The sequence below is a fragment of the Panthera uncia genome, chromosome D1, assembly GCF_023721935.1.
Source record: "Panthera uncia isolate 11264 chromosome D1, Puncia_PCG_1.0, whole genome shotgun sequence".
NCBI classification, from domain to species: Eukaryota; Metazoa; Chordata; class Mammalia; order Carnivora; family Felidae; genus Panthera; species Panthera uncia.
In genome coordinates this window covers 101937192-102049405 of record NC_064808.1, presented here as the reverse complement: position 1 = coordinate 102049405, position 112214 = coordinate 101937192, and the positions used below count along the sequence as shown (strand labels likewise).

The 112214-nt window shown below is 47.8% G+C and overlaps 2 protein-coding genes and 1 long non-coding RNA gene across 3 annotated transcripts; 2 read left to right on the top strand and 1 right to left on the bottom strand.

The window, feature by feature from the left end:
• The first annotated feature begins 5661 nt into the window (after positions 1 to 5661).
• POU2AF3 (POU class 2 homeobox associating factor 3) lies at positions 5662 to 11913 on the top strand. Its single transcript, XM_049613714.1, has 4 exons — positions 5662 to 7357; positions 8299 to 8353; positions 9635 to 9864; positions 11249 to 11913. The coding sequence occupies exons 1-4, from the start codon at positions 7352 to 7354 to the stop codon at positions 11618 to 11620; spliced, it is 663 nt and encodes a 220-aa protein (XP_049469671.1). The 5' UTR covers positions 5662 to 7351; the 3' UTR covers positions 11621 to 11913.
• Positions 11914 to 18541: 6628 nt separating this feature from the next.
• Positions 18542 to 46478, top strand: LOC125910055 (uncharacterized). The gene is made up of 7 exons (XR_007453835.1): positions 18542 to 18728; positions 20974 to 21033; positions 37605 to 37709; positions 38199 to 38333; positions 40011 to 40198; positions 45529 to 45588; positions 46400 to 46478. It is a non-coding gene; the product is annotated as an uncharacterized LOC125910055 (long non-coding RNA).
• Positions 46479 to 46821: 343 nt separating this feature from the next.
• On the bottom strand, positions 46822 to 70156 carry POU2AF1 (POU class 2 homeobox associating factor 1). The gene is made up of 5 exons (XM_049613700.1): positions 69285 to 70156; positions 50895 to 51025; positions 50330 to 50372; positions 49980 to 50245; positions 46822 to 47747 (listed from the first exon to the last, which is right to left on the bottom strand). The coding sequence occupies exons 1-5, from the start codon at positions 69298 to 69300 to the stop codon at positions 47433 to 47435; spliced, it is 771 nt and encodes a 256-aa protein (XP_049469657.1). The 5' UTR covers positions 69301 to 70156; the 3' UTR covers positions 46822 to 47432.
• Between the last annotated feature and the right edge of the window lie 42058 nt (positions 70157 to 112214).

Sequence of the window (112214 nt, the reverse complement as noted above, 5' to 3'; positions counted from 1 at the left end):
CATGGTTCAGGCAGAGACTTCTCAAGGAAGGGACTGAGCTCCTCGCTGTCCCAAAGACCCTGTGACTTCCAAGGACCTCATCTCTCGCTGTCCCTGACCCCTCCACCTGCCCTCTGCAAACATCACGTACCAATCATCAGCATCAGCTTCAGTGATGTTGCCAAGGGAACTCAGTGACGTCCGACAACCTCTGTCCATCTCCACGCAAAAGGAGAGGTCAACAAGGAGAGTAAGCCTGAAAAAAACGAGAAAGCACCCCAGAACAGAGGGAAACTGACACACTCAAGGGCCCAGGGAGAAAAACAGCAATGCAGTCAAGAAATAGAGGAAAGCAGTGACAGGAAGCGAGACAAAGAAAAAGACACTTGGGGAAAAAAGTAAATAGTCCAAAAGACAGAGAGGAAGATTTTAAAAAGCAAACAAAACACTAAGTGGAAAACAAGAAAAGGAGGAAGACACAAGAGAAAAGAAGTAACGGACGAAACTCTGAGGGCAAGAGACCACCGTCCCTAAGTCCACAGTTCTGTTCTCAATTCCGTTAGAAGGAGCGGTGCCCAGACCAGGCAGGGCTGGGGGAGAGCAAATGGGCTCTCTGAACTGCCAGTGTCCTTCCCCTCCTCACCAGTCTCGTCCTCCAGCTTGACGCCCATCAGGGAAACTCAGGACACAGACTCAGAGGCCTCTGTCGAAAGAGGCTCCAGAAGCTGAGAGATTCCAGCTGGGCTGTGAACGGACACACCCCATGCTGCCTTCCACCACCAGCTAACATCTCAGGTGTTCCCAGCCCCGATCCTCTGCCAAGCAACTCCTACCCATCACAGACTCCAGCGTCTTGTCGCCCCAAGGGGCCTCCATTCTCCCATCGGCATGTACGTTCTACCCTGCACTGGACACATTCAAGGGAACTCGGATTATTTTTCTGGTGGCCTATGGGGCTTTTGCATTTCACAGAACTCAGGGAACAGAGGCCCGTCACCATCGCCTGGCCCGGCCTCATGGGAATGTCTTGGCTCATTTGCAAAAGGAACCCCATCCTGCTTCTCTGTCATTTGGTGCTGCCCCCTCCCCTCAGGAGCTGGAAGAGGGTCTGGCCTGGCCCTCACTCCCTCTCTGGACCACTCCCGTCTTCTCAAGTTTCCATATCACATGCAAGAGTCACAGCAAGCGCTCGGAGAACACAACTCAGCACAGTTCCGTCATTTTTGAGGGGCCTAGGCCTGGACCTAGGGGCCCCGCATCCTGAGCGCAAGCCTCTCCCGCCTCTCACCCAAAGTGTGAATGCCTGAACACAAATCCACCTCCTCTCAGCTCAAATGAGCGGGACCCAAGCTCGTCCACATCGTCTCTCAATACAAACTCCTGCAGCAAACAGGGCAGGGGTGGCTCAAGACAGAGAAAGACGAGAGAAGAGGGAACTTCATCAGGAAGAAACGCCAGCCTCAGAAAAAAACTCAGAGTGAGGCCACACAGGCATCCCCAGCTCCTTGTGGAGAAGCAAATGGGTTGGCATTCTGCCTTGAAACCCCAGGGTCTGGGGCGCACACAGAGAGCAGGACCCAAGGCAGGGCCGGCAGCAAGTGGCCAGGAGGAGATGCGGCGCAGACAGCTGAGCGTTCTGCCAGGCCTCCGGCCTGCAACCTGGGGCCTGCAAGACTCCTTCCCAAGCTGAACCTACTGCCTGCCGTGTTCGCTCCCCAAAACCTGAGATTTTCCCTTAAAATGGAGACTAGGGACGTGGGAATCGGTCTGGCCAGCCGGCCTGGCTCAGGTGGTCATGAAGGTCAGCCTGAGTCACTCAGGGCTCCTGGAGCTGCCTTTGAGGCAGAAATACAGAGCATCTTTGAGGACTCCTGCTCTGTCTGTGGAAAGGTGGGCAAAATGCTTAAAATACAATAAAAGCAAGGCCCAGGACCCACAGGGGTCTCACTCCCTGTTTCTCTGGACTGTCTGTGGGGTGCCTGTGTGCAGGATTTCTGCAGAAGATAGTCCATTTTGTTAAGCCTTTGAATATTCAAATTGAAAGTATCGCGCAATCATTGATTGTCAAATCATGGGTTTCTAGAGGTTTTAAATACTTGGCATGAGGGGGAAAAAACTCAAACCTATACCCGAAGGTATAAAACATTAATTCTGTTTGTCTCCTGCTCCAGGAACCTGGGTGCAGCTGGATGCTTTGTGAAACTTTAAAAATGTGGCATCTCTGCTTCTCTCCTTGCACAGGAGCCCTCCTAGGCACCGAGTTCCTGCAGCTGCAGCACCCAGGCACCGACCCAGCTTCTGCTGACCACGATGTCGGGTAACTGGGCTGCTTCTCCCGGGGTAGGGTCACGCGAGCCAGGGGCGTTTCGATCCGGGTGTATTTCCACAGCTTCTCCTGCACAGAACAGAGAGGCACAAAGTCAGGGCGTGCAAGTATGAGCCCGGGACCCCGAGAGGGCACGGGCCACGCTGTGGCTGCTCCCACTCGGCGCCTGCTCCCGAGGGCTGAGGCCCAGAGGCCCGGCCGGCCTCTGTGGACGTCCGCGTACCCCCGACCCCCGACCCGCCCTTCCACTTTGGCACGGCTGTGACCCTGGGACTTCGCGGCGCGGACTCTGCGTGCCCAGAAGCGGCGGCGGGGGGAGCTAGAGGCTCGCGGTGAGCCCGGGACGCGAGCAAGGGCGCGCCGGCCGGCCGCACGGCGCGGGGCGGAGGCGGCCCCCGAGCTGCACCCGCTGCCCACCGGGCTGCGAGCCGCGCGGGGACGGCGGGTGCGGGAGACCGGGCCGCGCAGAGGGCGCGGCGCCCGGGCCTCGCGGGCCAGGCGCGGGATGCCCTGGGTCTGCGCGGCGAGCGGCGCAGCCCGCTTTTCCGGGGAGACCCCCGGCTCCCGGGACGTGGCGCGGGGGCTCCCGGCTGTCCGGCTGCGGTCTCCGCAGTGACCAGGCGCGGCGCTGGCGGCACTGTCGCCAGGCGCCCGGGCAGCTCGAGCGGCCGCCGCGAGTCCGGGGGCCCGGCCCCTCCCCCGCGCGACTGCCCCCGCGCTCCCTCCCGGGTCCGGGTCAGGGCCGGAGGCGCGGGCGCTCCCGCGGCCACCCCCGACCGCCAAAGCCCGCCGGCTCGGCCCGGCCCCGCGCGGTCCCACCTACTCACTGCGGCTCCGCGGGGTCGGCCTGCGGCGCCCGGGCTCCCTCCCCGCCGGCGCTCCGCCGCCGCGCGGCCTTCCCGCCGGCCGCGCAGTCCGGCCGGGCCCCGCCGGCCCCGAGCGCGACCCCTTCCGCGGGGCTGACTCCCGGCGGGCCGCGCCACCCCCGGGAGCCTCGCTCGGCGAGGCCGGAGGCCCCGTGCGCCGCCGGGAAACGCCTGCACTCGAAAGGGAGGGGGTGGGGAGCGACGGGAGGAAGGGAGAGCCGGAGCCGGGGCCGAAGGAGGGAGGGGGAGAGGATGGCGAGCGGGAAAGGCGGAGAAAGGGGGCGAGGGAGACCAGGCCGGAGAAAAAGACGGGAGGGGGTTAGTGCTCCGGGCCTGGGCCCTTTACTGAGGTCGGTGGAGCAGGTCCCTCAGCAGCCCGAGGACAGCTCTCTCCACCACCCCAGCCCCCCGCCCCCTGCCCGCTGCTCGTCCCGGGGCTGGCTTCCAGACCAACGGCACGAGGGGTCGGGGCCTCCCCAGAAGCCGCGTTTGGCCTGATGGAGAAGATAGGGACTCAGAGCTTCCGCACAGCATCACAGGGGAGTGGGCTGGGTCCCCGGCTCCAGATCAGAGCAGCCGTCCCTGCTCTGGCCATCGGGCCCCTCCCAGGCCCGCAATACCCTCTCCCCGGCGGCAGGCTGGGCCCAGAGCCCGAGGTCCCCCTATTTTAGCCAAGGTGGTGAGCTTCCCTAGACTGCTGTCCGCATTCCTGAGCAGAAACGCCTGTGTGCTACTGGCCTAGAGATAGGGCCCAGCCTGGCGTGGGTGGCCCCACAGATTCCCATAGATTCTGTTTCCACTGGGGACCCCGAAACCTGCCCAGCTCCTCCTCATCCTCTCAGGTCGGAGACTTTTGGGGTCCCTTCCCACCTGTCTTGTAGCATTCTCTTTGCATTCTTGGAACCTAGAAACCTGGCCTCCGGTGTCATAGTCTATAAGAGGACCCCCTGCCCCCGACCCCTGTCTACACCCAAACCTCACATTTGACCGCTGACTCAGTCGCCTTTCCCCAGAAAAACCGAAGGTGTATCAAGGTGTCCGGGTGAAGATAACGGTGAAGGAGTTGCTGCAGCAGAGAAGGGCGCACCAGGCAGCCTCCGGGGGAACCGTAAGCATCACCCCTCACCTACTCCCCACCTAGTGCTCGGCCTCACTTAACCCTGTGTCTGGAAAGATGTGGGAGGCCACCCTAAGCTCGGCCACCAACCCCAGACCTGGCCTTCCAAAGCTGCCTTTATAACTTCTGTGCCCAGCTTCTTCCCAGCTCAGCACAGGAAGCCACAACACACAGCTGGGGCATGTCGTGGGGCTCAGGATTCAGGGGAGCCCATCCCTCACTGGCCACAGTTGAATACAAAGGGCTTGTTGACCTGGTGCAGGGACAGTAGCAGCCAGCAGGTAAGTCGGTGGTTATTCGGGTAGGAAGACAGTTGTATGTGCCCTCACACATGGATAGAAAATCTCTCCCAGAAACTCGTTTCCTTTAGGGAGCCCTTCAAGGAGAGAATCTCTGTGGACATGCCCCCTGCTTCTCATTCTTACGAAACCCAGCTTCTAAGGTCATTTATCTGTAAATCACCAGGCACAGAAAGTTCCCAGCACAAACGGGCCATGTATCTGCAGAAGAGACAGATACATGGGGTAGAGAACCTCCTCCTTAATATGTAGTAAAGCCTTAAGCAGTTCTAGGTTATCATGAGGTGATATGAGGCAGGCGTAAGGGTACCCAGCCACTTTATATACTTTCCAAAGCAGATAGTATTGCTAGGAGTGCTCAGGGCAGCAGCAGAACCCAATAAATTAGGTGGGGTTATCCTCCACCGTAGCGCCATTCATTGCTGAAAGCCCTTGGTCATACAGTCGCTTGTGGGTTGCTTTGGGTGTGCATGTGGGATATGACAGATGGGCCCACATTGTCAGCGTTAGGGTTGGTCCCGTCCCCAGCTTTTTGGCATCCTCCCCACGATGCTTTTTGAGCCTGGTGCTCTTTGTGTGCAACGCACGACTTCCTGAAATGGCCCTTTGTGGGAAGAGGCAAGCGATATGGAAGTGGTGAGCATGGGAACCTCCGTGGTGCAAGCGTATCCTTGAGCAGATCTTTAAGCCGGAGATAATAGAATTTAATGAGGGCTGAATGAGTTATAAAGCATATAATAAAGCGCTTTATTTGAAATGAAAGAGTATGTTCATTTAGCAAGTGCTCGATAAATGTTAGCTGTCGTTATTATTATTTGCAAAAAGCAACTAAAATAAAATTATAGCCAAGAATTGAAAGCCGGCCATCCAGTAATGTCCATTCACTCCCTTTGCTCAGAGTTTAGAGTTCAGGTGTGGGCCTGCCGTCATACAACCTGCACAGCAAAATTTACATTTACTGGAGAGGTTAGTACCCCACGTACAGGATTTTAGCTAACACAATGAAGCTTCCTTCCATTTGCGGCGGGGCGCGGGGGGGGGGGGGGGGGTTACAGTGGTTAAAAAGAAAGCACTTTTGTGCACTCATTATTTCATTTAGTTCTTGTAACAACCTGGTGGGGTAAATAAATCAGGATCTCCATGCCTCTGTTACAGCTAATGTTCAGAGTCTTACAGTTACTACAGGCAGAGCTAAAAAACAGGACCCATGTCTTCTTACTCTCCATATAAAAAACAAAAAACCTTCCCACCTATTGGCTCCCTAAATTCACCCTTCCACATGTCCAGCTGCGCTGAGCAGGAATCTGGTAGCCTCAGCTCTCGATTCCTTCAGTTCAGAGATGGTTATAAAATTAACAAAAACAGGAACACGGGAACTGGGAAATGCTTCTGGTTGCGAAAGGAAAAGAAACTCATCAGGATGTTCACAACAAAATATAATCTTTCATTAAGGAGTTTGGGGGGCATGGTAGAATTCTGCTTCGATGCACCCAGAGAAACCCCCTTTCGGCACGGTGATTTTATTGTAAGGCTGGCCTCCTACAGGCAGGTTTGGCTTCTGTGCCCGTTAGCTGGTTGCGGGAATGAAAGCAAGGGTAGAACATTTCGCTTGTGTATCTGACCAGTATCTGTTTCCTGGAGCTGTTTGATTTGTCTAAGTTTTTCTGAATCACCGCCACCACCCCTGAGAAATAATAAAGCCGTACTTCTGAACCACTGCCTTGCAGGAACATGCACAGCGAAGCCTGCTCTCCTTCACTTCCTGGAAGAGTATATCGACCCATGCCCTCACGGGCACGGAGAAGTAGCACACAGATGATTTCATTATGAGAGCCAGATGTAAAAGCCCTCACTGGGAGCCAGCAGGAGGATCTGGGATTCTAGGAAAGCTGTGAGGGTGTACTCAAGGGACAGTGTATGCCTGCTTCCCGGTGTAGACTCTTTAGTTTAGCAGAGATGATCTCCAGTGAAAGGACGCCTCTGGGAAGCTTCGAGCCAAGAACAGAGTTAATTTTATCAAATATACAAAGCAGGAAGAAATTTATCGTAATTTGTTATAAAGTCAGAATAGTAGCCACAGTTTGACATTTTAAGAAAGCAATCGTGAATGGAAGTTATAGATTGAGGCAGATGTCAGGTCACAAACAGGGTGCCAGGAGAAGTGTGTTTATGCCAGATTTCTGAACTGGATTAAAAAAAAAACAAACTTATTTCGGCCAGGTCAGTTTACAAACAACCCTACACACACACACCTTTTACCTTTAGGAGAAAGGGAAACTTGTGTTAGTATTTATCAAAAGAGATATTTTACCCTTTTCAACCATTAACTTTTTTTTTAAACAGCCTCGATGTGTTTTCATAAATTGTAGATTGTGGCTTTTTGTGCTGTTTGAAATTGAAGAGAACGGTGTCTGTCTTTGTATTCCTAGAGCAGAGTAGAAAGGGAACCCATGACCAGAAAGATAACATCGAGTAGGAGATTGTAAACATACCTGAGGGAGATAATGTGGGCAGGCGGACAAACAGACCGTTCCCATTCCCGGGGAGGAAAGGGGTTAAGGAGAGCTCCACAATGAAGCAGATTTTTTAAAACCCACTCCTTCCAAGTGCTTCAGCTCAAGCTGCAGTCAAATATTTGCATAAAGAGCTAGTGAAGGAGTCCAGCTTCCTGGTTCATGACATTACAGCATGGATCATTTTCAAAATTAACACCACCTCCTGTTTCAGCGGTGGCTGAGTGTGCAGTCTCTGGGTGACATGGTGCATGGGAGTAAGTATACCCTGTAATCCGAGAGAGAGGTGTGGTGAGTGAGGCTTCCCAGTGCAGAATCACAGAGCAATGCTGGTCCCTTTAAACTTTAAAGCCACCATCTGAAACCTTAAAAAAAAAAATCAAAAAAAGAAACAAGGAAAGAAAGAAAGAAAGAGAAGGAAAAAGAAAAAGAAAAAGAAAAAAAAGAAAGGAAAAGAAAATCCTACATTGCTCAATACAATGATCCGTTCAAAAGGAATAATCTCATAAACTTCAAGCATTTAGATATAGTCGTGAAAAAAGCAATTCTTATAGAAAGGAGTACAGAACATACAAAGAGTTTAAATACTTACTGACCGTGACCTAGAGGGCAGATAGGCTTCAGCTCACTGACTACAGATTTAAGAAAATATTTTCTATTTTACTATTTCATAGCTAGTAAGCACATGGGAATATTTTCAGCTAACCCAGGATGAGCAAAGTTAGGAATTGCGTGCTTTTGAGGGGGAAAAAAACACAAAACTCCTAAGGCTAAGCAGCCAGAGAGTATATGAAAATTTTGAAGAAGATGATGGATGAAGTCATAGATAGTTGGGGCTAAATAAGGTTAGGTCTTATTCATTTTAAATTAAATAGTTTAATAGAAAAGCTCTTTGCCGAGCAGTCTCAAACTGTTCCATTTCTCTGTAATATGAAAATCATTTACATTCACTTTTACTGAAATTAACCTTTAAAATTTAAGTGGGAGAATCTGATATTAAAAAAAAAAAGCAAACAAAAACTGAGTCTAAACAAAATGTAACATTGGTCATATGTAACGACAGCCACTGTCTTCTAGAAGAAAGAATCCGGCTTACCTTAGAGGAGAAGGCAACAAAGTTCATGTGACAATGTCTTAGCTCTCCCCTCATAGCACTTTGATTTCACTCTGCTCTGTGGTCACGTTCTTGCTTTGGCAGCCGTCCGGAGGCAACAGCGTCCGTCTTTCAGACCAAGTCCTACCATCTTCTACAGGTCAGTACAGCCAGCATTGTGGTTCCCTCAAAACCTCTCCCAAAAGTCCCTCTCGAAAGCCTTTCAGGTGCTTGATTCAGGGGTTAAGAGAGGCACCACCATTTAATTGGAATCCGACCAATCGCATCGTGCCTCCAGATGCAAGCCCAGCAAGGGAACAAGGGCACGCTTTCGTCCTCATTTCTGAGACGTCTATTCTCTGCTTCCTGCTCTGTCCCAAGAGTCTATCTCCACCTTTATTCCACCTCCTTCAATCTCCAAGGAACTAAACTCAGATCAGCATTGTTTTCAGGAACCTGTTATCCTTTTCAGTGTACTTACTGCTGAATGCAGGACCCCCTCAGGTTCCAGAATATGCTTTCTCAGCCCAATACGAACAACTGCACTACCTATGCCATCCAACAGCTAGCACCCTACTGAAGGGGCCACTGTAGCTTAGCCTGAAGGAACCGTGAGACTTCCAAAAATCCAGGGTTCTGTTGTCCTCTGGTGAACACAGTCTAAACCTATCTTCCTTGAGCATTGAAAGATTGCAATCAGAAATCGAGCCTATTAATAAAAAACACGGAAGAGGAGCCCTGTTCTCAGAATTATTCTTGTTTGGTAGCTGACAACTTATTTTAATTCTGTTATCGCGTTAACATGGCTACTAAGAAAACATTTTTGCTTTTTGTAACTTGTAACAAATACCACTAATTCACTTTACGTTCTTGGTATCTATTTGTATTATTTGCGTGGCTATTTGTATCACTCCTCAAAATTTAAGTTACTGAGTAAGTGTGAAAGTTTAGAAAGGCAGCAACACAAAATCAAGAGAATTGTTTCCCATGGCATCAGAAGTTTTCTTAAAGCCTCATGCAATTCTGTATGTTACTTCTGAGAGGTGAAGTTGAACTGCAAATGGGATGTTGATGCCTTATAGTCCAAGAAAGCAGAGCCTTGAGCCATTATTTGACTATGACAGTTGGACTCAGGTTGGATTGTCATTGTTTTATTTTGTGCCCTGACCACATTTACAGCCTCTTTCCACATAATTAACCAGATTTATTCCATTGAGATTTGAATTCACTAAGGCAACTAAAAAAAAAAATCCAAATTGCCTGCCTATTTACTTTTCTAGAACTTCTTAAGCCCCCCTGCCCCTCCCCCCACACATGATAAATATTCAGAATATAGGAGAGAATTCTATTCAAAGTTGTAAGGGCAATTTTTAAACAACAACAACAGCAACAGCAACAACAACAACAACAACAACAAAAAGCTTATTCCTTTCTCTTCTAGGGCTGTGTTTTGAGCCTGAACCGGTTTCTTCCACACCCAGTTATTTTCAACCCCGAGAATTTTCCAGTTGTGTTTCTTGTGAGGAAAACACAAGCTGCCTCAACCAGATCTTTGATTCCTACCTTCAGACAGAGACACACCTGGACCCTTCGCTCACTTCCGCGCAAAGTGCTCCACACTATTTCCCTGACAGCTTCCAAGCCGCCCCTTTCTGCATTAGCCAGAGCCTGGTAATTTATCTCGGTTCTTTACAAAACCTGACTGTTGCTTACTCTGGGGTGGTAATGCTTTGTAAGAGAGTTTGCATCATCTCGTGAGAAATCACACTATCAACAAGGAAATCATCCAGGAAACAAGCAGAGAACCAGTTAAAATTCAGTGGGGGTCAAAATAACCACACATCACAGGGGGCAAAGCTTTGGATACACGCGGAATCGTGATTTCCCAAGTTGGCCATGCCCAAGTAAGTGGTGGGTGGCAGTAAAAAGAGGTTTCCTGACAGTGTTCATTTAATGTTTAAAAACTGTAGTTAAGACATCTATTAACTGGAAATCATTGATTTAAACAGCAGTCCTTGGATTTTTGATTTTGAGTTCTTGAAAATGGAATTAAGGCTGCATCTACACAGTATGAAACTGGCATTCATTCCAGTAACGGGTTTTTGTTTCATTTTTGACGCTGAATTGGCTCTCCTAAGTGCCTGTTTTGGTCTGGTGTAGGCACAAGAACTCATTTAGGTCTGAGATGGCTAGTGAAAAAGAAGCCTTAATCCTTCTAAGAATTTGGACAGTCTATTCTTCATGAACCTCAAATGTTGGAAAATATGGTACCATTTACAATGGAGTAAGGTTGCCATTAATAGATACCAATTGTTTGAGATGTCTTTTAGATACTCATACAGTTTTTTAAAACCATAAAAAGTAAGGTTTTTTTTTTTAATGCAAATACTTTTTTTCTTTTGGTTTGTCAAAATGTAGCAGACTAAATTTTCAGGGTCTAGGAAATTAACTCCACGGAATATGCATACAGGGCCCCAGTCATCCAGTTCACTTCTGGCTTCCAAAGAAGGCTTTCTCGGTAATAACCGTAGCCCTGCTTATGAGAAAGCAGAAGGTATCTTTCTCCTCTGGGGACAAGACTGTAGTGACTGTGAGTCACGTCTTGGAGTCTCCCAGACACTGGCTTGTTGAAGATCTCACTTCTGCCTGTGCACGCTCACTTGTCTGTCCACAGTCAAGGGTGTGGAGGAACATCCCAGGTGCCACCTGCGGCTTATATCGGGGCACACGGCAAGATTTGACGTGCAGGTGACTTGACGCACAATGGGATTTTGTGGTTTAAGAACAAAGCATCCTCTAAAGTATGGTTCACAACAAAGGAGGCCAGTGAAGCAAGGCAATTTATTGTTGGGGAAGAAATAGGCAAATACAGAATAGGGTGTCGTGAACTCATGCAGTCTGCAAATTAAATTACTCCTGCACACTTGGGTTAGGTTGGGTGTTGTGTTGTATTTCTTTCCCCCAGTGTTCTTACTCTGAGTTACTAAATCCACTCCATGCAGCTCTTTTAATCCCGTCTAAAGTATCAAGCTCTTTGTTCCTTGGTTTTCTCTAGACCCCGGGATCGCCTTCTGATTCCTCCACTCTCTCCGGTTCCTTAGACTACAGTTACTCGCCGGCTCAGCTACCGTCATATGCCCCAGAGAATTACAATTCGCCCCCTTCTCTGGACACCAGGAACTGTGGCTTCCCCTCCGAAGACTACTCCTATGCCCACCTGCCCCCGGACGCCCAGTACGACTGCTTCTCCTCGGCCGGCACCTCCGTCTGCTACTGTGCGTCGTGTGAGGCAGAACACTTGGACACCATCAGGGCATCAGAGTACTTGTCCTACCCCAGCTCAGACTACGTGAACTTTGCCCCCTCTGCAGCGGCCACCAGTGATTTCTATAAGAGGGGGACAGACTGTGACATCTGCTATAGTTAATGGCAGTTACGGTAATTCGGAACACGGTACACATATCTGTTTTTCGGCCGCCCCAAATGACAACTCGAAATATCCAACCCATTGACAAAACGTCACAAGCCCAGTTTGCACGTCACCATTTTCGATTTTCCGAGGCTCACGAGGCATTAATAGGAAGTCCTCAGACCTGATCACTGTGTCACTCCTATTCTATGTGCTTACGGTTAACATTTTTGTAGGGAATGTTCAGCTGTGTTACTTTTCTATGTAATGAACAAATTCTAATTTTTTTTTACTAATAAATTTTGTATTATTAAAAATTGGCTCACATATTTTTAATTCTCCAGTAGCAGTTTCCAGTTGGTTTGAATAATAACAATTAATTATGGTAAATCACCAATTAGTCTTCAATAGTTTGAGCTCGCTTATTCATGAATTTAAAATTATTTTATTTTATTTTATTTTGAGAGAGTCAAAGTGCCAGCAGAGGAGAGGCAGAGAGAGAGGAAGACAGAGAATCCCAAGCAGGCTCCTTGGTGCCAGCACAGAGCCCCTCGCGGGGCTCAAACTTACGAAACCACAAGATCATGACCTGAGCCAAAACCAAGAGTTGGACGCCTAACCAACTGAGCCACCCAGGTGCCCCTAAAATTATTTTAATGTGGCCAGATGCCTTGGCTCCCATGGGGGTGGAGGGTAGACACAGCTGTGGTGGTTGAAAAGGAGGGGCAGCCTCACCTCCAAATGAGGGTGTACGTCTTAAGGCAACATCAGAGAAAGACATTTATGAATCATTAGCTTCTCCTATCCAACATTCGTCAATGAAATGTTAATATGCCCAAAAGGCACATCTTAACTACAGCAATATTAACCTGTAGATAATTCTTCATTCCCAAAATGTTGTTTTGTAAACTTTAAGGGCAAATACTTGATTTTTTTTCTCCCGAGAGCCGCCATGCTGTTGATGTACCACAAAGCTTGGAAGTGGTCGTTATCTTGTATTTCCAAGTGTCTTCATTAAGTCCTTAAATACGCATTGTGCCATTTGTTTCTACACATTGGTTGATAGGATTGACCGTGTTGTTTACAACTGAATTTCAGAGTCGACTTCCTCTGATTAATCTACTTGAACAAGCCCAACCATCCTTCAAGGTGAAGGGCAGTTACTTAAGCTACCTACGCTACACTCTACTGTTCAATCCTGTTCACTGAGGGCATTAAATCACAGGACTTAATCCCTGCAATGAAGCCTGGAGGGGCGTTTTCCACGTCCCAAGTTTCTGCACAATGGCACCGACATTCATACCATTGGCAGTGGCCACGGCTACCATTTTGCAAACCCTTCCTGTGTGCCAGAATTGCCTGAGGGTTTCCTCACACATCCTCTCACTTAATCTTCACAGCAATACTGATAGCAGAATGAACAGTCTGAGAGTCAGAGAAGTCACGTCACCTACCCAATGTCACCCAGCCAGTGAGCACCCAGGCTTGGGTCTGAAGAACACCAAAGCTGTGCTTTTTACGCACTCTCTGGTGGTGAAGAGTTTGAGCTGTCGTTTGTGAAAGGCTGCTCGGGAACCTGTGAAATCGTCCCCCGTTGACCTCGACTTCCTCATACAAGCACAGGTGTGCCTCCACACAGCTAGTCAGAGCTCTCCAGAAGGGCTGACTGTCCACAGACATAAAGATGCCAAGCCCAAGAGCTGCCGGAGGCCCCTCCTCTGGGGACTGAGGAGAAGAAGCTGACAAACCCCCACCTCAGGGGGCCTTTTTCTATCGGGAGGCAGATAGGCTTTCAAGATGACGTGCCTAGTTGTCGCCTCCCTGGGCACTCCGCTGAGGCTTGGGCAAACACGGCAAGTTGCAACCTGCCTCGTGGGAGCGTTGTGCCAGGGAAATAGAACAATTGCTGCCTTTCTGAGATGCCAATAAAACTAAATTTTTAATAGTTTCACACTGAACTGACACTGGCCTGTTGTTAACAAACATCTGCTCTGACGCTGTAAAGCCCCTGCCTACGATCCACCCCACTTCACCCCTGCCGTCCCCAAGGGACAAAGAGCAGAGAACCCGAAGATGGCCAGTGGCTGGCACCAAAATATCCTCTTCCTGATGTCATTCTCTTCTTTTTTTTCATTCTCTGCTTCTAGCCTGTGCCTTCTGTGTCTGTTGCTTTGCTAACAACATTCGCCTCCCCTCTTCTTATTCTTTCTTCATATGTCCCTTCATGTTTGCCTACATCTAGTCTAGAAAGAGATTAAAAATGAAGAATGTGAAACATGGGCTAACAGAGCTGCTATGCATCACAATGAATGACCCCACCTTAAACTGGCCTTTAAGATCTTTCCAGAAATTTGGGCTAACAGGTCACCTGGCACACGAAGAAGCGGATGAACACTGCCCACCTGGTCTCTTAAGCAGGACAGCTCACACAGAACATCTCAGGAGCCCTAGAGTGGCAGGTAAAACATCTGCCCGCAGCACGGGGACAAGCTGGAGCGCCTCTCCTCTGCATATGCCTGGGAAGCCGCATAAAATCCAGAAGCCTGTGTCTCAGCGTGAGAAAGCACGATTCAGTACGTCTGTGGTAGGACCCAGGGATCTTCATTTTTTAAGTGGACCCAAGTGGAATCTGATATAGACGGTCCTCTGTCTACACTTGAAAACATTCACATATTCAATGGCCAAATTGTTCCCCTCTGGGACCTAGCAGCACAATGATAGTTTATATGTATTAAGCCCTTCCTATGATCCAGTGCTGTGGGCATTCATCTCATGTAATCTTCAAACAACAACACAAGACAGATCCTATCACTGTCCTTGTTTTTATCAGCAATGGAAGTGCAGCTTGGAGAGGTGAGTTAGCCTGTCCAAGGTCACACAACCCGTCATCAGGAGGAGTTCTCCAACCCAGGAGGTCTGAACGTCCAATGCCCTTTGCATACTTTCCATGCATTATACCTGGAGGAATCATCTGTTTGGAACGGGATCTCTTGTATGTACATCTGTACCCCTCTTCTCACACCACAGAGGCATTTAATAAGATTATAAATGGGAGAGTCACTGAGTGAATAATTTTGTTATTCGGAACCATTCAATTAATCCAACAAAATATTAATTAAGCACTTACTGTGTGCATGGTTGACTATGTGCCCTCAAAATGTGGTCGACAGGTAAGAGGATATGTGACTTCAAAAACATAAAACGGGGAGAAGTTCAGGGAGAGTAGGCATAGACTAATTTTCAAATTCTTGGGAAACTTAAATTTGGGGTCAACCCTTGGAGCCTGAGACAAAGTTGAAGGTAGTGACCATTTGGTAATTATTGCCTCAAGCGATGGCCCAGCGTGGTGACATCCTGGCCGCTGGCCTGAGCTACAAGTGGGTGTCGGGGAGCAACATATAGAGAAGAGGGGATGGTGAGGAGGGGGTGAAGGGGGTGCTACCTTTTGTTAGGAAATGGTTTTATTTTTTTAAAAAAATGTTTTAACGTTTATTTGTTTTTGAGACAGAGCATGAACGGGGGGGAGGCGGTGGTCAGAGAGAGGGAAACACAGAAACACAGAATCTGAAGCAGGCTCCAGGCTCTGAGCTGTCAGCACAGAGCCCGACGCGGGGCTCGAACTCACGGACCGCGAGATCATGACCTGAGCCGAAGTCGGCCGCTTAACCGACGGAGCCACCCAGGCGCCCCGGAAATGGTTTTAAAAATCATATATTCAGTCCGGAATCAAAGCCAGTCAAAGTTGTGAACAATATGGATTAAAATAAATATGGACTCACCACCATTTCCAAATCCTCAAACCCTAAATAACCCCAGCACAACGTCCGGAAGGGCTTCTCAAAAAAGTAATTGACTCTTGTCCTGCCTCCCCTGCCCTTACAGATGAAGGTACAGAGATGCCCTGCCTGAAGGAGATTTGGTCTTTGGGGTACCTCAAGGTCTGGGAGCTGGGATTTTAGCTCTGGTCTTCAGAGCCACATGGATTTGTGCCTTAAAAGGTAGCATAAGTGGCCCCATGTCTTAGGTTCCAATAGGCCTCTGGGCATGACTTTGGAGTTGGAAGGATGAAAAAATCTGAGAGGACACAGTTCTGCGTTATAATTAAGCATCAAATGCATTGAGGGCAGGAATCAGCATCCACTTAGAAAATAGTTTTTCTTGCTTAAATTAAATGGATAGAGAACATGCTGCTGGTCCTTGGCAAATGTAGAAGAGTGTGTGTGTGTGTGTGTGTGTGAGAGAGAGAGAGAGAGAGAGAGAGAGCACCATTCGTTGCCATCTGGATAATCAGGAGGAAAGAGGAGACATCTACCCTTAGCCTGTCAAGAATGGATCTGGAGCACCCAGTTCCCTCCCAGCTTCGAGGCCACCACGTCCCTCCCCTCCTGTGCAATTCTTGGTTGGATCACCCAGATTTCAAGAGGAGCCCTGCTACGGTTACTCAAGTCCTAGGATTGTCCCGATGAGGGGAAGTGGTGAATCCTAGGGAGAGACCAATTTGTGGCTAGGTGACAGTCACCCTAAAGGGGAGCTAAGGTAAGAATTCCATTGTGGTTGTGCAAAGAAGGAGGCATTTTCTGAGAGGAGGACCCATCAGAGGACAGAGGATCCAGATTAAGAATTGGGGAGCATCTGGGGCAGCTGGGTGGCTCAGTCAGTTAAGCGTCTGACTTTGGCTCAGGTCATGATCTCACAGTTCGTGAGTTCAAGACTCTGTGCTGACAGCTGGGAGCCTGACCCTGCTTCGGATCCTGTGTGTGTGTGTCTCTCTCTCTGTCTCTCCCTGCTCACACTCTGTCTCTCTCTCTCTCTTAAAATTTTTTTAAAGAATTGGGGAGCATCCTCAAGTGGGCTTCCTGTGAGAGGTCCAATTTGGGGGACCTTTCCTTTCAGACTGTGGGAGCACAGTCCCATTCAGCATTGCTTGAATATGCACCCCGCCACATTACAATTCCTATAGGAACCCCAGCTGTTCGGGACATCTGGTTCCCCGTAGAGCTTTGAGTAGAAGTACAGAGGATAAAGTGAAGGCACTTTAAAGGGAAGCATTCGCGCTCTCTGACAAGACCTGAGCAGTGCTGGTGGCACCAGCTGCAGGAACTTGTGGTCCAGGGCAAACTGGAAGCTGTCGCAGCCCGTGCGGTGGCCCCACCGGCGGCGGGAATCCCGGGAAGGGATCAGTTGAGAAGCGGCCGCTCCAAGATATGGCCAGAGGATAACAATGCCTGCAAGTGAAGCAGGCAAGAGCTTGGGTCCATCAAATAAGGGGTAACTTTAGGACAAATTAAAAAAAAAGTTTTCACATAGCAGGTAATGCATTTAAAAAAAATTACCCCTACAAGTTGAACATTTAAATAGTTTCAAGAGGGGTCGAGATTAATTTGGCTGATAATATTTTAGGGCTGGAAAGGGACACGGAGATCACCTAGTTCAGTAGTTCTCAACCCTTGGCTGCACGTTACCATCACCTGACGAGGTTGTAAAAAACGCTGACGTCCAAACCCCACACCAATGAATCACAATCCCTTTGGGCATTAGGATTTTTTTAACTCCTTATTTTGAAATTATAGTTACAAAACAATGCACACCCTCTATCCGGAGCTAACTAGACCATGGATCTTGCTCAATCTTCACTATTTTCTACAGGCATGTATTCATGTATCGAGGGTATATGGAGGTTTCTAATGAATAAGCCTTAGTATTTTTTTAAACTCCCTCAGAAGATCCTAATACACAGCCAGGGTTGAACAGTGGTTTTGTCCGATCAACCCTCTTTCCACAGGTGAGGAAACTGAGTCCAGAGTAGCAAAGTACCCTGCCCAAGGACACTGCCATCTTTCAGTAGGGAAGGCAGTAGACTTTCTTAGTCCAACAATCTTTATTGCACATAAGTTTGTTAAGAGTCAACAATGTGCTACTGAAAAAGAGCTGGTTGAGGGTCAGAGCAGGAGGTAAAAGGGTGTGCCTAATTTTTGAGGACTCTTTACGGGACAAACACAAAACCCCACTCTTGGTAGCTCTTCCAACCTCATGAGGTTGTTGAATGACATTGTTTTAAAATTCGTTAAAAACATAGGTCTCGGCCAATAGTGAACATCCTCCCCCCACCTCCCGTGTTCATCATTATTATCAGCGAATTCTGACCTGGAGAGATCACAGGTCTGGCATCACATGGAAATTCTCATGTTCTATGACGTTTTCTGTGTGTGGCTCCTTCTGTTTTCTTCTTGCTGCAAAGGGACTGGTCAATGGTTGGGAACACAGTGTCAGGCTTAAAAAAAGCTCCTGCCATGCTCTCCCTGGGGGACATTCTTCTTACATCCACTTGAGGCATTGAGCCAGGCGGGTGGGAGAGCTCACTTTCTGGTGTCTTCATTTTACGCGCTCTTTGGCCTTGACGAAAGCCACAGAAATGCTTCTCCCTTCTCCAGCAGCCTGCTCCTACACGGTGAGCCTCAAACTGCTCTGGTGACAGGCAAGCACATGCAATGGGGGGCATAGAAGACAGCCCCATATGGGGGACATGGCTCCAGCCGAAGCCCTTCTCAGCCTGAGCACCTCCCTGGTCTCAGCAAATCTTTCTGCACACCGCCCTTTACTTGAAACAGACAAACACAGCCAGGACTCCAGCTACACTTTCACTGGAGTCTGGGCCCAGGACAGCCGAGGCGGGGAACTGAGGGTCTCCGGAGATGAGTGTGGCAGAATTGACCCCTGGAGCTCCTGAGCCAGATCTCCTTCTCTGAGCGCCCCGGTCCCAGCAGCAGCCCCTTTGAGTTGGGTTTGAGGAGCCGGACCATCCACAAGTACCCGGGCTACTGCTCCGTGAGCAGAGGTACACCTGCACCGCAAGTACCCGCTGCAGCCTCTTTCAGGCTCCCTTCCCAGGGTTCTATGCGCTGCCCGGCAATCAGGCTTTGTGAATTAGGAGATGAAAAGGCCAAGCGTTCCTCTCTGCACCCAGCACTCTGCGGGGACGAGAGAAAGGAGCAGAGCTACGATGGGCTTGGCTGCCCTTTTCCAAGGCTAGTTTTCTCTCCTGCGGAGGACATGAGGGCGCCTTCCAACCTGGTCAGCCATGCGGAGCCTGGGCCTCGGTGTTCCCTCCACCCAACCGCAGGGACAGGTGCGTGCATTTCTGTAGGTCCCCTTCCGGCCGCCCGGGGGCGGGGAGTAGGAGTCCAGCTTCCCAGACACTGACCTCATGGTCTCCTCAGAGAGCAGGACAGCCCAGACTTTAGAGCCCTCGGGGCAGACGGACCTGGGTTTGATTCCTGGATCCCCCACTTACTCATTTGCTCTGTAACGTTGGACAAGGACTCTAACGTCTCCGGGTACCATGTAGTGCCCAAAGCACACCAATCATTGGGGTAAAACCCACTCATTCAGAAAACCTCTTCAACATTGGTTTTCGTCCTGGGGATGACTTGTGGGATGCTATTTTTCTGGATGAGGAGGAGGTCATCCCAGGAAGTCAGGTCCCATGGTATGCCCAGAACCTCCAAGACCTTTCCAAATGTTCTGAGACACTGAGACAAGGGCCATCCTGCCTTGGAGGGAATGGGGATTCTGAGAGCATCATCAAGGGCACAGATGTCATCCTTCAAGCCTTCGGGAAAGACTCCTGTGCCTATCTGGGTTTTATGTGTTCTCTGCACTTCAGGAGAAAATCGTGTTTCTGCTGACATCAGCTAGATGGGGCTTCCCAGTTGCTTTGTGTCAGCAAGACCACCTACCCACTGTCTCATCTGGCCCCCATAACCAACCAGTGGGCTACGTGTTGTTATCCCGTTTTATAGATGAGACCACTGAAATCCGGAGTTTGAGCCAAAGGCCCACACCAATTAGTTAGAAGACCACAATTCAAACATAATCTGTCTAATCCTAAAGCCTTTCTAAACATCGACACTGTGGTTTTCCTTTCCGAGGTAGTATAATAGAGGGGCTACAACCAGGGTCATCTCTGACTTGAATCCCGAGGCGTGGAAGCCTTCACTAAATGACTTAGTCTTTCCTAAGCCTCAGTGTTCTCCTTTGTAAAATGGGCATGTAAATAACACTTGCTTGCCTCCCACAGTTGTTGGGGGACTCCATGAGAATGTCCGTGAAACAGCTAGCTTGGTGCCTGCCTCATAGCAAGGGCACCACTGCCATTAGCTGCTTAACCTTAAGGCTTCTTGAGCCCCCACCCCCACGCATCTCTGCATCATGGGCACAGTCCTCGCGAAACGCCAAGATTTCGCCCTTCAAGTGTGGATAATGATACATGTTTGTGTGGATAATATCCTGTGGATAGAGCTCAGCAAATTCATTTTTTACTTTGTGTTATTTTTTCAGACAGTCTGAGTCAGAAACTTAAGGCTTAGACTTTTTTAGTTTTTCATTGGCCACTAAGAATTGCTTCCATCAGGGGAATAAAGAAACACAGAAAAGGGGAGCTCTAACCTTGCTTGTTCGGTTCCAGAAAAGGGACTTTGCAGTAGAAACAAGGGTCTGTGGATGGAACATTGGGCTGTAGAAGACAGGACAAGCCACCCAGGGCAGAGACAGGCTATCATCACCTACTGAAGCTGCCCGAGAGGCAGAGCCACAGCCAAAGAAGGAGCCCCAGGAAGGCTTGGAGGGGAGAGCAGTGCCTCTGTTGTGGTCTCTGCAGCACAGGCACTGGCCAGGAAGGACACAGCCTCACTGAGAACCAGGCTGACAAATACTTCTAGAAAGTCTCTGCATCTGCCAGGTGGGGTGCAAGTTCAGGACGTGGTCTCCAGCTTTGGGAGCCCACAGTTCTGTTAAGGAGGTGAGACTGTCAGGAGGAGGGACGAAAATCAATGTCTAGGAAGAAAGGAAGGGGGAAAGTTGGGGACCGGAAGATAGAAAAAAGGAGGACCAAGGAGGCAGAGGAAGTTGAAAGAAGGAGGAGAGAGAAAGGGAAAAAGGGTGAGGGAAAGGAGGGAAAGAAGAAAAGTAAGGAGTCTATTCCAAGAATGTGTCACAGATGCTGATCAAACAGAAGGAACAAGTGCGAGTCTGCTGAAGCACCCCCTGTGGGATGCACCCAGACTCCTCCAGGAACCACAGCAGCCCCCCTCCTCCGCAGGGACCCCTGAACCTGCGGGTGGGGGAGGGGAACTGCTCACACTCAAAGAATTTGATGGATTTTGGCAGCTTGTGCTGCAAAGGGCTTATTGGGTTACCTTTACGTTTTTCTTTTCTGTCCCCCCTTTTTTCTTAAAGTTTAATGAGCATATGAATCACCTGAGGGGAAATCTTGTTAAAATGATTCAATAGGTTTAGGGTGAGGACTGAGCCTCTGATTTATTTTGTTTGTTTGTTTGAGGTATAGCTGACGTATAACATTATATTGGTTGCAGGTATACAACGCAGTGATTGGGGATTCGATATTTGTACACATTCCAAAACGATCACGGCAGGTAAGTCTAGTTAACATCCACAGCGCGCGTAGTTACCAAAAAAAAGTTTTTTTCTGGCTCATGAGAACTTTTGAGGACTTTTAAGGACTGCTCTCTTAGCAACGTTCAAATCTGCAATGCAGTATCCTTAGCGCTGTAGACCGTGTCCCCAGGACTTCATTATTTTATAACTCGAAGTTTGTACATTTTGACGGGCTACCTTTTCTTCAAGGAGGATTGTGAGAAATTCTTTGTTCACTATTCCTTCTACTTCAGCACGGGAAGCTCGGGAGGGATGGCATTCCCCTTGGGGGTGAAGGAATGGAACGAAGAGTCAGCCAGCTCCCCAGCCCCAGTCACATGTCTTCAGAACTGGCCACTGTGTCTCCAGCTCTAGGCCCGACTCCTCTACCCATGCCCTTCCCCTCTTGCCACGACGTCCTCTCACCGAGTGGGGTGGGGATTATACATGACTCTGCAAGCTGGCCGTTGGGCAAGGTAAGATTAAGCTGAGGTCTTGGACCTCCGTGAGGCCCGATTTGCAGAAATCTGCTCCTCCTGGCCCCGTGCAGAGGGCCAAGAAGGGCCGACTTCTTGTTCCCTGGCCTCTCACAGCGATAAGCTTCCATGCCCTTCTGCTAACAAGTGTAAGGCCAAGGGGAGAAAACCTTGCTAAGGTTGCATCTATGGAAGCCACAGCCTCTCCTCCAACCACGCTGACTCGTTCCTACAATTGCTGGAGAAAAAAATAAAATTCTTGTTTGATCCACTGGACCGCCATGTTTAAGGGGACAGCCCAATTTCTGCAACTCAGGGGAGAACCCCAGTTGAACTGGAACTACCCTCCACTCTCTGGCCCAACCCTGTGTTGCCTTCACTTGACTGGGGCTTTGAAGCTACAGGCTGGTCAGCCAAGTACTTGAGAATAAAGTTGATTTAAGACTGAACTGATCAAAGTCAAAACCCCAGACCAATGAAGACTATTCTTTAGAGACGCTCCCTAAAGCCAGACCCACCCTCCCAAAAAATGTCTCCATAAAAACACTGTGCAGTCCACTGAGAGCTTTTTTGGCAATAACTGTCCAGGGAATTTTTACAACCCTCTGAAATAGTCACTCTACCCTAACTGTTCCGTGGCAGCAGACCAATGGTGCCTCATATAATTAGCCAACCTCTCGTAAAATGTCAGAGTTTTGGCCTGAGATTGTTCTCAGAGATATAGTATGCAAATATCCAGCTGGTATCACCAGAGAACAGGAATTTAGTTTGGAAAAACGCAGTGATCACGATGCCAAAGGACAGGCTCAGGGTCTCCACTGGCCCAGAACTTCTTCGAGAGGGTCCCAGGGGTCCTGGCTGAGAGGTTTTCTTTTTTTAAAAAAAATTTTTAAAATTTTAAAATTCTGTCTCTGAGACAGGCAGAGAGAGAGAGAGAGGGGGGGGGAGTATGAGCAGGGGAGGGGCAGAGAGAGAGAGAGAGACACAGAATCCGAAGCAGGCTCTGGGCTCCGAGCTGGTAGCACAGAGCCCAACGCAGGGCTCGAACCACGAAGCCCGAGATCATGACCTGAGCAGAAGTCGGACGCTTAATCGACTGAGCCACCCAGGCACCCCTTGGCTGAGAGGTTTTCAACACAGGAGGCTCAATCCCAGCGTGACACCTCGTTCTCACTCTGGCTTTCTTAGAAGTGACCTTGGGCGAGTCCCTTAAGCGGTCTGCACTTGTTTGCTCATCATCATAATAATTGTAATAATGCCAACCTGACAGGGCTCTTGTAAATGCCAAGGGGACTGGAGGGGTGAAGGGACACAGGCTCCAGGCGTGAGAAAGGGTCAGAGAGGGCGGAAGGAACTTGTCACACGGTGGCAAGTGGCAGTTAAATCCAGGGTGTTTGACACGCACTGTGTTCTCTCCACCGAGCCCTGCATCTGACGGGCAAGGAGCACACGCCTGTGTCTGCACGTTGTGGTTGCTACAGTTGCCGACTGGACGATCCCGTGTGAACTACACCCTCCTCAAGCCCTGTTTGAGCACAGCTGTGACCTTTTAGGGGCAACGCTGTGTCACAATCACGCGGCCTTTTTGAACAATCTGTGAAACACGGGTTTTCCACCTGTTCACGTGGAGCACCATTTCCCCCTGGCAGCTTAGGGTTTGAAGCGGGGGTTCTTCCGAGTGTTAGCACCAAGTTGGCATCAAGGCCCCCGACACAGTCTTGCACTCTTCCCTGGACCCTCCTCTCTGGGCGCTCTTCTAGAGTTCAGAGCTCTCACTGCTCCAGAAGCAGCTAACACCCCTGAAAATAATGATGATTCATTTTACGGGGCACCTGGCAAGGTAGAGCAGGCTCTTTATAATATCTGATATTCAAAATGAAACTGAAGGTTAATATCTTTTGCCATTCCCATTTTATGGTAAGGAAGAGAAGGCCTAGAGAGGCCGGGTGGCCTGCCCAAGGGCATACGACCAAGAAAGATGGGCAGGATTCAAACCAGCCCCTCTTACACCGTGACCGGGCCCGTCCCTGGACGCCCTAAGCCTGGTTGGTGCTCAAGAGCGAGCACCCAGCATTCCTGCCCGCCCCACCCCCTGCAGCCACAGGCGAAACCCTCAAAAATGCAAAACCCGAAGTCCGGGCGGTGCAAACGCCCACACAGCGCAAAGTGGATCTACCCCGACAGGGGCGGCCCGGGTGGCCACTTGGCCGTGGCATGTGCCCAGCCTGATAAGAAGGCAAATGACGGGCACCTTGCGTGTCCAAGATTCGAGTCAGGTTTCGCCGCCGGGCTGTGGCGGGGCAAAAGCCGTATGTGGTCTCTACCTGCCAGGACTGGTTGGCACAGATGTCCACAGCCTGCCAGCCACGACAAGCCCGGCGGTGTGTCCCCAGAGGGCCTCCTCGCGCCCCAGCGCTTCCCAGTGAGGCACATTCCCACAGCCGAGAAGGCAGCAAACCAAGCCTCTGCCTCTCTGAACCCTACCCTTCCTTCAAGGTCAGCTCAAGCCTGTCCGCCATGGTACACACTCCATTGCCACCCAGCCGCTTCTGGCTGGAGGGCCTCAGACGGGTCATTCCATGCCTCTGAGCCTCAGTGCCCTTTTGCGAATAAAATGGGAGTAAAAATGCCCACCTCCCAGGGCTCTGGCAAGAGTGGAGGGGTCCGTCCAGTGCTGCAAAGGCTGCAGGGCACATGGTAAGTGCTCAGGAAATGCCAGGCACCTCCTCCCTTCGAGGGGCTTCCTTCCCTGAATTTCAGTTCCTATCGCCACCCGCCTCATTCATCTTACCATCTTGTCGCGCCCCGGCTTGGATCCATCATCTTGTTCCAGTCGCGTGTGAGTCCTCTCTTTCCCAGACCTTAGAGCCAAAACACAAGGCCAGCCTTTCTCTTACCTCCCCACAGAGCACTTAGCAGTTGCTGGTGCACTGGGCTCCTAAGTTCGTTGGTAACACATTCAACAAAGAACTGAACGTTGTATGAGAGTCTTTTTAAGGATTGGGTGCTGTATGATGTACATAATTATGTATTTCGTCCTGGCAACATGAAGCAGGTGCTGTTCTCCATTCTATAGGTAACCAAGTTACCTGTGGGTTCGGGTGGTCAAACAAAGTGCCCATGGTCACAAGGACAGGAAGTGGAAAAAATCAGGATGTGAATCCACATCTGTCCAACTCTAAAGCTCGTGCTTTTAACCATTATCTTAATTCCCATTACTTACTCACGATCTAGTCTGTTGGCCCAGAACGTCCCACAAAAAAACCCGCAAAGAAATAACGGGGGAAAAAAAAGGAAAAATAGACAAGGAAGGACCAAAACAAATTCTGGGGGGAGTCCCAGATTTGCCTGACATCTTCCTCTCTGATCCAGGATGGACCCAACTGTCATTCGAACGACAGCCCCCAACCCACTCGTGCTACACCCACACACAGAAAACAATGTATTGTATTCAAAAACAAGGAAAAAAAATTCCTTCTTCTTTGAATTTTCTCCTTAAGTGATTTTTCCCTTTAACACCACAGCCTAAAAGAACCACGGGATAGAAGAGACCCCTACAATTTCTACAAGAAAAAATAATGTTGCTTTTTAGTGATCAGCTCTATGGCAGGAACTACCAAGAAAGTGCTGGCTTTTGAGTGTTAATTCCACCTGTCTGTTACACCTCAAATTAAAACCATTTGCATATTGGCTAGAGGGCTTTGAAATTCAGAAATTCGTGTGCTATAACTTGAAAGCCAAAATAAATCAATCAGAGCCAGCTGAGACATGTTCCCAGGAGATATAACTGAAATGTACAAGAATTCATCCACCCCAGCAGTTTGGGGTGTTTTCCCTGAAGGGGGACTGTCACCACTGTCCGGGTCTCAGCCAAACGGGCCTCCCCTTCTCAAGACTGCTGGGCGGGGACCCTGGCCTGGCTTTGTCAGTCACTCTATGCCCAGGCCCCACGTATGGGGCCAGCCCAGGGTGATTTGGACCTTCCTCCGTGCTTGTAGTCTCAAGGAAGACAGCAGATTGTCAGAGAAGGTAGCCTTAGGACCAACGTCTTAATCAGAAAAGGAGTGATTCCAAGGACAGACAAGAAGAAAGGAACTCCTGTTTGGGGCCAAGACCTTTGACATTTGTGAGCACCTTTCACTGAACCAACCAGCAGCTCAGAGATCAGTCATATAACCCCCATTTTACAGATGAAGAAACTGAGGCTTGAAGAGGGAAAGTGACTTGACCAGTGTCATAATGTTAGTAAATGGAGTCAGGATTTGAACCCAGGCCTGCTGGCCCCAGAGCTTGCCTCATTGCACTTGGTCACTTACCCCACAGGGGCCAGTGTGCACAGCCCGCAGACATGGGCGGGAGTATCATTCGCACATGCCACAGCCAGACGGCTCAACTGTTTCATCTTGGGTCTCAAGTCAGATGGACTGATAACAGGGGCAGAGGGTCAGGTGTGGTGGCCTCAGGGATCATCGTCTGACTGGTTCCTTGTCCTCCCGATCGTGCCTGGTGTCTGGCAGCAGAGACAGGGGTTGGGTGCATGCCAAGGCCACAGTCCAGGACAAAGGGCACCCTCATAAAGGCCCCTGAAGCCTCCCAGCCCCTAATCTCCCTGCTAGCTGCAGGGCCCTGGGCTTTACAGGTCAGCCTCAAGCCTTGTGATCTCTCTCCAGGCTTCTGCCCTGTTGAGGGCTCAGCCCCAGTCTGACTTGGAGACACACACAGAGGAATGCAGGTGCCGCAGCCGTGGGCCGCCCAGCTTCACACACGCACATGCAGCATTCTCCACTGGCTAAAAATCCATTCCTGGCTGCACAGGGATCTGAGTCAAATGGTAATAGCAACCAGGCTGTCTGTGGGCATGTGCCTCAGTTTTCTTTTTTTCTTTTTTTTTTTTTTTTAATATTTACTATATCTTTTATTTTATTTTATTTTTTAATTTTTTTTAATGTTTATTTATTTTTGAGACAGGGAGAGACAGCATGAACGGGGGAGGGTCAGAGAGAGGGAGACACAGAATCTGAAGCAGGCTCCAGGCTCCAAGCTGTCAGCACAGAGCCCGACACGGGGCTCGAACTCACGGACCGTGAGATCATGACCCGAGCCGAAGTCGGATGCCCAACCGAGTGAGCCACCCAGGTACCCCGTGCCTCAGTTTTCATAACAGAAGAGAGCAAAGAGAACAGAGTTAGCAAGCACTGAGTGTCTCCTCTTTGCCAGTCACCATGCACATTACGTGCCTTCTTTTAACCTCACGAGAATTCAACAAGGGAACAGATACACTAATAGCCTCATTATACAAAGGCCACAGACTATAGAGCAGCTAGGGGCATAAGCTCTGGAGAAAAGACTGCTGAGGTCCAAACTTTGGCTCTTCTTCTCCCTGCTGTTTGCCTTTGGGCAAGTTCCTTCACCTCTCTGTGCCTCAGTGTCCATTCTCATCAGTTCTTCCCTGGCCTCCAGACTTGAAATGCAACATCGGCCCTTCCCCTATCTCCAGCCTGCTGACCCACTCTGCAGATTTTGGATTTGCCAGCCTCCTTAATCAAATGAGCCAATTCCTTAAAATAACCCCCGAGGCCCCACCTCCCTCTGGAATGTATGACCCCCTTTGCTTCTTCTCAAGCCAAGGATTGTCCACACTGGGGGCATCTACCAGGCCCAAGAGAAGGCCACTCCTCAGGAGAGCTGGCCCAGCCCTGGCAGGTGGGGTCAGTTATTGCTGTCATGGTTATATTTACCTAGGTTGTCACGAAGGCCTTTACCTCCCTTGCTTCCAGCCCAACACCAGGGTAGTACCTGGTGGGGGCATCGCGGCTGGGGGTGGAGGGACTTCTCACACTGAAAGCCCATGGGCTGTTTCTGGAGTCTGGTTTATCAGTCCTTTACCCTTCTCAGCAAAACTTCCTGAGCCACAGAGACACTAGGTCATTTTCCCAAGGCTACACTGCTAGTGGATTTCAACCCAGATTTGCCTCCAGGGTCCACCACCTACTTCTACTTGCTGTGGCATTAAATTAGGTAATAACCCAATCACACATGTGAAGTGAGTAATAGCACCATATCTGGGGGCGCCTGGGTGGCTCAGGCGGTTAAACGACGGACTCTTGATTTCCGCTCGGGTCATGAGCTCACAGTTTGTGAGCGTGATCTCATGCTGACAACAAGGAGCCTGCTTGGGATTCTCTCTCTCTCCCCCCTCCCCCATGTCTCTCTCTCTTTCTCTCTCTCTCTCAATAAACAAACAAACAAACATTTCAAAAAAAATAACCACAATGTCTGGTGCATTTTAGGTGTTCCATAGTCATTAGCTTTTCTTACAGACATGATTGTCATCCAATCTTTACAAAGGATTGACACTTAAGACAGTTCCACCATTTTCTCAAAGTTACTCACACCGAGTGAAGGTCAGAGCCAAGATGACTGTGCAATGCTGATAGGAAAATAAAACCCACCGAATGAAAGGATCACTACTTTATCAGCATTACCTCGGTGGTCTAGACGCCCGCACATTTGCCATACAAAATGTGAGAGAAGTTAAGGTTGCAAAGTTAAGACACTTCAAAGGCAAAGAGTTGACATTTCAAAAGCACAAGAGCATTTCTTGCAAATTTGTAATTCTCATAAAAAGTGATGAATGTCCATGCTATTTGGCCTTCCACCCCTCCTAGACTGGCTGGTCAAAGTCAAGGTCATGGCTTGTGGCTTTACGGCCCTGCTCTGAAATCGACTGGCCACTAATACCCTGTCATCCAGTCCTCCACCTCCGGAGGATGGCTCCTGGGTCCAGTCCAGGTGTGAGCTTGCCATCCTTAAAGATTTCCCAGGAAAGACACCTCTGAGTCTCCCCTGTCATCATTTCCTTCCTGTAGCTAATGACCATTGTCATCAATGCTTCATATATCCATGTTCAAGGATTTTGGTTAAAACATCATGGTGGTGGAAATTGGGTAACAAACGTTCACCAACTGTTCACCAACAAACAACGAACAACAGAGGAACCAGACAACTACGGCTTACATACCCACAACGGGAAACTCCAGGCAGTGGCAGACAGGGATGAATGCATCTGCTATGTGTACATGGAAAGAGGGTCAAGACATATTGTGAAGTGAAAGAATCTCGAAAACGACGCTTGTAAACACCATTCTGTGTATTAACGGATAATAAGGGATGCTGATGCTTTCTCTGCATTTACTTAACATGAATGTGAGATAGAAAAAGCTCTGAATTAGCCAAACTGACAATAATTACCACCAGAATGGGGAAAAGTGACACAAAAATAGGGGATTGCAGCTTTTTCTGAGCCGTCTTAATTTTTCCACAAGAATAATGTATCCGTGCGCTGCTTATGCAATTATAGAAAACTTAAAGTCGCTTTGATTATTTACATTAGAGAAACGGTAACATATGGTGTTAAAGGATGCAGCGTAGGTTCAGATCTTGGCTTCCACGTTGACTTGGCCACTCAATAGCTGTGTGACCTAAAATAAGTTTACTTAACCTCTCTGCGTCTCTTCAGCCTTTTCTATAAAACAAAGCTGATGCTAGCACTTAGCTCAGAAGGTGTAGGGAGGAATTAAATGAGGTAATGGAGTAAGCACTCAACTCTGTGCCTAGAGCATTAAGTGATAAGTAATATTGGCAACTCGTCTGGTTCCTGAAGACCTATGAGGAGCTGTGACTTCTGCCCTGGAACTGGCAGAGATCTACTGGCGATTACTAAATGTCTCATCACAACTGCAGGATTTCTATCAGGGAAATATCCAGAGCTCATGCCTCACCCCCAGCGTGCACACACACACACACACACACACACACACACACCAGGGGAGAAGAAACGGCAGGACAAGTGACAGCCAACAGGGAAGCTGGATGGAGAACAGGCATGAGAGCTCTTGTCTGTTGAGGTCAGAGGATGTTTACGGAAGCAGGTCCCCAAAACCCAGGACTCATCTGACATCCTTTCCCCAACATGGCTGATCCCCTTAGCTCTGAGGGCAAGAGTTCACCCCCAGGGAAATCAGATCCCTAGAAGAAGGCATTTGGAAATAGAAAGGAGCAAATATAAGAACTGAAAGAGAGCATTTCTTCCTTCCTGTAAGACCACCACTCCGTTGACTGTGCTGAACGCTGGCTGAGCAGGGAAGGTGGACAATAATGAGGGGGTGGCTGGGAAGGTCCAATTAGGAGAGTGGTGGGGCAGGGGGCTTTCTACAGAGAGTAAGGCTAGACCAGGCTGTGTCTATCCCAGCCCAGCACAGACCCAGAACCACAGCATGGCTGTTAAGGATGTAGGAGTCCGGGGAAGCAGGGCTGCTGTTCGGCACAACATATCCATCTGAATTCCAGTGACTGGCTTCGGGGCCAAATAACTCTGTAATCTTACCCTTCAAGCGAGGGAGGGACTAATACTTTCCTTGGCACTTAGCCAGAGTCTACAAGCACACGTCCCGAGCGTTGCCTTTACAGAGCCGAATGCTATGTATCCTGATTAAATATTGGTAATAGCTCTACCTGCCTTATCTTGATCTGGTGGAAACCTGGTCCCCGGGGAGCTGTGCATTCAGGCTGGGATTTACCTGCTGTGCTACATGCCAAGGAGATTTCCTTGAGTCATCTCTGCAAAGAAACTGCTCTAAAATATGTAAAATCCAAATCTGTGTTTTAAATACTTACTTTAGCAAAATCGTTTGTCTGACTGTTAAAGCCTAAATAAAAGTCTCCTTCAGCCATCTGGGTTTGGGAGGTGAATAGCAGGAATGTCACCTGTGTGACTTAATAAATCACTCATTAACTTTCTCCTGGCAGGTTCCGTGGGGGGTGGTGTGAAAGGCCCGGGCGCAGATCCCTGTTGCCTGTGCTTGAGGCTGCTGACCATCCAGGCCCTCCCCATCCAGGGCCAGGGCCTGCGAGGTCTGAGGGAGTCCAAGAATGCCAGACCTAAAAGAAAGGACTAGCCTGAAGTGAAATCTTCAGGGGGCGGATGTTACCCTCAGTCCAAGCTTGCCCAGTCGCTCGGGGCCCTCAGGCTATTCTGTGCCATCCAGGACCTGGACCTCTATGCTGTGTCTTCCCTAGGAACATGCCAGCCCCCTGCTTGGGACCCCTGATTTCCCCACTACACACCCTGCTAAAGGGGCAAGACTAGATTATGATTATCTCCCAGGAGATGAGGAAGGGGTGATCCCACGCCCTAGGTCTCTTTGTTGGCAGAGGTCATCAGGGTGTCCCTCGCGAGGAGGGTTTCTGATGGCAGAAAGGAGGGTGGGCACTTGTGACTCCCCCAGGCAGGTCCCCTGCTCTGCAGGTGTGAGTCAGAGGTTTCTCTCTCCCCCTCCCGCCTCCACCCCACAGCCCCTGGCAGACAAGTGAATCTAATCAGAAGCACAAATGCTCAAGACCGAGTTTTCAGTTTGCGCCACATCCTAAGACCCTTGTGGTAAGAGCTCTGACTCGCTGCCATCTCACACTCCCTTCCACCGCTCCCCAGGCAGGAGATCACGAGTTCCAGAGCTCTGTGACAGAGAAGAGCCACACACCTCTAGAACGCTGGATATGGTCTTCTATTCAGGGGAGAATGTTTTGGTGTCGGATCCCATAGGCCACAGAGACGGATCTCTGAGACGTCAGGTTTTCTCTCTCGTTCTTCCCCGGTGCCACCTGTCACTCAAGACACCAGGCCCTAGGACAAGTGCTTTGTGTATTATAGTAGCTCATCTAATCTTCAAGGTAATCCTTTGAGAACCCATTTTATAGATGGAGAAACTAGGGCAGAGAGGCAGCAACCAACGTGCCCTTGGTCACATGGCGACTAAGTGACAGAATCAGGATTTGAAACTAGATCCATCCGACCTCATAGACCAGCTCTCAGCCAGTCAGAGACTCTAGGGCAAGACCGCTGAGGTTACCGTAGTATGAAATGAGTTACTACCCATGAGGTACTTAGAGCAGAGCCTAGAACATTGTAACACTGTGCAGGGTTTATTAGTTCATAACAAGCCTTGTGGGACCACAGGAGAAGATGATGCCGAGCATCTGCGTGGCCAGGATGCAGCCCACAAATGGAGGAGTGGCCTGGGACCAGGCTGAAGAGCCTCTCAGATCTCTGCCCCTTTCGAACTCCTGACTGTCCCCCTAACCCCATGTGCTGAGGAGGAAGTGGGAGCCACCGGCACAGTTCTCGGCTCTGCCTGTACTTGACGGTCCCTGGGGCTGGAAAGGGCAAGAGTGATCTCCTGCGAGGGCTCCCAGGAAGGCTGCACTCAGCCCCCTAAGCCTGGACGTTAATACAGCTGGAGTTCGTTTGCATTGGGATCGCACGGGCACCGCATCATCCAGGAGATAAGTCTGCATTATGCAAATTACTTGTGCCAGGATTCTCCAGAAATAACCAAGCCACAGGGGAATTGCCTAACCGCTTAACCCTTTCCATCCAGCTCCAGACTGAAAACAGACACTGTTGACCAATGCGAAGTTTCCCAGGACTTGATAACTTGATGAGCAGACAGTGACCACTCAGGATGGGTGTGACGGGCACGGGACTCACCCAGTGGGTTTGCGGGTTTGCCCTTACAGCTGGTTTGAAGCCCGAACTCTGCCTTCCCATACCTCTTGAAGGGGAATGTGTTTCCTCCAGGGGATCCTTGGGGCTCACTGAGGGTGGGAGATTCCTCCAACGGGCCCCAGGAGCTCAGAGTCATTTACTCTGACTGACAAGGCGGTGGGGGTTCTCAGAAAGGTGGTATTTGAACTTGACATTGGGGGTGAGTCAACCAGAGAGAAAGAGCATGTCAGGGACACAGAAGCAGAAAAGTCTTCGGTTTATATTGAGGACAGCAAGTGGTTTAAGCGGACTAGGTAACAAACAAAGGCAAAGTGCATTTTGTGTTACAGAAATCAGTGTAACAAAGCTAGGGATATTTACTAAAATCACCAAGTTCATATCTATGAGCTATAAAATTTACCACTTGAACAAAAGACAAACAAACAAACAATTGCCCAAACTCACTAGACAGATTTCCTACCGGCAGGCATGTGGGCATTGGAGGTTCCAAAGCAAAAGGTAAGGTCGGCACAAATACAAACTCATAACTGGCATTTGCATAGCTGAGCTCCCGGGTCCAGCTGGAGCAGACAAGCCCCAGGAAGGCCAACAGCTTGGCCACCTGGGGCTTAGACTGCCAAGTGAGAAGCAAGCAAAGGGTCCCTCAGAAAGGCCAGTTTCCCCTTGTGAGTGGCAATCTGAGACATCAGCTTTTCTTATGGCCTCCATAAGAAGGAGTCATGGGATCTCAGGGCGGGTGGCCAACCAGAGAGCACCTGATCCATCCTTCTATTTCTAGGCCCAACTATACTACCTCTAACAAAAAATGGAGACAGAGAGATGATGCTCATCAAATGTGTCTTGTGACAGTACTGTTCCCAGCCCAGCCTGTCCTTTGATGCTCAGAGATCTTACTGATTCCATTCACCCTATGGTGACGATATTTACTGCCTTTATTTTATTTTTATTTTTTTTAATGTTTATTTTTGAGAGAGAGACAGAGACAGACAGAGCCTGAGTGGGGGAGGGGCAGAAAGAGGGAGGCACAGAATCCAAAGCAGGCTCCAGGCTCTGAGCTGTCAGCACAGAGCCTGACACAGGGCTGGAACTCATGAACCTCGATATCACCATCTGAGCCGAAGTTGGACGCTTAACCGACTGAGCCACCCAGGCGCCCCTCACTGCCTTTATAACCAAAAGCTGTTTCTTTAGCGTCAGCCTGGAACCCTGGAGAGGAACTGTGAGCATCCATGGCTTTAGATGATAGAAAATGGACCACCTTCTCACATATGCTTCCTACATTTGCCCTCACTTATCAGTTGACAGAACAGGACTCACTAAGCACTGTGCTCTTAGAAAAGTCACTTAATCCCTGTGGACTCAGTTTCATCTCTGTAAAATGCAGATAACAGCATTATATTCTCGTAAGATTGCTGTGGAGATCAAAGGAGAACATAGAAGCTAAATCTGTTCATAAATAATGCAGTATAAATATAAAATATCACAGTATTATTTCTACTTACAAAAGAACAATACCAATGAGCAAACAGTAAGCACAATGAGGCTGAAGTGGCTATATTAATATCAAATAAAGTAGACTTCAAAACAAACGGTATGACCAGAGACAAAGAGGGATATTTCATAATGATAAAAGAATCTATTTATACAGAAGCCATGACAACGTAAATGTGTATCTACCTAACAAGAGAAATTCAAAATACATGAATCAAAAGTCAACAGGACTAAATAGAGAAATAAATAAACTCACAATCATAGAGATTTTAGCACCCGTCTTTCAGCAACTGATAGAATAAGTAGACCAAAATAATCAGTAAATATGTAGGAGACTTAACACTATCAACCATCTTAATTGAATTAACGTGTATAGAATACCACATCCAACAATTACAGAATTTGATGTTTTTTTCAAGAGATCATGGTATATTCACCAAGAAGGACCAAATGTTGGTCCATAAACACAAGCCTCAATACATTTTAAGATCGCAATCTTACAGACTGTATCCCCTCGCAACAGGGGCGCCTGGGTGGTTCAGTCAGTTAGGCATCTGACTCTTGATCTCGGCTCAGGTCATGATCTCACGGTTCATGGGACTGGGCCCCATGTCAGGCTCTGCACTGACAATGCCAGGCCCACTCAGGATTTTCTCTTTCCCTCTCTCTCTGCCCCTCCCTTGCTCATGCTCTCTCTGTCTCTCTCAAAATAAATAAATAGACATTAAAGAAAAAAGAATATGTTCTCCCACAATAGAATTAAATTGCAAACCAGGAATGTTATGATTTCTAGAGAATTCCAAAGCATTTGGAAATTAAAACATACCCACATACCCATGAGCCACAGAAGAAATCACAAGGAAAATTAAAAATATCCCTAAATTAATTATAATTAAAATACTACACATAAAAATTTGCAGAGCACAGCTAAGGTAATGTTAAGGGAAATTTATAGCTCTAAATGCATATTTTAAAAGGTATTAAAAGAAAATTCAGTGACCTCAGATATATCTTTAAACTATAGGTCAAATGTAATTCTCAACCAGGAGTGATTTTATTCCCTAGAGGATACTTGGAAATGTATAGAGACATTTTTGGTGTCACGACTGGGTGAGGGAGAGCTATTAGCATCTAATGGATAGAGGGCAGGTTTGGCCCTAACCATCCTGCAACGAATCAAACAGCCTCCCCCAACAAAGAATTATCCAGTCAAAAATGTCCATAGTGCCAGGGTTGAGAAACCTGAATTAAATATGGCCTGGAAAACAGCCCCACAAAAAAAGCTATAGGCCCAGATAATTTCATTGGTAAATTGTATCAAACATTTCAGGAAACGATGAATACCAATCTTACACAAACTACTGTAGAATACGGAAAACAAACAAACAGTTCCCCATTCATGTTATGAGGCTAGCATAACCTGTTGTTAAAACCTGATAAAGACAGGACATATATACAGGTGAAATTTTTTACCAAAGAAGTTACATTATGGCCTAGTGAGATTTATTCCAAGAATACAAGATTAGTTTAAATTCCAAAGAAACCTATTGATATAATTCACCATATTGACAGAAAGAGAAGAAAAACTGCATGATTATCTCAATGGATCAGAAAAAGTCATATGACAAATTCAGCATCATTGGGACTTTTTTTAACTCAGCAAATTAGAAATAAAAAGGTATTTCCTCAATCTCATAAAGGGCATCCATTATAAACCTACAATTAATATTATACATAATGGTAAATATTGGTTTCTCTCTAAGATCGGGAATAAGGCAAGTATGTTGCCTCTCTCCACTTCTGTTCAACATTTACTAGAGGTCCTAACCCATGTGATAAAACAAGAAACGAAAATAAGCCAAACAGACTGGAGAGAAAGAACTCTGTTCCCACATGAATGTCTATGTATAAAATCCTAAGAAGCCTATGAAAAATAGCGACTATAATCAATAAATAAGTTTAGCAAGATTGTGGGGTACAAGGTCAATCCACAAATGTTAATTATATTTGTATATACTAGCAGCAATTAGAGAATGAAATCTTTAAATATAATTTCTTTTATGATAACATAAAAAATGAAATACTTAGGAATAAATTTTGAAAACATGTATAGGATTTGTACATTAAAAACTACAAAACCTTGGTAAGAAAAATTTTTAAAGAACTAGATATATGGAGAGATACACCATGTGCATGTATTGGAATATGCAATGTTTTAATATGTGAATTACTGAAAATTGATCTACAAATTTAATAAGATCCAATCATAATCTCACCAGGCTTTTTTTGGGGGGGGGGAGGAGTAGGAATTGACAAGCTGATTCTAAAATTTACATGGAAATGAAAAGGACCTACAATATTCAAAGCAATCTTGAGAAAAAGGAGAACAAAATTGGAGAACTTGCATATTTGATTTAAGTTTCACTACAAAGCTATAATAATTAAGACAGTATATACTAGCATAAGAATAGATAAATGTATCAATAGATCAGAAAAGAAAGTCCAGAAATAGAATTAGACTTACGTACTTATCTAATTTCAGCAAAAAACATCAGAAAAATCTGATGGAGAAGGGCAAGGCTTTTCAACAAAGACTATTTCATACCCCACCAAAAAAATGGATATTAGGTTTCAACATAAAACATAAAACTACCAAGCTTCTAGAAAAAAAATAGGATAATATTTTCACAACTTGGTGGGGAGGGTAGGCAACAAAAATTTCTTAGGTAAGACACAGAAATAAATACCCATAAAAGAAGCTACTACCTCAAATTAAGATCTTATTCACACCAAAAGATACTATGGGAAAAATGAATGTGCAAGCTGCAGCCTAGGAGAAATAGTCACAAAATATATACGGGGCAAAGGAATTATATTCAGAATACATAAAGATCCTATAACTCAATAAAAAAGAAGACAAATTGCCTTATTAAAAAATGGGCAAAATATCTGAACAGACATTTCACAAAGGAAGATAAATGAACAATAAATATGTGTAGGACAGTATCCAACATCATTAGTCATCAAAGAAATGCAAACTGAGATACACCAAACATTGGCAAGGATGTGGAGTAAAATGGCACAACCACTTTGGAAAAAGATCTGGCAGCTTTTTTATGAAACTAAATATATACCTACTATATGATACAGTAATTCACTCTTGGGTATTTACCTGAGATAAATAAAAACCTATGTGTACCCACACAGACATAGGCAAAGTAAACCAACTCATACAGGAGTGTTTTTAGCAACCGCATTCGGAATAGCCCAAAACTGGCAACAGCCCGGTGTCAATCAATAGGAAAATGGGTAAACCGACTGTGATGTGTTCTTGCCATGGAGTAGTACTCAGCAGTTCAAAGAAACTATACGTTCAACAATGGGGGTAAGTATGAACAGCATTATACTGAGTGACAGGAGAGTTACACGAGGGAGTGTATACTGTACGATCCGATTCATGTTAATTCTCCAACAGGCAACACTGATCTATGGTGAAAAATAATTGGTGGTTGCCTCCATGGAGTTGGCAGTGGAGACTGCCTAGGTAAGGGCATGAGGGGATTTGGGAGCGATGGTAACGTTTTGGATCTTGATAGAGATTCGAGTTATACAGGTGTACTCATTGAATTCTTACATTTCGTTTTACGTAAATTTGCCCTCCCAATAAAAAATAAGAGCCCTAATCTCAGTTGGTTTTTTTTTCTCATCTCATTTTTAACATACGCGTCCTAAAGTACTTAGAGGTGAGTGCACCGATGTCCACGACTTAGTTTGAGATACATCTAAATACAAAATCGATTAATGGAGAAAAAGATGCATTAGATCAGTTTATAATAAACTAGAGAGAAATGCTCCTTGTAGCTCTGGGGGGGGGGTGAGCATATGGGCGTTCACTGTACGTTTTTTTAAAATGTTGGTGCCTGTTTGAAAATACTCATGATGAAATGCAGGGAAAAAAAGTAACGGTGATGGGAAATATCAGAACTCTTCCTGGTAGCCTCAGGGCAAAGGTATGTGCGCTTCTCCTGTTTCTTTCCAGCCCACCGGCCCACCTGTTGCCATGAATGGGTTCTTCTAAACGCAGGCGTCTGATAAACCCACATCATTACGTTGAACTTGCCCAAAAGAATATACAGTGTTTTCAGTAAGTCTGTGCGTACCTTCTAATTTTAATAGTGGTTGCCAGTATGATAAGGTTTATGATAAGTACATTATTTAAGTATATGAAAGGTACCCTTATTTCAGATGTAAAGCTAGTGACACACAACTGCTATATACAGCAGTTTGTGTAATAAATAAAACTCTAACTATATTTATATAATAAGCAAGCTATAAAAAATATAATTATTTTGCAGCCAGGTGATTCTGTTTTACTATCAGCTATAAGAAAGGTAGTTTGCCTTTAAATTTTTTTTCGGAAGTGTTTCTACCATACCTGTGAGCTGGTTTTAAAGTTTCAGTACAAGATGCCGGAAGATCTTCTTTACCTTCTACTCAGGAGGAACTAACATTCATGGAAGGTTTATGATAGCTACGTCAGATGTTCCCACGGGCACTTTAATTCTACTCTGATATATATCATACCCATTCAAACCTAGTTTCGTCTGCTCTAAGCTGTTCTCCTTTTCACCAGGTACCTCTGCGGCAGATGGGGTAACAATGGCTTTTGATGTGAGAAAGAGTCTGTTATTCCATTTCAAAGGTGCAGGTAAACAGATCTTGTACAGGGCACACAGCAGCAAACGCCTAGCGTCTGAACTCGCCCCAGGTGAGTCGGTGCTGAGTCACTGCAATGACTCAGCTCAAAAGCCTTCTTGTCTTCAAGTTCATAGACCAGAGTCACTGTTCCCCAGGGGAGGGGGGGGGGTCAATAGGGCCGAATGCCACAACTCCAAAAAAATATTTATCCTGACTTACTTCCTGAGGCAGAAAGACAGAAATTCAGGTCTGCAAAGGCATTTAGGCGTTCTCGATGCATCTTTACCCCAAAGCCCTTGCACTCTTTATTGGCTTGTGCAGAAAGGATTATGCTTTTTCTGTTTAGTAAGATGGTGTGTAGATTTCTGTTTAAAACGGAGAAAGTAGATCTGTAAGTCTAAGAGATTTGGAAAAACAAAAGAGGATCCCCTTCAGAATAAAGAGAAATACCTGTTTCAAATTATCTCATAAAAACTTCATACCGACTACATCTTTCCTTCCTCTGAAGGGCATTTTTTTTAATTTAGTTTATTTTTGAGAGAGACAGAGACAGAGCAAGGGAGAGGCAGAGAGAGTGGGAGACACAGAATCTGAAGCAGGTTCCAGGCCCTGAGCTGTCAGCACAGAGCCCTACTCAGGCTTCCCAAGTCACCAGCTATCAGATCATGACCTGAGCCGAAGTAGGACACTTAACCGACTGAGCCACCCAGGCGCCCCAGAAAGGCATTTTTAAATCAAATCTACAGAACAGGGTAGTCTCATGAATAATTTGCCAGAACTGAATTCTGTGTTGAAATTTACCAAGGTGTTTAACCCATTTAATTTCAGCCCCTTAGATATTCTGATTTATGTTAACGATGTCAGGAAACAAAAAAGAAAGGCAAGGAATTCTAGATTTAGGAAATGTGTCAGCACCTTGGCTGAACATGGTAGCTGCTCACTATGATATTGTGATTTTTAAGAAATAGAAATTTGGTCTTCATCTTGTTCCTAGCACACTGCTCCTAAAACCCTTGGAATTTCCTAAGTGACCAGGGGGATAAAGACGTTTTGTTAATGAAGCAGTTTAGGATAGCCCCTGGGTAACCTGAGGAGGGGCTGGTTGCCAGAGAAACCAACCTGCCAACTGAGGCTAGATAGTCCTGAGAGGGAAGAGGGGCCAGAGGTTGATTGAACTGATCGCCAGGACGGATGATTTAAGTCAATCAGTGACCGTGTAATGAGCCTCCATAAAAACCCAAAAGGGTGGGGTCCAGAGAGTTCCTGGGTTGGTGAACACTTGGAGATTTGGAGAGAAGCGTGCGGTGCGTGGGAGAGAGCAGGGGAGCACAGCTCCCTTTCTCCCATCCTTTGCCCCGGGCACCGCCCCCCCACTGGCCCGGCCCTTAAGTAAAATACTTCTCTGACGTCTGTGAGCCACTCTAGCAAGTTAATGGAAACTGAGGAGGAGGTCATTGGAACCCCCAATCTATAATCAGTGGGGGTGCGGTCTCGTGGGACTGAGTCCGTCACCTGTGGGATCGGAGATATTTCCAGGTGATGGTGTCAGACATGGGTAACAGAACTGGACTCCCTAAAGCACCTGTTAAATGGGTGGCTAACATATCAAAAGGAATGCAAAAAAGGAGCATAATGAATACAGAGCTACCATCATCATGTCCCTGGATTTGGAAAGCACCCAAGCAGAAGTGTGCACGGAGCGCTTTGGAGCTACAATCTACTAATTCTCAAAATTCCTCACCCTCAGAAATGGGCAAATGATACTCCCCTCGACAGAGGAAAACAACCCAGGCACACAGGTGGCATGGCAGACTCGGAATCTTAACAGCAACTTTGAAAGTCACGACACCTGAGAAACCGCCTCTGGGGACACACCCGTTGGCTACAGGTCCACTGAAGGACACACTTTCAGAGAGACCACAAAAGTACGAAAAGGTAAGACTTCTGGCTACAGTCTGTGTAATCCATTAAATATATTTTGTTTTGTAAATCTACATCCATTCAGTTTTCTATCTGTATTGTGTATATACCGCAGGTCCAAATGATATTACCTCACTTAGTAGCAAAACAGGAGGGTTTGGATATTGGCACATAGATAATTAGCACCGTGAGAGCATATAGGCCTTGGAGGGGGACACCACTAACCATCAAGATTCTAGATCTCAAGGTCAAACAGCCACCAGCCGGCTGACCTAAAATGGTGCCCTTCTCTCTGCACATCCATTCTGGATTCAGTGCTGACCAGGTGATTCTCCCAATATGTAGACCCCTGAGTGATTGCAGTGTGAGGTAGTCCACGTGGGAACATTCCAGCCAACCACACGTCTTCATCTGTATCTTCTTCTGCACCCATCTTTACACGCAGGGCAAACAGTAATACTTGCTGGATGAATTGAGGTGAACATGTGAACTTGGATAAGTTACTTAACCTCTTTAAGGGTTTCTTCTCCCTATAAACAGGAGTTAAAATGGTGCATTCCTTCGTTGCTTTTTGTGAGGATTAAATGAGATAGTGGCAACACCTTTACTAGTAAATGTGAGATACGTAAAGCACCTGGCTTTATACTTACCACTCATTTCACGACGTTAATAACCTTCCATTTGCTCCGCTAACCCTGAATGGCTTGTAATGAGGGCTATGCCTGACTTTTTAAATTCCCCAACAAGTAGCCCAGTACCCGGTACATACGTGTTATTTATTGCATGTGGCATATGAGGCAAGAGTCTCCAGTCTCATTTATCAGAAGTTAGTTACAACCTCTCTGGAGCCCTCCTGAGTCACTGTAGACACCAACAGCTTGTTTCACAGAAATAGATAGAATTTTAAGACCGTAACTAAAGACATTAGTCATGGCTCAGTTACACCCTATCATTGGGATAAGCAGATTTTTCAGCCCTGCATGGGTCGTTCTAGTGCCAAGGTTCTTCAGGCCACAGCCAGCTTCCCTCGGGTGGTCCCCATGGGGGGGGGGGGGGTTAGTGACAACTCCAGCAAGCAAGAATCTTTAATCCAAGCTCCAAAGTGGGGTGTGTATATCCTAGGTATCACAAGAGACAATCCATTGGGGTATAGAAAGAAACTACTCATTTATGAGAAAAAAAGAAATTAAATCTACTTGGATTGAATATGTGAACTAAGGGGACCAGATGTCCCTGTTTGCCTCAGACTAAAGATTTCCTAGAACACTTGATTTTCAGCGCTCAATCATGAGTGAATTGTTACCTCAGCATGGACTAAGGCTGGCGCCCAAACTGTGTGACACGTGGGTCTGAGAGTGTCCCCAGAGAGACGAGGACATCCTGTACGGGAGAAAGGTTGATGGCGGTGCCTTTGCTCAGTTCATTCACTTCCATCAAATTGCAACATAGTGAGTTTTACAGGATGATCATCTGTGTGAATAATCTTATGGACACAGCACCTCTCAGTGATGCAAGCTTTATAGTGGGATGGGACTCTTGCACCATGAAGAGAATCACTGATTATCTCCCGGCTAAAACTCCAAAGAACTGTCAGACTGAAACATGAATTATGGATATTTTTTACCTAAACTTGCTATTCTTTTTTGGTTGATAAGTTTACTGTGCAAAATATGTTACCTGCAGATTTTTTAATGTTTCATGTATTTTTGAGAGAGTGCAAGCAGGGGTGGGGCAGAGAGATGGGGGGACAGAGGATTCGCAGTGGGCTCTGGGCTGACAGTTGTGAGCCCGACTTGGCGCTTGAACTCATGAACCAGGAGATCGTGACCTGAGCCGAAGTCGGACGTTCAACCAACCAAGTCACCCAGGCGCCTCAGATATTTTTTAAGTAACGAACATAATTTACATTTAACCAGCCCATCAAAACAAAGATGACACTTTAATGATGTTTTTATAAACTCATGCAATGGGGAAAACATTTAGAAAGTGGAAGTTTAGTAGATCTTGAGGGATATATCCATCATCATGGGCTATTGTTGCTGACATTTATGATTTAGGTGTGTGTCACCTATGAAAACTGTCTTCATACCTTTTTTTTTTTTAAGTAGAAGCAGAATGTTTTAGCTTGTTTAAGAACTTTCCAGATAAAGATTTTGAGTGGTTTTAACTCAGTGTGTTGAAAATATAAAAAGGCAGCCCCCTCAGTGAGTTTATAAGACTAATTGATGTCAGCTAGGATGGTAATTTACTAGCCAGATTTACAAATAAAGCTTTGCAAAATTGATGGAAGCAGTTATGAAATGATTTTTTAATTTGTTTAGCACAGCCAATGATTTACTATTTTTATTTGGATCTCAATATCTTGGTATGGTATCTTTTTCAGCTATGACAGCCATTGAAACCAAGTACCTAAATAATAGAACTTAGACCCAGATCTCCAACTTGGAGTATCACAAAGTATTTTATTTTATTTTATTTTATTTTATTTTATTTTATTTTAAATTTATTAAGTTTATTTATTTATTTTGAGAGAGAGAGCACAAGGAGGGGAAGGGACAGAGAGAGAGAGAACGAATCCCAAGCAGGCTCCACACCACCAGCACAGAGCCTGACTCAGGTCTCGAACCCACAAACTGCAAGATCGTGACCTGAGCCGAAGTCGGACGCTTAACCGACTGAGCCACTCAGGTATCCCTGGAGAATCACAAAGATTTTAAAAATCAATTTAGATATATTCAATAATATTTCTCCTTCTAAACATTATTTATTATTATTTATTATTTATCAGTAACAAATAACTTTAATTATTAATAAAGTTAAAAGAATTTTATTATATTAATGACTGAAATCATGCTTTAAAATATTATGTTTTATATTTACTTCATCTTTTAAATTTCTCTTGTGACCGTTCTATAATGGATATTATGTTCATAGAGGAGTTCAGGGATACGATTTATAAATAACAAAATATACATGTATAGGGATGGACACTCACACTGAAAAAAGATCACTGCACTAGCAAACTACTTCAAAGCAGAAATCTGTAATAACTCTTGATGCCTGCCTAGCCCAGAGCTGCCACTGAATAACATATATTCAGTGAATGAATGGTCACGTTCGTCAATGTTGTCATGTCCTGTAGGACTGCCTTTTTTAAAGCTGAATAACCATTGTATGTATAGGTCACATTTTCTTTATCCATCAAGGACATTATGCTAATGTGGAAAAAGTCAGTCACAGCAGCACAAACACTGTACAAGTCCATGTCCACGAGTGTTTTGCCAAAATAGTTAAACACATAGAAGCAAAGAATGGGATGGTGGTTGCCAGGGGCTAGGCCGAGGGGGAAGAGGGAGTTGCTAATCAGCGGGTATTCCCTTTGAGCTATTCAAGATGAATAAGTTCCTAGAGATCTGACGTATAACATTGTGCCTAGAGATAACAATACTGTATGGTATACTTACAAGTATGTTGAGTGTTCTTGACAAAATTGATTAATTTTGTAAAATTTAATTTTACTGAGGGCTGATGGGGGGTGGGAGGGAGGGGAGGGTGGGTGATGGGTATTGATGAGGGCATCTTTTGGGATGAGAACTGGGTGTTGTATGGAAACCAATTTGACAATAAATTTCATATATTTGAAAAAATAATAAAATTTAAAAAATAAAAATTTTATTTTATTTATCTTGAGAGAGAGAGAGAGCAAGGGAAGGGCACAGAGCGAGGGAGAGGCAGAGAGAGAGAGAGCAAGGGAAGGGCACAGAGCGAGGGAGAGGCAGAGAGAGAGCATCCCAAGCAAGCTCTGGCTGCCAGCGCAGAGCCCAACGGGGCTTGAATTCAAGAACCGCGAGATCATGACCTGAACCAAAATGAAGAGTCAGGCACTTAACCGACTGAGCCACCCAGGCGCCCCTAAAAATTTTTAATTAAGAAAAAAATGTAAAGCCCTTCCGAAGAATCCATAGGTGTACCTGGAAGAACTACCGAATAAGAACACCAGCTTATGGAAGTTCCTACCCAAGCTTTAAGGGGGAAAAAAAAAAGCATCTGAGAAACGTCATGTGTCTGTGAGTCTCAGAAAGGAGGCTCCACTGTAATCAACTGTGTCATCCATATCCGCATTCCTTCAACAGAATCGATGGAAAATCTCCCAAATTCATGCAATTCAGCGAGGAATTACTGAGCACCTCACCTCTGACTCACAAAGTAGGTTACTACAAAATGAGTGATCTTTGATTTCTGATTTCAGGAAATTCGTGTTTAGAACACGTCTCCAAATTGCACTGAGAGATGATTGCAGACGAAGGATCAGAGAATTTGAGCCTCGTGGTGGCATTATTATTTCGTAGAGGCCCAGCTTCTTTGTCCCAGCAGGTACCCATCTCCTTTCTGCCTCATTTCACGCTGGAAATGGGCAGCTTCACGGATCAGAATCTGACAGGGCACCGACCTAGACCAGGGCGGCCATGTGTTCCACACCTCAGACCGAGGGCATCACGGAAGCTGGTGACAGAGGCAAAGTACATTTTTAAAAGATCTTCCCCTCCCACTGAGTGTTGGTAAAACTAGAGGGGGAAGAAATCCTTGAGGACGTGTCCTTTCGTGTCTTTATTCTGGATTATGATCTACACAGAGACTAAGAAGAAAGACAACAGGGGTGATCAAGTCAAGCACACGAAATAGCTGGAGATACTATTGTCCCCCAAAATCTGGACACAAGACATATGGCAGAATAAAGTGGACTATTAAAAAAAAACAAAAACGGTCACCCCAGGAGAGATGAACAGTGAAGGCAGTGATCTCAGAAGTTCTTAGTAACTCAGAAAATCACCTGGAAAAGGAGACCTTCCAAACCGTTACTCACTCTAAGGACTGGTGTTCCAGAGGACTGGCAGGCTTCTTGACCGTCCCTCTCCCTGTGATGTCTGGCCCTGAGAGCTGGCTTCCTGTGGGCCTAGCTTCTGACACATGGAGGTACCAGTGGTTGAACTTACCTCTGGACACCCAGCATCACGAGAATTGACTCATGTAGCATGAATAACACCCAGGAGGGGCAATAGGGTTAAACAGTTTCCTTCATCATCTCAGATCCCTGCTCTCCTGGAGACAAGGCTACGGGCCTCGCACGTTGTGCCCTCGGGAGCTGGGCAGCAGGCAGGTGGGGCCGGTTCCTTCTTCCCTTGCTGTAGATCAAGTTGCAAAGTCAACAAGACTAGTGTAAGCGGCTGCCTACACTCACACTGCCCGACACGGAACTGCAGGTGAAGGGGGATTAATCTGATAAGAAATAAAACGCTTCGGCACAGGAGTCTGAGCAAATCTTTATTAACATGTTTCCATTTTAGCAGGAAAACCCAGGAAGAAACTGAGGGAGGTTATTACAACCAAGACCTTTGGACCTCAAGGTAAGGAGACAAAAAGACACTGTTTAAATCTTAGCAAACACTTAAAGTACTTTATTTCCTTGGTAGTTTTTGCCAATTTAACTCCCCTCCAGAGATTGCTTCTACGTCCTCTCAAGCCCTCCAAGAGTAGGCTGAAAAATCTTGCATAGTGTTTTCTTAAAGGAAACCAGGGTGTTTGATCCAACAGGCCTGAAACCGCCCCCCCCCCCACCTCCTTTGCCTACTCGCCATCACTACCAACAAAGATGTCAATTCGGTACCTGAAATTTTACGCTTTTAAATCCAAAGAGTAAGTCTGAGTAAAAATAATTCAAGATAATTCGTATTGAGATTTTAGGCAGATGCTGAGACATTTGGGTCAAAATAAACCCAAAGCAGAAAAAAAAAATCCAATGAAAGACAACTTTCTGGAGTTTTTATTTTAAAAGGGCAAGAAAATGTGTCCAAGAAGCCATTGTTTCTGAGAAAAGTTTATTACCTCGTCATGGATTCCGCCAACTAAGCTGTCTGCCCAGTGCTGACCGTGGGGTTAGCCAGCAGATGACAGCCCCTGTCAGGAGATGAACGCCCCCGGCAACAGCTGTGCTCCAGCACCAGCCAGTTTGGAGGCCCCCCAGCCAGAAAATATCCGTTGAAATTAAACCCAGTGGTACTTCTGGCTGAGGTTCTAGAAGCCCCCAGGAAGGTGCCGGAGAAGGAGGCTGTGGTCCCACACAATGATGGCTCTTTATAAGACACAGAAGAGCCACGTGTGGCACTGAGCGAGGACCCCGCCCCCACGGGGCTTCAGTGAGTTTTTGTTCGCACACAGCGAGCACCACGGAGGGTCCGCACGTGGGAAGGCGCAATCAGAGGTATCAACCCTCCCGATTATAAGAGCTCGGCTTTCCTGGCAAGTATCCTCAAGGAGAGCGACAAAACCACCAATCGAAGCAATTATGGCTCTTAAGTTTATTCTCCTTCTTAACAACCAAGTAATCTGAAGCTCAGTGGTTCCTTAGTCCTCCTTCTCCCCACCCAACCTTCTCCTCCCCCTCCCCCCACCGCCACACACGCCCGCGCGCGCGCGCGCGCACACACACACACACACACACACACAACGTTCCCCTCCCTCCTCTGTCCCTCAACCCACCCACTCTGCTGTTGATTTTTCTCCCCCGGAACACCACCCCCACCACCTAACTGAGCCCCAGGCCTTGGGACTCTGCTGCCTAGACTGTAAATCTGGCCAGCACAGAGAACAGCAAACAAAGAATCAACTGTGAGAACTGACAGCTCAAGGACTTGGGCAGTGGGTCTGCAAGGCCACCCCATCCACCTCAAAATGACAGAGGGCAGGGCGGCACTGGCCCCAAGACAGCTCAGCTGGGCTGCTGCTCCAATGAACAAAATGAGGCAGAAATAAAAGCACCTGCGACATGGGTTTGCAACACTGGCATCAATATTACCACAAAAATCTCTCTAATTCCTTCTCAGATAGGAACAGAAATGGAAAAAAAAAAAAGGAAGGAAGAAGGAAGGGAGGAAGGGGTTCAGGGGAGGGAGGAAAGGAGAAAAAGAGGAAGGGAGGAGGGGGGAGGGAGGAAGGCAGAAAGGGAAGGAGGGGAGAGGGAGAAAAGGAGGAAGAAGGCAGGAAGGCAAGGGGGAAGGAAGGGAGGAGGAGGGAGGGAGGGAGGAAAGAAGGAGGAAGAGCGGAGGGAGGAAGGAAAGCCAATTATTCTAGTTGAGGGTGGAAAGTGTAGTTGTGAGACAGCTACTCCAAACAGGTGTGAATCTGAGGCTCAATCCCAGGCTCAGTGTAAAATCCCAGGCTCGGGGAGCAGGACTCCCCGGGCGAGCAGGCCCTAAAAGCCTTCCACCGAGAGCGTGTGGTTGAGCGCGTAAGCGTCGCCATCCTCTTCCTCCAAAAGCAGCTTGTCGATGGTCAGGGAATTGATGGCCCTCCTGGGGTCTTCCGTGTCCTGAAGGACCGGCTCGGGGATGGAGATGGGAAGCTGGACGAACTGGGGCCCGGGCAGGGCTGGGGCCGGAGGCTGGTACTGCAGGGTGGAGGCGGGCAGTGTGGACAGGGGCTGCGGCCATGGGAAATAGGTGAGGGGCGCCTGGTGCTCCGGGCCCTCCAGCTGGGGCCCCACGGTGGGCGCGGCCGCGCCTCTCGTCTGTGATGGGGAAGACACGGGACCAAGGGTTAGCAGCCCCGGGGGTATCCGCTCGTCCTCCGCGCTCGTCCTGCTCCCGGTGGGGAGCTCTCCGGCCCCCTCAACTTGGCCCCTGCCTGCGCTCTCAGCCGGGGGGGGGGGGGGGGGGGCTCCATTTCCACCTGCTCGGTGTCTCCCCCCCAAGGAGAAGCCACGCAAACTTCAGCTGGATCCCTGCCCCTGACTCTCACTAGCTACAAGTCCTGGCTCCCACCACCTCCCCCCGCCCCCCGCCTCCATTTTTCTCTTCTGTGGGGTCCCTTACGAGCAGGACTGACATCGCAGGGCTGAGCCAATTGGAGACGCTTTTCCAGATTTTATTGCATATGAATTCCATCCTAATTTCAGAGATATTAAATTGTGGAGGCGGGGGAGGGGGGATGCACATCTTAAAAACTGGTGAAAATACAGCATGTTAACGAGCCTGCCCCCTGGGTAGCAGCTGTATCGCCAGGCGGCCACTGTCACGCCTGGACACACACGGTGTGTGGTCCGCCCTGAGGTCCACCCACACGGTGCCACTCATCTCCCAAGAGGTCTGGAGTAGGGCCCGGGATTCTGCATGTCCAATCAGATCCTTGGTGACGCCAGGGTGGCTGGTCCGGGGACGGTACGTAGCTCGAGTAGCAAGTCTTTAGGGTGTTTTTCTATAGAATGATAGAGCTGGGAAGGGTCTCAGAGGCCTTCCAGCCTCCCAGCAAAGCCTGACTGTTTCCAGCGTTTCAAAATTCCCATGGAAATCCTACTTTGTGGAGTCAGAAACCAGGGACTGCAGGTTTCTTTGCTCAGGGATAGAATTCCATCAACCCCGGGCTTTAACAGGTCTTATCTCCTGCTAATCAGGGGTGCTGACTAGTAGCTCTCACCAGCTTTGATGCGTTAATTTACAAAGCGGCAAAACAAACAAATTATTTCTTAATAAATACGGTCTGTTTGATACACAGAGCCTTTCAAGGTAGGAGGTGGGGATAATGAAAGGATAAATAATGAAAGAAATCCTTGGGATTGAAATGACTGAGAACCATTACGTCCACCGCTTCCCGCCCCCACCAAAGGCCCCCGATATGGAAATGAGTTGCTTGGGAAAGATGTTGAATTCACTCCTCTAGCCACCATCATCCATGCCCACAACCGGTTTGCAGAGTAGCCAGGTAGGGTTGGGGGAGGAGAGCTCTTGTGGGCCCTTGCCTGGATGGTGATGAAAGGGCAGGTGCAACAGCATGACGCTGAACCCTTGAGGGAAACGGGTGGGGGGAGGTGGGGAACCAAAGCCAGTTCCACCTCAGTGTGGGCTTTGCAGCTACTCCTGAGGCCCCAACTCGCACCCCCAGAGTGTTCCCTGAACTGAGGCCGGATATAGCTACACCCATAGACCTTTCCTCCTCCGAACGCTTAGGGGATTCCCATTCCTTTGCTCAAACAGATACCATTCACATAAAACCACTTCTCTTCCTTTCTTTGTGTCTGGGGGAGCAGGCCCTTTCTTTCCCATCGGGCACTCGAAGGCAGCCCTTGGTTGCTGGCCAACTTTGAGACAATCATAACGTAACATTTATTGAGTGTTTTCTGTATGCCAGGAGCTGTGTTAAGTCCTCCACGGGCATCATCCCGATTGAGCCTGACATCAGCCCTCTTGTTAATATACCCATTTCACAGATGAGGACACCAGGGCTCAGAGAAATTAAGCTACTCGGTCCAGGATCACATAGCTAGTAAGGGACAAGGATTTGAACCCAAGCAATAGGTGGGTCTGACTTCATCAAAAGTAGTTTTCTGAAAAGTCGTGTCACCTGTTGCAAATCCCACTATTAGGTGACCGATCAGCCTCTAAGTCAGGGGAATAGAAAGAGAGCCCTGGTGTGGCGCAAGGCCCCAGTCAGACCTCACCTGATACCCCCATTCACTGAAAACCGAAACTTCCAACCAAGACCTTCTGCTTTGGGGGCGGCACGGGGAGATTTAGGGCAGAAAGGCTGGAGAACATCCCCGCCCCAAAGAGCACAACGTACAACAAGGGAGGCCATCCACCTTCTTTGCGGAAGGTCAATGGGAAGAGCAGGCCTCCCTGCAGGACAGGAAGGGCTTGATGACTCAGTTATCCTGAGAATCAGTAGCAAGAACGATCAGGGGTCAGGAAGTCAGCCCAGGTTCCAAAGGGTGTCCTTGGTGCAGCAATGCTTTTGTGTGACCTACCGTGACATTAGTGATGAGCGGCTGGGAGGCGTAGGTCAGCACGGAGGAGGGCCCCACCACCGTGTAGCTCGGGCACATGGGCTGCACGTACATGTCAGCCGAGTAGGGGCAGCTGACAGCTTCGTGGGACACGTACTCCGTGTAGGGTGTCCACGGGGCCAGGGGTTGGAGGGTGGCCGGGGCCGGCTGGGAGAGCCAGCCGGCACACAGGGCCCCCTCCTCTGTCACTGTGGAAGCGGAGACCTCCATGTCAAGGCAGGGAGGACCTGTGGGAAGAAGGAAATTACAGAGTTGCAGGTGTGACCCAGACGAGGGGCCTGGAGGGGACCAGGGCTGTGGGGAGCTCTTACCCACTGTGGTGTAGGTAGCCAGGGGCTGATGGGGCAGCACCACCTAGAGGGAGGAGAGACTAGGATCAGTGTTCAGCTCTCTCCAACTGGCCCTCTGCAGAAAACTTGCCCAGAGGGCCCCAGGGGAGGAAAGTATAAGTTGGGGGATGATGGGGTAATCTTCCTTCTCAGACCAAAACATCCATGTCATGTCCCAGCCGTCACCACCTATACTTTTGGGGGATGCGTGTTTCCGTTTAGCAAGAAGCCTGTGCACGTAGGGAACTGGCCTCGTCGTCTTCCCAAGGGGGGCACCCAGCTCACGCCAGGACGTGTGAGTCATCTGCTCACTCAGGCCCCCGGCATTGGCTTTGTTCAATGTCCCAAGCCAGCCTGCCCATGGCGTCAATCCTCCTTGGTCTACCCAGGGATCACTGACCTGTTCTCCCCTAAGCCCATTCCTCAGCAGCCGTACCTGGCAGCGTGTTGCCTTTGTGGCCTCGCTGAGCCTCGCCTAGAGCCAGGGCCCCTTTGGACACCCCACCGCACACGCACACGCACACTCGGGCCACAGCGGCCCCCTCACCGCCGTAGGTGTGACAGCCGTCCCGCTGCTGGCATGGCCACGTTTCCTCCGGAGCAGTTCCTTCACTGGCTCCTTCACACGGACGCCCTGGTATGGCCGGGGTGGAGCCGGGGCCTGTTCTGGTGCCGAGGCTGCGAAAAACAATGTCGCTGGTGCTCATCGGCCTCTCAGACGAGCCCCCACCCCAGCGTATGCTCCCCTCTTCTCAAGGGTCTGCCGGCTCACCTCAGCTGTGCCTGAGCAGGGCAGACCCGGGAGACTTCCTAGACAATTTCCCCCAGTATTGCCACTCCTCCTGCCCCAAACCGTCTATAGCTCCCTTCTGCCTGACCAGTTCGTTCAGTCCTGTAAACTTAATGTACAATTGAAAGTCCTGGGCTGCGTCAGCCCAACCCATTTTCCGACCACTTTGCACACTAAGGACTAATAAGCCCTGACTCTGGCCAGAAGGTCTACTCAGACTTCTCTGGTTTCCTGCTTGTCTCCTCTCCTCACCTTTACTTGAGATTTCCAGTGGTCAGGATTCACGCTCACACTTCTCAGCTTCCTGATTTGTCCTGGCTCAAGACTAGTGCAACCCTCCTGGTGGCCCATGGCTGCCCACAGAAGTGGCTTCATCCTCCAGCCTCTTAGACAGGCCTGGTTAGTGCTCATCATAGGGGGCAGTAGAGGACGGCAAAAGAGCAGGGACTCCGAGTCGGATGGCACAGGCCTCGAAATCTGCCCCTGCCACATTCTAGCTATGTGATCCTGGGCAAGTTACTAAACCTCTCTGTGCAGTTTCTTACCAAACGAATGTCATAAGGGGTGGCTGACCTAGTAAATGGGGAGCGCAGTATATGCTTAGTATAAAACAGGTACAGAGCAAGCATTTAATAAATTTGCAATCTGCTATATAATAATTAGTAATCCTTCGGTGTAAATTTCGTATGCCCCTAACCAGATGATAAGCTTCTCAAGATGAGATACTATACCTTCTTTCTCTATATCTTCCCAAGTAGCATGTCCACAGCGAGCTCAGTAAGGGATTTGCTGATTAACCGGTTGGATGATTATTTGGAATGTGCTGCCATTCACGCCCCCCCACCCTTCCCCTCTCCTGGAACCATAGAATGGGCTGCAGTGAACGGTTCCTGGATTCTCCGTGGCTCCCAGGGCAGAGGACCAATACCCACTGGTGATCCACATACGGGGAGCCAGAGAGTGTCCAGCCCTGCTGTAGAGAGAAGGCTCCCTGTGCCCTTTGTCATCAAAGCTGGGAAACCAAAGCACTGAGCTGGAACCGGGCACTTCCTGGCCAGGGAGAGCAAGCCAGAAGCAGTCATGGCTGGCACTGACCATCTGCCCTCCCAGACAGCCCACAGTCTAGGGCCCTGGGCCTTTGGAGGGCAGGCCTGGGTCAGCCAAGAATAGTGAGTAGCCCTGGCCCTGGGGACTCACACAGGGAGCCCATTATCATCCACTGATAAGGGTCCCAGGGACCTGGACTCTGAATCAAAAGCCTGGAAGCCTAGGTATCTATTAAACCCGGAACCATAGGGCTACCTGGCTGAACTTTGCTCAGTAAATACCCAACTGATAAGAACTCATGCCTGACCCGGCACCAGACCTCCATCCATGCTCCAGGCACACATGCAGTTGGCCTTGAAGCCCAGCAGGTAGAGAGGCAGCAGGGGGAGGGAAAGGGGTGTCCAAGAGCCCCAGGGACACATAATACAGAGAACCCCAGACTCAGATGCATCCATGGGGCCTCCTCACCTGGCCAGGTAGCAGAATTGACCAGGGAGTGGTATGCAGTGCAGATACCCAGACCCTGCTTCCAGGTAGTTCCGATTCTGGGGGGTTGATGTGGGCCTAGGGATCTATATTTCAAAAGTCTTTTGGGTGATTCTGAAGCTCTGCTGGGGTTAGCATCACTGATAACCACCCCTAATCGAATACCGGAGTTTCCCTCTAACGTCCTGATAAATTATCCTCTTTTTAATTCCACCCCCACCCCCGACCCCGCCCCATCGTAACAAGGAGTCTCAACTGATACTCATTCACTCTTCCAACTATCCCTGGGCACTGGGAATACAGCACGGAGCAAGATAGCTATGGCTCCTGCCCACATGCATCTTGCATCTAGTGGGAGAGACATGCAGTGAAACAGTTACAACCGACATAAAATCAGACTGAAACTAGAGTGTGGAGCAGAGAGATCCAGTCCCATATCGGTGCCCCAGCACTACCTGGGCACCATCACCTTTGTAAAAGCAGCATTAACAACAGACTTGAGAGCCAAAAATACCTGTATGCAAAACTGGGCTGTTGCTTATTGGTGGCAAGGTCTCGGATGATTTATTTAACACCCCTGGGCCTCCACAACCCACGTCTCACACAGTAGTTGTGAGGATTCCCTGCAATAATACGCCAGAGGTTCTCAAAGCCATGGCCAGGGCCAGCTATGGTAGATGCTACTTTTTTTCCCCTCCCTCCACCCATTTCCACCTTCCTCTGGGGAGCTTCAGGGTCAGGAAGCTCTAAGCTCTTGCTTGACCGGCCGCATGGTAACAAGCGCCATTTTGCCTGGCATTGCCTTCTGATGAAACTCGCCGTTCAGAATCCATTGACAGCCTTCTCACCTCTGCAAATGAAGATCATAATGGCACATACCTGGGAGGCTTGAGAATTCCAAGTAAATGCTTGAAACAGAGCGTGTGCTCAGCAAGCATCAAATACATGTGAGCTAATAGTATCAGCAGTAGTCATATCCCTTTCCAGCATTGGAAGGCAGATACCAGGTCCCCCGTAGTCTGAATGCATATCCGTTCTTCCAGCTATTTCTTAATGACATGTTCTGAATCCTTCTAACCCTCCTTCTGGATGCCTCACTCCTACACGGGTTCCTTGTGCCACTTTCTCTCATGATCAGTGATGCCCAGCATTGGCCACAGACCCCAGGTGGGGCCCCACATGGCAGCAAACAGGGGTGCCTGCCCTCCCACACTCTCTTCACTCATTCTCAGTCACCCACAGTGGCTTTATTCGCACCCATATCAGACCACACTTGTCTGCAGCTGGGTTTCCAGCTATTCTTAGGCACGAGTGCAGCCTGAGGCATTGCACACTCAGAAGAAACTCAGGGGACAGGGTTATTTGGGGGTCTGATCACGGTGGCCACACTCTTAATTCAGCTGAGGGGCAAGAAAGGCTCCATCCCACGTGCTCACATCTCAGTCCAGACCAAAGACAGGTATACGGCTAACCCTCTCTGATTTGCATGTACGCTTGTGGGGAAGGGCCCAGAGGACTCCCCACCCGCTCCCTCCCAGGAAGTGGACACATTGAACACTTGGCTGCAAAGGGGCCAGCTGGGCATTTCCAGGATCTTGTCAAGGGAAGGCTTCCTACCTCCTGTTGTTTTTGAATCAATGAACAAAGAGGGCTTGGGGGAGGTGCTGTGAGCCGAGGGCATCACCCTCTGATGTCTGGACTTCCTTAGAAGCCACAGTGTCAACAGGTGTGCCCTGGCACAAGGACCATATGGAGAGCAGTTTCTAAGTCCCCACCTCTTCCTAGTACAAAACTCCCAGAGCTCTCAAGGACCTGCTGCCTCCCCACCTACCAGCCCACAACCAGCTGCCAAGGAATCCAGAAACTGACTGCCAGTGCGCATGTGCATGTTCGAGTGCTCGAGGGTGCTTCAGCCGGTGTCTTTGCAAAGTGACCGTGAAATACCAGAATCAGAGGCCTCAGGACAATTCCCAAAGGACCCCAGTGGCCAAGCCTATTTGCAAAGCCAAAACCTGCAGTTAGTCCTTTTCACACCAACCTTTGTAAAGCAACAATAAACGTTTCTAATTCTGTGGTAAACACTGTACCCACCCCCCTACCGCCACCAGCCTGAGAAACCAGCATAAAAATTTGGAAGGTGAAAAGAAATTTGTCTGAAATCGAGATTGCTTTGCCTTGGGGGCGTGGGGATCCCTGAACGGAGCCACTTTAAAACTACTAAACTAGAATACTGAGAAGAACATTTTTAAGATTCTTAAAATAATTTCTTAATAATAAATAAGAGACAAAGAAAAGAAAGCAGGAGATCAAAATGATGCTACCCGGTCCAGTTTCCCAGAGTAGAGTTGACCAGAAGTGTTAGGAGCCCCCTGACCAAACAGCAGCTTGTCCTGAAAGCCTGAAGCCTCCTCACCATTTATCCTGTGGTCGAAGGCCCATTAAGTCTCCTGGGAGCAGCCAAGTGTCCGTCACTGAGAAAAAGCTTTCCACCTAAACATGAGCCTCTTGGCCTTTGCTAGGAATCTCCTTTCCTCAGGCCGAGTAACGTTCAGCCATGTTACTTCCCACCACTGGAAGACAGTCGCCAATGGAGTTTGGGGGAAAAAAACAAAACAAAACAAACAACAACAACAAAAACCCCACAAAACTCGTTTACAGAAAAACCTATAACTTTGGCCCCAGTGAGGGCTTTCCTTTTCCAAAATAAGCGATGAAAAAAATCTGAAGGTATAAAAAGTCAGCAGAAGACATTTCAGTTCCCCCTGCCACACAGCCGGACAGGCTCCACGTCACAAAAATAAGAGCCCTGCAGCTGTCGTTCCACTGGAGGGCACAGACCATGACAGATCAAGCCGACTGGTCACTTCTGGCAGTGCTCTGTCTGCATGCGGGCATCGTGTGTGTTCGCCCCGAGCTTAGGAAGCATATGGATGCTACTCATTTAAATAAACACGGCCCTCCAGTTCCCTGAAGAAGGGATAATAAATATCACCGAGGACATATGCAAAATTGTCAGCACTTGTTTATTTAATCGCCCCATGTAAACCACATTCATGCCACAGTGACGAAGCTAAGGAGATAAGTCCCTCCTCATGGCTCCTGGTGGAGCTGACACCCAGGCGTTTGTCACTGTAACTTCTCCTCCAGTCAGCTTTCAGAGAGCCTTCACCAGCCAGGTTCTACCTAGAACAGTGTCGAGGGTCCTCTCGGAAGAAGACGCTTCTCCTAGCCGCTGTCCTGTTACAGATTTCTTGCGAGCCACCAGAGCCAGGCAGTAAGTTCAACAGCAGATAGGACTGCTGCTGTAAGGGCTAGTTGGGATCCAGGGTAAGCCTACATTTCTACCATCAAGAAACCCGGAAGAGGAACCCATCTCGCTCATGTCGACTATCTACCTCGCTGAAAGTGCTTTCCATTTACAACTGACTGGTTGAACCTCCCTCCTGCAGCCACACAAGGCCATTTTGAAAGACAAAACCTTCCTAGCCCAGAAGGACACATGACACACTACTGATCACTCTAAGTAACCTCGGTAAATATTATTCTCTTTTGCTGTTGAACCTTCAGTATTATTTTTTTAAAGATCCACTAAGGAGAAATACAAATAATTTTCTCTTCACTTGTAGCAAAACCAAAAACAAATAAGTGAACAATAGGAATTCAAGCCCAGGGCTAACAAACTTGTCCTAGCTTCTAAGTGAAAACAAAGTCATAAAAGTTGCTGACACTTTTCACTTTAACGTAAAGAAGTTTGTTTGTGTTCTCTGCCTAAGGTAGTTGAGGGCGCCTGGGAAAGTTTAGCTCATGTGGCTAAAGGATTATCCACATCCTTAATTGAAACACTAATGTGAATGTTCCTCTTCTGGTGAAGATCTGAGTCAAAGTTTTCGAATTTGTTCTTTCCATTCATGGACAATGGCTGAGTTTTTTCCAAACAGGAAGCAAGAACTTGGGCTTTGGCCAAAGATTGGACTTGACACGCTACAGAAAAGCTTTCCCGCCCAATTTACACTGGATTGCTGTTTACTTTTTTTTTTTTTAATGGACTCCAACAAAGAGATTTCATACGCATGTAAATGTGGGCTTTCCAGTCACTGGTGTTTGAACTGAAAGGGCTCTGCTGCTAGGAGGTATCACCATGTCACTCATACGTTCTAGCAATCTGGATAACACGCAGGGCAGAGGCGGAAAAAGATAGATGGACAAAAAATGCCTTTGAAGGTGTTTAGAAGATATGAGAAAGTAGAACCTCAACCGAATTACAATCTGGTGTTGCTTGTAAGGCTGCTGAGGCAGCCGAAAAGGAGTGAGTCGTGGCATCTTGATGTGTAGACTGGTACGTCTCCACCAGGAGAGCTCCAAGATGGCAGCTGATCTTGGGCTCTCTGGTCTCACCAGAGAAGGAAAGGGAAAAGTAGTGACATTTCCTCTCTCTTTGTCTCCATGCTAAGAGGCATACTTCCATCAGCCCCACAGAGGCAGGTCACTGGGAAAGGATGAAGGAGAGCCACAGACCTGGGCGGGCCAAAAGGACCTAGAGCTGACGACCTGAGAGAGCCAGGGAAGGCTCCTAAAGTACATCTGGGGTGACCACAGAGGTTTGTTCAGTCTTAGAAAGCGCAGAGTCCCTGACCAAAGGGGTCTAGGGGCCGAGTGATCCCTGTTGAAGGGAAGCCCCAGTCAGCCTGGAATGAATACCCAGGGTCACCACACTGCTCTCAGGTTATGTTAGGCTTAAGCAGAGAGCTAGTTTTCCTGCAGTCTGCTCTCCTCCACCAGGTTCTTGCATGAGGTGTTCCCATTCCACAGCCTCAATATTACCTGGATTGTCCCAAAGTTCTGGATGTCCCACTCCATGACCTTGGGAGAGGTCAGCCAAAAGGCTGTTAGTGCCAGAGCCTTCAGACTCTCTTCATAACAACCACTGCGGAGACATCCTTCCCCTGAGGACTCTCAGGGCCTTCTACACCATACGTCCATCCTCCCTCCAAACCTCCAGCAGAACAAGCAGACCACACAAGGCTCTTGCGTTGCTCTCTCTACTCCCAGTGACAGTGTCTGTGTTCTGCCTCTTCTTTGTGGAGACTCGGGCCTGTGTTTCCTGGTCATGAGCTTAGCCCCCAGGAACTCAGAGATCACCATGCTCACCTTTGCACACAATGTTCTGTGACTCACACAGCCTTGACACAAATGATTTCAAGTGTGGCCTCACCACAACTCCTGAAATAGGCAGGGTCAGTCTCCCTCTCACCCTCCTTTCCACTGATGAGGAACACGATGCCCAGAGATGTTAAGTGGCTTGCCCAAGTCCACACTCGTAAATAGCTTTGTCATCAGCTAAACCCAGGACCTCTGATTCCAAGCACAGTCCATTTCTGCCTCATCACCTGCCTATGCTCTGCCTGGGCAAGTCCATTTATCTCTCTGGGTAACCCTGGAGGTCAGTCACCAAATGTCCCCTGCCAGGTTCTGACCCTCATTCCTCTCGTTGGAGTCTGGGATGGGACCACCCTGATCCAGTCTCCTTTGACTGCCAATTTCCCCCAAGAAATAGTGTTTCCCATCTGAGACGTGAAAAAGAAGTCCATGAGAAGGTTACCAGCAGTGTGCTCACATGAGTGACGAGAACTGAGAGGCCCAAACAATTCCCCGCAAAGTTTTATTTTTGGTATTTTCGACTGAAATGACAGTGGATAGGTCCACCTGAGAAACCAGCTGCATCTGCCTGTCTCTTACAGAAACCCGGGTCACCAGAGCAGAAAGTGCTCCCATCTGAGATACACTGGGTCCCAGTGCAGAGGACAAGACTAGGAGAGCCCTGAACAAATACTCACTAAGCAGAGTAAACCAGGTCCCAACCATCATGGAGCTCACCGTCTAGTCTAGTGGGATATCGACATTAATTGAATAAATGCACAAGCTAGAATTACAAACTATGACAGAGCTGCAAGTGCCTCACAGTTGAAGTGTTTTAGCTTGTTTGGCTGGTCTCCACCACCACTTTATTCTTACTTGGACTTACTTAAGCAGCAAATGGGGGTCCCCAGTCTGTAGGGGCTATAGAAAGGGGACAGTGCAAGAGGCATGGTTGTTCTCCTTCTGAGGCAGAGAAACTAGTCTGGGGTCAGGCTCAGCCCACACCACGAATGTAAGTCCTGCCCAAGACACACAAAGTAGTTCCAGATGTTCAGGGTCCACCCCCAGCCTAGGGGTCCTGGATGAACTCCAAAGATGTTACACCAGCTGGTCTTATCCTATCTTGGCCGATTAGCCCATGGAAGGCCAGTCCTAGGAACTCAGATTCTGAGATAGAAATTGGCTGGCTCCAGAGGTTCTATATCTCAAATCTAGCTTTCTGAGATTCATATTTGCAGGAGCTTTTGAGTCAGGATACAACTGCTCCCAGGGAAGTAAAAATCCACTTCCATCTAAGGGTGGACTTCTTTCAGTGGGGAGGGGAAGAAGCATCTAATGGAACCCTAAAATCCTTGGCCTTGAAAAGTGGCATGATGCTGTTGGGACTCAAGCAGACCTAGTTTGGAAAGCCTACTACATAGCTTATCACAGTGTGACCCTTGCCAAATCATTTAACACGTATGTGCTTCAGTTTCCCTATTTGCTGAATGAGAGTAATGATATCCATCTCATGGGATTATCATGAGGATTGTATGAAATTAACACAGTTAAGCACCTAGTACATAGCAGGTGTTCAACAAATGGCTATTTCTCCTGTGACCTTAGCCCCTCGCTCATCAGGGAAGTAGCTAATCCTTGTGTGGTGATTCTAACTTGCCCTTGTCTTGCTACATCCTGATCCTGAATGTCCCTATCCTCAACACACCCAGAGCGTCTGTGGCCAGCAAGGCCTGTCTCAACCTGCCTTCGTTGTGCTCCTGGAAGTCATCCCTCAGGTATCTGGGCCTGGTGTCTCCAAGCAGCAGGAGAGCCATGCTTAGGAGACAGGGGGCCAAAGATGCTGCAGAGAGACTGGTCAAAGACTGCAACTGAAAACAGAACAAGCCTGGACAGGAGACATCAAAATCCTAGCATTGGTCTCTCTTAAAGGTACCATGAGCTGAGCAGAAGGATGCCTTTATGTCTTTCTTCAGAAGCCAGTAGAGGAGTACATTTGTGGTAGATTTAAATTTTTAAAGAATGCCAGGAAGGAGCACCTGGGAGATTTTGGCATGTCCTTGTCCTGACCTCAGATACAGCCACTCAAGGAATTTCTGTGTATCTCCCAAAGGACAGAGACAGAGCCATGACTGAGACCATGGTCATGGTACTTCTCCACAGGGCTAGAAATCTAGGAGCACATATCCCATATGGGTTGGAAACATGGCAGTGTGAATGGGAAGGCTCTTCGGTGGTCAGGGAGGGAAGTTTTATCACCTATTAGAGCAAGGCAGACTTCCAGTTGACATACTGGGAGCATTGCCTTAGCATTATCAAGAGAAACAGGAATCAGAATGGGGAGAGAGAGGGTCTACACTGAGAGCACAAGACCGTAACAGGGCATGAACCAATCCAAGGTGTCTACCCAAATTTTGTAGCAAGGTAGCACCAAAGTGAGGAGACTGAGCAGAGGAGACAAATATATCTTTCCTTACTAGATTATGACCTGGAGGCTGAATCTAGAATTGACAGTCTGATCAAGAACAGGAAAAACCTATGGTCAGGCAGCTAGAGGAGAAGAAACCCAATTGTTTGTTCGTTGATTTAAATAATATCTATTTTGAGATTTTCCAGACCAAAGAGATTAAGGAAATCAAATTTTCCCAAGACCACTTCCCTGGAGGAAGACTCTTCAGACCCAACACCAGCTGTACATTTGGGGTCAGATCCAAATGCTCCAACCCCAAGGCCTGGGGCAGAGCCCCTGTGAGTGAAATTAGACCTTATAATTGATTCACGATGTGAGGTATAACTGCCAGTCAAGATGAGCTTTTTTGCCAAGTCTCTGGCTTACTAACCATGCCTCATGACGTGGGAGCATTCCCTCATGAAGTTGCTAGAATAGCAAGCCGGGGAGAGGAGTCACCAGGTCAATCTTTGAGGAACAGATGCCCTTCTTTGTTCACAAGATACCCATATAGACTGAAAATATGACCTTCACAGTTTCAGAGCTTAATGGAGACCAATACAACATGCTTCACAGTGACTCACTTTGCTTTGGGAGTGTAGCCTTTACCCTGGAAGTATTTAACCCAAGGACTTATGACCAGCTATGAGGAATCTTGCTGAATGAGTGGAGGATGGGTCCAGGTCATGGTTGTCCAGCTATGACCTAAAGAACTTTGGAATACAGTGAAGGCACCCGGAGTGGCCAACAACGGGAAGGAAGTAGGAGAGTCTGGGGGTGAATAAGCAGTCAGAGCTTCAATATCCTCCCCAAATGGCTCCATTTTTATTTCTGTATTGGAGTTCTGCAGTAGGTTTGGTTTGAATAAAGAGGTTTGTGCCAAAAAAAAAAAAAAAAAATGTTGTAAACACCAGGCTACACATCCTCAGATTTTCTTCCTAATGCTCGTATGTTATATCCTCATAGGCTTCTTCCTCTCCCAAGTTCTAAACAAGAAGTCTGACTATCGTTTTATCATTTATTCTTGAAGATCCATATCCAATGCCACCTGCTTCAGGATACCTTCCCTGATTCCATCCTCCACTCTCCACTGCTAAAGATAATTTATTTCATCGCTTGATTTCCCTACTAGGAATAATTCCATTATTGGGTGGATGTCCCCACGCAAAGGATGACACACGGGTGATTGATTTTCCTTCCATGTGTTTCTTTCCTGAATTGGTGTTGCTTTCATCCAGCATTCGAACTTTCAAGTCTCTTGTCTCTCTTTTTTTTCTCTCTTTTCTATCTCCCCAGAATTTCTCAGTCCTGGAAATTTATAACAATCTTTGTATATTTGCTTCCTATCTTCCAATTAAATGTATGAGTCTTTCTAGAGGATTAAAGAGGAATGCAGCTTTTCTCACGTGTGGTCAGATCCTTTTTGGTCCCAACACCTGGTCTGAGAATATCTCTGGTTTATAACTCTTTGGCTGCCTGTTCTTCCCAGAAAGTGATACTGATGAAACCATTACTAAGAAAGGCAGCACACTGGTGTTTCAGTTTTCGGTATCATTGTGCTATTTCTTGAAAAATTCAAGGGTCATTCTCCTGACGACTAGATTATAAACACCTCAGTCCAATTTTGTGAATTAAAAAAAAAAAAAAACAAAATTGGTCGGTCAGTATGAGCCTGCCGCCTGATGAGGCGTGATTGAAAATTGTGGCCCGAGTTCCAGGTTTGGTCACAGAATGGCCAGCTTCACCATCGGCATTAGCCCTGATCACTAACCCCACCACAAGTTACAAGACTGGAAATGTGCTGCCTTGCTATTTCACAAGAAATGCAGAACTCAGAGGCCACACAAATTACGATCTATAATTAGCCGCATCAGCTTTATTCTCAGAGGTAGAGCGAGAGGGAGCGGGAAATTAAGAATAGTAACTAATATTTATTATTAAGCATTGACTTAATGCAAAGCACAGTAGTAAACACGTACCACAGCCTGTGAGGTAAGAGCTACAGCCCCATTATATACTTAAGGAAATGGCAACAAAGTGAGGCATAAACCTAGGACTCAAACTCAGATCTGTCTGCACTAGAGGCTAAACTTTAAACCGCTAACGGCATAGAAAGAACAGAGACAGCACTCTGATTCCAAATAAACCCCTACTCTCTAGATGTTGCTTTCCACACACCACACCACACGCGTGTGTGAACGGATAGCCTGACTTCCAAAGTCTAGATAGTTCAAAAAGAAGGCAGTGCCGAGGAGGCAGAAGCTTGGGTCCCAGCTCAGGCTTCCACACAGCTCTTCATTAGTGCTGCCCGGAAAACAGATGGGCTGCACGTTGGCAGGAGGGGGAGATTCTGGGTCACTCTCTCTGCTTTGAGCCCTCCCATTGCAGCTGAAATGTGTGCAAAGAGCCCGGTGCGGGAGGTAAGGAAGCAAAGACCTTATTTCTTTCGGTAAGTTAGATGAAACGCACGCATCGGAATGAGGGTGCGAAGTATGAACATCAGTCTGCCAGCTGCCGTACTTGATTTTTGCCATCGGGTGTCCATTCCTTTATCTCACGCGGAAGGCCTGTGCCTTTACCAAGAGCACCCTTCTGAGCCCCGGGAGTGAGCCGAGCCCGTGGCGGGGACACAGGACAGCTTTGTAAGACCATATTCAGCGTGAGTTACTAACCTAATCTTTAAGCTCAGATTTTCTCATCCAGGAAATGGAGCTTGAAACAGAACCTGCCTCTTGGAGTTTCTATGAGGATTAAGTGAGATAATACATCCAAAGTGTGGCAAAGACTGGCCACTGCCACACCCAACATCAGCCTTATCCTTTCTGACTTAACAACCCTACACGATGGGGGGTGGGGGGGTTGTTTTTTTTCTTTTTTCTTCTTCTTCCGTGTCCAAAACACAGAGGTGGTGGCTGGAGCTAAAGTGGCACAACCACAAAGCAACTTTGACAAAAGTTGCATGCCAAGGACAACAGGCCGGAAAGACGGAAGTAGCCAGAGGCGTCGTTGGGACCGTAGAGTCTGCGTACAGTCCTGCACAGCCTGCTGTGGACTTGCTCAGTGTGACAGAGCGAATGCCGCTGTCTTATTCAAATCCACGTTGTTTCAGGTCTCCTCACTAGCAACCAAATGTAATCAGTCTGATGCGACAGAACATGTGACACAGTGCAAGGCACCAAGTAAGTACTCCGTGCCCCATAGCTGGTACGTACCCCTATGAACAGGATGGAACGTGTCCTGCCCACGGCACTGCAATGTCCAAAGGAATATTAGAAGCCGTCCCCTGTAACCTCCAGCCCAGTAGTTCTCACCTTGACTGCACATGAGAATTGCCTGGGAAGGTTTGAAAATCTAATGCCCAGGGCAATTTAATGAGAACCCTCGGGTTGGGACCTGGGCATTAGGATTTCTTAAATTCCCCAGAACATTCCAATGCGTAGCCAAGGTTGAAAAGCACTGCTCTGTGCAGATGGGAGCATGCCTTCTACTAAATTAAAGACTTGGGTTTGAAAACATGTATTTATTTGGTATAAGCATTCATGAAAGCTCAGAAATTACAGCTAGAAAAAGAAGAGGAAGTCAAGTTCACTCTCCCTGCTCTTAGCCAGGAAAAGGCAAGTCCCATTTTATAGCTGGAACACTTGAGAAATAAGGTGCTTAGGTGGCTTGCCTGTAACCCCACACCTAATTACCTGTAGATTGGAAAGTAAACTCCACGTCTCCTGTCTGCAAGAACAGTGCTTTGTCCATGGGGCGCCTGGGTGGTTCGGTCGGTTAAGTGTCCAACTTCAGCTCAGGTTATGATCTCGCCGCTCGTGAGTTTGAGCCCCACATAGGGCTCTGTGCTGACAGCTCACAGCCTGGAGCCTGTTTCAGATTCTGTGTCTCCCTCTCTCTCTCTGCCCCTCCCCCACTCACGCTCTGTCTCTCTCTCTCTCTCTCTCTCTCTCTCTCTAAAATAAATGAAAACATTAAAAAAAAAAAAAAGTTTAAAGAACAATGCTTTGGGCAGACCATCACACAACCGGGACAAGAAGATTCCAGAGAAAGCCTCTCTATCCCAGGCAAGCCCACTCTCCTCAAGCATTTGTTCTACAAAAATGATTAAACTAGAATGTTGCCAGGTACTTTATAAATGTGAAACTTACGTTAATAATCTTAATTAACCAACCTTGACTTGGTTGGCTCAAAGTCAGAAACTGGTGGACATCTTCATCAGTAGGCAAATAAACTTCTTTAGAAAGAAGTCAGAAGGAGGAAAGAAACTAATACCTTTATTTTGTAATGGGAAGGTTTAAAAGCAAAAATTTACAGAACTTCTAAGCTAATTAAATGTCCAGGTATTTAGCTAATAAGTGTAGTCAACCTTGGTTCTTTTTGTTCCTTACAACAGAACAGATTTACCGACTTAAACTGGAGGAGAGATTTCCAAACCTCTGACTTGGGAACTTTCTGGGTATAGAGAAAAACAAAGTTGGCATTTTTCTTTAGTGAATACAGGGAGAAGGAAGTGTCCACCTTGAAAGATTACTCTTTTTACCAGTTAATCTGTGTGCTTGGTAGATGTTTGTCACTTACTTTACTTCCTTCTGTGCATGTGACTTTGTGTCTGTCTTTTAGACCCTACTTGTCCTTATCAACAAGAACCACTGAATCAATAACATAAACTTGGTAAGAAGTAAAGGTGCTTACTAAGTGGGCAAAGGTTGTAACACACAATAGAAATGTTAGAGGTACTGCACAGACCTAAATTACTTCTTGTTACCAGTTTGACTGAGTTCCTGCAAGAGATAGACTTCCAAATAGTAGATGACTACTATAGGCGTTTCTTATGTTTTACTGAATTTTCACTTCCCTTTAAAAATTGGCTATTTTGGAGGGCCTGGGTGACTCAGTCAGTTGAGCATCCAACTTTGGCTCAGGTCATGATCTTAAGGCTTGTGGGTTCGAGTGCCATGTCGGACTCTGTGCTGGCAGTCCAGCCTGGAGTCTGCTTCAGATTCTCTGTCTCCTTCTCTCTCTGCTCCTCCCCTGCTTGTGCTCTCTCTCAAAAATAAGTAAACATTAAAAAAAATTGGCTACAGGGGTGCCTGGGTGGCTCAGTTGGTTAAGCATCGGACTTTGGTTCAGGTCATGATCTCACAGTTTGTGGGTTCGAGCCTCACATCGGGCTCTGTGCTGACAGCTCAGAGCCTGAAGCCTGCTTCGGATTCTTGTCTCCTCTCTCCACCCCTCCCCTGCTCATGCTCTGTTTCTCTCTGTCTCCCAAAAATAAATGTCAGGAAAAAAAATTTTTCTAATTGGCTATTTAGTGGAACCCTGGAGTAAAATCCAGAGTTCTAACGTGAATAACAATTTTGACACCCTAATGTATCTATTTGTGAACCTGTGCTCTGTTGAAGTTGTCAGAAAGCAAAGGCACATTCATGCCATAATAGTTTAATAACCATTTCCTGTTCGTAAAGTGCCTCCCTGGGCACCACAGCAAAGAAACACCAAGGCCATGTCTATGGGGTATCAAGGCAACTAGTCAGTTCAAAGAAAATCAAGCAGCCTGCCTTTCATTATCGTGTAAACCTTCCCTTACACAAAGAACAACAAGAAAAAGCAGTTATGTGACTCATTCATTTTGTAACAAATGGTGTTGAGTTTATTATACACGGTTCCATAGCTTTCAAGGAAGAAGTCAATCAAATCAAATTTCAGCATTATGCAAATCGCTTAATCAATTGACTGCAAATTTTACCTCCCACTGGCGCTGGCATTGTGTGACCCCAGGACGCAGAGAAACCTAAGGAAAAGAGTATCTAAAGTATGAACCAAATCATTTTAGTTCAGAGGTCAGCAAACTATTTTCTGTAAGGGACCAGATAGTAAATACTGTAGGCTTCGTAGGTCATATGGCACCTACTCAACTCTTTCGTTGTAACAAAAGCAGCCCAACAATATGTGAATAGACATGGCTATGCTCTGATAAAATTTTATTTGCAAAAACAGTTAGTGGGACCCATGTGGCACTAAGGCTGTGGTTTGCAGATCCCTGATTTAGACCCGCGAAAAATTGTTTGAAAGATGCTGTCACTCAAGAATATTTTGATGATGTCTTTTTAACTCTTCTAATCAAATTGTGGAAAAGGAGAGACAGGAAGGAATTTAGCATAACCCTGATCCTTCCAGATGGACACAAGGGAGATATCACAGGACAGCACATACTCTCTCTCACCACGCTCAGGAGACTTGATAACACTATGTACATTCCCTACTTTAGCTCTGACAGAAGCCTTGTAAGGCAGGCATTAAAATTCCCATTTTCCAGATTTTTAAGAACCTGAGAAGGTTGAATAATTAAGCTGCCGAGCCAACTTTCAAACCCAGACCTGCCTCACCCCATCGCTTCTGCTGTTTCTACTGCACTGTAGCCAGTTGGCCTTAACAAGGACCTCTCATTGGGGTGGATGTGAATTCATATCCACTCGGGACCTGTAGGACGAAGTGCAGAGCCCAGAAGGGAATCTGCAGGTGCCGTGACTTCTTTATCTAACCGGCCAGTCAAGCAAAGCTCAGATCCATGGATGAGGCCCGAAGATTTCCACTTCTGTGTGTCAGCATTTCCGAGCTGATCTGAACCAGAGTCTGCGTTCACATTTCGTTCACAAACAGGGATCATGGGCCAGGCAGGGAGGAGGCAACATTTACAAAGTGGATGTTTTCTTAACCCTTTCCAGAACCCCCTAGTACAGTCATTTCAGATCATGGCCCGAGGGTGTTTTCTGAAAAAAGAAAGTGCCTTTTCAGCACTCTTGGTGTCTGATTTCAAACTCTGCCCTTCCATCAGGTGATTCTAAGTGGGCTGACAATGCTGCCCTGTTTTTACTGGTTTCCCCACAGAGTCTAGTCACCTATGACCCCTCAGTGTCCTGGAGGAAGGTTTTACTTGAATCCAGAGTAAGGGGTCCGGTGCCCAGGGCCTTTCTTAATTTCCTTTAAGGTGCCAAAGGGCAAGTAAAGATAATTTGGATTGTATGCATCCGAACCTGTAACACCATTCACTCCGGTTATTCCACTGAGGAGTTTACAATACAGTCTCCCTAAGGATGCGGCTTTGCTGGACCTGACCGACCTCTGGGTATCAGCAAGAAACGTGCCTCCAGCATCCCCTTAAAAAGCAAAACAAACAAACAAACAAAACACTGCTTATATCGCAGGAGGAATTAGAGAAGGAAAAAATGCAGTGTATAACCAAAAAGGGGGAATATGGCGGCTCATGAACGCAGGAAAGCAACCCGTATCCCAGACACTGAAGGCAAACGACAGCGATCAACAATATGGTGGCATCTCAGCTCACCAAGGTAAGGGTAGCTCTGAGGAATAGGTAGTATTTTTACCCCATTTTACATATGAGAAACCTAAAACTTTAGACAGAAGGAAAGAAAGAAGAAAGAAAGAAAGAAAGAAAGAAAGAAAGAAAGAAAGAAAGAAAGAAAGAAAAGGAAAATGACTTACTCTGAATAGGTAGGAACCAAGGCAGAAGTCCCCCAAGGGCTCATATAAAATCCACCAATTCAGCTCTAAGCGTAAGGGCTCATGGACGCTCAGCGCTTCCAGTAAAGACAATAATGCCTGCCTTGGCTGCATAGCTGTCCCGTGGGGCCGGCTGCCGTTACCTCTGCAGGTCAGGGTCTTGCTTCACGTAACTGTGCACACCACCCATATCAGCATACCTCTAATTGCTATGGAAGGATTCCATAGCTCTCAAGCCCAAATGGAAGTTCATCTCTTTTCATTAAAAAAAAAAAAAAAAAAAAAAAAAAAATGCATCTTGCTAGTATCAACGATGAGAGCTCGCAGTCTGAGAGATTTTGAAATCACTCCTCCAAATTATACATTAACAAGTTCAATTCCAGAGAATTTACACAAGTAACAAAGGAGAACAGTGAGTTGGCGATAAAGGACTCTAAGTTACGTTTTCATCGATGAAGGTGTATTTTCAGAACTACAAGGCCTCCAGGAGAATATCTTTGTGTAAAATAAACAAAGACTCCCCAATGTATCATCTTCTGTAAATCTAGATTCTCTTATATGAAGTTTGCTTGCAGTAGGGTGTACATGAATTTGTTAAAAGGCATTGTAAAGACCCAAGCACCTTGGAAAAGACAGAGTGATTTTTTTTTTTTTTTTTTTTTTTGGTAATATTTCTCTCTTGAGGTAGCACAGAACTGAGCCCCGGTAAGGTTCAAGTCTCATGAGGCTGTTGAGTTGACTTTGTTATTTCAAGAAAGGAATGTTGTAGATAATCTCTGTATGATTTCCATTATTAATAACAGGAGTCTCTGTTTGATCCCACATAATGGAAAGTAAAGTTCACAGTTGTTCCATCCGACCCCAGGGATAAACATTAAGGTTAAAGATAAACCCTCTGCCCTCTTGCACTGGGACACACGGGCCTCGCCACCAAGGCGCGGAGAAGAGTGACTTAGGCAGGACAGCGGAGCGAGTGGAGGCACGCCTGACCAAAGCCAAGTTTCCACATTGTCCCAGGGCACGCACGCAAACAAATCATGCCTTCGGCAGAAACCTAAGTCACTCAGACAGCAACAGGCCCGAGGAATTGAACCCCAGGCCACAGGGCAGCCGTGGATGAAAAACAAAGCCAATCATGTGAAGGACCCCACGGCCTTCCCCTCTCGGCCCCAAACCAATGTCACAGTTGGCTTTTCTGTTGTGTGAATCATGAACTGCCCTTTCCTCACCACAGTGATTCATGCCTCGCAGCGGAGACACGATGAGCTGTCCCACCTTGGAACACTAGTTCGTTCCCCTCCAGCCTGGAAAATCAGCATCACCTCTGCCAGGTCGCTTTCTCCACCGGGCTCGTCGCCCACCTGGCCCCTGCGCCCCCCTGGCTGGGGTCGGGCACCCCCGGTGCCTCCATCGCCACCACCCCCTCCCCCGTCCCCGGGTGGGCTCGCCGGTGAAGCCCCGGCCCCTGCCCGTGCTTGCACGGCTCTGACAGCCACGGTCAAACCACTTACGTTTCTGCCAGAGCATGGCCTGTGACAGGATGTTGCCTTTTCTCTTTGAAGCAGACAGTTTGGCTGCTTTCACGTGAGACCTGGGTGTGCTCTCCTCCAGTGTAGCCACCGCCTGCTCAGAGGCTGTTTCCTCGGCTTTTTAAAGGCCCGAGTCCCCGCTGCGCGGGGGCACAGCGTCGTCACATCCTCCCACCTCAGGTACCCGGGCGCTTTTTCTGTAGCAGGGCTGCCCGTCACCCCACTGTGCGCTCCCTCGGAGGCCCACCGGCCACAGACCCGCAGAGCCAGCCAGCTGGATCTGAACAACAACACAGCACAGAAGGCCGCGTCCTGATGACCGGGGTCATCAGAGTGTGGTGCGGTGCACGATGAGCGTGAAAATGTCTGTGCGTGCGAGCTGAGCGAGCATGTGTGTCAGTCCTGGACCTCTCCACACCCACGAGGAGCCCAAAAGACCCCTGGAAAACCCTGGGTTTTCTGCGGCACCCCTTCAGGCTTCTACGCCACAGGCATGTTAGCAGGACTCAGTCCGCCATGGGCCCTGCTCAACGGGAAATGCAATTCCCAGGGGCCGCTGGTTCTCAACACAGGAGGAAACACCTGTAGTCTCTTCAAGCCTCACTAAACAACCTCTTCATTCTTTTAATACTGCTTTTCTGTTTATTCCATTTTGAAACACAACAGCCCCTCCCTTGCCCCCCGGCCATGACCAAAATGGCGAGGCCTAATCATGCTTAAATACGGGAGACGCTGGTTCCCGTGGTCCGTATGCCCGTGGAGAAAAAGGCCAACTCGCTCAGGGAAGAGAGGAGAGGACACCCATGCTGTTTAACCAGAGCTGGTAACTGAAAGGGAACGTGCAGGTACAATATGAGCGGGGCCTCTTTCCTAGTACCCACCCACCTGTTAGCATGAAGCTTCTCAAAAGAAAAGTCACGAGGCTCACCACCTGAGAGCGTACAAGTAGCAGGCCACGGACTCCCTCCCAGGTTGGGAGCCTCCCGCCTCTCTGTATCTGAATTCACATGCTCAGGCCCCCGTGACCCAGGTTTTGGGATTAAGACCCTCTGATGAAGGTCCCCCAGGGCAGGTCTGGGGCCTTGCCCCCTATGCTACCTCAGAGCCATCTGACACAACTTTGTCCACTGGAAACAGAGGCACATCCATCCGGCCCAGCTCAGTCATGGGAGAGGTGGGTTCCCGGGGAGGCTGTGCCACTCCCTGCGTCCTCTCCACCAAGTCACGTAACACTGAGTCTAAGTTTTCCTTGTTTATAAAATTATGAAGCAGTTCTCTGAATGTCCCCCAGGGTTCTTAGGGAAGATATGTGACCTCACTTGTCCTGTCTCACATCGTTCTGCATTTTGTCCTGTTTCTCCAAGTTCCACGAAGTTAAGAACTTTTTCTTACGTATCTTGGTCTCTCCTCACAGGCCTAGCATGATGAGTTTCATGAAGCAAATCATAATAACAACTACTTACGAGGCTCCAAGCTCTATGGTAGCCCTAACGACATTATCTAGTGGAGTTTCCACAACTCTGGGGAAACTTTTATCTATATTTTTCAGAGAAACAAATGCTCAGGAAATTTAATTTGCCCAGAGTCACAGGGGGATTAGGCAATAGGCTGACCATCAGACTCAAGTTCATCTTACTGGAGCCAGAGCTTTAAATAATCACACTGACAGATATTCGTGAAGTTGAAATCAGTGAAAGCCAAATGTCAGCCATGTTTAAAACCTAGAACAGGTTGATGGAAGCTCTGAGATAATTCCTCTATCCTCTGGAAAGAAGGGAGAACACAAATCTAGAGGTGTTCTGGCAAGTCAGATCTTATACAATAGCAGATAAAAAAGGATGTCCGTCGATTAGCCCACTGTCATGCCCAGCTATAAGCCCAGTAGTCTCTGATAGCCTTGAAGCTCAGGAAGTAGATTCCAGCTCAGTGCTTCCAGAAAAGACTCTGGATATCAATGACCACATACAAGGGAACCAAGACTTGATCAAAATGTCAAATATTTGCTGGGAAGACATTCTCTGCGGCTAAGAATCCAAAGTGAAACTTCATGGCGTCGTTCAAAAGAACAGAAGGAGGTGTCCATGTTTACAACACTTCAAGAAGTCGAGGAAAAGAAAAAATTCCCTTAATGCCTCTAGATGTCTCAAATTTGGGCATGCTCACATTTTTTTTTTAAACTTTCCTATATTGAAATCAAAACTCCCAAAATAATTCAGTAAAGAACTCTGATCCATACTGCAAAAGAATTCTGGCTTTGCAAAACAGGATTTACCACAGATTTCATTCCTTCCTTCAAGTGAACGAGTATTTACTAAATTCTCACTATGTGCCATCATCTAGACTAGGCCTTGTTTTCCCCTTTCCATTTGGGCCTTCATGATCTTTTTCAGCCATGGCACTTTATCATCATGGGTCCATGAAAGTCCCTCTCTTACTTATTCATTCATTCACTCATTCTTTCATTCATTCATCCCCATCCACATCTGCCACGTCTATTCTTTTTCTCGTCCCCACTCACCTCCATCACATACCAGTCAAAGCAGCTATTTTCATCTGGTTGATGTCAAGCCTTTTATTTGCGGATATTTGTGCCTGTTCTTACAAGATGTATACTGTTTGGCATGCATGCATTTTTAAAAATTTTTTTTAATGTTTATTTATTTTTGACAGACAGAGACATGGCACGAGTGGGGGAGGGGCAGAGAGCGAGGGAGACACAGAATCCGAAGCAGGCTCCAGGCTGTGAGCTGTCAGCACAGAGCCCAACGCGGGGCTTGAACTCACCAGCTGTGAGATGGTGACCTGAGCTGAAGTCGTACGCTCAGCCGGCTGAGCCACCCAGGAGCCCTGGGCATGCATGCATTTTTAATTTATGTAAGTGGTATTGTCTTATAGTGCTTACCCTGTCCCTTAGTTTGTAACTCAGCACTATGTTGTATCCAACCACATTGCTATGTAGACATTCCCTCCGTCTCTTGCAATGTCTTGAAAGGAGCCCATGGAATGCAAACACTGTTTTACTTAACCAGATTGCCTCCGAATTCTCCCTCCACAATCAAAGCATCAATGAATATTTTGATGCATCCTTTTACAGCTATATATCCTTTTATGGGTTATATGCCCAGAGGTAGAATTACTACCTCAGAGAATATGCATATATTTAAGTGGAACAGATACAGCCAGATTGCTCTCCAGGACTCCCACCACCAGTTCACAAGGCTTCACGTATTTCCATTTCACCGCCAAACTTGGTACCAGCCAGCTTTCCAAGTTTTGCCAACCTAATAGATGCAGTGATGGTTCATTACGCTTTTGTTTTACGTTACTAGCACTAATGCATTCGAGCATCTCTTCCTATGCCTCTTAACCTTCTGGATTTCCTCTTCTCTAAAATGACTTTTTCTTTTGCTAATGTCTCTAATAGGGTTGCTGTCATTTTCCTATTGATTAGGGTACTTTGTATACTCTATACATAAAATTCTAGATATGATCAGTTTTGCTCAATATAGATTTCTTCTCTTAACCTGGCATCTGTTAACGTCACTCATGGTTTTTAGACTACACCTAATTTATATACATGGGCCTGTCTTTGAATTCTATTGTATTTCATTGGTCTCCTTGTCTGTTCTTGTACTAATACTTGAAAGTTTTCTCTAATATTTATTATAGTACATCTTAAAACTCTAGAACAAGCTTTTCAAGCTCCTCCAAAAAAAATGCAACTGGAATTTTTATTGCCTTCTCGTTGAATTTTATAGATACCTTTAAGAAGGACTGATACCATTATAAGATTAATTTGGCCCTGCTAAGCATGGGATAGCTCCCCATCTACTGAGATCATATTCCATGTTCTTTATTACTAGAAATTAAAAATTGTCTCCATAGAAGTCTGATGTATTCTGAGCTAAGGTAATTCTTTTTTTTATTAAATTTTTTTTAATGCTTATTTATTTTTGAGACAGAGAGAGACAGAGCATGAGCAGGGAAAGAGCAGAGAGAGAGGGAGACACAGAATGTGAAGCAGGCTCCAGGCTCTGAGCTGTCAGCACAGAGCCCGACGTGGGGCTCGAACTCACGGACTGCGAGATCATGACCTGAGCCGAAGTCGGACGCTTAACTGACTGAGTCACCCAGACACCGCATAAGGTAATTTTTATTTGCTTCATAGTTCCTGTTGACATTGTGAACAGCATCTTACTTTTTATTGTATTTTTGAGTTGGCTGTTGATGTTATTGAAAAATTCTAATAATACTTGTGAGTTTTTCTTACATCTTGCTAAACTCTCTTATTGGTTCTAATAGTTTGTCTGTTGATTACGATGGTCTCTCTAGGTAGATGATCATCTCTCCTGTTAACTGTAGCAGTTTTCTCTTTCCCCTTCCAATCTTTACATTTCTTATTCCCTTTTTTATAGTGTTAGAGAGTACCATGATAATAGCAATGGTGATAGTGGTAATTCATGTCTCATCCTTGTTTTGGATATGATGAAGACAAATCCCTAAAATTAATATATATTAATATATATGATTTATATATATTAATATATATGATTTATATATATTAATAATTATGTATACAATATAATATATCATATATTATATAAATAATAATTAATATATATTTATATTAATATATATATGAAAGATCTAATATTGAAAGAGTGATAGTCAAACTGTAGGGGTAAAGAAAAACTAACACCTGGACACATTATTGTGAAGTTTAAAAACAACTCATACAAAGAGGAAATTCTAAAAACCTGTGGAGAAAAAGAGTATATTAACAGCTGAGGAACAAGAATCATATTAACACTATACTTCTTTTTTTTTTTTTAATGTTTTTATTTATTTATTTTTGAGACAGAGAGAGACAGAGCATGAGCGGGAAGGGGTAGAGAAAGAGGGAGACACAGAATCTGAAGCAGGCTCCAGGCTCTGAGCTGTCAGCACAGAGCCCGACACGGGGCTTGAACTCACAGACTGTGAAATCGTGACCTGAGCTGAAGTCGGACGCTTAACCGACTGAGCCACCCAGGCGCCCCAATACTATACTTCTTAACAGCAAAACTAGATGCAAGCAAACAATGAACAAAGCAGAAATTGTCAACATCGTATAGCCAGATATTTGGTGTTGGATAGACAGAAAATCCATATGACCTTCCAATGAATGAATCATCAATGCAGATACGGACAGACTAGAGCAACCCCTAAACTAGAAAGATTGTCTGTGGCCCAGAAAATCAGAGCAATTTGTAAAGTCATATCTAGAGAAAGATTTCTTTCTCTCTCTCTCTTTTTTTACTGTTTATTTATTTTTGAAAGAGAGAGAGAGAGAGAGAGAGACAGAGTGCAAGTGGAGGAAGGGTAGAGAGACAGGGAGACACAGAATCCGAAGCAGACTCCAGGCTCTGAGCTCCAGGCACAGAGCCCAATGCGGGACTCAAACTCATGAACCGTGAGATCATGACATGAGAGATCATGACCTGAGCCAAAGTTGGATGCTTAACTGACTGAGTCACCCAGGCACCCCTAGAGAAAGATTTCTTAACCTGAGGGGTGGGGTGAGAGACAAAGGGAGGACCCAGTGATTTTAAAGAGGGGTCCTGTGTGTGTGTGTGTGCTTATATACATTTTCCTTGGGAGACAGTCTGTAGAGTTCATAAGAATTCCAAGGTTAAGAACTACTATTTATTTTGGAGAAATACTATGATATCAAATTTTTAAATACATGAAAATACATTGCCTAAGTCCAGCTAAAACACTAATGAGCCCCAAGTGATATGGGAAATCCGTGGGCATAGTATCAAACTTCATTGCTACCTACAGGCAATCTCCCATATTTCCTTTACACACAGAGTCAGCCAAGCCCATTTCTCATTTCTCCTGCAAATAAATACCATTTCAGTCTTCCATCGAATTTGCCTCCAGGCAAGACAGCAGAGCATAGTGAAGAGAATATTTAATGTAGAGTCAGAGAGCTTGGTGTGGAATCTAACTGTACTTTTAGCAGGGTGGCCTTGGGTAAGTTGTTGCAACTCTCCTAGCTCTAGTGTCCTCCTCTTCCAGATCAAGATAATAATAACAGTAATAGTAAGGATAACTGTTGTTATTGCAATGATTGAATGCAATAGCCTAGGGTAGAGTATTCTACATCTACTAATTTTCATTGTTTCATTCTGATCAAGAGACTCCATAACTGAATTCCCTTTCATGTTTTTGTTCTCAAAACTCATGCACACCAGGGCCCCTTCAAGCTTGAACAGTTTGTACCTTTCCAAGAGAAGAGCAGGTCCGCTACCTTTGCCAAAGAAGCAGTGGGATTCTGACCACGTCTTGTCATCCCCGGTTCCCAGCCATCATCTGCGCATCTGGCTGACAGCTGCATATGGCAGGCTCTTATTTGGGAGTAGCATTAATGGCTGGGATTTCCAGCTTTATTATGCCTTAAATAATTAGATGTTATGACTAGGTACAATTAAAAAAGGAAAGCACACTCATTCTGATTGCATAGACCCAGGGCAGAGTGGCCTGGATGGGTGCCAGTATTCAGAAGCTATTGTACGTAGCAGCCTGGCCTTTGGAACAAGCTGGAGGATGCCCCCCTCTTTTTATGGCTCTCCTGAATGCCCCTTGATGCTAAACAGATGGTTCCTAGAATTTAAAGGTGACTTTAATTATTATCTACGGCTCAAGACTGCCATAAATAATCCTGGAAGATAGTCAATAAAACTTAGTGGTTATTACCTTTGATTCACCTGTTACCCTGGAGCTTTAAAAAACCAGCCTTTGCGGGGCGCCTGGGTGGCGCAGTCGGTTGAGTGTCCGACTTCAGCCAGGTCACGATCTCACGGTCCCTGAGTTCGAGCCCCGCGTCAGGCTCTGGGCTGATGGCTTGGAGCCTGGAGCCTGTTTCCGATTCTGTGTCTCCCTCTCTCTCTGCCCCTCCCCCGTTCATGCTCTGTCTCTCTCTGTCCCAAAAATAAATAAAAAACGTTGAAAAAAAAATTAAAAAAAAAACAAAAACAAAAAAAAACCAGCCTTTGCACAAGAAAAAGTCTCCAGGCTATTCTACCCACATGTGGTCCTTTCAAGGCAAAGGGACTTTTTTTTTTCGTGCTCTACCATTCCTTGGCATCTCACACTGAATAATAAGTTTAATTTGATAGTTTAACCTCCATGTCACTAACATTACCTCCCCCACAGTCTACACAGTTGATGGCCACCTTTGAGAAACAGCTTCCCTCATACTTCTACAAATGCTTTTTTTTTTTTTAAGGTTTATTTATTTAGTTTGAGAGAGAGAAGAGAGAGAAAATCCCAAGCAGGCTCCGTGCTGTCAGTGAGATTCCATCTCACAAACCATGAGATCACAGCCTGAGCCCAAACCGAGTCAGGCAATTAACTGGCTGAGCCACCTAGGCTCCCCTCTACAAATGTTTTTTGAGCACTAACTCTGTGCTGGAAATTATGCTAGACATTAGGGATTTCGCATGAGGAAGACTCAGGCCCTGTGCTCAAGTACTTATCACTGATATGAAACACCTGATTTTTTTTTTAAATGAAAAGTCCTACAAGAATTCCTAAAGAATGGTTCACATCCTAATTATGCAGGATAATTGTTATAAAGAAATGTTCTTGAGTCCCACCCTTAGAGAACCTGGTTCAGTAGGTCTGGGAGCTGCCTATGACTCTATTGGCTGTTTTTTATCTTAAAAAAAAAATCAGATGGGGCGCCTGGGTGGCTCAGTTGGTTAAGCGTCCGACTTCAGCTCAGGTCACGATCTCAAGGTCCGTGAGTTCGAGCCCCGTGTCGGGCTCTGGGCTGATGGCTCAGAGCCTGGAGCCTGCTTCCGATTCTGTGTCTCCCTCTCTCTCTGCCCCTCCCCCGTTCATGCTCTGTCTCTCTCTGTCTCAAAAATAAATTAAAAAAAAAAAAAAGTTAAAAAAAAATCAGATGACATTACTTTGGGGTTTAAGAAACACTAACCTAGGCAATCAAAAACTAGTCCTTCCTGAGGCTCAGGACCATCCTTTGCCCTCACTCCCCTGTCCAGGCAGAGCCCATATGACTGACCTGATTCCAGGGAGGATTGTAATTGGCTGGACTTCGCAAATGTGCAAGGGGTCCTGCCTGGGATGGTTGTTGCCTCTGACTGGTGACCTTGGCCATCTGCAGCTCAAGGCACTCCAAGAGTATCTCTTATGGGTCACCTTCTCCCCTCACCCTCCTGGGCCAAATTTCAAGCAAGCATCTCCCACTTGAGTGTGGTGACAGAGAGCAGCCTTATCAACTTCTAGATCTCTACCATTAAGTGTGCTCTTAGCGGTAGGCTTTATTAAAGATTCCATTTACCAAATTATGGAAGTTCCCTTCTATTCTGGTAGAGTGAGAGCGTACATGATCATAGGGTATTGTGTTCTGTCCTATTCTTTTCCTGTCCCTACTGAGATAGTCACACTGTTTCTCTTAATCGGTTAGTATGAATCACATTCATCATTAAAATTAAAACCAAAAAACTAGTTCTGTCTTCTTTCTCAAGATCTCCTTTCCTTTTTATCCTCTTTCAAACTCTTATTCATTGGAATGCCCCTAGAAAGCCCTGATTAAGAAGGAAAACAAAAGTCTCCACCTGAAGTGTAGCATGGATGATCCTTTGTCTAGGGAAGCAAATAAGCATCATTTCCCACGCACGGAGGGGAGCTTGGCCCCACCAAGGAGTAGTGGTCAGGTGACTCTGTGACCTGGCACCCACTTGGCATGCCCATGACTCAGACCACTCAGTCTCACTGCTTTTCTGTTCAGTGTCGAAAGGTCCCCCAAGTGACCAGAGCCCCCCCAAACAACGGACATCAGGGATGCCCTCGGCCTCTGTTCCCCTAAGCTGAAGGTTCAGAAGAGTAAGGGGAGGGGAGTTTGTCCAGTGATGTTTGCCAGTCATCCTTCCTTCCAAAATGCAACAAAGGATCTCCTCCAAGATCCTCTTCCTGCAACACCAAGCCCTCTGGTGACTCAGGATTTTTACCAGGTGTACAGTTCATGATTTGTGCCCAAACACTGTGGAAATCGGAACTACGGTAAAGCTAAGGCCTATTTCCCTGTGAATCGAAGGTCTGGTTTACTACAAAAGGGAAAAGGCTGCAGACAAGCCCTGACAAGTCTATTTGCATGCATGCCGTGCTCCCGGGCAGCTGTTGGTCACACGGGGAACTGCCAGGCGGGCGGCTGTAGTTTGGCGGGAGAGCAACTCGAATGAATGAATGAAGAGATGGAGAAGTCGAAAAGGAGACAGAAATAGAAATGCAAGTGGAGAAAGAAGAAAAAGAGGAAAAGGATGAGAAAGAGGGAGAGGGGTGACTCAGAATTGTAGACATCCTAAACGTCCAAGGGGAAGAAAGATCCGCCTCCAAAGACAGAGCTGTTAATTCAATCAGGCAGTAAGTGTGTGGCATACGTGTGGCCCAGTACCACCGGGGAGAGACTAGTGAACCAAGTAAACTAAGCGTGTGCTCAGTGAACCCAGAGGCAAAGTCAGATACTGACAGTCAGTACCTACACGTCATTGACCCTGGCCTGGGCAAGCACTTAGCCACCAAAGTATATGATGCCCAGCATATAATAAGAATCTATAAATGGTGGCCATCATTATTCTTTTTAATATGAAATATTTTAAATAATATGGAAGCTTTTGACTTGAGCCCAATATCTCTGCCATTACCTGTGGGAGCAAATATGGAAAGTGAAAACACAAACAGGGTTAGAAATGTAATAGGCACACAATAAATAGAAATTGATTGGCATGAGTATATTTAAAAAAATCTTTCTTAGTTAATGTGTTCCACAAATGGGCACAGTCACACCATGAAAAAATAAAATAAAAGCGAGGGGAGGGGCCAGAGATCAAACAGCTCCAGGAGCTCCCTGTGTACCTTCCAGTTTGCAAAGCCAATGACAGCCGAGATTTATGGACATTTACTATATGCCAGGAACTCTTCTCAATACTCTGCACATATTATTTCATTTAATCCTCATAACAATGCTTTGAAGTACTAGCCTCATTTTACAGGTGAGAAAACAGACAGAATGAGGTTAAGAAACTTGGCTAAAACACACAGCTCATAAGGAGAGCCAGGGATCCCACCTGGACACTTGGATTCCACAGCTCTTTTTTTTTTTTTTTTTTTAACTGAGGTAGACTTGACCTATTCATTTCCCATGTACAACACAATGACACAAGTATATACTGCAAAAAAGTCTTGTTAACATCCATCACCACGTATAGTTACACGTTTCTTCTTGGGATGAGAACGGCTCTATCACCATGTAACACTACCTCACCACGAGAGAGTTAGTTTCCAAACAATCAATCATTCACCTCTCCATTCATTCAGCAAAGAGTCGTTGACGGTCATTCTACTATTATCCAGGCTGTATTTGGCACTGAGGATATATTAGTGAACAAGGAAAGGAAAGTCCCCGACTTCACAGAACTTATATTCTAATGGGGGGGGTTGGGGGTGGAGGGAGGTGGGGGAGGTGGAAGAGGGACAGCCAGCACCAATGTCCTCACACCAGAACAAGGAAAACAGTGGGTCAGAAAGCATCTCCCAAATAATTATCTTGTGTTTCCATAGAAATATGCACATGCAGAAAAGCATTTCTAAGAACCCAGCTAAGGATACAGATAAAAACCATCAGTGATGTTAAACCCAGATACTCTACACTCAGCACACTCAACAAACATCAACTGAGCATCAACTGAGCACGAACCACTCCCTCACCGTGGCAAGGTAGACACTGAGTTCAAGGAGGTCCAAGCTCAGTCATATGGCAGGAGGTGGGGCGAGGGCTCTGGTGGGCTTTCCACTCTTTCACAGATGCCTACAAGGATTTTACCAGGGTATGGATGCCACGCCCAGAAACGGAAAGTCCAGTAAGACCCAAATAGCCTTGTTGCGTTCCCTCTTGTTCAGCCTCAGCTGCAACTCGGACCACTTCTATATCTGCAACAAGGTGAGCATTTCGCACCAGGGAGGCGGCCTTCACAGGCAAGAGCACAAACCTTAGAGCAAGTTACAGACAGATTGCTAAGTCCCAGATCCATCTCAGCTTGAGTGTAGATTGCCAGACACATTGACGACACCAAGCTGTGGAATGCAGAAGCCTTGGCAAATCGCCTCTTCTGGTCCAAGAAGAGCCAGTTCCTTAAGGAAGCATCTCGGGTTCCTTTTGTATCCAGAAAATTTGACACAACACCAGTTGTAGAGTATATGCTCAGTAAAGTCTCCTGGATGGGTTGATTGCCAGTCATTTATTCTTTTTCAAACAACAGTGGCCACGCCTGAAGTTGGAGAGCAAGCTCTGTAGCCCATCAAATTCAACTGCGGTCACTAAGCATCAAATTCAACTGCGGTCACTTTACTCAGGATGCTGACTGGGGGGTACAGTGGCTCACAATAGACTCAGGCTCATGCTGTTAAAAGTTTTGCATCTTGAGTCTTGAATAGCCAACACATCTTGGGCAAGTTATCTTCTCTGGGTGCGAGTATTTTAAATTTTGGGGGGAGGATTAGATTAGTTAGTATGTGAAAAACACTGCAAGTGTCTGGCAGATAGTAAGCCTCTAAAAGCGATAGCTATGACTCTTACAATGCTGTGGCGGGGCTCGCGCCCGAGGCCCCAAGACGAGTCGTGTGGTCTTGCCTAGACCACAGAGGGGCATGAGGACATGTAACAGAGTGTGTTAGATTACATGATACAGTCACCTAGATTCACAAACATGCATATCAATGAGTACAAAGATTGCTGGAAGAACAGGGAGATCACTGTGGGCTGATCCTATGTAGATCACTTCAAGGCCTCCTCCAAGTCCACTTGGATGATCACGGAGCTCCCTGCTATTTCTCTGGGTCGAGGAACCAGGTTGCTAAATCAGTTTGTAAATGATGGTGAGTCACAGCATGTAATCTAGGTAGCCCTCTGCTCTCACCTGTCAGAGGATGTGATGACAGCTTGGACTGATTAGATCGGCCAGAGCAAATGGCAGACGTCAAACATTTGAGCACCTGCCCCTGTCCAGCCCTCTGAATACCCTCAGGCAGCACTGGCAGGTGACTCTGGCTCTCAGTCCCCGTGAATGCCTGAGAAGCGCACGCTGAAACCAGGCAGTAACTGAGTGTGGATGCTGGCCACCCAGAGAACTGTATATTTGGAGATTTACTCTAGTTCTAAGTTTCAGTTGCACCCCCTGACCCCTAAGAGAATTTTCTCATTAGCCAAAGATGGAAGGACCACTGGGCAGAGGTTGCAGAAAGAAGTCATGGGGGATGGCTCCCAAATCTAAAGAAAGAACAGAGTGTCTAAAGTGTAGCATGGGAAGGAAACACTCTGGGAAGGAAGGGTGAGTGAGCAAGTGTCATGGCCCCTACCGCAAGACCCACCATACACTGCAACCGTGTCCTCCCTGGGAGCTCTCCCACCTCTCAAAGAGTTCCCTCCAAGCTTAAACTGAACACGCCCCCTTAGTAACCCTCAGCACAGAAGATCGGCCGATATTGTCCAGAGGACTCCACGGCAAAAAGCAGTTAAGAATTTGATCTCTGGAATTAGATAGATCCAGGGTTCAAATTCTGGTTCTACCACTTAAAACTGTAATCTTAAACAGGTCAGTGAACACTCTATCCCTCAATTTCCTTGTCTGTAAAATACAGGTAATACTTCCTTCCCAGGCTATTGAGGATCAAATTGAACACTGCATGAAAAGCCACACCACAATGCCAGTAACCGTGGATGCCCCGTGAAGGTTGGCCATTGCATTACTAACCACTGGGCGAGAGAGCCCACAGTGGGAATGAGCCCCAAGGACGCCAGGCTTGGTGAAGAAGCCAAGCCGACCAAGTGCCACAACCAGCTTATTCCAGTGGCTCATGGTCCTGCCTTTTCCACATGTCATGTTCAAGTTAATGCCACCGTGGGGCTCATCGACGCTGCCCCCTCACTGCTACTGTTTATCTCCATGTGAGCCCGCCCTGACTCCCTCTCCAGATGTTTGTGCACAGCCCGTGCCTGGTCTGAGCAGACCTCCTCGCCAGGTGACTGACACCAGGCACGGTGTCTCTCCTTGTGATACAATTACTCCCACCCACCATGATATAGTTATACCCGTGTCGGCCCAACAGTCTTAACACAGCGGGATAGTAACACACTAGCACGCTCATAGAATCACTCATTTCACAGATGCTGATGAGAGCCTACGAGGTGTCCTGTCCCCATCAGACCCTTCCCTCTTAGAAGCGATTGCATTAGATCTTAGTTCCCTGGCTCAGGGAACATCTCCCAGATGGTGAGCCATGAGACGGCTACGGGGAAAAGGCTGAGCAACCTGGACACAACAGGGAATCCTTTTACGGAGCAGGGGCGGGGAGGGGGACCGTCCTCAAACGCAAGCAGGAAGTGAGAAACGTGGCTGGCCAGGGGGGCTGGCCAGCAACCGCTCCTGCCTTCTTCAAGGTGCCCGGGGCTCCACTGCAGGTGGCATCAGATGTGCCAGGGGAGCCTGGCTCAGTGTGCCTGGTGGCTTCCTGCCTGGACAAACACGCCTCCGCAGCGCCGGTGGACTGTCCCCTCTGCTGAGCCCCTCGGGCGGCGCTCACACTAGCCCATTGTTCCTCCCGCTGGCAGCTCTCTGGCTCTTGCTCCCCGGCCCTGCCTCCAGAGACCCCAGCAGAGCCTTGGCTGGTCTGCACACGCCGAGCAGATCCTCGGGGCTCAGGGCTTCCACCCTGGTGCGCCCCCACGGAGGGGGGGGGGCTCAACAAGTGCCTTCCCTGTATTGAGGACATTCCTCCAAACAGGGACCGAAACAGAATGTTGTGGGAAGGCCATTGGACCGACAAAGGTTTTCAACTGATTTCTGTCATCAGAATTCTTTTCTTTTTCATCTCAATTATTAAACAGATCCCCCAAAGTCTAAAACAGAAAGAAGAGGACTAACTCCGGTGAAAACAGAGTGAGGTCGTCGGCTCTTTGGAGTCTCCCACCCCTTTGGCTGCCCTGGCCCTCGGTCAAGCAGTCCACAAGCCATCTCCGGAGAACACACACGGTTGGAAATGTTCTGCCCCGTGACGTTCCCCCTTGAACTCACCTTGCAGACCGATGTCTTCCGGCCAGACTCTGAGACACGTTCCCTGCACCACCCTGACCCTCTGCACGGACCCTCCCCCTGGGCCACAGGACGGTACAGCTATCTCCCGGAGGCAGACCTGTCTGCTCTCAGCCTGGCCACAACCTGCCTCTGCTGCCACAGGGTCTGGTTTCGGCCCCTCTGCTCTTCGGCCTCCTCCCTACTTCCTGCCCAGGGTGGTGGCAGGTGGCCATCGAGTGGCAACTCGCGCCTAGGACTTGAGGGCAACGCAGAGCCAAATCGACCCTTTGGTACAATTGAACTCTGCACAAGAGCAGATTGTGTCAGGATTAAGAAGCAAAGGGTTGGGGTTTCTGGTGGCTGTGACTTTAGAAACGGCCCCTTCTGTTACAGGTAACTTCTAAACTGCCTTGGCGCTAGGTAAGATCCAGAAAAGTAGAGCGTGCTGATCTCTGGGGTGGCAGGTAGAGTCATGGAGGGCCCCTCACCCGCCCTCCCCAGGCCTATCCCCAGTCAACCCCACACGCCTTTCCAAGTGTGCCTCAGTTCGAGCAGGGATGGCAGAGAAGTGACCGCTACTCAAGATGGGAACATTTACTACTGCCTTATTCTTTGCCCAAAGCTACTGCACTTTCCTGTTATGTCTCAGGTCCCGTCGACTATCCCTGAAAATCAAGACAAATTGAAACCACAAGTGTGGATCCAATCACAACGCCCACTTCTGCCACCTGCACTGTCTTCCCTCAGCTGGTCTCTCTACCCACCCCCAGGAGCCTTCAAAGCCATGTGCAAAGACCAAGACCTGCATCTTCCACAAAACTGCTTCCACTACTGCTCCTCTTAGAGCGTCTGTGATTCCATCCTCCCTTTTTGATCATTGATAACACACAGATGGAGTCTTCGATGAAAATTGAAATGTATGTTTTTATTTCCGTAATTCGAACATCAGTTTCTTGTGGTCAAGGACCAAGGCTTCCTGGAATCCCCATGATATCTGGCACGGTGTTTTACATTGTGATTTGCAAGAGGCTAGTGTCCACTTAGTATTAGCTGTCTTACGCCGCTAACTAGAAACTCCACGTGTCGAATGCATATCCACGCCGAAGATAGATGCCACACGTGTGCTTCATCCAAAGAACAAAACTCGGGCTGAAAAAGAACACAAGAGGCAATACATTTGAATCTCACAATCTCTTAGTCCATTTCATATTTTTCTAAGCAAATATTCATAAGTTTCATCTGTACAATAGACAGCTCCTGTCTCCCCATACTACGGCTCATCCCCCTCCCCCGGCCAATGCACTTTCCAAAGTGTTGCCACAGGATTTATTTCTCATGCAAATCTGTCATCTTCTTCCACTGCTTTAAAACCCTCAGTGGTTTCCAGTTGCCTTTAGGCCCTGGTCCAAATCCTTCATGGGACTTCCTAGGCCCTCGGGGATCCGGACTCACTGCCTTTCCAACCTCATCCTTCCATCCCATGGCCTACGCTCTCCAGGGCCTGGTTTATTCAGCTCACGGCTCTTAAAACTTTCACATCAGGCTCTCTCTGGACTCCAGGCCTTCACTCGAGCTCTTCCTCTTTCTAGAATGTTCTTCTCTCCACTCTCTTCTTCCTTCCCCTGCGTCCCTTCACCTGGCTGATTCCTGTTCAACCCTCACTTCCCCAGAGACGATTTACCTGAGCCCCAGAGAGCAGATCAGAGAAAGTACCAGATGCGCACACAGCATCCTTCCTGTGTCCCCTCTTCGGTGGCAGTCATGTTTGTTTCCCCCCCCCCCCCCGTAGATCTTGAGGTTAGGGACAGTGTCCCTCCTGCTCATTGACTAGCACCTCTTGTCCACCACCCCAGTACCGAGAATAGTGCTAGTTGAATAGAATCATTGAAACGTCCCCACATTTCAGCCAAATGTTGAAGGCATCTTTCCCACATACAGTGCTGTAGGCCATGAAGACATTACCCTTCAAAGTAAACTTTAGGATCACTGTTTTTTGAGATTAAATTTATAATTCAAGAAATAACGTACTGTGAAAAAGAGTTCCCTGACCTCTAATTCAATCCAGTTCAGCTTAAGAAATCAAATTACTTATTTCCCCTACCACAACCTTATTCTCTGCCTCAGCCCTGTCCACCAGCCTCACTTGTGGTCTGTGGCTTGTGGGACACAAGAGGAAGGAAGGGGGGAGTCATGATCACCAACATAAACAGCGCCAGTTAATTCTATTACCCAGTATACTGTTGCCACTTGAAGCAAAGCTGTCCTTCCTGGAAGAAAAGGTTCTAACACCGCTGATGGTCTGCAAATGTGAGACAGCCTCAGTCGACGGACAAGGAACCAGAGACGGCTTTCTGTGTACATAGACCAGACAACCATTTATGGACTGTGTTTCCCGGGGGAGCCAGTGCCCTCCGTCTGTTGTTCTCCACTCCTGGCTGAAATGTACCGGTTAGACCTCGGTCCTTTTGCTCAAGGCAATGGTTCTCAAACCTTACCATGCATCTGAGTCAGACTTAATAAAACAGATCGTGGGGACACACCCCCAGATTTTCTGATTCAGGAGGTCTGATTCAGGCCCCAAAATTTGCATTCCTAAGTCTGCAGGCGATGCTCATGCTGCTGATTCAGGGACCACACACTAAAAACCTCTGCTTAAACGAGGAATGGTCTCAGCCCTGGTTGTGCATGGCAACACCTGAGGAGGCTTTTGACGTTATGGAGCTTAAGTGAGGCCTGAGCTGTATCACAAATGTGCCACAAGTGATGCCAATGCATGACCAGGACTGAGAACCATATATGTGTTCATCTGCATCGAAAAGTAATGGTCCTTCTAAAGGCTTAACCCTTTGAAGTGGAATCAGTCAGTTACATGCCAGTATGAATGAGTCCCCAAGGTTTCCTGAGATACGATGTCTACATGAAAAAGGGCATCCTGGGTTGGATCCTGGAAAAGAAAAAAATCAATGAAAAACTGGAGAAATTCTAATAAAGTCTGTATAATCTAGTTAATAGTATTATACTAATGTTAATTTCTTAGTTTGGATCCATGTACCACGGTTATAGAAGGGCTTAACATCAGGGTAAGCTGAGTGAAGGGTACCCAGGAGTTCTCTGTCCGTTTTTTCTGCAACCCTTCTATAAAACTAAAATTATCTTAAAAAGCTTTTTTAAAAAAGGCTCTACGTGGTTCGTGCCAAGTCATCATTGCTGAAAATGTGTCAACTGGCAATTAATATGGCATTATTCTTTAGATATGAGGTAAATCTTTTCAGATGTAAGATTTAAGAATTGTACATCAGTAAGCCTGGATTAAATGTCAAAAAAAGCATGGCCTCACTATCTTCGTCTCGATATTTGCTAAATTACGCTATAATTTGCGTGAGAGATTTTAGGTCTTGTTCATCACAGTATCGCCATCACCTCCCTCAAAGTAGACGCTCAGAGAGTAAGTGTTGAGTGGATGGATGAAAGAGTAATGAATGATGATATTCTGGATTCTGTACAAAGATAGTTGGATAAGCTCAACCCTTGAATTCTTGGAACATACAATCTAAGAAGGCGTATTTATATATTGTTTTACTTAATGATATGTATATTTACATTTTTATTATGTATTATATATAAATCTGATAAATTTAAGATCTGCATATAAAACCTACAGATATACATACATGTATAAAAAATACAGGTGCCGATAGATAGATAGATAGAGATAGATATAAAATCAAAGAGAGCAAGATAACAATGTGAAGCCAATCCGAGGAAAAGTGAAATTTGTATCACTAGGGATTTTTGCCTACTTTTGTTCTCTGCTGTATCCTGCACCTAGAATAGGTTTGGCATTAACTCACACTCAATAAATATTTGTTCAGTGGATGAATGGCTCAAGCCTCATGTACCAGCCAAGGGGATGCCTTCCAGTTCCTTTTGGGTGAGCGTGTAGGAAGAGGGGCCGCGGCAGAGAAGCCCTCAGTCTCCTCAGCCTTGAGGCAAGTTGGCGCGTGCTGTGTTTCTGCTAAATGTTCCCCCGAGATACCTCCGAGGTCCTCCCACTCTGCCTTCCACGGCCTTTCAGAATCCGCATTGTGCACAAAGGTCTGACTGTGTTGTTATCCAAAGGCAAAAAAAGAAAGAAAGAAAGAAATACCACATCGGAAATGTCTCCACACGCTCATTTCCACATTGCAACCTGTGTTGACTTGGTGAAGAAATTCAACGGAACTGAACACCCCCTTTGGAGAGTGGAACTTCTCAGCAGAGCCCCCCGCCCCGACCCAAGCCAAAATTTCCCTCAGAATCCCTTTACCCTTGTGAACCGCCAAATAAACATCTCTCCAGAGAAGGGCTTCTCTTATGGGGGTCCCACGTGGTATTTATGTCCATCTTCTTACAACTCTTAATGAGGGCAGGGCTCTGGACACAGCCTGAGTAATTTCTCTACTTCAGAAACCCTCAAAGTATAGCCGCGGGTCACAAAGATGAAACACAATTGTGTACACAGAAATCTGTCTGGGAAGCCGAAGGTAATTAACTCGGCTTTTTAGGCTTCAGAATCCCAACCTCAAACATTTCTGTTGTCCTCCTCCAGGCGCTCCCATTATTAGAGACTAAAATTGAAATGAAGCATCTTCTCTTTCCCATGACATTATAATTAACGGGGAAAAGGGAAATTATTTTACTGGGCTAAGGTCTCCTTCACTTGCATCGTCGCCGCTGTTATTCATGGGGAAATGAGAAGAACTCAGAGAATTTTTCTGTGGGACAGACCTAATAGCTGCAGAGGGGGTGATTCGAGGGACATCCAAAAGACCATCCAACTAAAACTAACGCCCTTTCTGCTCGACCACAGGGACTAAAATTGTCAGCATTCATTTCCCGCAAGTCACTTGCTTGCCTCTGAAAACTCGCAGAGATATTACCTGAGCGGGGTGACCAGCCACTGTCACATCAGGAGAACATGATATTTATCAGAGTAGCCAGCCAGTCAGTTAAAAAGGTCCTACAGGATGGGGCACCCGGGTGGTCAGTCAGTTAAGCCTCTGACTCTTGATCCCGGCTCAGGGCATGATCTTACAGTTCGTGAGTTCAAGTCCCGTATCGGGCTCTACACTGACAGTATGGAGCCATCTTGGGATTCTCTCTCTCTGCCTCTACCCTGCTCCCAATCTCTCTCTCTCTCTCTCTCTCTCTCAAAATAAATAGATAAACTTAAAAAAAAAAAAAAAGATCCTACAGGAATGAGTCACAGGAGGTCCTGCTTAGATGAAGATGATGATGGCAGTGATAGCGATGATATCGTTAGTGATGACGGTGAAGATTGTGGTGGTGATAGTGATGTGGGGGTATGGGCAGTAGAGCTGATAATGATAGAAAGACACCCCTTTGAAAAACATGTAATGTGCCAGTCACTCTGATGAGCACGCTGCAGTAATTGTTCCATTTCCTCCTCACATTGACTTTTATATATCCATCTTATAGACGAGAAAAACAAAAGCCGAAAGAGATTAAGCAGCTTGCCCAAAGTCGCCCAGCTAAGGGAAGGGGCTGCAGCCCACCAAAGATTCAAGATGGTGCCCTAGATGGGACACCCTACATTCCCAGAGTAGGAAGCTTTCCAAGGTCCCTGCGGAGGTAAGAGCACACCAAGAAAGGAGTAGAGGGCAGGGCATCGACAGACTTAATCCCTTGGCCTCAAGTCCCCTCTGTTCACATCTTTAGGACAGGTATTCTTCAGGGATAACAGTCAAACTGCCTTCTCTAGCACCTCTGTTGAAAAAAATCATAGGAAAGGACAGAGTCACATCTTGATGAACATGGTGTGAGCTGCTAGGTGAAAAATGTTCTTTGTGTGGAATTTTCTTCTCTGAGAAGCAAAGACAGGTTACCCATGCTGGGTACAATGTCCCTAAAAAACTTAGAACTTTGAGGGAAAAAAAAAAAAAAAAGAACTAGGGCATGAAGGTCACACAATTCGTGACATGTTCCATTCACCTCCCACTGTTTTGTTGGCAATACTGAACAATTTTGTGTTACATCACACTGTTACCTAACGGTATTGTTTTGTCATCTTAATCTGTTGTCTCATCTGTCTGATCTTTCCGAACAGACTTCTAACTTTTTGTGAATGGAGACCATAAAGAATCTTGTTTCTTTTATGCATCATGCCCCCTTGTCCCTGCACAGTGTGGGCGTGATGTAGGTGCCTAATGAATTTGGGTGATGTGCTTAATTGAGCACCTCCATTGCTGCCAGAGTCAGCCCCCGGGGACTCTGATGGACGCTGAGGTGTCGGAACAGTGAGAACCCGGACAGTTGGGTGAGATTATCTGGCCTCCCTACAAAAACAAACATGACTCTCTTGATTTTTTTCTGCAAGCACCGGTCGAGCTTTGCCAGGTTTGGTCTCTGAAGAGACTCAAGACAGTTCTCCAAGAAGTAGATTTTGCTCATTGTGAAGAATGGCCCAATTTCCTCTGTGCCCAAGACTTTCCCTGTTCAGGGAGCAGGGAGGATTGCCTGAGATCGTGGATGGAGGCAGGCTTTACCGGTGCACATGCTCCCATTCGCCTTAACCGCTCGGCTGTTAAGAGCACAGATCTGGAGCCGATCTGCATTCAGATGCCAGTTGTGCTCCTTGTTAGCTGTGTGACTTTGGACAACTTATTTAACTTCTCTGTGCCTCAGTTTTTCATCTTTAAAATGGATACAATACTCCTACTTGTCTCATAAGACTGTTGTGAGCTAAATATATATAAAGCACTTAGGAACATTCCTGGGGGTACCCTGGTGGCTCACTCAGCTAAGCTCCGACTTTGGCTCCAGTCATGATCTCACGGTTTGTGGGTTCGAGCCGTGCATCGGGCTCCGTGCTGACAGCTTAGAGCCTGGAGCCCGCTTTGAGTTCTGTGTCCCCCTCTCTCTGTCCCTCCCCCACTCACATTCAGTCTCTCTCTCTCTCAAAAATAAATAAACATTTTTAAAAATGTAAAAAAAAAAAAAAAAAGGAGAGTTCCTGACATATAGCAAGTGCTGTATGTAGGTTAGATGCTATTACTGCTATTATTTTTATTTATTATCATCATTATTAAAGCATTTGCAGATCTAAGGTATCTTCACCACTGTCACAACATATGATGTTTCACTTTCTCCCAACAAACCCATGAGACACATTCTACTGTTATCCTCACTGTAGATAAGAGGAAATTTAAGATCAGAAGATGTAAGTGTTAACCATCTGTGCTCATTTCACTGCACCATTCTTGTCTCTCAACGACGGTGCAGTTAATAACCTTCAGGTGACAATCGGGCCCCATCCTGACTAGAGCGGGGCAGGGGCAGATGGCTCAGAACAGGCTGTTTCCCAAACAGGCTGTGTCCTCGGCTGGCATCCCAAGGATCCTCTCTCTCTATTGTTTGCCCACCACATGATTAAACCCATGCTTGTGCCCAACACCTCACCTCTACTGACTTTTCTAATAGAGTCCCTAACTGCAAAGTGAACATCTACCTTTCTTATTCTAATTGGCTTGGTGGTCATTTTGTCTCATTGCACCATGCCTGTATACTCTAAGTGATCTTCCCTGGGGCAGAAAAATCTGCCATCTGTTGCCAGGCTCAGAGAGAGCCTGTTTAGTTGGGCTCCAAATGAGCAGGAGGCTTGGGCTTTGGGCACCTGGGTACCAGGAAGCCAGTGTCCTCCCTTTTGAGCTCTTAGCTACGGAGGGCACGTTCGCAGAAGGCCTCTGCTTGTACAGGCACTCCGAGACCACTGCCAAACTGGCGCAAGACGCTGGAAGGTTACAAAAATGCACCTGCCACGGGCAATGGAGACCCAGAGCCCAGGGATGGATACAAGTGCACGTTGTAATAATATATGGTGTCTGCACGTGATGAGGATTTAAGAAGTTAGTTGTTATAATTATTACTATTAATACTATTATTATCATATTATATCATTTATTTGCCTACCATTAAACATATAGTAAATCCATAGTATATACTACATATAGACTAGAGAACATATACTATCTAGTTACACTCCATAAGTATATAACATAAATAGCACATGGCCTACATATAGCATATTATTATATTTACTTCTATTAAAGGAACTAGATATTATTATTATAATATACTATAGTGACACCAAGGAGAAAGTGATTATATCGAGCATAATTTGTTCAGGAAACATGCTTGTAATCCAAAGAACTCGTACATCAAAGCAAATTTCGAAAACCATGGGCTCCGTTGTGATCATGTGACATTCAACAGCATGTAGCACTCATATATTTTTTTTAACGTTTATTTATTTTTTAGAGCGACGGAGAGAGCACGAGCAGGGGAGGAGCGGAGAGAGAGGGAGACACAGAATCAGAAGCAGGCCCCAGGCTCTAAGCTGTCAGCACAGAGCCCAAGGCGGGGCTTGAACCCAGGAACTGTGAGATCATGACCTGAGCTGAAGCAGGTGCTTAACCGACTAAGCCACCCCAGGCACTCCACGTACTACTCATTTTGCAAGACATTGCTCATTTATCAAGTTAAACTTTATTTTTTTAATGTTTATTTTTGAGAGAGAGAGAGTGAGAGCATGAGGGGATGAGGGACAGAGAGAGGGAGACAGAATCTGAAGCAGGCCCCAGGCTCTAAGCTGTCAGCACAGAGCCCCACACAGGGCTTGAACTCACAAGACGAAAGATCACGACCTGACCTGAAGTCAGACTCTTGACCGACTGAGCCACCCAGGCGCCCCATCAAGTTAAAATTTATTAGAAATGTTTGTTCATCTCGTGGAACACTCACAGAACAAGTTCCTTGCAATCCAAGGTTTTACTGTAGGTATGAAACGGCAGAACAGTCACTATTTTTGAAGTCTCACAATATGCTAGAGCTTTCACAAGCATTATTGCTACAACCGTCATAAAATCCCATGCGTGGAGAATTGCCACATTTTGGATGAGACAACGAATCCTTTCGGAGAGGGTAAGTGACGTGCACCACAGGTCACAGTGGGACCGAGATTCACACCAGGGTTGGACTGCCTCCAGAGCACAAGGTCCCCAGTCAGGAGCCTGACAAAGAGCCTGGGAAAAGAATGGCCGGGACAATAGCCCAGAGGCAGCCGCAGGCACCTTCTGAAAGGACAGAGTCCATCCCCAAGCCTGCCGCCAACGGCGGAGGAAGGCTCTGGCAGTGGGAGCAGATGCCAGCAGGTACGATCGGTGTCTGGTAGGAAGATAGAACCAGAGCCTTCCGAGAGCACGGCCCAGGTGGCTCTGAATCCAGTTGAGACAATTAGTCCCTCTGACATCACAGCGGGACATGTGCGGAGGTGGCCCCGGCCAAGCCTTGCGGCCCTGCTCTGGGACCCCCCACCCCCACCCTCCCCCAGCTCCCCGAGCCGCGGAGCTGTGTTGTCCTGTCCTGTCATTCAGTGAAATGTCAGTGTGGGAGCAAACTGAGAGCAAACGTGTCTTTCATTTGCCAATTAGTCACCACCTGTAACTGTTCTTGGGTGTGATGTGCGGGCACGTGCTGTACATTATTTAACCTCGCCTTGATCTGGACTTGGTGCCCCCGCTCGAGTTTCATTAAGTTCCACGTGGGGCAGGACTGTCTTCTATTTAACTGGACTCCCCGGAGCACGAGGCGGACCCACTCCTGGTGATGGAGGGCCTGCTCCAGAGAAGGGAAGCAGCCCGGCCCCTCCCGGGTCGGTGGAGACGGCACCTGGGGCGGAGGTGACTGGTTCTGATCACGGCCGTGCTTCCCCCACCGGGGCTCAGGGAATCCCTGCCCTGCCTCACCCTCCCCTTCTGCCTCTGTGAGAAATGGCAGTGGCACCACACGTGGGCGTGGGCGTCTGGTGTGAAGACGTTGGGTGAGTGACTGTTGCTCTGTTGTTTTCCTGCCCTTTCCTGACGAGATAAGATCTGGACAGGCTTGCGGTTCTCTCCCACCGACCCTCAAAGGCAACACAGAAACCAAGCTCCCATTTCTCAGCCGCCTCCCCCAAATCACACCCCATTTCAATATCTGTAATGAGATCCGGGTCACTTGAAAGCAGCAGCAGAGAAAAACACAGAGCAAGATCAATGCCTCTGCGCTTCCCTTTCTTCTCGGAAGGTCTCCGGGCAAAAGTGATTTGCATGGGCCTGCAGCTCCTCTCCCCTCTGCTCAGCACCTTAGAGGGAGACTCCAACTGGAGGTTGCTAGTGAAGGCCACATTTCCCAGCCCTAAGGGGGGGGGGGGGGGGGGGGGGGGGGGGGGGATATGAGTGCTTAAAGGAGAACTAAGTGTGCAAGTCTTCCAGGAGCCTGGGAAGAGGGAGCAGCCTGCCTTGGAGAGACAGGAGAGTGGAAAGTCACATATCCTCAGAGAAACAGCTGAAGAGCAGAAAGGGCAATGTGCACAAGCCCTGTGTGCCAGCAGGCTCCCAAATGGGATGCCAGTCGCAGGATGCCCTACGTGGGCTGACGCCTCTAGAGCCCCGCCTTGCAGAGCGGAATGCGGAGTTAGCCCCCCTCACTAAAACCCTGTGGCCAGGTTCCTGTGGCCAGGTTGCTGACCCTCCGTGTGTCCTGCCAGCGGGAGAGAACAGAAGCCTTCCCTCCACTCCTCTTCAGACTCCCTTTACTTATAAGCTGGCCGCTGGTCACACCAGTCACTAGGATGCTGAAGTTCACTGAGAAATCAGGGAAAGTGAGCATAAAAAGATAGCACTGCACAGAGAGGGCTCAAAAGGACAGAGGGAGAAAGAATTAGACATCTCTTCTTTGTTTTAAAAAGAATCATGTCCTTCTGGCCTTAGGTCCCAGAGGTCAGAGGGCAGGAGGAGACAGGGAGGTGGGAGGAAAGAAAGAGGTGGGGGGAGACAGAGAGAGAGAGTTTGGGATTCCTTTGGATCTCTGGTGTTCAAAATAGCAGGTATTCGAAAAGGAGGCGAGTATGGCTTAAGGTCCCGTAGGACTTAGCAATGGCCTCTCTGAATGACCAGCCCGACAGACTCCCGAGACACGTCCACATTAAACAAGGAAGAAAATCTGGCCTCCAAGATGAAGTCTGGCTGGTTGCAGAGGGGAAGAGGCAGATGTAGCAGTCGCAGGGGGCTGAGGGTAGGGGAAGGGGTAGGGCTGGGGGACACACAGAAGAGCCAGAGGCCCAAAGGTTAAAAATACAGTGGAATGTGGCAGCTCCTTTGATGTTAAGCTTCAGGATACTTTTCATTCTGGGCACCCTAGAATGTCCAGCTGTTAAGAGATGGGCCTGGGGCGCCTGGGTGGCTCAGTCGGTTAAGCATCCAACTTCGGCTCAGGTCATGATCTCACGGTCTGTGTGTTCGGGCCCCGCGTCAGGCTCTGTGCTGACAGCTCAGAGCCTGGAGCCTGTTTCAGATTCTGTGTCTCCCCCTCTCTCTGCCCCTCCCCTGTTCACACTCTGTCTCTCTCTGTCTCAAAAATAAATAAACGTTAAAAAAAAATTTTTTTTTAAAAAGAGATGGGCCTGGAGGGTTTGGGGGAGAGATCGCTGGGGTATTGCTGATGGTGTAGCCTGGTCGGGGGAATGAGGTTGTATAGACCGAGTCTATATGGCTTTCATCGTTCTTTTCCTGGATCCTAGATGGGAAGAACTGAGTCTCTCTCTCTCTTGCCCCGTCTTGGATATATCATTATATTTAATCCTAGATAATATGTGCCCCTTACTTGGGGTTCCCATACATACATACCCCAGGCCTCAGAGGACACTAGCTTCCTGAGGTCAAGTCAGAAGAACAGATTTGAGAAGCTATGAGCCATGCCAGTGCCATGGAATAATTTGGGGCCCTTGCAGTAAATCCAGAGCAAGCCTTGGGCTCTAATTCAGTATCCAAGCCTCCCCCCATGTACAGCCTGGAACCACCAGAAGGGACAGAAGGTACTTCCCCATGGCAGGACAGGACGACCATTAAGAGCACAGGCTTTTGGGTCAGAGCTCCTGGATTTGTATTCTGGCCCCACCATGTACTTGGTGACCTTAAGAAAGCCATTTGACTTCTCTGGGTCTCATTTTCTCAAATGTAGAAAGGGAACAATAATGATCCTTGGTAGGACTACATGAGACATTGTGCCTAGCACAACATCTATCTGAGCAGATAAAATGCTCAATAAATAACAGTCATCCTTATTATTTTTATCATCATTATTATTGTTTCCCCCCAGATGAGTAGCCTCGCTGGGCCCACAGTAGCTCTCTCAGAGGAGGCTCTCAGGGAAGCCAGGGCCCCCGCATTTCCCTAGTCCCCGTGAGCTCTTGAAGGGGGCCGGAGTGCCCAGGTTTACCGTATGTTAGCTTAACCCGGAGGGGACTCAAAGCCCGGTGCAGCCCAAGGGTTTGGACAGAATTTGGTGGCAAACTTGATTGTCGGAGTTGTACTGACTCTGCCTGAAGGGTTAAAAATGATGTTAACCCGCCGTTCTGACTCGCTTTCTGCCAGTCACTGCTTCGCATGGCCGCCTCTGCCTCTCTTCCTCTTCCTCTTCCTGTGCTCTCTTTGCTGATCTGGACTCAGCTTGGTATTCTTGTCACAAGGTCATCTCCCAGGTGAGCTCAGCTCGGGCGGGCGTGAAACAAAACAGCTCATCTGAAGGCAGCGCGCTGTCTGCACAGGGAGGGGGACAGCCCTCCACACTGTCCTGACCTCTCCCAAGGAGGCTCTTTAAGTTCCCTGTTGCAAAGCCGGGCAGAAAGGGTTTTAGCCTAAGCTCTTGAAACCCTCAGACAGGGCGCATGCGCTGCCCCTGATTTGGGTGCTGGGTGGTCCATCCAGGGGTCAACCATCAGCCTTAAAAGATGTCTGGGCCCAATTTGTTTTCAAAAGTCTTGTATGTTTGTTATTTTTTCAACTTCGGTTTTAGATCAGTTTGGGTGTTCTCCAAAGGAGAGCCACGCCGATTTGGCAAGCGACCATTCTCTCTCCCACGCTCTCCTCCCTGCACCCAGGCGTCTCGAATCCCTGCTGCGCCAGCTGCCGCGTCATGCATCTGAGGCCTTTTCATGTTCGTGGGCCGCGGCTCGTATTTTATAAACACACGGTCAGTTTACACTGCCTGGGAACTTAGGGGCTTTCCTCTCTCCGGGAAACAGCTGTGAGGAGCTTGACCAACCTTGGCTTTGTGGAGAGCGAGGCGTCGCCTCTGATCATGCACGTGGGGCAGGTGCCCTGGCCGGCTTCCCGTTGTTATGCCTGAGGATTCTCCCAGAAATGCTAAGGAGGGGAGTTCATTACGCTCTCCTCGCCCACTTCGAGTCTAATCGTTCATAAGTGACTCTGCATGCTACAAAACCCTGTACGTGTTCATCTTCACTTGTCTGCCAGTAGTACCTTCTAGCATCTGTGACAGGGAGGTCACAGAATCACAGAATCGTAAAGCCGGAAGGGACTATGAGAGTGTCATCCATCCAGGGGACAAGTAAGTAGGTGAGTGCTTACTATGTGCAAAGCACTGTGCCGGTTCCATGGGTGAAGGAAAGTGAGCAAGACCAAGTCTCTGCCTTCCTAGAGCAAGAGGCTTTCTGCTCAGCCGCCACCTCCATGAAGCCTTCCGTCACCTCCCCAGGCCAACTCAGGTTGTCTTACATCCCTCTGCTGACCACCCTCAGGGCACCTGCCACGCTGCAGTCAAATGGCCTTTGTGACTTCCTTCCCCATAGAATGTGCGCTTCTAGTGGACAGGACCTGCCATGCCGGGTGACAATGAGATCCTACAGTTTGTATCACAAGGGAAACAATGGAAGAAGAGACACGCTTCGTGTATTGGCCACCAGTGATGGTAGTTATTTGGCTAACCACCTAAACAAGATGAGGTTAGTGGCTGCCTGAAGAAGGCAGAACTGGAGAAGACAGGGACACCAGCAATCTTTTTTTTTTTTTTTTAATTTTATTTTATTTTTATTTTTTTTAATGTTTGTTTATTTCGAGAGAGCCAGAGAGGGAGAGAGAGAATCCCAACCAGGCTCCCCACTGTCAGCACAGAGCCCAACACAGGGCTCAAACTCGCAAACCAGGAGATCGTGACCTCAGCCAGAATCAAGGGTCAGGTGCCTAACCAGTAGAGCCACCCAGGCGCACCATACCACCAGTAATCTCGAGAGTCCAAGAGAAAATGGTCAAAGTGGGATCATCTAATCTACTAGTCCCTTGGCCCTTCTGCACACCTTCTCTGTTATTGCTGGAAGAGGCTGTGTTAGTTGGCTAGGGCAGCCGTAACAAAGTCCCACAGACTGTATGGTTTAAACAAAGGGAATTTATTTTCCCGCAACACTGGGGGTAGGCGTCTAAGAACAGGAATGTCGATAAGATTGGTATCTTCTCAGAGTTGCTCTGCTTGTCTTGCAGACAACCACCTTCTCCTCTGTCTTCATGTGGTCTTTTCTCCATGCCTGTCTGTGTCCACATCTCCACTTATAAGGACACCGGTCATACTGGATTAGGGCTCATCTATATGACCTCATTTTTACCTTAATTACCTTTTTAAAGACTCAATTTCCAAATACAGAGCTATGCTGAGGTACCGGTAGCTAAGATTTCATATGAATCTGTGGGCGGAGGGTGGGGTGTGATTCAGCCCATAACCAATGTCAACACTGGTGCTCACAGATGTGCCAGAGAGTTCCTGACAAAAGCCATAGCCAATCAGTCCGGGGGCTAAGAAATAAGCCTGTGACTCCCTCCCTCCTTGGGTCACTTTACAACCCTGGGGGCTCAAAGCTTCATCTATCACTTTGACCAGATGTAAACATTTTACCGCCTCCATCTTTAATTTTTTTTTTAACATTTTTTTTGTTCTTGAGAGACAGGGAGAGTGCGAGTTCGAGTCAGGGAGGGGCAGAGAGAGGGAGACAGAAGATCCAAGGCAGGCTCTGTGCTGTGCGTGCAGAGCCTGATGTGGGGCTCAAACTCACGAACCGCAAGATCATAACCTGAGGTGAAATCAAGAGTCAGATACTTAACCAACGGAGCCACCCAAGTGCCCCATGACCTCTGTCTCTTATATGTGCCCCCCCACCCCTTCTCCTCCCCATGGCATTGGTGCTACCTGAGGCTTCTGTATTTGAGCCAAGGGCAAGAGTAGTGTCAATGTGGAGGAAATAGAGAAACAGATTCCCCCGGGGACTAGGATGGAAAATGACATCAATAGAGGCAATTTCCAAGGGAACCTACTGGCTCGCTTCCCAAGCTCATAAGCAGAATTAGAAAAAAGGTCCAAATGCCCTGGCTAGATGGAGGACAGCCAAGCCACCAACAAGTACCAGCAGCGGATCGCTGACTGCCAGCCGGGGCCATGTGCTGCTAGGCAGGAACCAAGATGGAGTAGAGAGAAAGGCCTGGCAGCGGGGCGACCTTCCCCTCAATGTTGCCCTTGCCCTTGGCTTGTGCAAGTCTGTAAGTCCTCAGCAGCCTCGGTTCCCAGGGTTGTTCTTTACTCTTGGGTGCCAGTTGGCTGGAACATCGCATTGGAAAAGGGTACAGGATGTGAGCTGCCAGATGAACCGACTCATCGTAACCACACTTGGCTTAGCCGGGCTGCACGATGCCAAGAGAGCAAGGGGGATGCTGCTGATTCAGCACAGGCCCGGCGAGGGAGTGGCTGGGGGCGGAGCATGAGCAGGGCACACAGGTAGAGCGGCCTTGAGGCTCTGTGCGCTCAGCCAGCAAGCTGTTAGTCCCGCTCTCTAGAGAAAGGGGAGTCTCCAGGCCGGCTCCTCGGCTGCCTCTGAGCCAGCTCTCAAGGTACAAAGTTCCGGAGGACTTGCAAAAGCAGAGGTGGACTGCTTCAGGAAGTATTCAGGCTTCTTCTGAAACCATCCCAACCAGTCCAGATGACCTGCTCCTTGATCTCATCATGAAACTGCATCGAGGGCAGGTGGACCATGCTAAGAGACTCTGGCTCTGGAGCAGTAGCTCAGGAGCTAACGGCCCACAACCTTCCCTCCACCATGTAGCTTTCTGGGCTTCACTTGGAGAGAGCCACGTGTTTCACACAAAGACCAGAAGCTAAGAATCTCGAGAAAGAAGACAGTGGGCGTGGTAGGGAATGGACCTTAACTTAGCAGAGAGTCCGGGGGAGATCAAACAAGAGGAGTGAGACCGGTGATCACCTCACGAGAACTCAAAAGTCCCAGGAGCTGCGCGGAGAACTTCAGCCCAGCTATGGTTCTCCCCTTCAGTCGATGAGAACACAGAACAGTATCCATACAGTCTGAGACAGCAGTCTGGCCGCTAGAAGGTGGGAGGGATTCCACTGGCAACCTGGTGACCCCATTTATTATCTCATTCGGCTCTTATTTGTTGAGTATCTACTTTCTGCCAGGGACTCGATGGGTGGTAAACAAGAGAAACTCCCAGCGCTATTCTTATGAAGCTTACATTCTACAAGAGGGAGAAGAAAATAATCAGTCACACGATGCAAAATGTTTATAATTGTAGCAAATGAGACCAAGAGCTTTGAGACTGATCTGGGCAGTCTGGGAAGGCTTCCTTGGAAGCCACACCTAGGCTGGGCTCTGAAGGATGGATGGGAATTGCCTAGATAAAAGGATGGGTTAGGGATAGGGGAGAATATGCCGGTGGGGGTAGGGGGTGGGGGAGGAGTGCAATATATGTAAAGGCCTTGAGATTGGAAAGAGTCCTTAGGCCTCCCCTCTCACCTTTTGTTGACTTGAACTTGTGTTGGGTCCCTCATAATCTGAAAACTCTAATCTGGACAATTCAAGAGGTTACTTGTGCTTCTAGTGAGCAGAGATAGCCGACTGATTTGCAAAGATCAAGTTTAGGTCTGCACCTGTGTGGGCAGAAGGGCGGGACGTCCCTGTGGGCTCCCATGTAGGCCACACATCAAATGGAGCCAGACCGCTCAGCTTGCAAAGCTAAGGCGCAGGACCTACAGGGCACAGAAGCGGCTGGGATCAGCCTCTCTCCATCTCTGAAGCTTGGTGGTTCACTGCAAATTTCATCACAAACAGAAAGACAGCCCCTTCTCCATTCACCCAAAGGGAATCTCTGATCCCTCCATCTGGTAGGATTCCCCCTAAACTGCCCCAAGCCAGAAGATCTGGTCTCTGACCCCAAGGAGGAGGGATACAGAGAAGATCCTTCCAGTACCAGAGACCTTCAGAAAAAAAGTACAGCAAATCCTTCCCTACCTCTAAGCCAGCTGTCCTCCCTGGCACCCCAATCGCAACCTCGATCTTTTTTTAATTAATTAATTTAATTTTTAATGTTTGAAGGAGAGAGAGAGAGAGAGAGAGAGAGAATGAGTGGGGGGAGGGGCAGACGAACAGGGAGACAGAATCTGAAGCAGGCTCCAGGCTCTGACATGGGGCTCACACTCATGAACCGTGAGATCGTGACCTGAGCCGAGGTCAGACGCTTAACTGACTGAGCCTCTCAGAGACCCTCAACCTTGATCTTAATGCTGTCACAAAGACGTGTCTCACAAGTTACCACTAAGGGTAGAGCAGTTCTGGATGAGGCCACGCTGCCCCACTTAAGCCGGGCTTCCTCCCCACTTGCCCATGAGAAATGGTTCCCAGCCCCACTCCTGCTCAAACATCTAGACGCATACCACACAGTCTCATCTCACACACGTGCAAGGCTGATGACAAACCTAATGTCCTGTCCTCGGGCTTCCCAGGGTCTCAGCACAGGACAGAGATGGAGAAATGGCTGTAGCCTCCTGCGAGAGGGGCAAGACAAGTCCATCTGAGCCTCAGACCCTCTGAGGGAGGTGGACGTCCCTGCTGTTCACCCCCACCACCTGGAGAGTCCTAGGCACACATCTGTCCCCCTAAGTGCTCAAAGCCACCCCAGGCCCTGGAAGGAAGGAGGCCTCCCTTACCTTATCTTCCCCTCTTCCCAGTCTGAGGCTAGGAGCCTCATTTAGAACCTTCCTGCCTTTGGGTGCAGCTGATAAGCCAGGGCCAGGCCAGCTTCATGAGGGCTGCTCAGTGAGCAGAGAGACCCAGGCACCCACAGAGGGCACACTCAGGAGCTCCCAGAACCATGTTGGGCCCCCTTGTGGCCAGTCCCCACAGGCGGCCCTGTGGGAGGGAACGGGTAGGGAGGGCAATTCTAGCAGCTTCGGTCTTAGTGAAGCCACACCCTCCAGCCCTTCTTCGTTAAGACACCCTAAGTTGGGATATTTGTGTGTTTTCTTTGTGTGCTTAACCCAAGCACCCTTCTAACCCCTGGGCACCAGGCACAGTGGATTTCCACTTCTTTTTCTGCTGGGGCTCTCGCAGCCCACAACTCTTGACCAAGCTGCTTTTCAGTACCAGTCTACCGAAGACAGCGCCCTTGGCCTCCTCGAGCCCCTCCTCAGACCCCCAGGCAGACCCTCACCCCAGCTGTGGCAAGAGGAGGCACCACAGTGACAGAGCTCCCCCTACTGACAGCTCGCCGCGGTGCCGGGCCCGGGAAGGCTTTATGGGATGGATGCCTCTCTGTCTAGTCACTGTGCTGTGAAATCAGGATCTGGAAATATCTTCCAGCTCCCCCTCCACCTGCCACTCCCAAGTGAGGCGGCTTGATCTGGGAGATCTGGAGAAGCAGAGCCCTTGTATCACTGCCAAGGATCCGCAGACAACACAGAACTTGAAGCAGAACTTGAAATGAAACCCAGGACAGGCTGCTAATCCAGCACTGGGCCAGACTGACGGGACGTGTTCCAGAGTCCTCTCTGTGCCAGCCTCAGAGAGTCATGTGTGTGCCAGGCGACTCAATTAAGTGCCCACACTGTCTGCCCCCCAGAGAGCTGGTCAAACCCTTCCCAAAGGAATTCTTAGACACCACTCACCTCTCACAGCACAGGCAGCTGAACAGAAGCCGACAACTTTTGGGACTGTCGATGTAGATGAAGTGAGTGACAGAGTAATACATGGTTCTCGAAGTACCATGACACTCATTATGTCACTTCATCCTCAGCAATGCCACTGCAACACCCCCCTCCCCATAAAGCAGATGCCACCATCCAATGAGGAAATTGAGGCGTAGAGAGATGAGGTGACACGTGGGGGTAAAAGCTCAGCTCCTCCTCTCTGATGTCACTTTCCTGAGGGGGAGGGACACTGGGGACCAGGAACGTTCTCAGGCAGGGGCTCCTTTCCCTCCCCAAGCACTAAGTTCACCATAGCAACCCTCCCCAGATCTTCACAAAACAGTCAAAGGGAATTCGCACAGGCTCATGGATGTGACGGGTTTCTGCTGTCTGACCATCACTAGGAAACGCATCTTTGAAAGGATCCGAGAAAGCAGTCAGCTGAGGAAATGGCGGGAGGTCCTCATGGGTTAAACTTCAGGGCGTCTCCCGTCCACAGCTCAGGTGTCTACACCCCTCTGCTTCAGAGCTTGGCATGGGATTCACCTTGATGTGATTTCTGCTGTAAAACAACAAATGCTAATTTGTGCACATTTATTAGAGTTAATTAACCCCCAGCAGCAGTAGCATAAATGGATGCTAATTGGCCTCCAAGTCATTCCTCATCATTAAAGCTGTATGTCCATGTGGTTACAAATCAAACAGGCTTGCAGATAAGATATGGATATTCATTTATTAATTCAATACATTTGACTCAGCACATCCAGGAGAAGACACTGTATCAGGTGCTTCAAAAGATGAATAAAAAACGATCCCTGCCCTCAAGTAACTCAAACCTTAGTAAAGAAACACATGAGAAGTCTTCAAATAAAGGCCAACAATGCCAAGTGCCCCAGGAGAGTAAGAACTGCCATGGCGTCTCTCTGAGGAATCATTGAGGGCTTCCTGAAGGAGGTGAGATTTGGCCTGGGCCTTGGGAAGTGGGTAGGAGTAGAATAAACAGAAATTATGTCGCCTTCATTCCAGGGAGCGTATGTGCAATGGTGAAGGGGGGGATGGGGAAGGAAGGCTGTTCTTTGGGAGCAGTGAGGGTTCCTGGTAGGCAGCAGTATTTTGGGTGTAGGGAAGTAATTTACAAGCATCGTTGAGGCCTTGCTGCATGCCAGGGCCTATGTGCTATTTGTAGGCTCTGTGTAGACAGAGTACAGGGATACACCAGTAGACAAAACACACAAGGTCCCTGCCCTTGCAGGGCTTAAAGTGCCCCCCCACACAAGAATAAGGCCAAAAATGAAGCCTAGAGAACCCCCAGTGTCACCCTTCTTAAATAGTTCCAGGATTTTCAGGTTGGCACTGGGGAGCTAGTGACAGTGTATAATATTGCAAGTTCATGATAAGAGCCTTTTGGAAGAGCAATCTAGCCCCAGAGTACAAAGCAAATTTAAGAAGAAAGAGGAAAACATTGGAAGTCCAACTGGGTAGCTAGTGCATTAACTTAGATGAGAAATAATGATCGAAACCAGGGCAACAAGAAGGGAAATAAAGGCATGAGTGGAAGCAATACCACCCAGGTAGACTATACTCAGTTTGGAAACCGACTGGATATAGAAAGCGGGGCAAGAAAAGTAGCAAACTCACCAGGGCTGTACATCCTGGGTGACTTAGAGAATGTTGGTGCCATCATCCAAGACCAGGGGGTCAAGAGGAGAATGTTGGGATGGGAAAGAAAGGATGAGTTACTGTGAGTTACGCCCAGTGTTGCCCACCTATGAGGCGAGGGGTGTTCCATGCAAAGAGAGATGAGAGAAGCCAGGAAGCCAGGAAGGAGGGGTCAGTGGGAAGGAAAAGTAAATGAAAAAATAGCAAAAGAGGGCCAGATATGAGCAGTTACATCTTTCCAAGACCCTAGCACCCCTTGTTCTCTCTTCATGCCACCAAAGCTCTTTGGAAAGATTCTCTTCTAAAAGCCATAGCCTCTCCTCCAGGAGACCACACAATAGAGAATATACCAGAAATATGTGTGACATATGTGGTGGGGATATCAAAGGGAATTTGAATTCTAGTGGTGATGGGCAAACAAGGGTCTCCATCTTCAATGTCCCTTGTGGCTCTAATACTTTATCTTAGTTTCTTCTTTGACAATGATTCTCCCTCTGTTCTCAGAGACCCTAGCTCCTGGTCTACAGATCCTGATTCATTGGTTTTCCCATGACCCCAAGAGCCCAGGCTGGCCTGAATACCAGATGATGACCACCACTGGCACCAGAAGGACCAGATCAGAAGTCGCTCTCTTGGCCAGCACCCAGGCCTCCTCACCTACCTCCCCTGTATCACAGTACATCAGAGGCAGGCAGGCCCAGGCAGGTCTGGCACAGAGGCTCCCAGGTTGGGGCGGGAAAGTTGACATCTTCTCAGAGTTTACACAAAGTGCATGTGCCCTCACAGAACATGTCCTCTGGGACCTCACAGGGACTCTGAGTGCCATGATTGGGACATTCCTCGGGCTTGAAGCAGCCAAAGGCAAACATCTTCAGTCCGCAATCCCACCACCAAAGTCTCAAAGACAGAAGGAAAGCCAACTTCCCACAAAGGAGTTGATTTACTTGGGAACCAAGAATTCCCTCAGTGGCAGAGTTTCTCCACGAATGCATAAGCAAAGCCACTGCTGCTTGCATTTTTCCATTGGAACATCTGTTTTCTCTATAACCCCATTAAACAAACCCCAGCAAGTGGAGCTACCAAGTTGAAAGATCATTACCAAATGACTGGTTCCCTACTGGTCTCCAGCCCTGGAGTTTAGAAGAAACATGAGATCCATTCACAAAAAGATTATCCTCTTTCTGGAGAAATCCAGCCACACCACAGACCTCTCTGAGCTGTGAAATTGAGCAGGAGCCTCCAAGAGAGGCCGAGAGAGAGAAAGGGTCCACAGCAGGCAAGAATAATCATCACTCACCTTGGCATTGCCAGTAACCCAGATGGCGGACCTCTGCTCCTCGCTCACAAAAGGGCTGCTCTTATCTCATCCAGGCAATATATGGATAATTCCACAAAAAGGACAGAAGAATAAAAGGGATTTTTTTTCTAATAAATATTCTTTTGCAGCTAATCCGCCCGCCCTTTGTAACTGTCAGGCTTTGAGGGGCTGGCAGGAAGCCCATCAGATAAGAAATGCAGCTGTGCCCAGGGAAACGTGAGAAGAGGAGCAGGTTAATAAACACGAAAAACATGTTTGGTAACCGTGTCTGAGGGGAGTCCTCAGAGAGAGACCCTGACAGCTCGGGGACCCTGAAACCAGTGCCACCCAGCGACTGTGGCTACCCCATGGGGATAGGGGTCAGACATGTGAGCCCCGAAGGCCGGCCGCTGAGCCTGCTTTCCTGAGCCTTCCTGAGTCAGCTCAATGGAAAATGGCATCAGAGTGACAGAGTTGCCAATCAGGAGGCACGTGCTTTTGGTGCCCCCCGCCCCCAGCATTAGAGGACACGCGAGCCCTGCAGGGAGGCAGCCCCTGTCTGTCGTGTGCTCCCCACCTGCTCTGTGACGGTCCCCTGGCAAGCAGCACCCTCTGAAGATGGAGCCGTAGTGGGAGGGGTTTGGCAGGACGGGTGACCAGGCACACGCGTGGGTAAGATGGGGATATCAGGACAGAAAACGTCTGACTTAGGTTGCCCCAAAAACCCTGGGTCTGGGAGGAACGACACTGTATGCGACGGCAACACCAGTCTTCCGGGCTCGGTGGTATGGTGGGGACCGTTACCCAGATGGAAGAGGAGGAAATTGAAGGAATGGAGTTCTTTGTGTACACCTCCTCACCTTTCTCCGGTCTCTCATCATCATCATCAGTGATTACTCTAAAGGAAGATCTCCCCCAAACCAGCCCTCAGCATTTCTTCAAACCCCACCATATGGTTCCTGAAGCCTTCCCTTGCATCCCTGTCCCGTGAGCCTACACTGCCTCTGCCAACCTACAGAATGTTCCAGAGCCTCCCACCGGAGGTCCAGCTCCTCTCCCCAGAAGGAGCTGGGGACTGCACGCTTGGGCTCCACAGTCACCACACGGAGGGCAACAGACCAGAGAGGAGACCTGGGGAGAGTAGTCGGGCAAAATTAACCTTCGGTTCAGGGGCCCAGAGCCCTGGGACACAAAGTCTAACGTTACCTCCTTGCTTTTGACTCCCCTCAGCTATGCAGCGGTTGCGGCCTCTTCGGCTACTCCTAGCCCCCCGCCATCAGCTGTCTAGAGAGATTTGGGAGAAGCGGGAGTGCAGGCATTCACTCCACTGCCTGAGAAGCCAGTGACAGAGAGCCAGCCTGAGACACAGACAGCTCCGAGGCGGCTAGACTCTGACACCCAAGAAGAAGGTGCCAGGGTCCAAGGAAGAGTAGGTCTGGCGACAGACCGCTAAACAACTAAGCAAAACTAGTCACTGTACCAGACCAGTCACCACGTTCCAAGGACTGTTCTCAACCCTTCCTACCACAGATTTGTCCTGTCTTCACAGAGACCTACTTATTTTTATTGAGGTGAAAGTCACACAACATAAAACCCGCCATTTTAACCACGTTCAAGTGTGCGATTATGTGACTGCCAGTGCATCCACATCTCGCTGTTTAATCCGGAACATGTTTATCACCCCAAAAGAAACCCGGGACCCTTCAAGCCATCACTCACGAGACCATACTTCTGAGGTAGCACCCTCTATTGACGACGTCTAACATCGTGCTCTCAGGAGCGAGACCTGCTTACAGTCCGGCCAGCATTGCAGAGCAGGTACCAGAAGGGGAACTGGTTGCTAAGAGGCACATTACTCCAAGTTTACACGTAAGGAAATAGAGCACAGGAGGTTGAGTAACTTGCTCCGGGCCATGCAGTAGCCCGTGAAGTCCAGCTCTGTGACTCCAAAACGAGGCAGACGCTCTTGTCTGGAGGGTAAAGCCTGGGAAGAAAGGTGCTTCATAGCTTCTCGATGATAAATAGTACAGATAAGTTTCCTCGGAATTTGCCGAACAAGACCTGAATAGGAAAAAGGGACGTTTATGGGGCTTTGAACCAGGAAATGGAATGGAAGCACTCAAGAAGGTAATCAGCCTATGAAGTGCATTAGCCAGAAGAGACACACGCCCACCTACTTAGACCAAGAATTTCAGTAGCAAATAATAAGCATTTGCTGAACCGGGTGCCGTGGGAGGCATAATGGAGGGTACAAGGAAGCAACTGTCCAACTCCAACTGTCCTTTGGCTGGTCCCGCTTACTGTGTCATACAGATCACTCTCCTCTGTTCCAATCCTGATGTACATCCCACTGCCCTTAGACATTCCTGAGTCTTTCCTGGCTCTATGCCGTTGTTGTTCTGTGAGTTTTTGTCATTTGTTGTTTGTTTTCCAACTACAGAGCATTCTCCCCTCCCTCTAATTATCTGAGCCTCACCCCTTCTGATTAGCAGAGGCGTCGGTGAGCTCTTTTCTCCCAAAGCAGAAAGCACCTACTAACAACAGTAGCACTTAGGGAGCGATGCTGGGCTATGCTGAGCACTCCTCAGTGCATGCCCTCACTTAATCCTCACCAGAGAACCCAGATGAGGAAACTGAGGTCCAGAGAAGTCAAGTAACTGAGTCCCACAAGCACACAAGCACAAAGTGCCACAAGCACAAGTCCCACAAGCAAAAAGTGACAGACTCAAGATTAGAGGGCCGGTCTTTGTGATTCCAGAACCTAATCTCTTAACCACCCTATTAATGGGCCACTCAACTGGGTGTGCCCATCACAATGCAGCCTTTCGTCATAAGAAGCCAACTTCGTCTCCTACTCACTCCACACATCCTGGCCTTTCCTTCCTACCAGACTGCAAGCATCTTGAGGGCAGGCACTGTGACATAGCTCCGCACAGTGCCTGAACTAAACGTATAGATTAGTTTCCTTCTTCTCTGTGTTTCCATAGTGTCTGTGTCAGCACTGAAATGGTTCCATATTCAGAAGCAGAAATTAATGGACTTGTCTGAAAGGGGAACCCATCCTTGTACCTTCACCCAGAGAACAGAGGATTATGGGTTTCAGTATTGTATTCAGAGGTGAGGAGGGGTTGGAGAAGTACGGGGCAAGAGCTATATACATATTGCTTAGAGGCTGACCTAGAGCCCAAGTTGAGTGTTAATGTCAGCCAACTGGTAATAACAACTTCCATTTTGGGGGGCTCCCAATACTTGTCAGTCCCTGCACTGAACCCTGAATTTACAGTATCTCACGAGTCCACATTCCAAGCCTGCAAGGTAGTTACTGCTAGTATCACTGCCTTATCGATGAAGAAATCAAGACTCAGAGAAGGAACTTTCCTAAAGGTTCATAGATGCTAAATGGTAGACTTGGAATTTGAACCCAGGCCTTTCTTATTCCAAAACCGGAACGGAGGGGAGACGCCCCACACCTAGGGAACAGCACCTCTCACCTAACTTCAAACATTCCAACTTTTCATATTCTCAAATATACACTTTTTATAAACAAATATCAATTGATTTGCATAAGATATGGCCCCTGCTGTCCAGAAGCTAACAATTTAGACAAGACGACAGATGAAGGGAAAGAAGTGGCATGGGGGACAATCACCAGGGCTGGACGACGACGAAATGGGCTGCCTTGTGACAGGAGTAGAGAAGAATCATGCGGACTTAGGTGAGTATGACTGCCAAGGCTCCTTCCAGCACTCATACTCCATGATCCTGTTCATCAGCCCACCGTCAGCTGGAGATGTACGAACCTAGCTCCAGCCAAGTTCAGAGCTGAGGACACATACTTGATAGCCATCGGCATGAAAGTACTACATGCTGCCACAAAGAATGCCTGGGATTCCCAATGGAGGACACATAGAGGGATCAGAACAGAAAGCCAGAGAACTGAGCAAAAAGGAACCCAGAGTTAGAGCCAAGGAGACTCTGTCAAAGAGGTACCAAGGAAAATGTACCACCAAGTTAGTCAAAGGGATGCAGCGAGACAAAGGATGGCTCAGGGCGAACCAGTAAGCACTTACGAGTACCCACTATTCATCTGATGTTCTATTCGTTCAACAAATATTCATTGAGTATGACTGGTGCCAGGCACTGTTCCCAGAGTGAGGGAGAGGGCAGTGATCACACAGGTAAATCCTGGCTCTCGGGGCATTGACACTCTTGGAGAATGCTTATGAGTAAGACACTTCATTGTGTGGTGGCATGAAAGAATGTAAATCATGGCTTCCCTGCCCAAATCACTCATAGCTGGGCTATGGATACTAAACAAACACATGGCAATCTACCTTGCGATCCAATATTTGAGAGTAAGGAAAATAAAAGACATGAGAGAAACTAGCAAGTCAAGTAAAGTTTCGTTCCACCAGGTAGAAGAGAGATGAACACGTTGGGGGCAGGGGAACGTCCTAGCCAAATTTAATTATATATTGCTTCATGCTGTTTAAAAACTTAAACTGGGAGACTCGGTCGGGTGAGCATCTGACTTCGGCTCAGATCGTGATCTCATGGTTTGTGAGTTAGAGCCCCCACGTCGCGCTCTGTGCTGACAAGCTCAGAGCCTGGAGCCTGCTTCGGATTCTGTGTCTCCCTCTCTCTCTCTGCACCCCCAGCTGCTCGTGCTCTCTCCCTCTCAAAAATAAACATTAAAAAAACTTATAAATAAATAAATAAATAAATAAATAAAAATGTAAACTTTCATATTCCTCAGAAATAGAACCTGATTGCTTCTGCTTCTCAAGTAATACACGTCTCTCCCAGAAGTAGTGGTAGAAGCCCTGTCATCGCAGCTGGGCCAAACCAGGCAGACTCTGCCCAGGAGGGGAGACAGGAAGGAGATGATACCTAGAATTCATTCACAAACCAGCATTTATTGTTGGCAATGGGCCACAGGATATAAAATGGTCATAAAAATGCACATCAAAGACAGAAGGGATTTTAAAGATCATCCAGTCTGAGTTTCTTACTCTACTAGCGAAGAAATTGAGGCATGAGGACATGAAACGGTTCATCTGTGGTGAAAAGTAGCATTGGCACACTCAAATCAAAGCTTCCTAGATCACTCTTCCTCCAGATCAAAAAGGACCATGCAATCAGGCAGCACGAGGAGGCAGGGAATCTCCGAGGCCCTCCTCAGCCCAAGCCCTGCACACTATCTGTATCCAACCCCCCTCACCTGTCGCTCTCCCTGCCTCGCATTCCAGGGAGAATTCCCTGGAAAGCATTCCATCAGGCATTCCAGCTCTGGCTGCAAAATGAGAGAACCTCACCTGGCAGATCTGTACAGTTCAGACCTCACCTGCTCCTGGGACTCTCCAGGGAGATGCAACTCAGAAAGACTGGTGCACATTTGCCCAGGACTATCTGGTTCTGACGAGAGCTCAGGACGATAGCAGCACAAGCCTTGGAGGATCCAAAACCCATCTCAGGTCCTCAAAGCACAGACGGGGACAACAGGACACAGACAATGGCAAAAGACCTCTTTGGTTGTTCTCTTTGCTGGAACGTACCAGCACCAGCACCACCCGGTGCCGTGACAGAAACCCATCAACCCAGCAGTCCAGCCCCAGCAGCCTTCACTGGGATAAGGAAAGCGTTGAACCCTACTCTGCTCTCAAGAGCTCAGACGTGGGATGAGAAAAACATTCAAGGGTCATGTTGGAGAACACAGGGCCTCCTTGGGGGTAGGCGGGACAGGGTGATGGGACTGGACCACCACCGGTGGGATGGGGAAGAAGGGCTCTTATTTCCCTGGAGGCTGCACCCTGCCCTGGGGAGGGCAGCTCCCCAGAAATGACACTTGAGGACCTGGCTTGGGGCCACAAGGGTATACAGCTTGGGGTTTTATTTCCCCTTTATAATGGAGGCAGGCAAGGAAAGGAATTCTTTGGCTGAGTAACATAATACTTCTGGGTCCAGCCCACCAGGCTTGGCCCTGGGAAGAACAAACAAGCTGCCCGCCCTGTCCCAACAGGTTTGTGGACACCGGCCTCAGCTGCCACTCACTGTGCTGAGGTGTGGATGCCGGGGAAAGGGAGGGAACCGATGCCCAGGATAGCAAGGATGTTGGGGAAGCTCTGTAGTCCGGTCTCAACCCCTGGCAAGGCCAGGGCCCAACGCTTAATGCCACCAAGCCATCAGATGTGACTCTGTACCCCACCCCCAGCTCACTTCCCACTTTCCTCACTGACCCAGGTCCCCGAACCCAGCCAGTCCACGGCTTCTTCCCCGTGAGCAGAGGGACATCCCAAATACCACCTGCCCCGGGCTAGAGGTCTCCCCCACCGATGTGCATGTGTGCTGTGTGTCACGAGCCAGCAGCCATCACCTGTGGTGCAAATGGTCAGCCAAAGAGGTAACATATGAATAACAATCCATATTCCTTCATATTCAGTACTTTATAAAGTTGCTTTTCACAGATATGATGCCCATTCTCCCAGCAACTTGCTAAGTTAGGTATTTTTATCATCTCCCCATTTTACAGGTAGGAAAGCAAGAGGCTCAGAGACGTATTCATTCAGCAGAGGCAAAGTCGGGCCATGAACCCCCAGGTACTTAATTCTGCATCTCCTGCTGCGAACCTCCAGCCCCCTTCCCCACCCCCCCCGCCCCCCGCCCTCCACCGGGGCAGGTTATATCTAACTCTAGCTTTGCAACACCGCTCTTCGAACCCTGAATGAAGGAGAGAGGCTCTCACCTGGCTGCCTGCTGCCTGCACCGCTGGGCAGAGTCCCCGGCCCGCCCCCCTGCAGGTGCCCTCTCGCCTCTCCCGCCCGCCCTCCCTGCCACCCTCCAGGCAGGCGCCCTCCTCGCGCTGTTTGTTTTGCTGAGCATTTCTGTTGGCGCGAATGTGGGTGTTTGTTGTATTTCTCCCGCAGATGGCAGACAGCGCGCCCTCCCCACCGTCACCCCACCCCAAGG

Excerpts from the sequence above, each read along its gene's own strand:
- POU2AF1 (XM_049613700.1), bottom strand. Across the intron at positions 50,373-50,894 it reads CGGCTGTCACACCTACGGCG|GTGGTGCTGCCCCATCAGCC; the intron begins GTGAGGGGGCCG and ends TCCTCCCTCTAG. Across the intron at positions 47,748-49,979 it reads CGCTCATCACTAATGTCACG|ACGAGAGGCGCGGCCGCGCC; the intron begins GTAGGTCACACA and ends TCCCCATCACAG.
- POU2AF3 (XM_049613714.1), top strand. Across the intron at positions 8,354-9,634 it reads AGTCCTACCATCTTCTACAG|GGCTGTGTTTTGAGCCTGAA; the intron begins GTCAGTACAGCC and ends TTTCTCTTCTAG. Across the intron at positions 9,865-11,248 it reads TCTGCATTAGCCAGAGCCTG|ACCCCGGGATCGCCTTCTGA; the intron begins GTAATTTATCTC and ends GGTTTTCTCTAG.